Source organism: Ruditapes philippinarum, unplaced genomic scaffold (genome assembly GCF_026571515.1).
Source record: "Ruditapes philippinarum isolate M1 unplaced genomic scaffold, ASM2657151v2 ctg3748_1_1_1_1, whole genome shotgun sequence".
Lineage (NCBI taxonomy): Eukaryota > Metazoa > Mollusca > Bivalvia > Venerida > Veneridae > Ruditapes > Ruditapes philippinarum.
The window spans coordinates 164863-279292 of record NW_026860778.1 but is presented as its reverse complement, the minus strand read 5'-3'; the positions used below and the strand labels follow the sequence as shown (position 1 = coordinate 279292).

Sequence of the window (114430 nt, the reverse complement as noted above, 5' to 3'; positions counted from 1 at the left end):
TAAATTCGTTTGTTTGACTTTTTTCTAATTTTTTAAATAAAACAAAAATCTGCTTAAGAATCTTTGAGTTCATTTCCCCGAATTTACATGTAGGCCGATATTTCATTGACTGAAAAAAAATGCATTTTTATTTAAATTTTTACATTATCTTCATTTCATTTCTTGTTGAGTTTGGGGGGGGGGGGGGGGGGGGGGGGGGGGGGGGGGGGGGGGGGGGGGGGGGGGGGGGGGGGGGGGGGGGGGGGGGGGGGGGGGGGGGGGGGGGGGGGGGGGGGGGGGGGGGGGGGGGGGGGGGGGGGGGGGTGGTGACTTTGTCAGATTAAGCTAATAATCAGGTTGCAGTTTATCCGACAGAAATCAATGAAAATTTAACTTCCAAAACCTGCGCATTTTCAATATCAAACATGTTTTTGATTTTAAGGCATATTATGAAAAATGTTTGTCAGTGTTGTATATATAACAGACCCAAAACGGGATGGTTAAATAATATAACTTTATTGGGCATTCATAAAAGATACCGCTCAACCAATCACAGGACCAAAAACAAGCAAATTCGTTAATTTTATATTCCCCGCCAAGTACTGGTTATTAATAACACAAACAACTGAAGACATAGAACTTTATTTATATATTTTCATTGGCATAAACAGTTATAAGTATTTCTTTGAACTTGATAAATTAATTCCAGGGCAATAACAGAGCCATAATTCCGTGTTAAACAGTAATATCGGAAATGCCAAAATGAGATGTATGCATACTGCATGGCTAATCAAGGGCCATTAAAATCTGAGTTATAAGTGTCCTGACCGCGAAACAAGCTAGTGCTACATATATGGGTATCCCATAAAGTTTCATTGAATTCCAGCCACTTGTTACAGAGAAGTAGCACGGAAAAATTATTGCTCGGAGTTGTATACTGCAATAAGTTATCAAGGGCAAATAAATCTAAGTTAAAGTGTCTGAAACCGGAACAAGGGGACGATATGCCCATCTTCCTCTTGGTATTTGAAGGTTCCCGTAAGTTTTGTTGAATTCCAGCCAGTAGTTGCAGAGAAGTAGCGTGGAAATGATTTTTACTCTATATCTTATATGCATACTGCATAACTAATCAAGGGCCATAACTCTGATTAAAGTGTCGGACGGGAACAAGCCGACGATATGCTCATCCGTCTTGATATTTTAAGGTTCCCATTAAAGTTTTGGTTGAATTCCAGCCAGAAGTTGCAGAGAACAAGTCCGGAAACTGAAATTCGGACGGACGGATGGGGATGGACAGACGGACGTTTCTCACAGGACAGTAATTATGTGGATTCTCTATTGTTCTCTCTTATTGTTCTTTTTTAGCCACACAAAAGAAAATAGCCACATAAAAGTATTACGGAATGAATGACATCCAAAGAGAAAAGAACAGTTACCTTATTGTCCTCTAGCCACATAATTACTCTCCTGTGAGTGCGGTAGGACGGACGGACGAAAGAACGGACGGACGGAAAACGCCAAAACTATACCCCCCCTCCCAATTCCATGGCGGGGGATAACAATAACTGCAATATAAAAACATATATACGTTGGCAGAGGCTAGCCAGAGGCGGGCTTATCAGTACACAGAGAGACGTTTTTTCTAACTACTTTTTGGGGCATATTTAGCATTTTACCGCACAAACGTCTAATATTTCATTATACAAAACATTTCATTCATACAAATAATTTAATAGCAAAAAAATTACGCTTTTAAAACATTATATCAAAGATAAATCTCGTTTTTGTAGATCCGGTCTTATTTTCACTTTACACGGCGATTTAAGCTATTTTCGTAAGTATGTATTTTCGGCTCAAACGTCACTTTTTAAGATTCTTTTCTGGTTCTGAATTTTTAATTTGCAGTATAATCTTTCAAAGAATGCACAAATATATAATTAACAAAATTATTTTAACTGATACATACACTATATAAAAAAATCTTATTGAGCTATAAATCATCAAATTGGTATAAATGCACCATTAAAAGTCTTTTGTCTCCTTCACAGCATGTATTAATATTTTCGATAACATGTTAATTATCTTATGTCTTCTCTATTGTTAAATCACTGATCCTTCACAAAAGGCTTCTTAACCATGAAATAAACAACACAATAAATTTTGTTTTCAACAATATAATCATCCTCAATAAGCTCTTGCAGTTTAAAACGGTAGCCATGAGAAAACTTTGAGTTTTCCGGAAATTCCTTTTCCTTGAATGTTTTACATTTATGCTGAAAATTCTCTTCCCCCATATACCTTAACTGGTATTTTGCATCAATAATACATGCCAAGCTTGCTTCTGTTTCAGGAAAAGTGCTCGACAATAAAACTGAAAGATAATCAACATTATCTCTTTTAAAAACCTTGACAACAACATCAAATGTTATATCCCATACAGACACAGGTTTGCTTCTTTTAAAGTCCTCTTTTGTAAGGTCTAGGCATGGTGAAAACGCTATCATAGCCCCTTTGCTACTCGAAAGGTCATGTGCTGATGCAGTTTCCTGTGTTAGATCCTTTTGCATATAAATTTTCACCAATTCTGTTCGGGCTGAATCCAACAATTCTCCTTGTTTCTTTAAGATATCTTTATGGAGTTCGAGCAGTGTTCTAGTGTCCTCTAGTCCTGTGGGTTGTATTTCTTTCAGTCCAATATCAGATAGACGGGATGCACAAACATCTCGAAGGCCCTGAAAATTATGTTTGGTAGCCAAACCGTGGCAATGCACAACTTCTTTTATAGAAGCCCGTTCGTTCGTTAAACGGAAACCGAGATATCTTTGGCATTTTTTCACCAGTGATTTGACATTGTATTCATCTGCCAATGGTAAGATCTTGTATACATTGTCAGCGCCTATCTTCTTTTGTGTGTTAGGATACATGCAATGAAGAAACTCGTTGAAGTCTTCAGATTTCTTACCTACAAAATAAAAATACGAGTACATTAACAAGGACTGCTTAATGTACGGAATACCATTATGGCCATCGTGGTTATACTTTAAAATCTAGAGGATGACAATGCGACAGTGCCATGATAACAATATGATAGTACGATGGCTTTAATGCGATAACGACAGTACAATAATGCGATGATGACAATGCGATAATGGCAGTGGCAGGCTGTCAACCAGGTCTTATCCAAAATATAGGAAGAATATAGGTATATTTTAGCAGGAAATATAGAAGTTTTTGGACCATTTTGAGGCAAAAAAATAGGAGTTTTCAACTTAAATTGTTTAACTTACCAATGCTTATAAAAATGTAAATTATTCTTACTTTTACACATGCTGTTTCTACAATAAAATGCCTACCCTATAAGTGAAGGAAACCATTAGCAGGCTGTCCAGCACCTTCCGACATAAAATTAGGGCGAATTTTACGGTAATATTTCAGAAATTTTAGGGCTAAAATTAGGAATTTTAGGGTACATAAAAGAAATTTTAGGGCTAAAATTTGCAATTTTATGACTAAATAAACTAAGGTCCCAAAAGACCATGATGTGGGCTAACCTTTGCATATTTGACACAAAAGTAACTCACAAATAATGCTCTAGTTGAGTAATAGAGCAAAGGTGCTACCAGTGTGGACTCACTGGTCAACTGCCACCCCTGCGGAAATGGTCACAGTCAAATCATGTTCAAACCATATTTTTTAAAATGGCTGAACATGTCAAAAAGAACATGTTCTTCCTATGTTTTGAGAATTTTATAACCACAAGGGTCTAAAAGGAATTCTTACACAGTGAAATTCTTGCACAATACAGCTTTTGAGTCATATCTATGGACAAATGAAATTTTTTGTAAAGGTAGGTAAAAAGTAAAAAGGCATTTGCCTTATTACAGTCATTTGAATAAATTTATCAACACAAAGAATTGCACATAAAAAAAGTTCATCACACAGACCATTCAATTGCAGTTTATCTAGATCACATAATTACAAAATGTGTGTACATTGTAATTGGAAATGAGCTTTATATTACTGAACTGCCAAATTATTTTGAGTGTGATTAATTATATGAGTCTTCCTTTCCTAAAATGCACCATATGAATGAAAGAACAAGAACTGAATGAAATTGATAACTTTGTGGCAAAATAAGCAATTTCTCCTACAAAGATACGAAAAGAATAAATAAGTATGAGGGAAAGAATTAATTTTTCAAAGTCTATGTTAACCCATTCAGTACTTTACAATGTTTTTTTTTTTTTTGATATCATTCAGATTTAAATAAAAGAGTTGTGAGTAAACATTAATTGTTCATTAATTTTTGACAACTATTTAAACATGTTTTTAATATAGATTTTGTAACAACAGCTTCATAATGATCATTTTCAAATATGATATGATACAAATGGACCACTTCAGAAATTTGGATAAAATGAACAAACATAAAATTCAAGATATCTGGAGTTGGCAAAACAGTGTCAAAATATTCCAGAATAAGTGGACTCTTATGGTTATGATTTAAGTTTCAGGACAATGATATGGTAGTGTTTTTGCTGTTAACTGTCAACATGATTATCAACAAATGCTTTGATTATGAAATAGCAATGTTACTGACATAGTCAAAGTAACTTTTAGTTGAAACGAAACCATTTCAATGTCATCAATTTCGAGTTGGCAAAGCATGGCCAAATCATTTTTGACAATGTTCAAACCATGGTTGACTTTGAGTTATGTTTACAGGGTTACACGTTATAAGTATGTTTAGTACAAAAGTAAAAATAATTAGGAATTTCAGTAAAAAATATGGCATTTTTAGAAATTCCCTTCGAATTTTTCACTTTTTTAGGAATTTAAGGGATGCTGGACAGCCTGCATTAGCTTTGAACCACAGCATCAGCAGAAAGTTACAGCAATGCATGACCATCATCTGAATGGTCACCTGAAATAAAGTTGACAAACTGATGCACTGCTTTTCATGGTGACAATGCAGATGGCTATATGGAGCTCAGCAGCCTTGAGCATATAAGTAATGTGATGCTGATGCAGGCATACACATTCTCTTACCTGTCAAATACAAAAGTCCAAAAGCAGTACCAAAATTTAAATCTTTTTGAATTCCTCGGCAATATATTTTTTAAAAAATTTAGGAAAAATATTCAAAATATAGGAGAATATAGGAAAAATAGGAGGTTTTTTAAAATATAGGATTCCGACCCAAAATATAGGAGTTTTATAAGAATATAGGAATTGGTTGACAGCCTGCAGTGGGGAAACACGATGACGACAGTACGATTGTGTGATGGCCCCAGGGCCATCATGGCCCTGAGTCGCTCACCAGAAACAACTGCTTTTCAGTAAAAGATAAAAGACTACCTCAGAATGCTACAGACAAAGTTTGGTGATCATCCATCAATTAGTTCTGTTCTGTAGAACCAGATGTTTAAAGGCTTTTCTATTTCTAGCTTTAGCTAAAAGTGGATAATCAAATTAATATGAGCAAACTGGATAAAAGACTACCTAAGAATGCTACAGACAAAGTTTGGTGATCATCCATCCATTATTTCAGTAGGAGATGATGTCCAAAGGTTTTTTCTTTTTTTTTCCATCCGGGCCAATTTTGACCCTAGGGCTTTTATTTGAACAAACTTGATAGACACCAATTAGAAGGTTTTTCATGCTTAATATCTAAGCTCTAGCTTTTTGGGTTTTTTTAAAAGAATATTTAAGTTACTTTAAGTTTTTACTACATTGTATATACAGATCAGGAAAATCAATGACCCCCAACCAATTTTAACTTCAGGGCTTTTGTTTGAACAAACTCGGTAGACACTCACTAGAAGATGTTTCATGCCAACTATCTAAGCTCTAGCTCTTTGAGTTCTTGTTTTTTCTTTTGGTTTCTTTTCAATAGAACTCTAAAAATGTCTGAACAGATTGTAAATATGATGTTTAGTGAGAATGATTGTACTATTAATGCTGTAGCAAAATTTGGCCATAAATGTTTTTCATATAGAATCGAATTTCTTAAAAACGTAACATCTGGTTGAACCTATTTATAGTGGATCATTTGGCTTCTAGTAAACAGTATACTTTTATTTACTTTTGTCATTTAATATGCCTTAGTTTCTTATTGTTACAAAGTCTTTTGTTAATTGTGTTTGCTAGTCATAATAAAGCTTTAGTTATGTTATGTTTTTTAGTTCTGTACGTCTTGTACAATATCATTAAATTATTATGTGATTGTATGCATGCCTGTAAAGGCCAGTGATTGGAAATTATTTAATAAAATTTATTCTATTTTATTATTTGGACCAACTTTCTGAAAAAGGCTGACAATGCGGAATCACCTTAAACAATGTTTAGGCAAAACTTCAAAAGATATAAATCGCTGTGATTTGATGAATAATAGAGATGCCCTTCTGCTAAAAAATAGACTGTACATAATGGACGAAAATGCTAAGGACCGGATGACTGCTAGAGGCTAGGAAACCATGGTAGATCTAGATTCTATATGATTTTTAATTTTAATGTAAAATTTTATTTACCTGGTAAAGGTATTTCTTTTTCTTCACTTTCTTTGAAGTTTGTTCCAAACATTGCTTCAAACACAGGCGAGGCTATGGCTAATATGGCCTTAGTGGCATAAAAACGCTGGTCTTCCACGAGGAAAGTAACGTCATCACGCCATGTCTTCATCGTGAAGTCATAGCTCTTCATTTCATCATCTTCTTCGCCACTTTCAATCTGGTTAATCATGTCTACAACAGGTACGAAATTTCAACATAGAAATTAATGAACTTCGTACATAGCGTAATGGTTCTATTTATAGAAAAATGGAAACTCCGCTAAATTTTCCAATCTTTTAAATGGGTCTGTCTAAAAGTACACGGTTGAGCAAAGCGTACTTCGTACACGGTTGAGAGAGAACCGCCTTTCTAATAGTGGGCGTGGTTTAACCTTTGTAACTTACAATTTAGTAAGTCTGCTGGGCACCAGACTGTTATCGTTATGTTGGCATAACTTGTCATAAATGAGGATATTGAGTAACTTCAGTACTTTATTTATTGAACGATTGGACTGGAATTATATTGTGCGAGCCTCTGGCAAGGATCCAGTAATATTAATTTATTCAATGAATTTAATAAATTTGTGTAATGAATATACACGAATATAATTAAAATAGTCTCCTTATCTTATACCCAAAAATGAAGTGATAATTAAAGTATTTTTCATTGACGCCCCTATAGTGTAACTTGTTTACAATGATTAAGTCACTTCAATTTTTTGTCCTAATGGGATAGAGAAGAAAACAATAAAACACATAATGAGTGAAAGAAGTGTCATATAAGGGTTGAGAGTGAAGTCATAATTTGTCCTGAGAGAAAGGCACTATAAAACACACAATGAGTGAGAGAAGTGTCATATATTATCTTAAAGGTTGAAAGAGAAATTATTATTTTTTCTTATGGGTGAAAGAAGGGCAATATAAAACATATAATGAGTGAGAGAAGTGTCGTATTAGGACTGAAACAAAACTCATTATTTGTCCTAATGGGTGCGAGAAGGGCACTATAAAACACATGATAAGTGAGAGAAGTGCCATATATGATCATGAGGGTTGAGAGAGAAGTCCTTATTTGTCCTAACGGGTGAGAGAAGGGCACTATAAAACACATAATGAGTGAGAGAAGTGTCATATAATCTCATAAAGGTTGAGAGAAAATTCATTATTTGTCCTTATGGGTGAGGGAAGGGCACTGTATATATCATAATGAGTGAGGGAAGTGTCATATAAGGGCTGAAACAGAATTCATTATTTCTCCTAATGAGTGAGAGATTGGCACTTTAAAACACACAATGAGTGAGAGAAGTGTCATATATCATTATAAGGGCTTACTGAGAAGTCATTATTTGTCGTAATGGGTAATGAGAAGGGCACTCTAAATCACATAATTATTGAGAGAAGTATCATATTTTATCCTATAGATTGAGAGATAAGACATAATTTGTCCTAATCGGTGAGAGAAGGCCGTTATAAATCCCATAATGATTGAGAGAAGTATCATATATGATCCTGAATGTTGAGAGAGTCATTATTTGCCCTAGCTAATGGTGGAGGGAATGGCACAATAAAACACATAATGAGTACGAGAAGTGTCATATAACGGTTGAGAGAATAAGTCATTTGTCCTAATGGGTGAGAAAAGGGCAACTCTAAATCACATAATGAGTGCGAGAAGTGTCAAATACTATCATAAGGGCTGAAAGAAAAATCATTATTTGTCCTAATGGGTGAGAGAATGGCACTATAAATCACATAATGAGTGATAACATATGAACATCACTAAACAATTGTAGGCAAATGCGGCAATTACTGTTTGGTTCGGTGGCGACTGTTATAGTCTGCACTGTATTGGGTGGTACCGTAACGTACGCTTATCAGGGTAAATTCACGGATACGGCTATGTTTGTATCTCGTGCAATTTTGTGATTTTTTTTTGTTTGTTCAGTCGTTTCGTACATTGAATGAAAGGGATTTGAGAGAAAGTTTTACTTTTTTTGACATGTTATTTTTCTACCATATGACATATCTAAACTCTTGGTCAACACATCTTAGCTTTAACATTGTGGAATGGTCAAATACGTCACATCTATCTTTTTAATAATTATTATTTGTTGCACTATAATCATCACATGTGTATTATGATATCTAGCAAAAATCTGTAATGATAAACATGAAGTACACATGGTATTTTTCAGCAATTCAGAAATTTATTGTGTTAAAGATATTTTTATTATTATTATTTTCATCTTTGAGAATAAAAATTATTTCAGAAATTTCTTGAATTATACAAAAATTCTGACTTAATAATGTCTAATTTTAAAAACGATATGCAAAAAACTGAGAATGTGAAGCTTCATTCAATGGTCAAGTAAATTAAGTAATTTCTTTAAAAGAAAAAAAGACGTATTCATACTGTAATTATAGTTATTTATTAACATCATTAGTCTTTGTCAATGTGCATCTCAAAAGATATTGTGGGTTAGTTATTTGTTGAGGTTTTTTACAAATTCTATTTCTTTTATGTGTTGTCATTTAAAATGCGTTTGTTGAATGCATATAGTTACTAGTCCTTTTTTAATTGTGCTATCAAATCAGAATTAGCTTATGTTATCTTATAATTGTTTTGTTTATGTACATTTACATTTAATGTACTGATATTTTATGTAATTGTATGCCTGAGAAGGCCCATGATTGGTAATAAAACATTATTCTATTCTATTCTATTCTGTGCTCACCTGGTGTTCAAAAGGTGATACAACTACTTATATGTGTTTACACAAATCATGTTTATTTTACCTTTGATAACAGACTATGTAGTGATAATTATCAATATATTTCAAAGATGACCATAATTTACATCTTCGAAAGGTAATCAAATTTAAAATGTTTTGTTTTTTGATTGGATACATGTCTGCATTATTTCTGGCCTTATGGAAGTTTCTCTATTTTTTAAAGAATTATTTCTAAAAGAAATGTCATCTTTTTCTTTCATAAAACCTGAAGAAAAGAAAGAATCTAGAATAAAATGCATTGAAGATGTTTTAGCTCATTTAGAAAAGAATATCTATAAGCATTGCCTAGGAACACGGACTGACAGTCAGTCTGTAATTAAAATACTATAGTTACACATAGTTTGTCCACGGAACTAAATATATATAGATATATCTGTGGTTTGACCAAACAATATAATTTCCCGATAACTATTGTGACATTTTTTAAAGTCATTATAATCAGTATTGAAGTGAAATTGATTATATTTGGTCTGGTTCCCTTCCCTCCGTCAGCGAAGACTAAATGCTAGCATACAGAGCATCATAATAAATTTGGCGACAAAAGAAGGCAGAGCCGTACTGCAACAGAGGCGGAGCAAATGAAGTGATTGACACTCTCTCAACCGTTATCTCTCTCAACCGTTAACTTTTAGAACGATCGATTAATAATCGCGCAAATAATTATTTATTTATTTAAAGAAAAAGCGGTTAATCTATGCGATTTCGATTTTATCAAAAAAAAATACTAAAGAATATATTGTTAACAAGCTGTTTTATCTAAAATAGACCTACTTTTTCCCCATGAAAACTTATTTTTAGAAATTACAAATATAGTAAAAATACTACACGACGGTCTCCTCAAAATAGACGGTCTCTGACGGTCTCCAAAGGCGACCGTCTTACACAAATCGGCGATTTCGTGATGAATTGAAAAAGATTAATTTAGAAATAATAATAATAACAGGTCAATTAACATTTTTTACGACGATACTTAATTTATGTCAATATTTAAAGGTATTAATGAATAGATAAAAAATGAAAAAAATGAAATACTGTCATATATGCAGAAAATTAGAGAAACAAGTTAACATTGGAATCTATTGAAATATAAAAATGCTCTTCAATTAATTGATAAATAATAAAGTCTATAATTTTATTGTTACATAAACGTCAACGATATTACTGTTTAGTAGTAGTGGAAGAAGTAGTAGCTAGTGGTAGCGGCAGCAGCAGCAGCAGAATTAGTATCTCGACTTTTTAACTTGATATACATTTGTGAGTGTGCGCACAATTGTAAATATTCAACAAGAAAAACAGCATACATTAAAAGGTAACTTACACTATTTAAGATTAGAAAGAATCATAAAATCATCTGCCTTTCTGTCTGACTTGATTGTTGGCAGAGTAGTCCATTAAACATCATATGTATTGTGATTATAAAGCTGCTAACTGTGTAAACGTTTTTTGGTATTTTGTTTCAGTTATTTTCTTCCTAAACTGAATGGATAAATTTTTTTTTACAAATGTTACGTTACAGTAAGAATTATGGCTTACCAAAACATAGGCTCTTGTTAGAAAATCATACGTCATTGGAGCTTTTCATAGAGCAATGTCTTGATGTTAGATTACATACTTTAATGTTCCATAAATAATAATGCATGGATTTACAGACCTTGAATATGTAGGAAAATAATTCAGGTGTTCTTTTAAGACAGCAGTATGATGGAAATGCACAAATGGAGTGATCCTGAAACCAGATTGCTACTTGATACCATTGCTGAGCATATTGAAAAGTTGAAAGCACAAAGGAACAAATCAAAGGTTTGAAAACTGTTGCAGACGTTCTCTTAAAAAGTGGATTAATCGTCACTACTACACATGCAGTGTATTGATAGACATATATAATTAAATATCTGAAAAGTTTCTAGTTGTTTCTAGTTATGACAGGCATGCAACTGTGTTTCATTTCTGCAAATTTGTTAAGAGGTTACATTTGCGTACATCTTTATGTCAATGTAAACCGTTTTGTTATGCTTTCCATATATTTGGATAGATTTCACATGCAATATTATTATTCTATTTATTATTCATTCCAAGCAGGGTACTGTGCTCATCTTAAGCTAACTAATATATGTTTTGTCATTCTTTCATACATTTTCAGGATTTTTATTCAGCCAGTACATGATAAATTAATATGTCTTTACTTCAATTCATTATTTGCTCTAACTTATTTAATATTCCACCCAAGCAGGGTAAAATTAATTATTTTATGTGATACAATTTATCTTCCCCTTTGCCCCTTGTTTTTATTTATTTTATTTATCCCCCCTTCCCCTGGGTCTCATGTCCCCTTCCCTTGTGCCTTTTGATGGTCCTAATATTCAATCATTTAAATTATTTGTTTTCTTTTAGTTCCTTATCAGTTACAAATTATTTATTCTTATGTAGTGGTTTGCCTGCCCGTGCTCTGCCTTGTGCCCTGTCCTGTTTTTGTTTTGGGTCCTCCTAGCTAGGCTCCTTGCCACTGGCTCTTAATTGTTACTGGGTCGGGTGGGGGCTGCGTTCATTGGACGCCGCCTTCCCTTGTTGATCTGGTTTATCATATTTTGTCAATATGGTAATTCTTTTAAGTTAAAATAAATTACGTTTATTATGTGTTTATTTCTTTTTATGTGGAAATTAATTATGCTTTTAATTATTATTTAATCATTATCAATTGAAGTGACAAACATTTCTGTAATTACTGATTTTGTAAGTACTGCACAATACTTAGTCGGACATCAATGCCTGTCTCTCTGTCATCATCGATCTGATCAAAGACGCCTATCTGAGGCTCTGCATGTACTTCTAAGACCTCATCTCCATTTAGCACAAGCAAACTGTGTAGGATACAAGCAGCAGTAACGCAATGTTCTAAAAAGCAATGTCTGACCCTTAAAATATAGACAATCTCCTAAATCGTTGTTTCAAACGTCCAAAGGCTTTTTCAATAACTTGTCTGTCTTTGCTATGTTGCTTGTTGAATATCTTCTTTTCCTGGGAGAGATTTTCGTGATCTTTAAAAGGCGTCATGAGCTATAATAACAATCAAGGGACAGGACGTGAAGTGGTTGCACACTTAGTCCAAGCCACAGGTGCTTGAAACAAACTTTTTAAAGTTTTATATGGGCTATATACTATTATAAGATATCTTTATATACATATATAGAGCGGTTATGTAAAATATTTGATTATGTGACTAGCGCCTGTGGTCCAAGCGAGAAAATTGATTGCAAACTTGACAAAATGGCTAGGTACCAAGTGATGGATATTTACAACACCCACACGTATTTTCTTCAGGTAAGTGAGTTTGTATGTATTTTGAAATTCTTTAATATGCCTATTCCTTAAAGCAATGATAATGGCAAACTCGGTTTAACCCTTTCCCTCATGAGCATATTGTGAAAAATGGCCGTTTTCACTGAAAAGCCTCCTGTTACAAGTTCAAACTGCTATGAAACTATGAAAAATGCTTCAATACTAATCAAATTTGGCACAAATGTTGACTGGACCATTGCCTTTATAACGATATGCTCAGTCTTAAAGTTCCTGTTATCATGGCAACGAGGGGACATCTCAAAATTGCCAAAAATCACTATTTTGCCTCAATTTTTTCCATCAAAATTTATTTCAAAGTGCTGCAACTGCTCAAGAGATTGAGATAGAGTCAAAGATTTTTCAGCGTTGGTTACACGTTACCTTATGATCGACCTGGGGTCATTTTAGCCTCTCACAACTCCAAAATTTTCTTGGCGATGAGTGGGACTCTGCCCCCCCTTCAACCCCCCCCCCGCTACCCAAACAGAATGGGGCACATTCCCATTCTGGCAACCCCCTGATGTATCTTTTGGATGGGGGGGGGAAGGCGGCGCCGAAAAAGTGCTCACTTTTTTTAGCAACATTTCTCAAACGAAAACATGTGTTTGGGGCCCAAATAGGACATTTTTCGCGAAAGTGCGTTGTATATGAGGTATTGAGGTAAAAGGTTAAGGTCTCGGCTTCAAAACTTCTGATATTACAATGTAAACTGGTTATGTACATATTTTGAGATTTGACAAGTGACAGTCCGGGGCAATTTATATGCTCATTTATTCGCATCTGTACAAGTCTTAATGTTCACCAAACAAGACAACATAATTTTATGTATCTTTCAATACCGTGTAAATGTTTGAATTTGCATGTTCCAAATAAAGTTTCAATACATGAAAATACCATGTTCAAGCGCATTTTAGTTGCAAACTTGTAGGTCACGCATTTATGGTTGCAAACTTATTTTTTCTGTCAAATATTAAACTGCATAAGGATTCTTGATTTGTCACAGGTATTCCTTGAAAAAATTATAAATGCAAATGTGTTTTTGTTTCACTTGCTTTTAAAAATGTTTTAAATGGCGTTGACATTTATAGGGGTTTCTTTATTTAGTTGTCAATTGTTATTATTTACTGGTGCGACCACTCCATATCCCGACTCTTGTGCCCTCTCCTGCCCAATAACACGTATTTGTATATAAATCCGTGCCAATAACAAGACCACTATGAAAACACTTAATTATTAACAATTTTAGTAATAAACTACACATAATCTAAAAAAGTTTAGTACAGTAAACTCCGCTTATAACGATATTCAGGGGACATACAAAACTATATCGATATATCCGAATATCGTTACAACCGAATTTCTGTACGGTGTGTAGCTTACTGACGATGCACTGCATCGTTCAACATGTATATTGTATAAGCAGTAGCATTATATACTAGACATGTGACAATCATGTACTTACGACAAAACTTTATTCTTTTTATGCATATCAATGTTGAATGCATAAAAAATCAGTTGCACATCAAAATAAACACAAAACTGACATAAACCGAAAGTAATATGTACACAGGTACTGGTAACCTTACATTGGGACAACATTCTCATCGGCATTTATGTAATAATCAAAAGAAATGTTTTTGTCTATGTCACTGAATACTCTAAGGCGATTCCATTTCGATGCCAATTCAGCCAGCGGAATGTCATCGTCCTCGAACTGGTCTGTGTCAGACGAATCGGAAACATGCCCCTGCGGGGTCGCGTTAATTTCATGCTGTGCTTGATTCATAAATCCAGCCTTTCTAAAACAATTCTGGATACACGTCGGTGTTACATCTTTCCATGCCGCATAAAACCATTGTATGGCTTTTAGAATGTTAATCTGTTTATCGATATGTTTGTCTAGACATGAAATAATATGGTCAAGGACACGTGACCTGTATTGCCTTTTGAATGAAAAGATAATCCCTTGATCACAGGGCTGTAACTTAGATGTAGTGTTAGGTGGGAAAAACAACAGTTTTACAGCTTTTAATCCCTCGATTTTCGGATGGGCCGGGCAATTATCAACAAACAATAGAATAGATCTTTTCTCACGTGTCATACGTTTGTCAAGTTTTTTCACCCAACTGATAATATTTCTGAGTTCATCCAAGCACGACGATTAGCTTCGTAATCTACGGCAAACTTTTAAACATTTTTAAAACATCACTAGGATTTTTGAATTTTCCGATTATCAAAAGTTTAAGTTTATCAGAACCGTCCATATTTGCGCCGATAAGCACTGTGATTCTGTCCTTGCTTTGTTTGCCTCCAAAACATTTTGTTCCTTTTACCTCTAGTGTTTTATCTGGGGTCATTTTATAAAAAACGCCAGTTTCATCGATATTGTAGACATTTTTTGGTTCATAGTCCTTGATCAAACTTGGAAGTTTTGACTGCATCCAATTTTCAGTTTGTGAATTATCGACGGAAGCACCTTCGACGGATAATGTTTTGCTCGATATGCCATAACGATTTTTGAATCTTTCAATAAATCCGTTTGTTGCCTGAAAACAGCGCCATTTCAATGTCTCTATTACTGGCATGACGCATTCGTTTACGGGCTGGGCTGAACGACGTAGTCTCGTATGCATTGATGACAGAATCTTTATTTTTCCAGATTGAACTTAATGTGTTTTGTTTAATTCCAAAATCGTTTGCAATGTCCTGTTTTTTACGTTTACCAAGATTAATCTCTTGAATTAATTTATATTTAGTTTCAATATCCAAAATTTTTCTTTTTCGTTTGTCTGACATGTTCACTGTTTTAGCTACATGTACATGTACAACTTATTTACAACGAAAATTGTTATTGAAAGGAAACAATAAAAGGACAAAACCATGCTTTTATTTTTTGAGATGAATTCACCTGTATTGAGAACAAAACGGTAGTTACGTACGCACAGAACATGTTCCGCGTCATTGTATTTAATCGAGCAGATATTTATGCATTAAAATAAGCGGACCGAGACCGCTCTTCCACAACAAACTTGTGCAGCTAATGCCGGCTCGCCACGGCGAGCCGGTATTACGTTAGGATTTTACTGAGAAACAACCTAAAACTCCGAATCCATCCAAAAATTTAATCGAAGCTTGGCTTCCAGCTTTCTATAAAAATTTATCTATTGGGGCTAGGATCCAAAATTATTTAGCCAATCAAATTTAATCTTACATAGCGTCAAAAAACCTTCAATTTTCACGCCATATTTAAAAAGCAGCAAGTATTGTTTTGAGCGCAAAGATATTATGATGATTAAAAATGTTTGTTTTCATGAATTCTTTTCAATAAATCATATCAACACTGACTTTTGATTTAGCGATTTCACCTGTTTTCTCTGTAGTAAGTTTTCGTTTGGTTTATTAACATAAGTGTACATCAGGTTCTGTGCATTTTTTTCTTTTTCCTTTTATCCGGTCATTATATCCTTTCCGGTATTTAGTGTATATATTTGCTGGCCGGGATCCGGGACGACCGGACTGGCCGGGATCCGGGATCGTATAAGATATAGAGGAAAAACTTATAAACTATATTTGTGTTGATTATTGTCGTAATGAAAGGCCATTAAACGTTAAGTTTTTTTATTGTATGTAATGAACGTTAAATTAATTAAACTTTGGATATAAATATATTTAGAGCTATTTATCAACAAACTTAAAAATCACAATACTTATAATTATATGCCTAATTAATTGGAAAACTCAAAGACTACATTCTTGAATTGGTCAAATCCCGGGATCCCTTTATGTTTTAATGCGATCCCAGCTTTTCTGAAAACTATATTCTTGAACTGGCCAATTCCTTGGATCCCTATATGTTTTAATAGGATCCCGGCTTATCTGAAAAGCATCTAAGACTGGTTAATTCCCGGGATCCCTATATTTTTAATAGGATCCCGGCTTTTCTGGCTGAATTAATTGACAACTTGTGTTTACTTTAGGACTTGTGTCTGTCACTCATTCCAATACTAAATATCATATTACAACTTAACTTCGTATAAAGAGACATCTTTATGAATTCTACCTATCTAACATTTATTTGGTCAAGGTCAAAAGGCCATATAGTAAATGTGCATAGACATAGGGACTTCATTCTATCTGTTACATGCATCTTCATATATACTCATATTCCTCTTTGTTAAACTGAGTGAAACTGGCTTCCATAACTTTATGTCACTTTTATTTTGATGTTCGCTGAAGTCTCTTCAGCTAACAGAACTGTCATTTTTACATTTAAACGCACCCCTGGAAAAAAATTACGAAGCGAGTCGCTACTAGCTTTTTTAAAAGCTAACCTTGTTATCGTTTTAAGAGGTAATATATGTGCGTTGCGGTTGAAAATCCACATCGATATATCCGAAATATCGATACATGCGATATCGATATATGCGAGGATGCTTCCGTTAGGTTATAATGGAAGTTGGCAGGGACCAAGACAAACGTATCGATATAACCGATATATCATTACAAGCGATATCGATACAGTTGGAGTTTACTTAGTAAACAAAAAATATCTAATGTAAAATTCTGTTGTTGTGAGGGTAATACGACATTATACATGTACTTTAAGCAGCATTACATTTTTTTTCAGGAATATGTTTACTTCTTTAAATCATTCGTGAGAAAGACAACCTGATTGCCGTTTTGAAGGTCACTTTTGTGTTTTCGTCAAATAAATATGTACATTTAACACATTTAAAACATTTTGTTTTCATATTCTGTATACAGGTCTAAGACATTTGTCAAACTACAAGTGTCGTATAACAATAGAAGGAAGCTGGTAAAATAAAATTTAGCTACTTTTAAATAGATAACCGCCGTTGCTTTAGTGCTTCATTCACGAATTCGGCGTTACCTCGTAAAAATGGCATCAATTACGTCTTATCTGCTAAATTAAGTGTAATATGACAGGAATAGATTGGAAAATGTCTCAGGTACATTGGATATAAAAACATAATTAAAAGATTGTATTGTTAACAAAATGATCAAATTGAAAATCTGCGCTGGGGGCCATAACTTCATGTTACTTATATTAAGAAACATTGTTATAGTCCTTGTCGAATTATTTAAAAAAAAGTGTTGATATAATTGAACTATGACTAGTCAAACTAAGAAAATTATTTTTATAATCATACTGTGGCGAATCGTTATTTAACTATGGCGAATCGTTACTGTTGCAAATCGTTATATTAATTCGTTGTGAGGTATTGCAAATAAGATTCATGTTTTAAGAATGTCTCGGAATCATATACCTTGCAGCAATTCAAAATGGCGAGTTTTTTCTCAGTGAGAAAGGGTGATTCATAATGGCTGAGCTTAAGAGCCAATCAAAATTCCCCAATCTCATTATGAATTTTCCGAATTTTCTCATAAAGGCCGCACATTTTGCATAATGGCATTGTTTTATGTTCATCGTGTCGTGGTGAACTTCATATTAGCCTTACATTAGAAGTGAAAACGTGCCTAATATTGAAAAAAATAATTAATTATTGATTATAATGTCCGTAGTTTGACGTAAATTGTCGTGAACTTGGCACCAGTAGGTAATCGCAAACTCCGCGCACCGGCCCCTACGCTTCAGCCAGTAACTAATCCTTAAAGGGGAGATTACTGCGTTAGAGTTTGGGGAGAGTCTGGATTACCTGCCCTTTTCTCTTCGTTCAATAGTACGACGGGAACCAGACGTTTCCGAAGTTTAAAAAGATGGACAGCGAAAATGTTGAAATTTGTTATGATTTCACAAAGAAAACATGGCGAGACGATGTTACTTTCCTTGTAGAGAACCGACATGTTTACGCGACTAAAGCGATTTTGGCTCTTGCGTCCCCAGTGTTTGAAGCTATGTTCGGGTCAGGGTTTAGAGAAAATAGCGAAGATGAAATACCTTTGCCAGGTAGGCCTAATTATAAGGATAAGGACGCATTCACATCTTCTGTTTAAAATATTTGAATGACATACTTTAACTTTATGTTAAGATTTATTTCTCAAAGCATTGTAGCTAGTACCGAGCGCATCTAACTCAAGGAAGTGGCTACTGTAGCCACAGGGACCCAGCACAGTGTTGGGATAGAGTAAAAAAGTAATTCTAAAAAAATATATACTGTATGAATAATATATATTATATATATAGTATATAATTTTTTTTTTGAATTATTTTTTTACATTATCCCAACACTGTGCTGGGCCCCTGTGACCGTGACGGTGACTCGAGACGAGGCGGATTGTGCTTAATTTCAAATTTATATATATTGCTATTTCATTTTTTAGCTCACCTGTCACAAAGTGACAGGGTGAGCTTTTGTGATCGCTTTTCGTCCGGTGTCCGTCCGTCCGTCGTCCGTCCGTAAACTTTTACTTTAAATGACATCTCCATAAACCACTAAGCCAATTTCATCCAAACTTCACAGGAATGTTCCTTTGGTGGTCACCTTTAAAAATTGTTCAAAGAATTTAATTCCATGCAGAACTCTGGTTGCCATGGCAACCAGAAGAAAAAACTTTAAATATCTTCTTTTAAAAAATCATAAGAGCTAGAGCTTAGATATTTGGCATGAAACATCTTCTAGTGAGTGTCTACCAAGTTTGTTCAAATAAAAGCCCTGGGGTCAAAATTGGCCCCGCCCCAGGGGGTCATTGATTTTCCCTATATGCATATAGTAAAAACTTTAAAAAATCTTCTTTTAAAGAACCAAAAGAGTTAGAGCTAAGATATTTAGCATGAAACATGTTCTAATAAGTGTCTACCAAGTTTGTTCAAATAAAAGCCCTGGGGTCAAAATTGGCCCCGTCCCGGGGGGTCATTGATTTTCCCTATATGCATATAGTAAAAACTTAAAAAATCTTCTTTTAAAGAACTCAAAGAGCTATGGCTAAGATATTTAGCATCAAACATGTTCTAATAGGTGTCTACCAAGTTTGTTCAAATAAAAGCCCTGGGGTCAAAATTGGCACTGCCCCGGGGGTCATTGATTTTCCTTATATGTGTATAGCAAAAACTTAAAAAATCTTCTTTGAAAAAAACCCAAATAGCTAGAGTTAAGATATTAAGTATGAAACATCTTCTAGTGAGTGTCTACCAAGTTTGTTGTAATAAAAGCCCTGGGGTCAAAATTGGCCCCGCCCCAGGGGTCATTCATTTTCCTTATATGTGTGTAACAAAAACTTAAAAATCTTCTTTGAAAAAACCCGAATAGCTAGAGTTTAGATATTGAGCATGAAACATTTTCTAGTAAGTGTCTACAAAGTTTGTTCAAATAAAAGCCCTTGGGTCAAAACTGGCCCTGCCCCAGGTGTGTCATTGTTTTTAACTATATGTGTAAAGAAAAACTTGACCAGCTAGACCTTAGATGTTTAGCATGAAACATCTTCTAATGGGTGTCTACCAAGTTTGTTCAAATAAAAGCCCTGGGGTTTAAACTGGCCCCGCTCCGGGAGCCTATATACAGGTGAGCGACTTCAGGCCATCATGGCCCTCTTGTTAAATAACTTGGCACAAATGTCTACCACATCAAGATGATGTGTCACGTCCAATAATCACGTCCCTACCTCAAAGCTCAAGGTCACACTACCATTTTGAAATTCACTTTATCACAATTAGAGTTTATAGGTACACACATTCGTGTCTGGACTGTAACATGTCATGCATCGAAGAATTTTAAAATTCATAGGCATTAATGTCTACCACATCAAGAGGACATGTCGCGTCTAAAACCCATGTCCCTACCGTCAAGGTCACACTTATTGTTTGAAGGTACTCATTCTCACTAGAAGAGTTTGAAGATACACATTAATGTCCTGACTGTAACTTTGTCATGCATGGAAGGATTTTAAAATAACTTGGCACAAATGTCTACCACATCAATACAATGTGTAGCGGCTAAGCCTCATGTCCGTCTGTCTGTCCGTGTGTCCCCACTTATACAACAATCATGTCTAGACTGTAACTATGTCATGCATTGAGGGATTTTGAAATAACTTGGCACAAATGTCTACCACATCAAGACGATGTGTCGCATCCAAGAATCACGTCCCTATCTCAAAGGTCAAGGTCACACTAACATTTTGAAGTTTCACTTCATCACAATAAGAGTTTAAAGGTACACACACATTTGTGTCCGGATTGTAACTCTGTCATGCATAGAAGGATTTTAGAATAACTTGGCATAAATGTCTACCACATCAAGACATGTCGCTTCCAATAATCATGTTCCTACCTCAAAGGTCAAGCTCATTCTACCATTTTGAAGTTCACTTTATCACAATTAGAGTTTATAGGTACACACATTTTGTGTCTGGACTGTAACTTTGTCATGCATAGAAGGATTTTAGAATAACTTGGCACAGATGTCTATCTCATAACAACATTCTGTCACGTCCAGGAACCACGTTCCTTCATCACACTTATATTTTGAAGATTCACACTATCCCAATTAGACATTACAGGTACAAAAATACAAAGAACAATATTAAGCAATTAGTTACTTTCATTCTCTTTTCTTCTCATAATACCAGCATACTTAAGAAACTTTTTCGGGGGCATTCCTCACTTGGGTTGACAGCTCTTGTTTGTTCTTTCCCGATGCAAAATTCCCCCCCCTGCCTCTGATAATATAGGGGGGAATTCTCAAAAATATAGGTGAATCCCCCATCCCCCCTACTATAATAGATACTGTTAAAGGTATGACCATTTCAGGTCAAACCATAGTTGATGTTGATTTTCAAAGACACACCGATACAACTGATTTTAAATGATGTCTGACAATTTGAATTTACATTTAAGTATTTATTGTTTCAGACAAGAAGTTTAGAGATTTTAATGAGTTCCTTCACTGCATGTATCCAAACTCCAAAAAGAAAGTAGGTGCCCAAAATGTGTATAGAATCCTTCCTTTGGCGGATGAATACAATGTGAAACCACTGATCAGAGATTGTATGAGATTTCTTAATAAACGAATTATGGAGGATCTCGTTCCAGTCAAGGAAGTAGTTTATTGTCATGGATTAGCAGCACGCCATAGTTTCAAATCTCTTCGAGAAGACTGTGCTACAAGGCTTGTTCGTGCAGGAGTGAAGGTTTTAGATGCTGTTAATGTCAATGATGCAGATACCCTTCTTGAGATGCATAAAGACATTTTAGAGAAACAAGGTGATGTGTTGGAAGAAACTCGTACTGAACTAGTTAATATATATCTGCATAAAACTATAAGAGTTGAACCAACTGTTAATTTATCAAAAGAGAAAGGTTCCATCATAAAATTTAAAGTCAACATAAACTCACTAAAACAAAATCGAAAAAGTTTTGGTGATCCAGTAAAGCTTTGGGACATTGACTTTCACAGCCTTATATCCATGTCCCAAAAGAATGATAAGAATTCACTTTCTTTCCATATTTGTGCAAGGTTTCTTCCAGAGAGTCCAGCAAATAAAACATGCAAAGTGTTTGCAAACATTTTTATTGATCTGTATGAAAGAGGTAGGAAACGTAATTATAATTTTCTGATCAAATGGCGAGAATTCACAAAGACATCTCACACTTGGGGCTTCAATGATTTTGCACAAAGCGTGGAACAGTCATTCAGTGAAGGTGATTCAATAGATATTGTTATATATTTGATGACTAAAAAGCCAGAGATCAAAAATGAATAATTCTGTGGGGAAGGATGAAAGATTCTTTGTGAACATTTATGTTGACAAACATGAACATTGAAACAACTAGAACTGAAATAAAAACCCAACAACATTGTAAGAATTTACTTTTTATTGCTTTTTACAATGTACAGTTCACCACAATTTTTTGTTTTATGAAATATGAAAATGATAATGAACAACAATGACAAGGTATAAACTCTCAGGATGATGTATATTTTGTTTTTTTACAGTTAAAACATACAACATTGTTGAAATATAATTATTACATGTACCAACACACGAGATAAAACTTTAGTGAAAAATATGTGGTTCTCTTCTCAATTACATACATGTATATATACTCTCTCAACAAAAAAAAGGAAACGGTGGGCTATAGTTAAGTACCATTTACAAATTTAACAACATCAACAGCATGTATAAAAGTACAGCCAGACAAGTTCTAGGCAAGAGGCGGTGTACTATCAACAGGGAAGTCATTCGGCTATTCCTTATTTTACAAAAAATCTTTATCTTGAACTTACCAAATGTACATTTTTTTCCCCATCAAACAAACTTTTACTGTTATGGCTTCAGGTTGCAGTATCATTCGCAAGAAAGGTCAATTTTCCATGTCAACAATTATTTAATAACCCTGACCCTAAATATGTGAAATGGACGGTCTTTCTTTGAATTTTGAACATTTCATTCGGAAAAATGTCAAAATACTTACTAACCTGTGTAGAAGGAGAGTGTCAGAGTTAGTGACAATAATGGTGGCATAAAAAAGATAATATTGTCCTTAAGCATTCAAATTATATACTAATTGTACAACAATCTTATTAAAGATCAACACCTTTTGCAGGAGCCTGAAAAGTTACAGCATCAACATGCAGTTATAACATATCTGACTGTACTTTAACACATACCAGAACACTGAAAAACAACATAAAATGTAAAATTTAAAGAATCTAGCTGTTAGATTTGGCTGTAAGTTGAAAAAAAAAATTTATAGTAAAAAACAAAGTTTAACTTGAAATTCTTTTTTACAGCACATAAATGCCAAGAAATATATGTAATAGGGGAATTCCAAGCATTTTGAAGGCTCATTCTCGCAATACAATGCCTTTTTATATCATACTGAAAACACATACAATTTACCAACAAACAGAACCAATCTTGTCTTTTTTGATATATAATAGAATTAGGAGTAAATCAAATTGGTAATAACTGGTATTTTCTTCCATTCTGGTTAACTTGTGGTATGAATTAAAGCAGCATGCCTCCAGATTCATGCTTATTTTCAAGAAAATTTTGAAAATGTATTCAAAAGTAAAATATTGTACATGAGTAAGGTGAATGAAGAAAGTAATTTACACATTGTGAACTGCACTTGAAAATTACCAAAATTAGTTAGTCACACAGCAGAAACATGGTAATAAATACTTGCTACAAAATCAGTTATTAATTGCATATAATATGTAAATTATTCTAAAAAATGTGAATATTTTTACTTTTCTAAACATCTTAGTGAATTTTTCTCAAGGTTGATCTTGTAATATTTTGGCTCATCTGGAGGCAAGCAGCTTTAAAAGTAAAATAAAAACTTGTATGACTAGCTTAACTTTTCTTAAAGCACTTTTGTTAAATACAGACCCATTTTTTATCAAATAACCATATTAAGTTAAGGAACCTTGTCCTGTAACATTGGACCCACCAGGCTAACTTTTTTTAAATCATCTTCGGACTGTTACTTATATACCCCCCCCCCCCCCACCAACAGCCCAGCTCTTAACCTGAGGGTTGTAAAGCTTAAGAAGATGAGAGTTGATATAATTGGTAACTTGAAAATAAATGCGCTACATTTTTCTATCTTGTGTAATTAGTTCCAATCTTTTAAAGAAGTCAGATCAAGAAAAACAATTATGAACACAATATAAATATATTTTTCATACCAACAAAAAAGAAAAGTATTTAAGTATATATAACTTAAAACTAACACTTTTATATAAGCAATCTATACTTTCTTTTGAAATTTCCATGGCTAATTTCACCTTATAGTTTAATACATGTATGTATGGTAACGCATTGAGAAGTTTTACTCCTGAATTGAGGATATTTTGGATTTTCCTGTCTATGAGTCAAATATTATCAATGTCTGAATAGAGCACCAAGAACATATTATTCTACTGATTGATTGAATAAATTATAGTCAAGAAAGTAAACACCTTTTTTCATAGATTTTGTTTTAATTATTTTTTTTGTCACTTTCTGTTTGAATAGTAGGTTAGAAATAATCAGTTTGGTGCTTGACATACAAAAGTTAATAAGAAATGAAAACATGAGATCTAAAATTATAACAAATTTTCACTTCATACTTGCACAGATTTTCCATTTTTAACTGGATCAAATCAAAGCATTTCTATGAATAATTAAAAAGATGACAGTAAAACCAGTTTGATAATGATTTGCTCTATCTTGTAATTTCTATTCAAATTAGATAATATCAAGTACATGTATGTTTAACCAACCCTATAAGTTTTCATGCTTCAGCCATTTGAATTTAACCTACTCTATTGAGGTCATACAGCCACATAGCTTTCCTTGTGACCTTTCTGTATGTAACTACGAAGTATTCCAAAAACATCCAATCAATTAGGGAATAAACTTAAATTTTTTCCTGCCGGGAACTCTGGTCACCTAGCAAAAACGTTTGCTTATTTTCTAATCAAAGCGTTAAATAAAAAATTACGACAACACCAAACTTACAGACAAAATTAATTGTGACGGACATCAACAGATTATGCATTGTACTAAACCACTATAACATTTTTTTGCTAAAGTATGAAAATCATATTTTTTTAATATTCATGTTATGACATACATTGTATGAAACAGATCTTTAAACAAAACCAGATCATTTTTCTATTTTTAAATTTCACCCACTGAACATTAAATTGCTTTTTACTATCTAAACCTTAAAGGGACTCCACTGAGGTGTTTTGACATGGCTGGACTGGAAATAATTTTATGAGAAAATAATGTTCAGTTTGGTGCACGTCCAGACCAATAACCTTTATACAAAGTTTCAGGTCATTTGCTCTCTCAGTTTTTTCCAAAATAATTATTTAATTGTGAAAAATGACCCAAGATTGAAAAGTGTTGAAACAGATTGTGAGACTATTGCATTCATATCAGACAAGAATAGCACGAAAACACGACTTTCAATTTATTTTTGAGTATATCTCTTAATAGTCTTTTGCATATGTGATTGTTGTGAGTGCTCCAGCTGATCTATGTAAGAAATTCAAATGTTATGTTTTTAGGCTTTGGACTTCTGTGGAGTTCCTTTAAAGTTAACATAGATACATCCATCTAATGTTCGTAACTACAGTTTACATTTTAACATGAGATAGAATAATGAAGAATAAAAATATTAACTCATTCCTTAACCCTTACCCTACTAAGTTTAATTAATGGACTTGCCCCGATTTAGATCTGGAACAGTCCACTTTTAGTTTACAGCAGTTCCAAATACTAAAACAATATGCAATGTAGTATCAGAGTGGCACTATACTGGTGTAACGGGCGAGCCATCAATGTCACTTAGCTAAATAAGGGTTAAAGAAATTATCATTAACAAAAATGGGGCCAGGCCATTACTGTTTTAAAGAAGTAAAGGCCTAAGAAAGAAGATATGTTTATATTGCACTGATTAAATTAGTAATTACATAATTATAATAACTTTGCAAAACACATGATTCTGAAAGTATATGAAACAATTTATATAGCAACTGTACATTTCAAAGCAATATTCACTACATAAAGCTTTTTACATACATTGAAAATTACCCATAAAAAGACTTTATACCTGAGAAATATTTGTGAAATGAATCATTCAGTAATAAAGAAGAAAGAAAGAAAAATCCATAGTAAAACTTAAGACAGTCACTTGTGGTGATTTATATCCAGATCAACTTTTACAATTCAGCTGGTATTTATGTCAAGACATTTTTAATTCATTATGTCAAGAAATTATATTTCTTATGTCAAGGCATTATATTTGTTATGTCAAGACATTATAGACATAATTTTTGTTATGTCAAGACATTATGGACATTATAGACATAATTTTTGTTATGTCAAGACATTATGGACATAATTTTTGTTATGTCAAGACATTATAGAAATAATTTTTGTTATGTCAAGACATTATATTTCTTATGTTAATCAATTTTAAAAAATATCATTATTTATTCAAAAACATTCAAAATTGCAATTTTACAGCTCTGAAGAGCTTTATATTACCTTACTATGTTAATATATGAGCCGCGTCACAACAAAAATCATGTAATGCCTTTGCGATCAGCATGGATCCAGACCAGCCTGCGCATCCACGCAGTCTGATCAGGATCCATGCTGTTCGCTTACAAACTCTATAACAAGTAGAGAAACTGATAGCGAACAGCAGGGAACCTGATCAGACTGTGCGGATGCGCAGGCTGGTCTGGATCCATGTTGGTTCCAAACGCATTACGTTGGTTTTGTCGTGATGCGGCTCATATATGTTTCTTATAACCTACTAGAAAGTCTGAGGAGACATAATATTATTTTAAAATCATAACATTACCGGTATATAGTAAAAACTTTAACTCTGAATTTTATAAACCTGTGCTTGAAAAAATGGTCGACATATCTTTGGTTATATTAAACTAGGTATTTCTAATATTGATAAAATATTTTAAATAACCAGGTACTTCTTATATTGATATAAAATGTAAATTCTTCAGAGGAATAAAAAGTGAAAAAACATTGTACAAAATTTTAAAAACTTAGCATCAGTATCAAATAATACATAATAAATAAACTGTATCATGAAACAAAAATGCATTGAAAAGAAAAATAACAAATTTCTGGTGGTCTGTGTGTTGAAAATACATGTATGTAAAAATGCCCATTTTAGCTTATAGCAATAAAAATGTATACATCAAAGCATCAATTATAAATACATGTTAACCCTTACTTCACTAAATATCTTAAAATGGACTAATCCATCTTTTACTCTGGACATGACCATTAATTATATAAAGGGAAAAAAAGTTGCAAAAAAACATGATCAGACAGCACAGATGTGTCCGGGTGATCTTGGTCTGTTCTGGTCTCTAGCCGCAAGCTGATTGAGGGTTAAACAATGTAATACATCTGCTTACGTTACTAAGAAAATAACAACTAAAACATAATTTTTCGAAAGAATTTAAGAAATGTTAAAGTGACTTTTAGTCTGCTGTTTAAAAAAATTTTAAGTATCAAATCATTGTTGTATTTTTCAAATGTACAAAAAACATGAAGGTGATACCATGAGAAGCACTAGTTTGTGAAAATCACTTTAGCATCAATGTATATATAAACTTATCAATTGACAATGCTTTGGGCCAAACTATTGGAACTGTAATATGTAATGAATAAATTGACAGGAACAACACAGTGGCACCAAGCAGACAGGGTATGATAAAATCATAGGTAAATGCAAACTTTTTTCATTTGTCATAAATAAATACAAGATACGTTACTTTTGTACACACAGTTTTGAAAAATAAAGAAAGACAATGTAATATACTGTGCCATCATTTATAAAAACACTAATCATGGGCCCCAAAAACTGAACGTGATTTTCATAAAAATCAACTTGCAAAAATGGAAATTGAATGAATTGATGATTAAGATGAATGTGACATAGCATCAAGAATAAGTTCTTTCCATCGATCGTTGAAGAATTTTCGCATGTTGTGTCCGCACTGACCTACTTCTGAATCATCCTCGTTGAATAACTGACAATTGTCAAACACTAGTCTAGCATCATTCACGAATTCTCTTCTAGAGCGATAGCTGTAATAAATATATAAAAAAAATTTTCTTCTGGTTTTTATGTCAATTTTAAACACTTTTTGTTCATATTTCAGTGGTCAATCCACCTAACTGTCTTTTCCTTAATAACTAACTAGTAATAACCAATTTCTCCGCAAAATTTTCAATTAAATTAATAATCGAAACCTCATCTCACATATATTTAATACCAGTTCTAAAAATATTTTGCAAACAAGCATTTTTTTACAATAAATAGCTGCATAACCTATCTGTTGAAAGTTTGTCTGTCTAAAGTGTCTCAACAACAAACTAGTATAAGAACTTTACTATTGTTCTCTTTACATGTAATTACAGAAATAATACTATATTTTTACAATTTTTCAGGAGCCTTTTACATGTAACTATGCAGATAAAGCAAAGGTAACAACTGTCCAATGAATACAAAACCTTCAACAAATATGCAGAATTATAATATCAAAATTTTAATATACATAATTATGCATATGGCTATTTGGTCCTTTTGATTTAGTAATTGACAATCGTTTCAAGTTTTATTTGAAACTATCCAGTGTTAATATAAATAACAGGGATTTTTTGATATTATTAACTCAGATGTATGGGCTGTTATAATACAATACATGTATACTGGGGAATATGCATTAATACAGTCATCAAATTACAAGCAAATCAAACTATGCAATTTTCACTAAAAACTGGGTAATTTTACTAACACAAGAGAAAATAGACAACATTTGGACGGAGGACAAGTGCTTTAAAGCAATGGTACACTTGTGTACTTTGACAAAGTTTACAAGATACATTTTTTGTATTTTCATATATATTGACTTACATATGGTCCCTGAGTTTTATTTTCATGGTTCCAAAGTCCATGGGATATTTTATATATTTCCTGTATGAAGGGAAGTGTTTACAGTTGACTGGTTGCAAGAATGGCCAACCATCTTCATGTTTCATCATTTCTGTGTGAAGCAGTCTGTAACAAGAAATATAACTCTTATCCATTTCAGTACAGACACATAATCTTCAAGGAAGCCCTAAACAAGGCCATGATGGCCCTTTATTGCTTGAAAATTTGCAAAGTTTTCTATAGTCTTTAATATATTCATGGAAAAATACAAGTACATTTGTTGTCAGTCACTTAATATGAATCACTTTTATAATTATATTACCAGTATTTAAGTTATATTATACATGTATAGGTCTGACCATCTGATTTGGCTAAGATAATTTTCATTTACATTTTTTTTCTTATTTACATAAGAATATGAAATCTGACCAACAGTTCTTGATACTTACTTTTACATCAATGTAAAGTTTTTCCTTCTAGTAACCTTGCCATGGCAACCAGACTGTTACGAAAGGATCATTTCTATAAAGTAATGTTGATATTGACCTTAAAGTGGTTTAGGAGGAGATGTCATTTTTCATTGACAGTATGACTATGCAAAATTGAAATTATCAAGCAAAAGATAACCTTTGCATTTATTTACCTGCATATTTTCAGATCTGTGGACTGCTCTTCAATTTTTATCTTATCTTTTTCACTGACTTTGTTTTCTTGTTTCTCTCCATTGGGAGATTTTTCAGCTGGACTGTCCTCCTTTTTCTTCTGTGGACTGTCACTCTCAGACTGAGCGTCTGATGATTTACGTTTCCTAGGGATACCAAAGTCAGATCTACGTTTTCGACCCGTGGGTGTGAGATCTGGGACAGGGGTGGACGGGGCAGAGGCACTGGCTGTGGAATTCTTCCTAACACGTTTCTTTGCAGAAGACTGAAAAGATTTGTCAAATTTCTAAATAAATACTTTTTGATCCTTGGTAATACTTAACTTTGTATTACTTATTATTTACAACATACATGTATATAATATGTTAATCACAAGCAAGGCTTGATGGCATGCAATATGAAAGCTTTAACTTGTATTTTTAAATGTGTTTAAAGTTTAATATAATGTATAATTATGCATAATCATGCATAATCATTTAAATTTTGACTCCCATTTCTAATTTGTGTTAAAAATATAAAATGTGTTAAATTCAAAACAAAAATGTAAATGATACTTCTAGTTTTACACAATATATCTGCTGAAGATATGGAAACATATTTTGGTAAATGAGTTAAAACCAAGGGTGGCATTAACTAAATCATCAGACTAGTAATCTAAGTATTGCTCAGGTCACACAGGTTCAAACCATGTGGGTTCAAGCTGTTGTTCCTTAAGCAAAAAAATTAATACTCGTTAAATACCAGGGTTGATTCCAGTAACGAATTTGATAATATCTATTAGCTTATTGGTTTCTACACAATGAAGCTTAACCCTTTCCCCCATGAGCATATTGTGAAAAATGGCCGTTTTCACTGAAAAGCCTCCTGTTACAAGTTCAAACTGCTATGAAACTATGAAAAATGCTTCAATACTAATCAAACTTGGCACAAATGTTGACTAGACCATTGCCTTTGTAACGACATGCTCAGTCTTAAATTTCCTGTTACCATGGCAACGAGGGGACATCTCAAAATTGCCAAAAATCACTATTTTGCCTCGATTTTTTCCATCAAAATTTATTTCAAAGTGCTGCAACTTCTCAAGGGATTGAGATAGAGTCAAAGGCTTTTCAGCGTTGGTTAAACGTTACATTATGATTGACCTGGGGTCATTTTTAGCCTGTCACAAGTCCAAAATTTTCTTGGCGATGAGGGGGACTCCGCCCCCCTTCAAACCCCCCTAACAGAAGGGGGCACATCCCCCTTCTGGCAACCCCCTGATGTATCTTTTGGATGGGGGGCGGCGCTGAAAAAGTGCTCAATTTCTTAAGCAACATTTCTCAAACGAAAACTTATGTTTGGGGCCCAAATAGGACCATTTTTTCACTATTTGAGGCCTAAAAGGGGGGGGGGTCGAAAGTGCGTTGTTTCGCGTATATATGTCGTAAAGGGTTAAATAAATTCTGTATAAATAAAGTACAAGTATTTATATATTGAAATATCTTCTCACCTTACTACAGTCATCACAAGAGGCACAAAACCACTTTCTTGGTACCCTACAATCATAAAATGGTCATAATATAGCAAATTATTATATATGCTTATCAATACAGAAATAAATATGAAAAATACAACTTCACTTGGTGTGAAAACACTAAATTTTTGGCATGGTGCAAACACTAAATTTTTGGCATGGCATCACTGCTAAAGTGCTGGCTTAGTCTAATCATTCAATGTGAATTATTTCATAGCAGTAAATAATTATGTAGATGTACCATAACAAAGAAAGATCTTTTAGAATGACAATTAACACAAATGTTTTTTTACAGAAAATGTTAAACAACTATTTCTTTACGACAATTAATACTGAAGGTTTTTTTAAAAGAAAATGGTAAACAATCATTTCTTTAAATCTCCGATGACAAAGTCTTTCACCCTAAATTTAGGCAGTACAACATAATTATTGTATGAAATTTATTGTGTATTTTTTGTTTTGCTTGGTTTTACTCTTAAAGTTTATCCAGTAAGTGATATACAGTGAATGATATCAATAATATCTCACTGACTCAATGCTGTATTTCATTAATAAAGTTATATCATACCTAGGTAGAGGTGGATCAAGGCAGTCTATATGTACACATCTGTTGCACATATTACAGTCGGCCATCTTGCCAAATCTTCTACCACATACCAAACAACATGACTCACCTACAGCCTGGTGATGTATATATATCAAATATATTAGCTTTTGTTATACAACATGTAGCGACTAAGTTTTCATTTTAGGTAGACCTCAGGTGCTCATCCATGCATTATTTATTTTAAATAATATTTTATTGCAATCTCATAAAAAATCATATACTAACTGACGCTACACTACCTTTCACTAGTAGAGCATAGAGTAACCGAGTAAAAACGATGATGTTTTTTAGTGACATTGTTCTTAAAGCATGTAAACTATCTGAAAAAACATGTACAACTTCCTCTTTATATGATCTTGATCTAGCTAAACATTATATATGAATCAATAATTTTCAGCGTATCACAATACCATTAAGATATTTTTATATACATGTATATTATTGTATGAAAGATGTAATGTAATACCTTGGATACACATTCAAAACAGTACCAGTCACCATCTGGAATGGTCTCCAACTTGGGCTGAAAAAAACAACAAAACAATTAGAAAATGTTGAAACTCTTTGAATGCTTGTCATCCCTTGTCTATATCATCAGGGAAATTTCTGTTACTTCATTTTCTCTAACATTACCATCAGTATAAATGATAAAAGATAAAAGTTTGAGATAAAAATATAGGCACAAGCCACACCAAAAGTTAAGCTCATATGACAACTTCCCCACTTTTACTGGGGGCAGGAGATGCAAGTATGCATTTAAAAAGAAACCCTGACGTTCTTGCAATTAAGCTATATTAAAAGTTTTTTCACACGAACAAACTTAAACAAGTCTCTGGTGGGATTCAAACCCAAAGAGTCTTTAACCATCATGATAATATAAACCCCTTATTTGCTGAATTGTATAACAGATTTGTCCAGCTTTGAATTTAAAACAATCCATTAAAAGTTAAAGAGATTTTAGAACCAAAATACAAAAATTAGTATAGAGTCTGGATGGACGTACAGACTGGCATGGCTATATACTTGTGGAATTTGCTAACCAGTTTCCAACCAGCAGGTAGTTTAAGATTTAAGGTATTTACCTTAAAACAGTAAGTATGGTAACCACGATCACAACCGTCACATAGCAACAACTCCGCCTCGTTATCATCTTTTCTACAGATCTGACATAGCTGAAACAAATAAATTACATGTATAATTTACAAATCAGAGTCAAATATAATCCCTTTTACAGGCTTTCTCTAACAATTAAATTATATAATGTACAGGTAAAAATCACATTGTATATTCCATATGTTTAATGTTCATAATTTTTATGATGCTTCTGAGAGCATTATGTTATTTCTTGTAAATTGTTCAACAAAGACAAGTATCTGAGGCACTCAGAAATTAAAATCAATGTTTTCAATAAAGAACTAGTCCTTAGGATACGATTTTCATCAATTTGGAATTCTTGGTTTGTTAACATTTGAAAATTCTAGGATTGGGAATGAATAAGGAATTTGACGTTCTAATATTCGTTTTCCATAATAGAATATACAATGTATTCGATTATTCATTTTTACATTTGTTCCAATATTTCTATTTGACGTATATGTATTTTCAAAATTCATTTAACCTCCATCACAATATATATCATTGTAATTGTATATTTCTATAATGGGATCATAACCTAAATTAAAATTATATCTATTTTTTTAGTTTATTACAAACTCTGTGCTAAGATAAACAAAAATATCAATGCCTTGGCCTAGAGGTTAAGGTGTACAATGCCTCTCAAGCACTACTGGGATCATGATTACATATCCTCATAAGACACCAGCAGTGGTTAGTTCCAGGAAGCTGACTCAAGGGTGATTCATATAAGCTTCATTCTTTCGAAACATTCAATAAATAATCACTGTCAAGTTAAAGGGACTCCACTGAGGTTATTTGACTTGACTAGACTGGAAATTCTTTTCCAAGATACATGTCCCATTTAATGTGGGTGTAGACCAATAACTTGTGTACATAATTTCAGATCATTTGCTCTCCATGTTCCCCTGAATAATTATTTTTATTGTGAAAAATGACTCAAAAATTGAAAAGCTTGCAATGCTTTTCACTCAAATCAGGCTAAGAATTGCACAAAATACAATTTTTCAATTTATTTCTGGGCACATTTATTAATGACTTTTTGCATTTATTTCCGTTTCAAGTGCCGCCACAGATCTATTTAAGAAATTAAAATTATATGTTTTAGGCTTTTGGACCTCGGTGGAGTTCCTTTAATACTTAAATATTTACAAAATTCTAAAATCATACCACTTTCATGATTGACTTTTCCCAGGCCAGTGAATTATTCAGCTGTATTATACACAACATGAGTTGTGCCGGTGACGTTGCCGTAGCAACAGCAATACGCCACATCTGTAGTCCGACTGGCAGGTTTTCAAAGTCTATCTCTGAGTCTGGGTCATCTGTGGCCTCTGTATGACTTGAGGAGGACATACTGTTAAGACTGATCCTATGCCTGAAAGCAGTAATCATTTATACAAAATAACAGATATATTAAGAATCTACATTCCATATAATCATAATGTTATGATTTTAAGGAAAAGTTTTTGGGATTGGCAAAATGCCGAAATCAATATTGAAATCCAAAATCATTTACCAAACATATTTTTATGTTTGTTGGTTTTTCATTGCGTTGCACCAACTCAGTATAGTTCCGTAAGGTAGCAAAATATTTTCCTCACATGAAAGAATCCAAAGTCCCTGGTGGAATTCATCAAACCTACAGCATACATGCCATAATTTTTAGACTCATTTCCAGGACACTTTTCATTTGGAGGTGGGGCATTGATCAGCAAACTTTTTTTTTTTTAATTAACATATCAGCAATTTCAATGAAAGTTCCTAGTGGTGAACTAAAATTGTTTTACAACCTAACATCAGACACTCGGAGAACTATGATATACATGTAATATATATTTTAATAAATATTGAAGTTCAAAGCTATAACAGCAGATAACAATCTTACGCTTTTGAGAGTGGAGGTTTGAGGTATCTACGTTCAACATTTGATTCCAGTTGTAGCAGACGCTCTTTTGCCGCCTCCACTGGGTACAGGTCATTCTCGTCCTTCTTTGGTGAACCTCGTGGAATGATACGAACCTCTGACTCCTCAGAAAATGTCTTTGGTGCCAGTTTCCAGCCCTTAAAATCAAAAACAGTTTCTTAACTACATGTTAACTGCCATGTTCACACATATTTAATCAAAATGATTCAATATTAATTTTTCTAAACTGACAAAAGACACAAAATGTTTCAGTATAGGAACTGAATCAAAAATGAAATGGTAATATTTACAGCAGACAAATTTAACTGAATTATTTTATTAAACAACAAAACATTATAGCAATATACAGTTGTCTTTGCTTAAAGTGTTAATAAATTTAAGTGTACTGATCTCACTTATTGAACTTGATGTTCAAAACAACCTACAATACAAGGTTTATCTCCCCTTTTTTTCAACACATTATAAAGGTTCCAATAAATAATTTGTATTCATAGTGACCAAATTTTTAATTTTTAAATACAGTTTATGAACAGTAATTATTCTTATGCATTGCACTCCTCGTCAATGAGATACATCCACTGATGTTTAAATGTTCTGTACCTTGATTTGAAGGCTGGCAGTTGCTATCCTATCTTCTAATGTTTCAACCTCCTCCAGTATCAGGTTATCTGCTTCCTCTGACCTTGCCTTACAGTCAATCACTGGTACAGGCTTCTTCTTTTTCCTCTTTTTCTTTACTTGTTTCTCTTTCTTGTTCTTTCCTTTCTTTCTTCCTTTTGTTTTATCACACTTTTTCGTACTTTGTTCCTCACTACCTTTTTCATTGTCTTTGTCACAATTTTCAGTTTGTTTATCACAACTGTGTTCACTACTTGTTTCTGTGACCGTTTCAGTGTTCTTTTCACTAGATTCATCACTTTGGTCCATTTTCTGCTCTTGGTGGTCATTATTTTCACTGTCCTCTTGCTCTTCAGTTTTATCTTCTGCTTCCTCTTCATCATCGGTAACTTCCTCCTCAGATGAAGATTCCATACAGATAACTAAAATTATAATCATTTCAAGTTTTAACACCATCATAAGATCATAATATTGTTCTGGAATTGTACACTCTATTTATTGCATAGGAAATTCACAGCAATTTCATAGATTGATGATAATATCTGTGTTTTGTTTTGGGTCAGACCGTAATTTTTACCAAGGGTAGCTGCCTTTTATCAAAATACTTTATAAACACTTTACAAAGATTTAAACTTCGAAAATTTACAACAGTTACAAATTCACAGAAAAACAAATTTATAACGAAGTGCAGGAATGGCCGAATGGTTAACGTGTTGGATTGGTAATCTAATGATAGCTAGTCCCGTTGGTTCAAACCCTGCCAGGAGCAGGTCGTTGTTTCCTTGAGCAAGAAACATTTTACTCATTGCTCAGTATGGGTTGGTTCTAAAGTGTGTCTATAAGCTTATAGCTTCCTACACAATTCAACTGAAATAATTTCTGTATAAACTAAATCTTTAACATAAACATTCAAAATGGAAGAAAAGTACATGTACTAGTATATACCTTCTTTAGTCTTGGAGCTAGATGCCAATGTGTAATCTTTATATTTCTGTATAGTTTTCTCTAGTTGTTTCTCTCGTATCCCACGTGGATGGAGACATTGTATCAACTGATTCAACTGCTCGCTCTCGTTGATCTTCCACCAACCTTTCTTGAACTCTGTTGGTCATTTAATAATGACAGTTAAATATGATCAGAATATGTTACCTAAAGTACTTTATACATGTAGTTCATATACATAAATTATTTTAATTCTTTTCAAATCTAGTTAACAGTCACTACAGACCACTTGCGTTGAAGTTTCATTTACATACCACAAACTGGTTCTTTAGTCTGGTTTACCACATACCGGTACTCCAGTCTAGATTACCACATACCGGTACTTCAGTCCTGTTAACAACATACCAGTACTTCAGTCTGGTTTATCACATACCGGTACTCCAGTCTGGATTACCACATACCAGTACTTCAGTCTGGTTTATCACATACCAGTACTTCAGTCTGGTTTATCACATACCAGTACTTCAGTCTGGTTTATCACATACCAGTACTTCAGTCTGGATTACCACATACCAGTACTTCAGTCTGGTTTATCACATACCAGTACTTCAGTCTGGTTTATCACATACCAGTACTTCAGTCTGGTTTATCACATACCAGTACTTCAGTCTGGTTTATCACATACCAGTACTTCAGTCTGGTTTATCACATACCAGTACTTCAGTCTGGATTACCACATACCAGTACTTTATTCTTGTTTACCACATACCATTACTCCAGTCTGGTTTATTACATACCGGTACTCCAGTCTGGTTTATCACATACCAGTATTACAGTCTGGTTAATCACATACAGGTGCTTCAGTCCTGTTTACCACATACCAGTACTTCAGTCTGGTTTATCACATACCAGTACTTCAGTTTGGTTTATCACATACCAGTACTTCAGTTTGGATTACCACATACCGGTACTTCAGTCCTGTTTACCACATACCGGTACCCCAGTCTGGATTACCTCATACCAGTATTTCAGTCTTGTTACCACATACTGGTACCAAAACTTGTTTATCACTTACTCGTACTTCAGTCTTGTTTACCTATTACCAGTATTTCAGTCTTGTTTACCTCTTACCTGTATTTCTTGTTACCACATACCAATACCTCAACTTGTTTACCGCATACAGTATTTCAGTCTTGTTTATCAAAAAATTAACCAATCAATGAATATTTCAGGATTCTGTCCTAGTGCAAAATGTACAGACTGAGAAGATTTTTTGCAGCTCCTGCCAATATTCTTACTAAATCTTTTAATGACATGGCATATGCTAAAATTACATCCCTATGATGGTCATTTTATCTAACAAGAAAAAAAACCCCAATAACTTACCTTCAGGAATTGGCTTAGCCTCTCCCTGGAGAGATTTTAAAACTTGCTCTGGATCCGGATTTTGACTAGATGAGACTGGTTCTGGTTTCTTAAATGAAGAATCACTTGACTGGGTTACAGATGTTACTGTTGATGTAGAAAAACTGGTCACAGTCAAAGCTTGGTCCGGTGAGGTATTAAACAACTGGCCCATTTGGAATGATGAAAATGGAGGGCTCTGTATTGAAAATGGATGGAATGGCAGCTGAGAGATAAAAGGTGGTGATAAAATTATTCCTGATGGCATAGAAGTATGTTGTCCCCTCGTTAGAGACATATCATCACAGGGAACTCTGGGTAACAAACTGAACCATGGTTTTCCGTCTGCTGTATGGTTGTCTATATTACTTACTGCAGACTGGTTATGATTCACAAATGGGTTAACTGGTAGAACACTGTTTGGATAAAACTGGTTACTTTGACTAGATCCAGATTTTTTTTCCAGAATAGAGTCTATGCTCATAAAGCTTGGCTTTCTTTCTGATATATTAGTTTTTACATGAGCTGGTGGTGGTGATGACAATGAAGGAACATGATTGGCTGACTTGGTCACATGGTCAGGAAATGAGGTATTCAAAAACAATGATGAGGATGAGGAAGTGGATGACGTCTGCTGTTGACTGGTTTCTTTTGAGGAATCAGTTTTAATGGCTGCATCAATGGACATACTGCAGAAATCACTAAGTTTAGTACATTGTGGAATCTGCAAGAAAAGGTTAGACTGTTTCTCCACATCTGAGGACAACATATCTTTTTCTATTGCACTAGATTTAACACTTGGAATTTTCAATTCAACATGTTTAGAGGGAATCTTATTCCCATTTGTTTCATGTTTTGCAGATATTACAGAATCATTTACATTGCTTGAGGAGTTTTTGGAACCTGGCTCGTTACTTTTTGAGTCTTTATTGGTACCCGTATCAAAGTCCATGTTTTTATTGGAACCAGTCTGATTCTGAGATGATTTACTGGTACTAGACTCCCTACTTCCTGAGACAGATAAACACTGAGGTGATTTCTGGTCGGAAATTCTTAGATCTCCATTACATATACTTTCTTCTTTATTATCAGTTTCTTTCACAACCTTTTCTGTAAGTCCGCTAGATTTGACTTGAGTATCAAATAAACCATGTTCACCAACATGTCCATTAACTTTAGCTGATTCTTTCTCAGTCCTGGAGATAACCTCCTTTTCAACTTTTACACCATTTTCCAATTTTGAATCTTCAATTTTCAAACTTTCCTTATCCTTTTCTTCCTTTACTTCTTCAGGCATTTCCTCTTTAACTTCACTAACACCTTTCCCTTCTTTCTTAATCTCCTTATTTCCAGACACAATTACACTTTTATTTTCACAACCATTTTCCGATTTAAGCTTTTTCACACCTGCTGCCTTCTTTTCTTCAATTTCTTCCAAAAATTTGAAACATTTCTTTTCACTTCGCTCATCTATTACTTCTATTTTGAGATTCTTAGCCTCTAACCTATCGTTCTTGACCCTGACCTTGGCAAGATCTTTAATCTCCCCTGACTCCATCCCTTCAATGAACACTCCTCCTGCGTGTGGTAAGACCCAGTAGTTGCGTTTGTATCGATCACAACCAAGGTCAATGCCACGAACATGCTGCGACTCTTTGAACACTTTATCTCTGTGTTGAACATGCTGCTTACGGAGTTTTTCTATTTGTTTCTCACATTCCTCAAGTGTTGTAGGGTCATCTTCCTCCTGGAATTATCAAATAAATTGTTTGATTGTAATGAACACTCAGATAGTTTGTGTCGATAATGACTTGCCTATGCCACACATATAAAACACATGTATTTAACACTTAAGTAAGGCAAAATGATACGATAATGTAACACAATCTAATGAAGATATTTATAACCAGGTTTCCATGTAAACACAAGTTTAAAGTGAATTGGCAATATGAATTATAATCCTTAACCCTTACAAAGCTGCTACCGAAACTGCAAACTCATTTCCAGCAGTACTGACAGCTTGAAATGTGAATAATTCAGAGATGGTTATACATCCATAAAAGATATGTACAATGTAATAAAAAAACAAAACTTCAAACATTTTAAAATTAAGCTCTTGTTTTCCAGTACAGAAACATATAAAAAAACTTCCTTTCACATATAGCTGACTGAAAAACTTAATGTCCCCAATGATGACGCTGACATGATCTTGACAGTCAAAACAAATTATACCAAAATTTATTTAAGAGATTTGATGTAATCTTCATCTTGTTCCATTACTAATTAAAACTATAGGTACATTATGCAAACTTCATAAAGCTCAAATACAAATTACGTACTGTTTCACCCTCGTTAAAATTTTCCTCCTCATTACCACTGCCCTCATCTTTATCCTCCTCATCATCACTCTGTTTACTCATTGTTGTCATGACACTGTCCTCAGTCTCGCCGTCTGCTGCCGTGGGCTTCGTAGCCACTTTGTTAAACTTCTTCGACCGCATGATCCTCAACCTTGATAAAGCAAAATATAAATATTATTTTAACTGTTAACCTGCTGGAATCAAAACCTGCTGCAAACCAGTCTGACCAGGCTCATTACTGTTGATTTGTTTCTCAATTTTTCTATTTTAATATTGACATTCCTTAAACTTTGAAGGGACTGTTTTATATTCCAAGCATGGCTAATCGATTACACAATCATATAAAGCAGGTTAATGGATAAAATTTCATAAATGAAGATGACAAAAATATTTTGCAAACTTTAAATTACCCATTTGATAAACAGTTCATTATACATATCATATGTCAAAATATTAATGTTAGTAATGGCATAAACAGTCAAACTTCGTTTTTTTCTCCAGGTCTTTCATTTTTTAAAAGACCGTTACTAAATTATATACATCTATATCTAGTATCTATATAGTTGACCAGATATTGAAGAATCTATTAAAAAACAATCTTCCATCTACGTTATTAAAGTAAAGATTGAGAAAAATATCTTGATAAATATACCTTCGAAGCCTTCCTTCAATGACCCATTTGTCCCTGCGGATATCGGCCATGTGATCGAGATGGTTTTCTATTTCCGTGGTAATGGTCTTCCCACAATTCAACTCATTACATAGGAAAGCTATCACTGCAGCACGCTGATTGATCGACATTGCTTCTAGCGGGTAGTTGCGTAAATATTCACTCAGCTATTAAATACAGGTACTCGTATATATAAGTTTTGATTTCATTTGTAATCAATAACATGGAAGCATTAATTTTATCATTCCACATATAAACAAAGAGTTTACATTATAGTTTGAAAGACATATATATATTATAGTTTGTATCCTTGCATCAGCATTCCAGTTTGTTTTCTTAAGCAAGAGGGCCATGATGGTCCATATATCGCTCACCTTATTATTAAGGCTCTGAATTAATATTGTTAGCAATGAATGAAAGGCAGATATAATGCCATAAAGTTTAATGTCCAAATTGTTTCAATGTCAAGCCTAATAATACTTTTATTTTGTTATGATGCACAACCATTAGTGTTCCATCTTAAATTTTTTTAAATCAAAGGGAAATAAGAGAACAAACCTCAGTTTCGCCTCCATTTCGAATGACCATAAAAACCCGTAAAACTTCTGCGAGGATGACATCTGTGATCTCAATATCAGTAATTTTCTGTCCCAACTTTGTCACAGCCTTGAATATATTGTAATTATTTTTTAACAAACAGATATATTGTAATTATTTTTTAACAAACAAGTCCTAATCTAGTTATAGTACAAATAGTCACCTTAGTAACAGGTTAAGTCCTTCCAACTTCAGTGATTTTTTTACTGTATTTTACAGCCAAATAAAGGCTGTTTTCCCCTAGCGCAAAATAGGTATATTTTCCCCTAAAAATGCTACAATTTTTTTTAAAATGTCGGTGCCCTTCCTTATCTGAATCATGTTTTAACAACATCTGATTTATATCAGCTAGAAGACAGAAAGCTGTCCTTTTAGATAGCTACTGCTATGTACCAGGCATGTCAAATTGAATTGAAAATGAAAATTTTATAAAATGTGTTGGTAAATTCCATTTTCAACAGTCGCAATTTGATTTCAGGTTTTCGTCTTAAATTCACACTACTGGCATGGATCATAAAATTTTACAATCTTTAGATCTGTACCTCTTTTGGATTAGGAACACCTGGTTCATCGAGGGCGTGTCTTAGAAGATGAGTGACAAGGGACATGTACTCCTCGCTGTCATCCTCCGTTTTTGCTATCACAGCATCGTGTAAACTCTTTAACGTGGGCAACGTCTGTGCATCTGAAACGAACAAAATATATATTTCAGTCAATCAAAAGTTTGACATTTAAGATCAAAATTCAGATATGCAACTACTTACCAGCCCAATATTTGAATGATCTGAATTGGGAACTGTCCATTGTGACTAAAGTGATTTCAACATCGAAGTTCTAAAAATTGGGATGCCAAAGTATTGTGCTGGCATACATGTACATCTGTACTGATGGCATTATATGAATGCATGTTCAGAGTGGATTAATCAGAAAGGGAAAATATGTTTACACAATCATAATAAGATGTGTTTGTAAAACATGTACCTCCTCTTCACAAATCTGTTGATAATTAAGAAAGTAACTGAAAAACCTTTTCTTGAAACAAATGTTCGAGGAAGAAGAATCTAGTTTACATAATGAAATAACAAACTGAGAGACATCCATTGGAAAAAAACAATATGCACATGTCATGTGTTATTTTTAATTAACTTACCAAATCCAAGAGCTTTAGAAAAGTTGTGTAAAAACTCCAGAGACATCAGACAATCTGCAAATGCTTCCCCATCAAGACGGTTTCCTGGAATTCTTGAGAACTCTGGCATTTCCTACAATACATTGATTCTATTATTTCAAAACTTTCAATCATTTATATTGTTTCAAAAGTCACATGCTAATTTGACTGTCCATTCTGAACTATTACAATAACAATAAGAGTTGTCTACCCTGAAGCATTAAATTCTTTATATATTCTTTTTAGTGTAGCCAATATACACTATAGATAAGTAAAAACAACATTTTTCAGCAAAGAGGCACATGGTACATAAAGTATTTCCCAGTATTGTCGAGTAGAACAATCTTCCAAAATTCCACTGATTTTTTGTCTATAAAATCACACAACTTGTTTAATCTAGATATTCTGGATGTACTGTCACCCTGAGTGATCTAACTTTAAAAACTGCTATGGTCTCGTATATTACTCTCCTATCTAATTTTAAATTTCATTTTGAGCTGAACCTACAGTGCCACTGTTTGACTGATTTTTTTCTTGCTTTATCCTTCAATTATGATCCCCTTATCTTAATAGAGTTTTAATAAGAACTGATAGCGTTCATCAAAAACATTTCATCACAAATCTAAAATTTGTATCTTGATAGTGTATTTTTCAATATTTTTTTTACTGTAAAAATGTAACAATTTGTACATTTCAGTAAAAGACAAATTAATTATGTGTTTATATCTATAAAATAGAGTTGCCTACCCTTAAATCTCGAAGTTCCATATCTTCTCTTGGTTTCTTTAATTCTTGTGCCAACACAAACTCCATCTTGCGTTGTTCCTGCAAAAAACAACATACAGCTTTCTACAACACTTCTCATTTTTGTGACAAAATTCATTAAGTTTCATAATTTACTTCATGTTTTTATAAAACCCCACAAACCTTTTACCTGCAGAATTTCTTAAATGCCAGAGGCCAACATATTCACGTCCAAATATTAATATTTGATCATGTCCAGCTTCCATTTTTGGAACTGTAAATTATCCATTTTAAGAATATCAAGTTCAAAATTTCAAATTAAAATCATTAGTTATTAACCCAAATGCCTGTTAATAGAACCAAATATTCATTATATCAGTTTACTAAATGTATAATATATTTTGTTTTTTACATTTTTTCTTTCCCTGTGCATTCTCTTTTCTGCAATCCTTTCTTCCCTTTGTCTTTCACGTTCCTGCAAATTGAATAGTAAAATACTTAAGTATGTTACCTTAAAAATTAAAGATTTTCACAAGGGATTAAATTTTGCTAATTTCCAGGCTAAAAGAAAATGAACACTCACTAAGCATCAAATAAATTTTACAGAATTGAAACCTGAAATTTGTGACTGTCTAACCATGCCAATTAGAATCTAGTCCTCATGATTTTTCCTGAAAAATGTTGTCCTCACGAAAATATCTGATTTAACAATAGTAATCTGCATATTGTTTTGTAATACTGATGCTTCCATATACAGATTATGAGACAGTTACTTGAAGCTGTGTTTTTAATGAAGCATTATTCATATTTTACAGAATTATGATTTTTGTAAATAATTCCATGTAACATATCTTAAAGGAACTCCACTGAGGTCCAAAAGCATAAAATTAGAATTTCTTACATAGATCTCCTGGGGCACTTCACACAGAAAGATATACAAAAGATAATAAAGAATTATACATAGAACTAGACTGTCAATAGTATTTTTGTGCTATTCTTGGCCAATTGAAGTGAAAAGGGCTGCAATGCTTTTCAATTTTAGGTCATTTTTCACAATCTGGAAAAACAAAGTGGGCAAATGATCTGAAAATTTGCACACAAGTTTTTGGTCTAGACCTACATCAAATGGAACATTAATCTCGAAAAATTATTTCAAGTCCTGCCATGTCAAAATATCCTCAGTGGGGTCCCTTTCATCATGAAAATTATATAGAAAAATATAGTGGTTTAATACCTCCTGTTTCTTTCTTTGTTCAAGTGCCTTCAGAAGTAGCATGTGCTGTCTCCTCCTTTCCTGCTCCTGTAAACAATATATAGGCTATAGTGTAAACATATTTTGGCTAAGTTTGTCATTTATGTCCAGTCATATCAGAAAGACAAAGTGAAAACTACCGATACCAGTACATGTATAAAGCCAGGTAGCCCTGCACATTCATAAGGTCTGACCAGACAGCTCAACTTTTTACATTGAAATCCCTTAAACTTTGAATTCAAAGGTGGGCAAATCCATTCCAGAACTTCAGCAAGTTTAAAGGGGGGTTAAAACCTGTATTGGATTTCTCCTATCTCATGATAAAAAGCTTCATAAAATGTCTTGACAGTTCAGACATAATTGATTACTAGCTGTCTGCTTGCCTTAACAATAATTATTGGTTAAACAGTCTCCCTGCAAGATTTCAACATAAGATGTAGTAGTTTTAATGCTCTTTTTTCCCCCTCTTTCTTTATGAAATGCCATCAGTATTAAGTCTATTCCAATGTGGCCTTTGCGTAGAAAATTGCAAAATCTAAGTATATTCGAATATAACATGAAACATTTTCATCTTTATAATTACAGAATCCTGCATATAAAGTGAAATATTTATATAGCCGTCATTTTTTGTTTCTCCTTTTAATACAGAAAGACAAGCTATATTTGGTATACATTTTTGTGGTTGAAAGTGCATATCACAAGAAAGTGGGCAGTAGATAAGCTTAAGAAATATCACTATTCAAGCCATCAAATTCATTTAAATCAAGAGCATTCGTATAGTTATTTAATGGATAACACTTCCACAAGTAATGGTATTGAGTAGTACACATGGATGTGTTGATTACTAAGGTCGAGTAGGGCTCTGACAATGGTCCATATGGCTTATTGAAATTCCACATTACAGGACTCTGTTAAACAGAAACTGTCATTTGCCAGAAATTTGTTGTGTTTTCATTGTTTTCATGGTATCTCACCTTTTCAAGATCTCTATAATGGAAGCATAGACATACTGTTAAGCACCTTACAGCTGGAACACTTGGCCACCAAACCCCTGTGGTATGGTGGTGGATGGTGGGGGGGGGGGAATAAGCAGAAATTTTACATGTCTGTCACCACACTGCTGTTTCAATGTACTGGTTTTGTTTTATGTGCCAAAATGGCTGAGTATAATTCACTCTCATGCCCAATGAAGGGGCTTTTACCATGTATTTTAACATATGCATGTCTGTGGTAGGGTGGGGCCTTCAGCCCTTACCCGTCAGTTTGAATATCCTAGTAAAGTCAAAGTCCAAGACAGGATTACAATCAATCAAAGCAATATCAATGTCAGTGATTAACTTGTTAAGAACAATCAGAATAAAAACAATCAGAGATATTTACCTGTCTCAATCGCATTTGCTCTTTCAACATTGCCACTTGTTGTCTTTTCATCTCTCGTTCCTGAAAATAATCATAACAACATAATGGTTACCATAGAAACCCATATATCAAGACCCTTTTCACCTTAGATATCATACTTATATATCTAAAATACAGGTATTTCTCTCTTACTTCTGCAATATCAATTTTCATGTCAAAAGCAGCTAAATTTGGTCATTTAATCACTTTATGTCTGGGTTTTGAAAATATTTGATTTTCAAGAACATTGTGTGCACAGACATGTAAAGGAAAACTCTCTTTGATGCTTGGCTATTCCAGTAATAATGTGAAGAAATGTAAAATATGTTCGTCTTTGATCTCTTCTTAGATTTACACATACAAAACAATATGAAATGTATGCCTTTAAACATGGTATTAAGTCTGATTGATCCAGACTGCTGCTTTATAAAGCAAAGAATGAGAGAAAAACCCTTCCCCTGCTGACACTGTAAAATGGACTTTCCCTATTTTGAATTTGATTCGCATCCTTCCACCTTATATTACCTTTCAAAGCTGCATGCCTCCAGATAAGCAAAAATATTTCAAGAAAATCAAACTTGAGAAAAATGTACAATGATTTTAAGAGAAGTCAAAAGATTCCTATAATAATTTGCATGTTATGTGCGATTAATGACCGACTGTAGTATTTACCACCATATTTCTACTGCGTTACTAACGCAGTAAGAGCTATTTTTGCATATTTTGACATCTTTTTGGTTATTTACGTTGATTTAAAGTGCCGTCTGCAATGTCAAAATTTATTTCTTTGTTTACGGTGCAATATTTTATACTTTTCATGTTATTTTCTCAAAATGTTCATGAAAATTATCATGAATCTGGAGGCATGCTTCTTTAAAATACTAAGTGGTGGTACAGCAGAAGTGTCATCTCCAAAAACTACCACCTCCTTTCATTCTAAAACTATACTACCCGTAACAACTACATTGTCTTTACTTCACAGACTGGTATCTTGTATTTCTCTTAATATTCTATTATTAGTAACAATAGTGAGAACAGTGCAAAACACAACATGTGCACCTTGACAACATTGGCCTTAAGAAAATAATATTGTTGCATCAATTTGTTAACACATATAAGCCAATAATAAAAACTTATTAAAAAGTAATGTGAACCTTAGCAGTAATCTAAAATAGCTAGGTTACGATAAATTTTATTCTCGTTTCATTGCCTGCAGACAACTAGGTTGGCTTAATTTGCTCTCCATGTATCTGAGACTGTAATGTGACAAAATTATTTATAGTACCAGACTGATGTCAACCTAGTTGAAAAATACAAATTAAAGAATTATCCAAACTCTTACACATATTTTTGACCTCTGCATTTGTGGTTATATTACTCAACCTTGGACAAAATCACTTAAAGCAGACCTTGACCTTTAATCTTAAATCCTTGACCCAAAACCTACAAAATACCATCAATCCATTTAAACACTTCTATGAAATTGACCTTTGAATTGATAATAAATGACCCTTTATAAACTTATAATTTAACTAAAATATATTCTGCACCCTTAACTTGACCCTTTAATTTTCTTTTTAAAGTTAAATTTTTGAATAAGTCCCTGACCTTGGACCCTCAAACCCCGACCTTTGACCCTTTAACTTACATTTCCGTATGGTGAACTTGACGGCGCCATTGCCCTCATCATATATTCATCACACTGTTGCATCCCATTCCACTAAAGTGGACGAGACAAAATTATAATTAATTACAGAATTTTCCAGGGAGAAAAAATTATAGTATGGCATGTATTGAATTGACCTTTGAATTGTCAACTTATGACCCTTTATAAACTTATAATTTAACTAAAATATATTCTGCACCCTTGACCTGACCCTTTAATTAACTTTTTAAAGGTAAATAAATATTCTTGAATAAGTCCCTGACCCTGGACCCTAAAACCCTGACCTTTGACCCTTTAATTAACTTTTTAAAGGTAAATAAATATTCTTGAATAAATCCCTGACCTTGGACCCTTAAACCCTGACCTTTGACCCTTTAACTTACATTTCCATATGGTGAACTTGACGGCGCCACCGCCATCATCATATAATCACACTGTTGCATCCCATTCCACTAAAGTGGACGAGACAAAATTATAATTAATTACAGAAATTTTCCAGGGAGAGAAAAAATGATTGTATGGCAAGTTGTTAAAATATGATATTCAAACAGTAAATTACAAGCTGTATATGTACGCATGAAGTAACAATTTGTGTCTAGAAAGTTACAAAATCAATGTACTTATATAATATTTCTTAACATTCTTTTTACAGAATAAGAAATTGGTGTTATCCAAAACTTAGCAAATGTTTGTTTTTTCCAAGCCAATCCATAGGTACAAACAAACTTTTAATCGTTACAGCTTCACAGTGGACTACCCATCACAATTTCAATAGATTTGTCAATCTGTTGCACTTACTTTCGAAGCTGTAATGTATATAGTCTGTTTGTACCTATGGAGTAGCTACGATAAAACACAAATATCCTTAATTCTGGAGTAAGTCAGACGTATTAACAATATATGTCTAGTAAGTTATGATGTACTTATTTAATACTTCTTAACATTCTTTTTACAGTACAAGGAATTCACAACTGCAACATAAGCTGTGAACAAAGGCCATATATACATATTCTTCTTGGAGGCCTTTTTTCACAAGAATAAATGTATTTCAGTAAAATCAGTAACAGGACATTCTGTATTTCATAAGACCTTTTTTGCATTCAGTAAGAAATGTATACATGTATATAACTTTGATTATTCTGAGACAAGCATGCACTAAAAGAAGAGTCAACATTGGTTTAAGGTAGTCCATCCATAAGAGCAGTCATTTCTTCTCTTTTACAAGCTTTCTCTCTATACAGACAACAAGGTTGGTACTGTCAGAGGCTTTTTATATATGTAGAGAAAGGAATATCTCATTGTCTGAATGGATAAAGTATCTTTAGTTAAAAATGTCAAGGAAAAGGAATGGTGAATCTTGAATAGTATAAAGATTGGTATTTCTTTCCATTTTAAGATATTTCCTCCATTCAAAGTATTCGCTAAATCAACATTGTAGATAGATTTTCAGCTATGAATGAAAAAAATATAATGTATCACAAATAGTCAAACTCAATGTTTCTTGTTGAGAACTTACAGTTTCCTATGCCAAATAGGGAGGTTCTATACAATTTTCAAAGAAAAAGGCCAAATAAATTTTTATGCCAACTCTGGTAATTGTACATACAGTATATGGCCAATCTGGTCACACCTTATAAAGTACATAGACACTGTCAAGTCATATGAAAACCTTTCAGGTTTTATTGGTATAGGAGTTCCATGTGCAAATCCTTGCATTATTTCAGACATAAACTGCCACCCAAACTTCCTTAACATTGATTGTTGTTGTTTGTTTTGTTGGGTTTTTTTTTTCAGATAAAAAGTGTTGACAATGTTGGCAAATTTGACAATAGCCATAGCAAGATTGAAAATACATTGTACAAACATTTTTATGATAAACTTTAGTGACAGGAAAGAATTAACTGTGGTGACATGAAATACCTAACTGGTGAATGAAATCACCTAACTCTGGTAAGAGACAAATACCTAACTCTGGTAAAAGACAAATTTTTAGCTTTGATATCATAAAATATGGTAACCTAACTTTAATAAGAGGAAATGCATAACCTTGGATGGAGGAAATACCTAATATTGGTGATATGTAAAAATACCTAACTTTAGTGAGAGCAACCAAATCATATAGTGATCAGAACATAAGTTAATCAACAAAGTTTATCTGTGAAAGCGTAAATATGGAAGACTGAATGTGCATGTGAATACATAGGGAACAATCCAGTAAGACGAGACAGGATAATATACTTCTGTAATGCTATACATGTATAACAAAATTTTAACATTCTCAAAATATAGAGAAATTTTTAACAAACAAACTGTTCCATTTCCATATAGATTTATAAATTATGTATCTCATATAGAAATAATGTTCCAATTATCATCAAAAAGTTTTTTGTAAAGAAGTGACAAAATTAGGATCAAATTCGGTACAAAGATTGATATTTGGATCACCACTTTTTTTCTAAACTCATTGTCAAAACCTACCAAAACCTATTCTTACCACAAATCAATTTAACTCCTTATAGACATATTATATATTGAACTTAATAATGTAAAAGAAAGTTTAAGAATTTGGATTGTGATCCTAATTTTAATCCTAATCTTAATCCAGATTTTGACCCTTTCTGAAAATCGGGTCAATGTCAAGTTTACTGATATTCCTTAAAAAATGGAATTTTCTCTTCAATCAAAACTACAGAACAACCACTGTAGATAAGCTTTCTGTAGAGCAAGACCTCTCAACAGAAACTTTGTCTCTGAAATTGTCTTGCTCTGGAGAAGTTGTTTTGTTTAAAGAAATCAGAAAAATCTTAAATGGCATGTTTATTCTTTAACTAAAAACAATAAAGAATGTGAACTTATAAAATACAATCACATGATGTAACAAAATTGTTAGCATTTTGAAATGCAGTACAGTGTTGTTTTTAACATATGGATAGTAAAAAAAAAACTTTGTGGTTATAAATAGCACAACCCACAAACGCCCATTCAAACTAACAGTTGAACACAACAATATATAAACAGAACTGAAAAGTTTGTGCGCATGCAAAGTAACAACGCAAGTAGAATAATTTTCGTGCATAGTCATACAGGTTCTGTTTAATCGAGTTTAACACAAAATTTGTATCTGATCTGTTCAAAAATCAGAAGAATATTAAGCCATTCATTTAACCTTGACAAAAAATATATGTATCAAGTAAGTCACGAAGAATCAGATAAGATTTTTCCCCCTTGATTTATATGTTTTAGAATCAGATAAGATTTATCCCCCTTGATTTCTATGTTTAAGAATAAGATAAGATTTATCTCCCTTGATTTCAATGTTTTAGAATCAGGTAAGATTTATCTCCCTTGATTTCTATGTTTTAGAATCAGATAAGATTTACCCCCCTTGATTTCTATGTTTCCTGTATTTTAATCAACTTTCAACAGGTATATCTCAAACTTCAGACTACCACGATGAAGTATGACCACACTGTATAATGTGGGCAAACACCTTGCAACTGTGATCTCATTTTTTGCTATGAAACCACTGGCATACAACTATCACTCATGTGATGAGAAAATCATGTGACCCAAAATGGCGGCCATTTAATACTTTCAATTTTTTTCAATTTTTATTTTACAATTTTTTTTTCCCCAAATATTTTTCACTTTTTGTACATTGGGAATTACAATTAAATGAAAGAAACCTGACATGACAGAAAACATTTGAAATTAAAATTCAATGCTTGGTTGGCTCTGTGACAGCCAAATTTTATACTAGTAGTTGCAGACGTTCCTAGACTGATCAGGGGAAGTAACCACTGCATGGATTGTGTAATGTTAAGAGCCTAATGTTTTAGCATTTTCATATTGACATCCCTAAATATCCATATATTCATTACATAAATTAGCAAGGGTATAACTGTAAATAAACTTTCATCTCTCATGGCATTGCAAAGCAATCATTCAGTAACATTAATCTATCTGAGTAAAGCAAAACTATCCAATTACTTCCCTTACCCCAGGCTAAATAATTCCCCTTTACCAGCCATAGAAGCATGCATGTACATTAAAAGACATTCCTTCATAAAGGAATACATAATACTGAATATATTCAATGCATCATTGCAAAAAAAAACCTTTAAAGAATTGAGTTTACATTCAGTACTGTTTTAAAGCCACAATATACCATTTTATCTTGAACAAAGAGATTTTAGCGCCATTTCTAATTCAGTACAAATTCTTAAGAATCTGGGTCTGAAAAAAAACTAAATGACTGCACGAAAGCACAACAACCCCCCCAAAAAACAATAGAATATCTGTATCAAAATATTATGCATTATTAAGTAATTTGTTTTTCAAACCTATATGGTTTTTCCTTGGAGACCCAGTATAAACATACGAGCCGCGTCATGACAAAACCAACAAAATGGGTTTGCAACCAGCATGGATCCAAACCATATAACAAGTAAAGAAACTAATAGCGAACAGCATGAGTCCTGATCAGACTGCGCGGATGCGCAGGCTGGTCTGGATCCATGCTGGTCGCAAACCCATTATGTTGGTTTTGTCGTGACACGGCTCATATATTTTATTGATTTAGCGTACTTTTCAATACAGAACCTGTATGATTTTTTCATAAACAAGGGAGAGAACTAGCATGATCACTGAATATCTAACATCTCTGACAAACCTCGTTCCGTTTCACGGCTTTTAAATATTTCTTTCGCTGCTGATCCTCCTGTTTTTGACGTCGCTTCTACACATGCAGAAATTATAATGCGTTACTAAGCAACACAAAAAATCATCTCCTCAATTTGAAAAAAAATATAGGTTTTTTTTTGTTGTGTTTTTCTTATAAGTTAAGGAAATAAAAAATTATGTCAATCAAAACTGTGTCTGCTTCATAACAAGTCTTCAAGTAACAAGTTCAAATATTTTTTCCCAATAATCCCCCAGTTTTTTGCTCATTTTTATATTCCTAATGGTTCTTCAATACATCTAAAATCTGATTTTTTTTAAAAAGATGACTAAAGTCTGACTAACTGAACTTTCTCAGAGTACAGATCATACACACAGGTTTGACTGTAAGAAAGAGACCTTAATCAACCTAATTTATCTTCATCTCCTTAAAATACTTATGTTGCCAAGGTTAAAAATATAAAAATTACTGTAAAGTTTGAATGAAATGTAGAGATGTACATTCCTGTCCAATTAAAATTCCATTTTTTTCTCTCTCAAAGCAATGAAAATATGTTGACAAAAAAACAAAACAATATCAACTTCAGGCTTCCAGGTTCAATTTCAACAAACCTAAAAAATTCTCTGCTAGCCTATTTCTATTTCAAACAATAAAATCCACAGGCAAAAATCTTAAATGTAAGAATGGAAGTAACAACAAAACATAAAAAACCATGACGAAAAATAAAATATTAAAAAATATCTAAAAAATCATATCAATGAAAAAAAATATAGAGAAAATAGCCTACAGGGTAGAAACAACAGTAAAAGCCAAAAAGGGGCTGAAAAATAAGATAAAGGAAAATAAAAAGGCCATGCAGAAATGGATACAAACCTCTAGTAATTGATGTGCGCGCATTTCCTGTTTCATACGGAGCTGCTCATCACGTTGCTGTCTCTCACGCTCGCGCATTACGCGCATCTGCTCACGTTGCTTCTTCTTCTCTAAAACTGAAAAATTTAAATTGAACATCTGTAGTAACAGTAACAGTTAAGATAATTCTTGCAATATTAGTGCTAGAGTTATGAACCTTGTTACATAAGATGTGGATGATGATAAGTTACATATATTTGAAGTTTGAAGTTGATCCCTTTAGAAATAAATAAGTTACAGTAAAAAATAATATTTTTTAAGGAAAATTCTAAGTTCAAGGGGAGATAAATCTGAAAATATTGGTGCTAGAGTTATGAACCTTGTCACATAAGATGGGGATGATGATAAGTTACATATATTTGAAGTTTGAAGTTGATCCCTTTAGAAATAAATAAGTAACAGTAAAAAATAATATTTTTTAAGGAAAATTCTAAGTTCAAGGGGAGATAAATCTGAAAATATTGGTGCTAGAGTTATGAACCTTGTCACATAAGATGGGGATGATGATAAGGTACATATATTTGAAGTATGAGGTTGATCCCTTAAGAAATAAAGAAGTAACAGTAAAAAATAGTATTTTTTTGTGGAAAATTCTAAGTTCATGGAGATTAATCTGAAAATATTTGTGCTAGAGTTATGAACCTTGTCACATAAGATGGGGATGGTGATAAGGTACATATATTTGAAGTATGGGGTTGATCCCTTAAGAAATAAAGAAGTAACAGTAAAAAATAGTATTTTTTGAGGAAAATTCTAAGTTCAAGGGGAGATTAATCTGAAAATATTTGTGCTAGAGTTACAGTTTCTTTATATTAGTTTTTGAATGTAACTTTTTGACTAATACAAAATAAAATGTAACTTTTTGACTAATACAAAATAAAATGTAACTTTTTGACTAATATGAAATAAAATGTGACTTTTTGACTAATACAAAATAAAATGTAACTTTTTGACTAATACCAAATAAAAAGTGACTTTTTAACCAATATGAAACAAAAAGTGACATTTTGACTCATAAAATAAAATTTGACTAATATGAAATAATAACAAGAGCTGTCCCAGGAGCAGCACACCCCACTTTTCTCAGTGCTGGATAGTAAACTGCACATGTTCTAAATAAATAGATAATTTGAATTAAAAACACACATTGACCTTGACCTTTTAACCTTTAGGCATTGCAGTTAGAACTAATCAAGATGCATCCATATATCAAGTTTGTTTCAAAGTCACAAATAAGGTTATTGACCATACACAAAAATTTCAATGCAGTTTTCAAAAGGTCAAAAATCATTGTGACACTGACATTTGCACTTTACAAGATACAAAAGAATCAGTAGTTTTCTTGTGTTAACTTGCAGGGGAAAACAGTCAAGACTAAGAATGGAAAGTTCCTTACTTTTCATTTGTTTAGCTCGTTTCAGAAGTTCCTTCTGCTGTTCTCTCTCTAATCTTTTCTGGAACTGCATCTCAGCAACTTTCCTTGCCATCTCTATAGCAAATCACAATATATTATTTTGAAGTTTACCGCAAAACTGCAGTAACTCATGAAATAAAGAAGGACTTAAAACAGGCTTGTGGTCAACCCTCAATTTATACTTATGTGCGTTTATTTAACCTTTAGAGGCGTACGAGTGATAATGACTTTTAATTAGAACTCCTTACACATTTTGCTATATTTACACCTTATATCACACCTACAAATATGACATAGCACATGCACATATTTGACCTGAAAGGAAATCTATTTTTGTATACAAGTGTGACCTGATTGTTGCGACTGAAATCAATATTTATTGTGTAGGAAGCTATAAACTTTGGACACCTGAAAAGAACTACCAACCATTTTAATAAAACATAATCTAACAACTGAAAATAATTTCTACCTTGTTGTTCAATTTTTTGCTTCATTTTATTTTCAATCATCTGTCTTGCCATAATCTGTTGCATCTTCAATTTTTCTCTTTTCTTTTGATTCTCGATCTTTTTAAGACGTCGGCTCACCGTCACTGACAGTCTGTCCTTTATCTCGGATTCCGATAACTTGACAAACCCCTGGAAATATCAGCAACAAAACTGTTTAACACTTGACTAGGCGATAAAAATATGTTTGCTATGTAGAATTATGGAGATGTCTAAAACCTTCCCCCCCCCCCCCCCAGTGAACATTTATCGTACAATTCTGAATTTTTTTTTTTTTTTTTTGGGGGGGTGGGGAGGGTTAGGGGTTGGGTTTTCAGTCAAATCGACACTATATTGGTCATATGGCTACTTTACAATTCTTAAAATAGAGAAATAAATCCCCTTTTGACACAGAATCTAATTCTTTTAATGCAATGTGTGTGGCAAGCTCATATCTAAACATCACACTGCCAAATTAACAAATTAGAATTTATGTTTAGAACTGGAACATTTCAATTTTAGTTTAAGAGAGTAAAGTATCATATTACTCAAACTCGTATCATAGTTTCTGTTGTGAAAATGTGTGCGAGTTAAATCATATACATATACATGCACAGTGCGTTAACTGGAATGCAGGTATTAGTTACCAGCACTCCAGAGGATGCCCATTGATTTGTTCATTTTGTCAGGGGTTTACATATTGTGACGACAGAGAAAGGAATAGTGATAGAAATATCATATTCAGATGCTCGTTCATTGGTTACTTTTTTCTGGGGTTCAATATTGTGACATCAGGGAAGGTGTTTTTATTTTTGACTATGATAGAAAAGAGAAAGAACATCAAAACACTTGGCAATCTGATTTATACTCTTTCAAATCAGATAGTCTTGTGTTTCGATGCTCTTTCTATTTTTACTTAATCATCTTCACCGTACAGACTGGTCAAACTGCATGGATGTGATGCTGAGTCCGGCTCTGTATCGATTGATTTGGTTTGTTATCTGCACTAGCGCTCAAAGCTTCCAAAACCTTGTTATAAGAGAGGACATTTTCCGCATTATCCATGTTGAATAGAACAAAAAACAATCCCTTCCTTGTAACTAAACTCTAGCTGCAAGCACGCTAATTATAAGATATTTAATCCTTTAAGAAATCAATTTTACAATCATTTTCTCACAACATTCTGAGGATTTCATCCAATGTCAATCAAAACTGAATTTTTACATCCACAAAATTAGTAATTCCTTATTATGAAATTGGGTCTGTAAAATATTGTTTGATTTTTGATTTTTTTTTAGATGTTTTTTTTTTTTTTTTTATTTCTTGTGTTTTTGAAGTCACATCAACCTTATTATTTAAAGAAACTGCACTGAAGTCTAAAAGCCTAAAAACATAAAAAAATTAATTTCTTAATTAGATCAGCTGTTCTGTTCTGTTAAAACAGAAAGATATGCAAAAGATAATAATGAAATATAAACAGAAAAAAAATCGAAAATTGCATGTTTGTACTATACTTAGACCAATTTGAGTGAAAAGCGTTTTCAGTTTTGTAAAAAAGCTTAACCCTTTACCTCATATATACGCGAAACAAAGCACTTTCGACCTCATTATGATTCAGAAAGAGATAAAGTTTTACTTCTTAAAATAGGTCAAAAATGAATTTTGCAAAATTTAAATAATGGTTTTAAAGCATGTCAGATGCTTGTTACCTGAAGAAATTATCACTAAATGTGAAATAATTTGTCATAAAAGTAGTAAAATGTAAACAAAATAGTATTTTGACTTCCATACAAAATACTAAATCACTATAACTGTACTTATTGCCTAAAGACAACATAAGAAAAAGATAGTTCTGATAATTGGCCAATAAGTAACATTTTGGAAACTATAAAAGTACACCAAAAATAAAAATAAAGAAGCATTTGAAAAATTTAATCATTTTTAGGGCATAATGGGCCTTTAACAACAAAATTATTATTGCTTGATAAAGTTAACACTATAATAATGAATCAAGGCGGCACCTTGGTTGAACTTAATCACCTTGGTGCCAGCCAAGTTGTTTAAACAAAAGATACCAAAAACCTGTAATAAATCTAGTGTACTTTTTGAGAATCTTTCAGTTCTTTGTTCGCAAATGATAGGGTAATATTCAAATATGAATATTTAGATTTACTTCATTGTATATGAATAATTACACTGAAACATGATATACTCACGTTTTCACCTCCACCCACTCTAGCCTCATAGAATTCACCGACGTTGACCTTTGTGTTGAATGAGAACAGGTCACGACCCAGATCTTGGACATTGTTTCTTTCTATATACTGTAATCAGTAATAAAGAATTGTCTCAGAAAAAAAAGATCTTAAAAAAAATGTTGCAAAAGTTAAAATTAATTATTTAATTGTGTAAATGACAATGACAGGAAATTTTCACAAAACAGGGATTTGTGCCAAAATTATATAATTATGCGGGGAAAAATTAACATGTTAGGGCCCTAATTCTGCAAAATATGATAAAATCACAAAATTCCAATTATATGCAAATGGGCTCCTGGTGACAGTCTGTAAAATTTTGGTTGAAATCCCTTAAGACATGTAGGAATTGTTTACAGAATAAATTGTTAATGCCTTGTAACCTAATTAATGTCATCATCATGTATGTCCCATCTCTGTAAAACAGGGTTGAAAATGTCATAGAAATGGTCATTGTTCTGAAAAAAAATGCTTTCTCTTTATTGATAAGATTCATTATTGATTATTTTAAGATTGATGTCATTTTTATTACAAAGATTTTACAATTTTATAATTCACTCGTGTATATACCCTCATGACATCCGGTATTGTTTTCATTTTTCTTCCACATGGAGCAAAATACCAGACCTCCCCGACGATTCCACGTCTACCATATGAATGTATATTCGTTTGACGTTTCCAACCTTTACTCAACGGAATCTTAATTTTTTCATCGTCCAACACAACATGTCTGCGCTTGATCTGCCGTTCTCCACCTATGAAAATATTCATTCTTTTGTAATTAAGAAACAATGACAAACAAAAAAACACATATTCATAACAATACAAGCCAAAATTAATGTTTGGTTCCAGAACATTACTTGCATTTTAGTAACACGATTCTGTTCTTTATTTCAACAGTAAAATTTGCCTAATCATTGCAAATGACAATTTTTTAACACTTAACACTAAACCTCCTGAATTTGTGTAATGGATTAGCGCTACTTTGTAATTGGAGAAGTCCATTCAAAGTTTAAAGGATACCAAAATATAAAATTCAACTATCAACAGCATAGAGTCTTGTCAGACTGCACAAATAAATATAAAGACTGGCCTGCCTCTATACCGGTGGCAAATTCTAAACCAGTATTGTTTCAGCAGTTAAGGGTTAAAAGAACTTCACTGATACCAAAAGCCAAAAACATAAAATTTGAATTTCTTTAAAAAAGACGAGCTTGGGCACTTTAAACAGCAAGATATGCAAATTAATGATTATTGAAAATATACTCAGAAATTAACTGAAAATCATTATTTTCAACTATTTTTAACCCTATCTGAGTGAAAAGAGTTGCGAAATAACAGATTATTCTTCACATAATTACAATATTTATTAGGTAAAAATACAGTGAGCAAATATCTGAAATTTCGCACGAATGTTATTAGTTTAGATCAACATGTACACGGAACATTAATCTAAAAAAAAAACGGAACATTAATCTAAAAAAAAAAAAACATTTCAAGTTCCATCACGACAAAATATCTCAGTGGAGTCCCTTTAATTGCCCTCTATGTTCAACTTTATTTCTCATTTTCATATTTACCATCAGAGTCAGCCTTTCTCTTGCCACTATCTTCACTTTCAGAGTCACCGGTGCCGTCCATCTCAGATCCCGATAAACTACCATTTTCTGTATCATCATAAAATTTTACAAATATTATACCTTAGCAAAATAACAAATTCAATGCATGTCAACACAGATCAACTTAATACAAGAAGGTGCTAAAAGTAAAAGCTAAATCGGGGACTTTGGATTCTTTCATGTGAGGAAGCTACAATGTATATGGAAGGTCAGTAGAGTGTTGGCCGTAGACTGGTCTCAGTTTGGGCCTAAAATATACCAAAGGTCTTCCTCAACAAAAATCAGAATTGGCACTATTATAATCACCTTTACAAAAATACTTTATTACCTTAACAATCTTGATGTGAATTAAAACCAACTAACTTCTAACATAATTCATCAATAACAGCATGATGAAACGTTATTTAATTGTCTCTAACTTACAGAGGATTCTTCAGATTATGTAATTAGCAAACCGGAGGATTCTTCAGATTATGACACTGTAATAAGCAAACAGATTTGCATACTTTATTAGGTATACAAGATTAAAGTACGGTATATACACTAGATTTTACTAAAGCTCACATACCCATATCATATGGATCGAGGGCTGAACTACCGTTGCTGTTGCTGTCATGAAGCATGTTCTTGAACTTTGATTGCTGGTCCCCTTCATCACTAGCAGACATATCTTTACTGGTGCCCGGCTCCTGAAAAGAGAAAAATTTAAAATTAGTGTTGACATCATTTTTTTTACCATAAATATGCAAATTGAAACACTGAAATGACATATAAGCTGTTAGGGTCATACATCTTGATATAGTTGATATACATGTAGTACAAGTTTTACAGTGTTTCGGTCTGACACTGCTTGGTAGCCACTGAAAGAGAAATCATAAATTTTGTACCTATGCTCTTGTCTAAGTAACTATATCCACATCTAATCTAATGGTGAATGATGTCAAGATTATCACTGTTAACACAATTATCCCAGGAAACAATTCATTTCTCACAAGGCCATTGACCAAACACACTTACATCCAAACTAAATAATGTGAATTTCATCAGTCATAGTGCAAATAAAATGAAGCTCTCTCCTTAAATGATCCATAATAAAAGATCTAAGGGGAGTTTCCTTTAAAGTATAATAACCTGCTCCTCAGTGAAACAATAACTGACCTGTTCTTCACTATTATCAGCCGAATGTCCGTCATCACCGCCATTCTTCGCAGCCAGTTCGGCCATCATCTTCAGCTTATCGGCAATTTTGTTCGGACTTCTGCGTCTCACACCAGTCTTAACAGCATTCTTGGCCGAGTTCTCTTTGGTCCCTTTACTTTCTCTTTCATTGCTTGCAGATCTGATCATCATTAGAGCTATTTCCTGTTGTTTCAACTCCAGTTCTAATTCACGTTTCAGCCTTTCCTGTCGCTTCTCTTCTTCCTGTATAAAAAAATAGATCTCAGGTCATTAACATTATGCTAATAATAGAATATCTGTTATGTCTTCAAATGCTTGCCAGTGATGGTTAAACATTTACTGTGCTGCTGCTGCTGGTAGCTTTTGACTCTCAGACTCAGTGTCTATTCTAGGAAGGGGGATGGGGGGATTCACTCATATTTTTTGAGAATTTCCCCCATCCCCTATTTTTTATAGGCAGGGGGAATTTTTTTCATAGAGAAAGATGGTAAAGGATCAACATGTGTAATAAATTCTCACTTTTCAATAAAAATCCCCCCTGTTTTTCATTCTCAGTGACTTACACAATCAACTTCAGAACCTGTACTAAGCATAAAGGTCAATGAAAAGTACTGTAACATGACATATCTAATATGCCAGTCTTTAAATTAATAGCCAATGAGAAATGTTAAATAAGTGTGACAAAAGAAGGGGACTAAATATTCTACCAAAATATTTTCAGGAATCAGAAAAAAAATCAAACATTCAATTCTAAATACAGCCAGTCAGATTTCACTCAACAGCTAACGTTTCAATAAATAACATAGTGGTAATGACCTTTCAGTAAAAGATACTCTTAAATAATGCTATCAATTTTCACAGTTATACCACCTCCAGTGCTCTTGTTTGACATAAGTTTCATTAAAAATATTAGCGACTTTACCTTTCTCTATTGTATGATAAAAATTACCTATCCTAAATAATTATATAACAACTTGCAAAGTCATTCAACTCATGAAAAAAAAAATCTTGATTTTGCCAATACCATAGCAATATCATTATTTCTCAACAAGAAAGTTCAATACAGGATAGGTGATACACGAGAAAACATGATATTTTCTTTGTACCTATACACACTATTTTTCTCCACTTTTTTCTCAAAACATTCAATGTCTTACAACCTAGGTTATAAATGTTTTCATACGAAATGGAATGAAGCATGAATATTTTTTCAATTAACAGTTGCCATGGAAACAGCATCATTTAACAAATTCTTCATACTGCTATCACAAATGTATTAAAAGTCATGAAAATATTTAACAATAATTCACCTTGACTTAATTTCTTTTACTGTTTTTGTACTTATATTTTCAGGGAAATAAAATTGTTCAATTGTTTTACTATGAAGCAATACCTGATTCGTTTTAAACCTTACCATGTTAAATTTACTGGACGTAACTATCAACTTTAGTGGAAATTTCATAATAAGTACTGAGTGAATAGTGAACAGTGAAGACCATGATCGAAGGCACATACATGCCAGCACAGATATATACTTTAAAACCCTGTTCATGCTGTAAAAAAAATTACCTTAATATCAATAAAAGCAGTTTTTCATAAGAAATTTTTAACTATTTCCTATATACAAACGAACAGCTACATAGTATTTTCTCTTCCAATGCATTTAAAACCCCTCATACAATTAACCCAAGATACTAAATTCCCCTAAATGTGAAGAAAAAGCACTGACCCCAAGTTCATGCGGAGACATGTAATCTTCCTGTGATATTTTGGGTGGCCTCCCTCTTCTTTTTCTCCCAGATGGAGGTGGGGAACTACTTCCTGTTGCAGAATTCCCAGAATTCTTAGTCTGCATCCTCTGTCTTATTTGGTCTGCAATCAGCCTTTTCTTCATGCTGTCAATGTGCACCTTATCTGGTGGGGGTGTGGACGTTGAACTGCTTGAAGCTACTGGTTTGGATGGTGACCGTCTGCTTGGGGAAGTGGAGGGAGTTCTACTTGATTCTGCCTTAGGTGATGGGGAGGACTGTAAAAATGTAAAATATGGTTTGAAAGCAATACAAATTATGATTATGAGCAATGCACATATAAAAGAAACTAGAAATGTGTCATCATGCCACGGATGCCCCCGCATGCAGCCAAAATTTCAGATGTTATAATATTTAGTTCCAAATTTGTTTGCACAAATAATTTTTAACCATTTTCATACAATGTTCAAGGCACTGAAATTATTCAGTCTAAACCTTTTGAAAATAGCATATTTCATATTTGTAGCCAAAATAATGGGCATTGGCTACATACATTTAAGTGCTGAAACTGAAAGTTCAAAATTTTTACAACATTCAAGAAAGATAAGTTTGTCCAAAATCATTGAACCACGACCAAATTCAAACTTAAACTGCTTATTCCTAAGATGTATCTATATTATTTTCAAAGTGAAAGGGACATAACTCTGCAAAAAAGTCATCGAACCATGACCAAATTCCAACTTGACCTGCCCATTCCTTTGACATATCCATATGTCAAATTTGAGTAGTTGGGTAGATAATGAACAGAAACTGTAAATTTCATATTATTTTCAAAGTGAAAGGGGCATTACTCTGCCAAAAATCATTGAACCATGACCAAATTCCAACTTGGCCTGGGCATTCCAAAAATATATCCATATGTCAAATTTGAGTTGAATGTGTTGTACCATTGGGGAGATAATAAACAGAAACTGAAAATTTCATATTATTTTCAAAGTGAAAGGGGCATAACTCTGCCAAAAATCATTGAACCATAACCAACTTTGAACTTGACCTGCGCATTCCTGTGACGTATCCATATGTCAAGTTTGAGTTAAAAGTGTTGTACCATTGGGGAGATAATGACCGGAAACTGAAAATTTCATATTATTTCCAAAGTGAAAGGGGCATAACTCTGCAAAAAATCATTGAACCATGACCAAATTCGAACTTGACCTGTATTTTCTCACGACATATCCATATGTAAAATTTGAGTTGAATGTGTTGTACTGTTGGGGAGATAATGAACGGAAACTGAAAATTTCATATTATTTTCAAAGTAAAAGGGGCATAACTCTGCCAAAAATCATCGAACCATGACCAAATTCGAACTTGACCTGTATTTTCTCATGACATATCCATATGTCAAGTTTGAGTTGAATGTGTTGTACCATTGGGGAGATAATGAACGGAAACTGAAAATTTCATATTATTTTAAAGTAAAAGGGGCATAACTCTGCCAAAAATCATCAAACCATGACCAAATTCGAACTTGACCTGTATTTTCTCATGACATATCCATATGTCAAATTTGAGTTGAATGTGTGCAACCGTTACTAAGATAATGAACGGAAACTGATGATGACGGAATAACAGAATGACGGAATGACGGAAGGACGGAATGACGGAATGACGGAAGGACGGAATGACGGAAGGACGGAAGGACGGAACAGGGTAACACTATATGCCCCGGCCATTACATGGCGGGGGCATAAAAACAACTACAATATTACAATAAACCTTAAACACTTAAACATTTTAATGAAAGTACAGAACACAACTATTATTTATTTTTTTAATAACTTACTTTAAAAGTACTGTTTTAAACACAATTAAAAGGTTAATTTTTATTTACCTTTTTTGATTTTGTAGCATCTTTATCAAAGTTGATATCAAAAAGACTGGATACCGAACTTCTATCTGAATGGGCCTCGCTGTCTAATCCATTGCTTGTTAACTCCCCTCTTTCCTTCTACAGAAAACAAAATCATATTATGTAAAATAGTATAACTTATTCAGAAAGTCTGTATCACATAAAAAACAGAAAATAGAAACATTCTTTACGACTACGCTTAAAATATTGAGAAAGTATCGTCTATAAATTACCATCGTTCTTGTATATACTGTTTCCAAACGTCTCACTAAAGACCTATCTTACATTACATAAAATGTGTCATCCTTGAGAATTTATGGATCAATAACAGTCAGTTATAACAGCAAGTTAAATAATGTCTTGAATCATGCCATCATTACTTTGAAACTCTGCTGTAAGACTGGTTTAAAACGGATTTCCTTAACCCTAACCAAGATAAATATTTTAAATGGACTTTCTTCAAATTTTGCTATACAGTACAACTGTATTTTAATTACACATTATTTTTACATACAAAGCTATCTTCTTTAGGTGAAAACTGCTCATATGAGCCGCGCCATGACAAAACCAACATAATTCGTTTGCGAACAGCATGGATCCAGACCAGCCCGCACAGTCTGATCAGGATCTATGCTGTTCGCTTATAAAACCTATAACAAGTAGAGAAAATGATAGCGAACAGCATGGATCCTGATCAGACTGCTCGGATGTGCAGGCTGGTCTGGATCCATGCTGGTCGCAAACGCATTATGTTGGTTTTGTAATGGCACGGTTTAGTTATGTTCTCAATCCATTATAACAACATTATAATACAGAGACATGTTTTCCCTTTCTGCAGAGAAAAAAATTATTCATTTCTATGGCTGAATGAGCCTTTAAACTTGCCTTGATATGGGCATGGAGTTTGGTTGAGTTTAGAAAGAAACTAAACCGGTGCATAGCTCTAAAGATTGTTCCTTTTTTCTCAATGAAACAATGTTACCATAATCTTTATTAATTTTACTGTAGAATTATGAACAGTTTAGTTTACTGAAATTCATTTTATTGTGACTGAATAAATAATAAACTACCAGGAATAAAAGAATATTTTGAGTTTTAATTTCAAAAAAATGATGAGTGAATGAGAACGTTTTTATCTTGGAATTTTTCTATACGTATAACACTAAAATCTTTTGAATCATACCTTTTTTGCATATTTCTCCAGCATAGATGGTGAGAGAATTGAAGTAGACTGGACCAGAGATAACGGTATGGCCGGCTGCTTCACCAGTTTACGAGGCCGGCCACGCCCTCCTTGTGCTGCACTCCTGCGGCCCCGGGATGAGGTACTTGTGTGACTAGAACCTGCGGTGCCACTAGAGGTGGTAGTTTTGGACATTGAGGTAGGACTGCTTGTCAAGCCCAGTGCGCTCCCAAACATTCCATATTTTGCTGAAATAGGCAACAAAAATTAAAATCATCAGTGCCACTTTAAACACTAGTTCAATCAAACAAATTTTAGCTTGTTAATAATTATGGCATATTTTCATCTTCATGTCACATAACATTACGTAAAGGTAAATATTTCATAGCTTGTTAATGTTAAACTACATATGTATATGTTTCCTTGTTAATAATGGGATTAATCTGTTTATTTTGTTGTAAGATCTCTTTGCTGTTCTTTTTTTTTCTTCATATTCTCTAACATTAAAACTAACAAAGCTATAAATGAAACAGAAATACATGTATGTCCTTAAAAAAAACAAGGAGTTCTAAAGTTATTAACAAAGGGCCATAACTCATCAAATATAATTTAGTGGTGGCGTGGCCGAGTGGTTAACACGATAGACTAGTAATCTCAGGATTGCTGACCGCGTGGGTTCAAACCCCTTCAAAGGCAAGCTATTGTTTCCCTGAGCAAGAAACCACACACACATTGCTTAGTACTGGTTGGTTCCAGGAATGGATTTGAGTGTTTCAAAAAGCCTATAGCTCCGAACACAATCAGCTAAACTACATTGGTATTATATAAACTAAATAAATATAATTTAAATAAGAGCAAAGAATAACATGAGTATGTACAACCAGGCCTGATTGATTGAAATTAATATACGATAATTGTACGTTAAGTAACCCAGGTAAAGGTTAGAGATATTATTAGTAAAATAACAACAACAACAACACAGAATGATGATCATTAGGTGATTAATGCAGGTATGTACAAACTTAGAAACAGACATGCAACAGGAGGATACCATTGTACTTAAGCCATTTGTCTACTTGTTACTAGATGATTTACACTTAAATTAGACTGCATTATAATTGTTGATAGCGAATAACATTGAAATTATAAATATTTATCAGTTTAAAGTTGAAATTAAAAGAAGTTAATTCATTATCCCTAAATTCTAGATCTTTATCAAATTTAATACATTTCTGCATTTTTAATTCTTCAATGATTTTGTAAACCTTTGAAATAAGAAGCAATGAATTAAGAGCTTTTAAAATATTTCAAACATGTTTTACCAATAACAATAAAGGTAGTGATAATATCAAATGACTCAACTTAATCTATACAGATAAAATTTCACTGGCGTTAGAAATAAATATCATCTTTAAATGTGAAGAGTCATGGCAAAGAAAACTGAAGTCATGTTAAATGGACAAATTGTTTAAAAATATTCATTGCAACATTCCAAATGACGTATCAAATTACAAATTTTGCACCAAAAAATTGAAATTTGCACTAAGGTTATAATTATTCACATCAGCTTAGCAAATGAAGGTGAGGTACAATGGTTTTGACCCTTGGTAACTTGCTTTGCAGTTTTAAAATCATCTTTCCTGTTTCTGGGCCTAATATAACCTGCATGTTCCTGCAGGCTCAGGGTTTATATTAAAGGGGAGTTGAAAACTAATGATTTTTAAGGTCATATCTGTCATTAATGTATGTATTGGTTAATATAATGAAGTGTTAAAATCACACCCAAACACAGACATTATTTCATCTTAACAGATAATGTCCACACATTAATATATAATAACTATATTATAACTAGGACCTTATTTCAGAAACAACATATAACCTGATCACCTTACCTATTGCACACATAAAATAGAATATACAAAAGCACTTTCATTTATAGAACTGCAAAATTAATTCAAGCTGAAAGCTTCTATAAATAATCACTACAAAGCCTAGAATAGAACAGTGGTGAACCCGCGCGACTTTTGGGCAAAGTGCACAGCAGTAAATACTAAAACAGGCCAGATTTATTTTGCGAATATCTCTGTTTATACAGAATGGATTTTCTCCAAATAAAGTGCCTAAACTCCTACATAAAAAGCACTTCCCTTTTCAGCTTTGCTATTAGGCAAAGCCTCTGTCTGATTTTTCATAATCTTTTCCAACCGATGCCAAGGATGAATCTAAATATGTGCTGTTTTTAGCATTTTCTACGATGCACATTGTCCAACAGTCACATGATTTTGCAACCCAAAATACTGGAAACAAAACTGCATTGTCTTGGCCACAAGTATAAAGTGACAGGCCAGCCTGACCATCAGTGCAGACTGAGTGGAGGCCCTATACTATTGACTGACAAATTTTCAAAAATTTTCATCTTGAAATCCCTAAAATTTACATTGGAATATTTCAAAATGGAAGTTGATCAAGTCCATTCATAAAATATAGGGTTAAGGGTAAATCAGGTTAGAATTGTAATTACAGTTGCGATCATTTTGGTATATAACACAATTTGTTCTACTGTAATGAAATTTTCACTTAGATTCAGCACCAATTGTCACCGTACTACATGTATATGTATCATAAAGATATTTATAAAATGCAAGCAAGACTTTGTTTTGATGATGAAAACTGCAGAAATTATCTAAAAAAATTGTTTTTATTGTGGTTTTAAGTCTTACCACAAAATATTTGATACCTGAATAACAGGTAATCTATCTTCACAAATAATGCCATCTTTGTTGATAATATGTTCATAATTTTTTTCCTTAACCCATTGCTTCATGAGCATTTTGTGAAAAATGGCTGTTTTCATTGAAAAGTCTCCCGTTACAAGTTCAAATTGCTATAATACTATAAAAACTGCTTCAACACTAATCAAACTTGGCACAAATGTTGACTGGACCATTGTCCTTGCAACAACATGCTCAGACTTAAATTTTCTGTTACCATGGCAACGAGGGGACATCTCAAAATTGCCAAAAATCACTATTTTGCGTTGATTTTTTCCATCAAAATTGATTTCAAAGTGCTGCAACTTATCAATGGATTGAGATAGAGTCAAATGCTTTTCAGCGTTGGTTACACGTTACCTTATGATCAATCTGGGGTCATTTACAGCCTCTCACAAGTCCAAAATTTTCTTGGCGATGAGGGGGACTCCGCCCCCCTTCAAACCCCCCAAAACAGAAGGGGGCACATCCCCCTTCTGGCAACCCCCTGATGTATCTTTTGGTTGGGGGGCCGCGCCGAAAAAGAGGTCAATTTTTTTAACAACATTTCTCAAACAAAAACAAGTGTTTGGGGCCTAAATAAGGCATTTTTTCATCATTTGAGACAACAAAAAGGGGGGGGGGGGTGAAAAAGGCGTTAAAAGGCGTGTATATGAAGTAATGGGTTAACTGAAAATGATGAAAATACTTGAAATTACCCTAAATCGCGTTTTTTCATGTTTAAACATGGCCTGTCATATAAATTTGAAGAAAAATTGTTGTTTTGTAGATTTTTTTATTTTTTTCATTAACCCATTGCTTCATGAGCATTTTGTGAAAAATGGCTGTTTTCATTGAAAAGTCTCCCGTTACAAGTTCAAATTGCTATAATACTATAAAAACTGCTTCAACACTAATCAAACTTGGCACAAATGTTGACTGGACCATTGTCCTTGCAACAACATGCTCAGACTTAAATTTTCTGTTACCATGGCAACGAGGGGACATCTCAAAATTGCCAAAAATCACTATTTTGCGTTGATTTTTTCCATCAAAATTGATTTCAAAGTGCTGCAACTTATCAATGGATTGAGATAGAGTCAAATGCTTTTCAGCGTTGGTTACACGTTACCTTATGATCAATCTGGGGTCATTTACAGCCTCTCACAAGTCCACAATTTTCTTGGCGATGAGGGGGACTCCGCCCCCCTTCAAACCCCCCAAACAGAAGGGGGCACATCCCCCTTCTGGCAACCCCCTGATGTATCTTTTGGTTGGGGAGCCGCGCCGAAAAAGACGTCACTTTTTTTAACAACATTTCTCAAACAAAAACAAGTGTTTGGGGCCTAAATAAGGCATTTTTTCATCATTTGAGACAATAAAAAGGGGGGGGGGGTGAAAAAGGCGTTAAAAGGCGTGTATATGAAGTAATGGGTTAACAGAAAATGATGAAAATACTTGAAATTACCCTAAATCGCGTTTTTTCATGTTTAAACATGGCCTATCATATAAATTTGAAGAAAAATTGTTGTTTTGTAGATTTTTTTATTTTTTTCATTAACCCATTACTTCATGAGCATTTTGTGAAAAATGGCTGTTTTCATTGAAAAGTCTCCCGTTACAAGTTCAAATTGCTATAATACTATAAAAACTGCTTCAACACTAATCAAACTTGGCACAAATGTTGACTGGACCATTGTCCTTGCAACAACATGCTCAGACTTAAATTTCTGTTACCATGGCAACGAGGGGACATCTCAAAATTGCCAAAAAATCACTATTTTGCGTTGATTTTTTCCATCAAAATTGATTTCAAAGTGCTGCAACTTATCAATGGATTGAGATAGAGTCAAATGCTTTTCAGCGTTGGTTACACGTTACCTTATGATCAATCTGGGGTCATTTACAGCCTCTCACAAGTCCAAAATTTTCTTGGCGATGAGGGGGACTCCGCCCCCCTTCAAACCCCCCAAAACAGAAGGGGGCACATCCCCCTTCTGGCAACCCCCTGATGTATCTTTTGGTTGGGGGGCCGCGCCGAAAAAGAGGTCAATTTTTTTAACAACATTTCTCAAACAAAAACAAGTGTTTGGGGCCTAAATAAGGCATTTTTTCATCATTTGAGACAACAACAAGAACTGTCGGAGGACAGTAACGCTCGACTATTCGAAAATTTGTCACAAGGGTGTTTCATTGATTATAATAATGCTTACCTATATGAATACATAAAATTGTCCGAAAAGGTACAAACCCTTCAAGTTTCAATACATTCCCTTCAGTAGTTATGGAGATACAAGCTTACACACAAAAACTTAACCAAGAATTTATGAATCGAAAAAGGGGCATTATTATGCGAAAAAGAAAATCCGAGTTATGGGACTTGTGCCAATCATCTTAGATAATCACAGACAACAAGAGTGTTAAGTTTCAATCCATTCCCTTCAGTAGTTATGGAGATACCAGCTTACACGCAAAAAATTAACCAAGAATTTCTAAGTCCAAAAAGGGGCATAATTATGTTAAAAAGCAAATCAGACTGATGGGACTTGTGTCAATCATCTTAGATAATCACAGGGAACAAGTGTGTGAAGTTTCAATCCATTTCCTTCAGTAGTTATGGAGATACCAGCTTACACGCAAAAACTTAACCAAGAATTTCTAAGTCGAAAAAGGGACACACATATGCAATAAAAGCAAACCAGAGTTATGAGACTTGTGCAAATCAAGTTAGATAATCATAAAGAATAAATGTGTGAAGTTTCAATCCGTTCCCATCAGCAGTTATTGGAGATACCAGCTTACACGCAAAAACTTAACCAATTATGTAAAAAAGCAAATCAGAGTTATGGACTTGTACCAATCATCTAAGAATAATCACAGTGAACAAGTGTGTGAAGTTTCAATCCATTCCCTTCAGTAGTTATGGAGATACCAGCTTACATACAAAAACTTAACCACAAATTTCTAAGTCGAAAAGGGGCATAATTATGTAAAAAAGCAAATCAGAGTTATGGGACTTGTGCCAATCATCTTAGATAATCACAGAGAACAAGTGTGTGAAGTTTCAATCCATTCCCTTCAGTAGTTATGGAGATACCAACTTACATACAAAAACTTAACCACGAATTTCTAAGTCGAAAAAGGGGCATAATTATGAAAAAAAGCAAATCAGAGTTATGGGACTTGTGCCAATCATCTTAGATAATCACAGAGAACAAGTGTGTGAAGTTTCAATCCATTCCCTTCAGTAGTTATGGAGAAACCAGCTTACATACAAAAACTTAACCACAGGGACGCCGACGCCGACGCCGACGCCGACGCCGACAAATGGGTGACTGCATTAGCTCGATTATTCTGCGAATAGTCGAGCTAAAAAGGGGGGGGGGGTGAAAAAGGCGTTAAAAGGCGTGTATATGAAGTAATGGGTTAATTAAACCACTAAAGTACACTATGTTCAACAGCATTGTAGTCTGGAAAATTTTTAGTATTATTAGCCATAAGTTTGGACAATCTATTGTACTTTTGGCCTAAGAATGGACAATCTACTGTACTTTTGCCATAGATTTGGACAAACTATAGTACTTTCATCGTAAATTTTGACAATCAACTGTCCTTAATTCATAACTTTTGAAATCTACTGCATTTACTTTATCTAGCATGTGGATATTATTCTACATTTTTAAGCATGAATTTATATCTACAGATTTTAAGTGTGGTTTTAAAGCTGCAGTTTGAAGCATGGATTTATATCTACAGTTTTTAAGCATGGATTTATATCTACAGGTTTTAAGCGTGAATTTATATCTACAGTTTGTAAGCGTGGATTTATATCTACAGTTTGTAAGTGTGAATTTATATCTACAGTTTTTAAGCGTGGATTTATATCTACAGTTTTTAGGCATGGATTTATATCTACAATTTATAATATTTGTTCATATATATGTGTAAACTTCCATATTCAAATATATAAAGATACAGAAAATACATAAACAAAAAGTAATTTCAACTACAATGGTATATTGTGAATGATTCTGCAAAACCTAAGACCTATAAAAATGATCTTAACACAATCATATGAAATATCACAATAAAGAAGGCAAAATAATAATTTGGGTTTAAAGAATGACAGAAAAAAAATACAGAAATAAAAAGCTATCATAAATTCACACAAAAAATATATACTGCTGACATTAAAATCTTACAGTTTTCAGAACTTGCACTTGTTGGCTTCATTAGAGATAAAGGGTCAGATATTGGGCCACCTTGACCCATGGACAGTAGTAGGGGGCTCAATATTGAATCAAAGCTTAGAGAGGGTCCTGAAAAAATAACAATTCAAGAATGTATTTTAGAAATTTATATCTAAAACAAACCTTGCATAAGTTATCAACTTAATATATCAATTCTATAATTTTTTTTTTTTTTAATTATTTTTTTTTTTTTTGTACTCTTAATATTATAACAAGGTCAGAAATAGAATCACTGTATCATTTATTGTACTTAAATCTATAAATTATGATTCAATGTGTATGGTTTATTGCGAGCACAGGCACATGTTACTTCACACATGTTTCATTAATTGCAAGTTAATTTAATACTCAACTTCTTCAATTCTTCCGAGTGCTTTTACCCAATTTGTTAACATCTTATACTGGTATATATAAATTTCTTTATACAGCAAATCTATTGCATTTACTTCTTAAAAAGTATTCAGTATTGCATTGCCTTCTTCAAAACGAACATTTCTGTACTTATTATGTTGGAATCAAATTCCTTTTTGCATATTTAAGAAAAAAAATTTTAAAGGGAGATTACTCTTTTAGGCTTAATTGATATCTCTTACATCCCTTTTTCTAAAAATAGACTCCTCCACTATATATATTATTCATGTTGTTTATATGAACAAATAATCCTGATTAAAACAATATGGGTGAATTTTACATTCATGCATTAATCATGGGAAGTTAATTCAAGACTCTAAAAAGCTATTGAAATGTTACATCAGGACGTTTTTTGGTTATTTATAACTTACAATAGTGAATACATTTGTATTTTCAGTACAATGAAATAATATTATTATTATTGAAATATTTGAAATTTTACAATTGTTTTTATTTTATGCACTCTCCAACTCATTTCTGTCTCAATTAGCTTATTAATTGTTTGGTAAAATGCCAACTTGATAATGAAATTTAAAGTAATTATTGTCCAAAAGTATTAACAGTTAGCAAAGTTAATGAAAAATATCTTTAAAATTTTTAATTAAATAGGGAAACTAGAAATGTGTCCATAGGACACTGATGCCCCCACACGCCACTGTTCTGTCAATCTTATGACTCTAGGTCAAATATTTTTTGGACTACATGTGCCACAAGTTGAAAACTAAAAATCAACAAAGGGCCATAATTCTCTTAAATTTGGTCGCAGCAAAAAATCCTTCCTTTACTACGATCTACACATTAAGGTTGTTAATCCCTGGAAGTTTAAGCAAAATCTACCATCCGATTTAAGAGGAGTTGCGTTCACAAAATTTCTACATTGTATAAAGTGAAAAAATCAACAAAGGGCCATAATTCTGTTAAATTTGGTCGCAGCAAAAATTCCTTCCTTTACTGCCATCTACACCTTAAGGTTGTTCATCCCTGGAAGTTTAAGCAAAATCTGCCATCCGGTTTAAGAGGAGTTGTGTTCACAAAATTTCTACATAGTATAGAGTGAAAAAATCAACAAAGGGCCATAATTCTCTTAAATTTGGTCGCAGCAAAAATTCCTTCCTTTACTAGCATCTACACATTAAGGTTGTTCATCCCTGTAAGTTTAAGCAAAATCTGCCATCCGGTTTAAGAGGAGTTGCGTTCACAAAATTTCTACATAGTATAGAGTGAAAAAATCAACAAAGGGCCATAATTCTGTTAAATTTGGTCACAGCAAAAATTCCTTCCTTTACTGCCATCTACACATTAAGGTTGTTCATCCCTGGAAGTTTAAGCAAAATCTGCCATCCGGTTTAAGAGGAGTTGCATTCACAAAATTTCTACATAGTATATAGTGAAAAAAATCAACAAAGGGCCATAATTCTGTAAAATTTAGTCACAGCGAAAATTCTTTCCTTTACTACCATCTACACATTAAGGTTGTTCATCCCTGTAAGTTTAAGCAAAATCTGCCATCCGGTTTAAGAGGAGTTGCGTTCACAAACATTTCTATATAGTATCTAGTGAAAAAATCAACAAAGGGCCATAATTCTGTTAAATTTGGTCGCAGCAAAAATTCCTTCCTTTATTACCATCTACACATTAAGGTTGTTCATCCCTGTAAGTTTAAGCAAAATCTGCCATGCGGTTTAAGAGGAGTTGCGTTCACAAGATTTCGGGACGGACTGACGGACTGACGGACGGACTGATGGACGGACGGACAAGTGCAACGCTATATGCTCCCACATTGTGGGGGCATAAAAATTATCATTTTTCAAGGAAGCATTGCCAAAGAGGTTCATCCTCACCAAACCAAATAACCCACTCTGACTTCAGAACTATTAGGCATTTTGACATCAAAATCAAAACAGTAAACTGACATGTAGATAGGCAACATCAAGTATTGAGTACGGTCAGACAGCATAATTATAGGTGGCCTAACTGTATATTATACAGGCAGGCAGTTTACATCTGGCATAAACGGTACCGCAGAGTCCATGGTATTATAAGGATCGTACTTCTTAAGTTTGTTCAAGATATCATTCCTTCACTAAACCTTAAGTGATTAAGAGACCAAGGTTGCTGGATTTTATACACTTTATTTATAAAATGTTGTTTAATGTTTGCAGAGGGATAGTTTATTTCTTCTTTTTTTCAAGTTGATTTTTTGTCCTTTTTTTCCCCAAAAAAATATGACCATTAACAAAATACCTGATTTTACAACCAAATATTAGATTTTTAATCATTTTTACATGTACATATCAAACTGACCCAGTCACTCATTTTAACATGCCAGAGAAATGATTGTGTTACATTATATTAATATGTTAGTGCTATTATTAAAACAATTTATTTACATGATGGATTACAAGAAATTAGAAGACTAGATGATTAGAATATAGACATAATTAAATATTAACAATCCTTACCAGAAAAGTAAAGTGTTATAAAAAGAAAGAATTACTTTTTATTCACTAAAATCATTGCATACATTAATTCCTAGTGCTGTCATTGATTCAGTGCAAAGCATATTGGCAATACATCCATATTCGATGACAAATATCAGCGATATATCGATAATTATTCCTAATTTCTTGTCTATAATTTATGTTAATACCTGTTCCTAAATTTCTACTTAGTAATGTTAATATTAACTTCCGACCTTTACGTCATTATCTATATTTAGAAAATTTTACCTGATGTTGGACTGAGGCTGCTTGAAAGGGATGATGGGATACCCAAAGGACTTGTGAGACCATCTCCAAGACGACCAAATAACGATGAAACTGGAAATGCTGGATGACCAAGCATGGAGAATGCCCCAGGCAGGTGTGCTAGGTGGGCAAATGGCAATGCTGACATCCCTGCTGCAAATGGAGAAGCCCCTGTACAGAAAGAAGAAAAAAGATAAACACACAAAATTCAAGATAAACTATAAAATGTGTAGTCAAATGTTTCTCTGTCATGAAATAATAATGTATGGTATTTTTATGAAGGCAGCCTTTCATAATGTAATCAAATTTTATGACTTTTTATCTTCTACATCAGAACATTTTACATTATAATATGTCAAACAATTAAATCTTTATCAAAACCTATCTGTTGACCTTCAAATATTATTCTCTCCATGTGTAACTGTTTTGTTTTTTGTCTTTTTACATGTTGTACAAAATGGTGGTTTGAATAAATAAAATTCTTCATTGTTTTAACATTTATGATCCTAAAACTTGTTTGATGGACTTTACTCTTCTTTGCATTTTGAATAATTCATTTATAATTTTAGAGATTTTAAAAACTGAACACAAAAATAAACTGATCTATTCTCCTGACAAGTAACTAACAGATCAAGATGGAGGCATTAGAGGGTCATGATCGTGTCTTCACCTCTAAATTATGATTAGATTTTAACTAATCAAAATCATCCTCAAAAAGTTTTTTATGTATTCTGAATGCCAACTGTTTCATGTTTTACAACTTTACCTAAAAGTGTAGTGGGGTCAAACAGGTTTGAACCTGGAACAGACGACGCCTTCGCCGGATCAAACATGCTGGATCCCGACACGGGAGATGTCTTCTCTTTCTGCTCCATTCGTTCATCTGTCTATCTCAAACATGTGAACATTGATACTGAAAATAGATAGAATATACATTTAGCTATACTTTATTATCATAAGTTCAACCATAACACTGCCAAAAAATTGGTATGAAGAATTTGCCTTGCTTTGAAGTGACTTACTCGGTAAATTAAGAATATTTTGAGTTTTTCTAGCTCATGCAGGGGTACAAACAAACAATTGCACTTACAACTTTGAAAATCAGCACAAAAGATTTACTTACCTATTGTGAACGGTAGGGAAGCAAGAAGCTATAACGGTAACTGTTTGTCTGTACCAGGGGACTAGCCCAGATAAAGCCACATTTGTCAACTTCCGGATAACATCTATTTGGAATCGTTCAACATAATTATAAGGGTTTTTTTTATAAAGATATAGCTATGGATATGTCAAACTTGCAGTGCAAAGGTATTTTATAGCTCACATATTTAATCATCTATATCTCCTTCAAGGACTTAACTTAACCAGAGGTTTTGAAAATCTGAAAGTCGAATCCCTAACTTCCATTGGTACAGGGACTGGCCAGAGTCACCAATGTACTGGTGCACTTTTGTTTACATTTAAGTTCAACTACATTATAATTATATAATATTAAATTATCGTTGTTTCATATCATCACCAAGCTACTACAACAAACATATTCAGAAAAACAGCGAAATCTTTACACGCTTAAAAAAATCTGGTTTATATAAATAACTTAAAAAGATAAAAACATGTACAAAGGAAATAATGTAAGCAACTTCAGTACATGTCTTCCCTGCTTAAGATTATATACACTTGAAAGTCATGCAAAAAGATTTTAATTCGAAAGTATTTATTTGAGGTTTAAATACACAGATGTCTTATGTATTATAAACGGTACAAAGCATTTAACCTATAAACAAAGTAAAGACTTGATTGTACACACAGAGCTAAATATACATTCGTTAAAAATAATCTCTTTACATATGTATATGATTTTTATCAATGATTCATAATGTGCGACAATAAGATATTTTCAGCTAGAGTAAAATTTTAAAAGAAATATTTTAACTTAAATTTAAATAAAGTTGTTTGGGATTTTATTTTTTTCAGTTGAACAATAAGGGAGTGATCTTCAATTCATATTGATTGACTTAATATTATGGCATGATAAAATTATGTGAAATACGACTTATACGTAATAAAAATTAAAAAAATTATGTAAATGTCATATGACTGTAAATGTATTTTGGATTTTCGACTGAAATCCATTACATAATTATACAGTTACTCAAATACTTTGTTCATTGCTCATACTTAATTTTGGACATCTGTTGCATTTCCTAAAATACTTCAGGAATTTATTCTTATATATTCCAGCCAGTATTTCCTTATGATACATTATGCAGTAACAATAAATAAATCTTAATCACCTGCCTGCATTTATCTATAGAAATTCATTTGCAAATAACAAACTCATACAGAAAACTGAATAAAATATGCATATTGAAATTTCAGTTCCATTCTTTAAGCTTTCTACAGTCAAATTTGACCAAGGGCAGTAACTCTTTTACAAGTTTTGATTTTTTTTGACGACCGAAAGACTGAGCTAGGAAGCTTGATGACTCGCAGAATGTACTGTACATCTGGAGTTAAATATCCGACTGCGTCTTATATGACGATGAGAAACACGCAAATTTACACAACAACACGTCTTTTCAAGTTAAAAAAACTTTTTAATTCATTACATGTTTTCTAATACTAATTGCAGAAAATTTCAGCAAATTTTCAAATCTTAACTGTTGAACGTGTAACAAAATCTGTTTTGAAACAGGCATTCTTTCAGCGAACATAGCGTGATAACTTTAAACTCGTCTGCATTTGGAAAGATTTTATTTCTCTCTCCCAAAGGTTCATTTCTAAACACCCATTATCTTAAACATGTTTATTTCATTTCAAGTTTTGGAATTTATCTTTCCTTAAAAATTCCACAATCTTCGCAATCTAACTGTTGAGATTTTTTTCATACGCGATTTACATCATACTTTTTGGGTTCTCACGTCATATTTGTTATATTTACAATGCTGATATTATATAATGAATTTGATCTTCTTTTTTTTCATTTGAACTATTCAATTCTAAGTAAAAAGGATTTCAAAATCAAAAATAGAGCCACTAACAATATAGAGCCTATCATGGTCACTGCACAGATGTTACTCAAGTGGCAAAGACTAATCACTTTTGATTCCTGGAGGTTATGGGTCTTTTGTTTTTACGGCACACCAACACAATCTAAGTCCTGCGGCGCCAAAACAGGAAAGTTGATTTTGACTTACCTCAGGTGTTACAAAATTACAGCAACACCAGGGGCCAAGCCCAACTCATCTGCTGGAGCTAAGAAATGCACAGACTCCAGTAATATTTGAACCCATTTAGTTGCCTCTTACTATCACTCAAGGATAAACAGTGACTGCAATTCTGATGCCTCAACCCTCAAAGGCAACCCCTCTGCCACAAAGGGAAGGTCAAGGGTTAAAAGATGAATTGGTGGTTTATATGATTTATTATTAAGGCTTCGTTAAAATCTTTTCATGTAAAACAGACAATACTTGTTGATTTATCCTGGAATTTTATCGAACAAAAAGATAGACAATAAAGAGTGATTTGAACCAACTTGAAATATAAACTTTTATTAATTACCTATAATGATAACTGATAAATCAGTAAAATTTATTGAATTGGAAACACTGTGACGGGGATTTAAGCTTGGAAAACCCACATTTACAGAGTTCTCAATATCATCTATCCCCAAAATTGATAATGGGCAGGCCCAAAAAAGAAAAAAAATAGAATCTCAGGACAAGTCCACCAGGTTCTTAGGGGTAAGTTAAAAGCTTTTCTCTGTGTTAATCATTGTGCTTATATATCGAAAGAAGGTCAGCCAATGCAGTGAATAATGCAACTCCCAATGCTGATAACCAAACAATGGGCCTGACATACCAACACAACTAGTTCATGCTATTTCCTAAATTATATATATCTAATATATGTCTGGGGATTGAACCTGCCTTTTTACAATTGAATAATGTCCGATTAAATAAATGAATTTAAAAACCTTATACCACATTACATGTATGTTACAGCAAAAGTCTGAACAAAATATGAGAGCTTTATAATCAAACTAAACAATTTCACGTAAACTGTGAAGATCTTTTTGCTATATCATGCAGACAGTGCAATAATTGTTCTGTAAATCCGAAATCATATGTACAAGATATTCATATTTATAATCACAATAATTATGTGCTATTTTTAGCAACACGCAGACTGGTGTTTTCTATAATATTAAAAGCAAGTGTAGTTACATAACTTCGAGAATATTTAACAGATCAGAGCAGAATTTATTAGGGAAAATTTCTCTGTATTTATGCAGACATCTTTCTGAATATTTCAGTTTTTAGCGTATCAATAATTCATCTAAAGAGTGGATGACTTCCTTTAACAAATACAAAATTCAAGTCAGTCTTACTGACAAAAATGTTTTCATTCTAAGTATCATATAGATTATTAACCTTTCACCTCCCGGATTTTTAAATAGACCAGTCCAGCTTTCATTTTTGGGACAGTCCACTATAAATTTTTGGGGATATCGCAAGTTTGAAACTCAAAAGTCCAGATCAGCCATTTAAGTTAAGAGCCAGGACAGAGTCAGCATGGATGTGCAGGCTGGCCTGGCCCCTATACTGGGTGGCAAACAAATAAAGGCTTAACAATTTCAGTTCTAGCAGGTAGCTAGGATTTACACAACCCTGAGTAACAGCATTTAATTATCTGCAGCAGATAAAATATTTCAAAAAGATTTATGATGTTATCTCAAATCTAAGGAGGGAGAATTGTGAAATATTATGCTAATATTGTTTCAGCTTAAAACTGGCATTTATAATCATTAAATCTATAAATAGATATTAAAGTCACATGACTTTTTAAGTATTATGCAAAACTATCATAAAATACCTTATTCTGGTTATATTAATATATGAATTTAAGCTTAGAGCAGAAAAAAAGTTAAAAAATATAAGAATTGCTCTATATTTATTATAACTATTATAATAATGATTGCAGCGATATTATGTGCATCCAGGAGTAAATGGTCAGTCAGAACATGTAAATAATACAAATAACATAATTGTTTTTACTACGAAAAAATAATCAAAAATGATGAACTGAAATTTTCTATAAATATTATACAGAATGCATCAGTAACGCTCAATTCTTAAAAAGCTTAGGGCATTTTTATTTATGATTTTGGTGGTTTTAATAGTTTATCAGTAACAATTTTTATTATCAATAATATTGGTCAATCACAACTCTAACATCAAATCTTTTGGAAAAAATTAATTATTCAACTCATTTTGACAGCGAAAAAAAAATTTAGCATAATAACACCTTAAGTGTGCATGTAAACATATAATTGACTTCAAAATTTCTGTATCAACAAAAACTTTAATTAATACAGCATCACCAATAATATCAATTACAGTGATGTAACATACAAAATCTTAATACTTAAACAAATAGCGGGAAAAAAAACAACAAAGTTCAGAAACAAAGAAACGTGACTGAGCAAAAAAAAAAAACAACAACGAACATTGATAAAGAGTCTGTAGTGATAATGCTTAAACAGTGATCAATTTATATGGGAGAAAATCGTGTGACATTGTCGCTATATCTTCAAGAGAATAGCGAATATTTGCTGTCAATCTATAGGAAATATAAGAATGATTCAAGCATACAAGCTATAGACATGGTTTTCTATTGATTATACCAATTCTACACTTTTATATTTGAGCCGTGTCACGACAAAACCAACATAATGGGTTTGCGACCAGCATGGATCCAGACCAGCCTGCGCATCGGCGCAGTCTGATCAGGATCCATGCTGTTCGCTTACCAATCCTATTACAAGTAGAGAAACTGACAGCGAACAGCATGGATCCTGATCAGACTGCGCGGATGCGCAGGCTGGTCTGGATCCATGCTGGTCGCAAACCCATTATGTTGGTTTTGTCGTGACACGGCTCATTTGTACATTTTATATTAGCCTTCCCATCTATCGTTATAGTTTGTCCTGGCAGAGAGAGAGAAGTCATCTGTAGAAATAACGGATATATCGTTTATTCTATAATATTCTTTAAGCTCCGCTCTTCACAGATGGAGACACGATTGTCAATATCATTACATATATACGACTTTAACTTTAAAGACTTAAAATGTTTACGATGTTAAATATGATTGAATAATATTTTACAAAAATAGAATAATTTTACAGTTGTGACGTGAAAGATGAAATTTAAGTGAAACGATGTTTTAAGCTTTTGTTTCTATTAAAACTGTATTTTCCGAACAAAAAAAATTATTCTGTTCATAAAATATTCATAATAGCCTATAATTATGTAAGTCATAAATAGCTTGTTTAAAATAGTTGACTTAAAAGACTGGTTGGGTCAATTTTTCTGACATATCGGCCAGTGACGCAATTTCTGCTTTTGTGGAAAAAATTGTCAACAATGGCCCAAAAAAGGGTCATGCATAAGATTAGAACAAAATTTTTTTAATAATTTTTTGAATTTATTTTGGTTTGACATGCCGGTTAATCATGGTTGGCATCCTCTGATATTGGTATGGGCTGAATCTGTTACCACTAGCAGGCTAAGAGTTAAATTAGATAGTACAATATATTATGGCGTGCATTGACAATTTGCAATTATCTAATACTCTGGTACATTAGAACTAGAAGTCAAAATTTCAAATTAACTTAAGTTTTCCAGTTCTTGGAAACATATAAAAACCGTTCCAATCTCATTGCAGACGACATATTTGCTTAAAACAGTTTTCCTTAATTGATATTATCTTTGTTTTAATCAATTCGCACACACACATTGCAGAATACCTTGAGGCCATGCTGCTATTCAATTATAGAAACAACCCAATACCAATCCAATGAAAAAGCTATTTGAATAATGTTAACATTTCAATCATGAAGGCATAAACTATTAACGCTGCATCCGAACAATGTTGCAATTTCTTCATTTTGAACAAAAAAAAAGTTAGCTGACTGAAATGGCCAAATTTAGTTAATCATAAAAACCCTATGATGCTAAATTTGTACAAACTGTATATACATGTATTTATGATCTTGTACTGTTTAAAATTGGAACAATTCATTGGTTTTGATATCATATTGTTTAATTTAAGCAAACACATACATACTTAGACGGGCTTCATTACGACTCAAAAACAAGGGCCTGTGGTTGCAGAGCAATGACATTGGTCACCCGTAGTAGTTACTTTTTGTTCTTAATTTTTAGACTGTTTTGAATTTTGAACTGTACAGTAAACTGTAAATGTACAGCATATTTATATCAAGGCAGTCAACAAAGTAGAGTATGGTAAGACTAGCAGTAATGGTCCAGTGGTAATTTGTCTGGCTATAAATCCAGGGACCACAAGTTTGATCCCTGAGTTTGTCCTCAGGCTTAAATTAGTAACATCATCTCTGGCAGCTGATGTCTTGAAGTACACACCTTTCATGTTAAGTTCTGAGGGACATGCAAAACCAACTTGGACCCAGTTAGCTAGTTACTTCTGAACATGCTAGAGCAGAGGTACGGTGATAATGACCGTAGAAAGGATTTCATGATATTAAATCACAATGAAAGTGACCTGCACCGTTAGGGGATCGAACAAGAGTCGCCTGATTCCAAGTCAAACGGTCTACCAATTGAGCTAACTGGATGGTGTACTGGTACCAGTGGCAGAGGCAGAACATGATACATGTATTTTGCCACTTAGTGTTCATAATAAAGAGATAAGTTCATAATGAGACTTCAACAAATATTATGATTCAGACGATTTCTCTCAGAACTTTCGTTCAATTGCGAGGACAAGATTAGAGATATTATCATTCCATTAGCTACAATAACGTGTTGGAGAATTACTTTATTTTATTTGCAGGTAGTATAAAATAAATTGAATTACATGTTAATTGAATACTGAAAATTAAATGAAATGAAATAAATTAAATAATTAATTATTTGACGTTTTTTTTTGTTCCTGTCAATTTCAATCATTTCCTGGGAGGAGAAAAGAAGAGAGATAATAATATGATGCGAACAAGTTAAATACTAGGAGTGGATTTAATAACGAAATCGGCACTAAAGCAACAAAAACATATATATTCATCTAGCATACTAACATATGTGGAAGTAAATAGATGACTTATACACAATGGTTTAAAAAGCAAGCCACTTTAGGCAGTATGCACATTAAATATCCAAATGTTTCCTCATTGTGACTGTACTGGTAAGTTCCAAGAAGAAGGCGTTCAAATTATCTTACTTTACAATCCAGCTTAAATTTATAATATTGAAACAAAACACTTGAAAATGATGGAAACTTTACATGCTTAAGCATGCATGTAAAGTTTGTTCTTTATTCTAATTTTGGTCGAATGCATGAATTTCTAACTTCTCTTAAATTGTCACCTGTCTTCCAGCAATTAATTGAAACCTTTTTTTCTGCACATATTATTTACAAATCTATTAACATGGACAAAGGTCAAATATCTCTTAATTATGCTTATTCAAGAGAGTCTGCAAGTGTCTCCTATTGGTATTGGACATAGGAGGCAGTATTATTTATGTAACATTGGCATGTACTACAATGAAACATAAACAAAGTGAATACCAGAAACTGAATAACTGTTAAGAGCTCATTTAATTATCAATGAACTGGTGTCATAATTATATCTTATAGCGAGATGTCATAGTTCTTATAGTGAGATATTCATAACCTTGTGCCATTATTTCTTCTATGAGTGAACATAAATTGGTGCCAATTATTTCTTATAGTGAGATATTCATAACCTGGTGCCATCATTTCTTCTATGAGTGAACATAAATTGGTGCCAATTATTTCTTATAGTGAAATATTCATAAACTTGGGCCATTTTTGATATGCAAGATATTTATGAACAGATGTAATATTTCTAAAGGAGAGATATTCATAAACTCAGGAGCCATTTTTGATATGCAAGATATCTATAAACTGATGTCATATTTCTAATGAGATATTCATAAACTGGTTCAATGTTTCTAAAAGAGATATTCATAAACTGGAGCTATATTCCTAAGATCAGATATTCATAAATTGGTGCCGTATTTCAGGAATAAGACTTGCAAAAAATGATCCAACCTAACAAAAAGAAAATGGTGTCAACTTCACGAACTTGGAAATGCACATTTGCCTACAGCTTATGTTTCAAAACATCCAAATACACATTTATAAGTAAGAGTCTGACATAAAAAAACTGACATACTTATACCATATTGCTTTATCTCAAAACTTTGACAAAATGGTACAAAATGATGCCTTAATTTGGCTATTGATTTCAACTGAATCTGAGACTGATGTAAAAACATTGATGGTGCCAAGTTTCAAGATTCTGACATTTTTATTTTAAGAGTTGACATAAATAAATTGGTGCCAATTAATCAATTTCTTAATACTTTCACAAATAAAGATGAATCATACAAGATGGATGGGCACATATAACAGAAGACTTGGTCAAAAACAAACTGATGTCATAATTTCAAAACTCTTAAAAATATGATTTGGTGCCAATTATACTCAACTTATGTACACAACTGGTGTCATATTTCAAAACCCTTAATTAATATATAAAATGGGTGCCAAACACAACAGTGACATAAACTTGAGGTATAGTCGAGTGGTTAACATGTCAGCGATTGCTATCCGCACCGGTTCAAACCCTGTCAGGGGAGAGCCGTCGTTTGCTTGAGCAAGAAACTTTCTTTGGATAATTTTTATTTCAACAGCCAAACAACAATGATGGAATAAGAAGATACTATGCAAGCTAACATAACTTTGTTGCGCAATGATATTGTAATATCCGCATTTCCACAGTTTAATTTAAAGAAAAAAATCCGGAAATTATTGTTTTACATGCACAAACAATTTAACAAGTTGCAAGAATTCATGCTGCTGACTTTAAATGTGGTGGAATCAAGCAATAAAGTACACACACATTTCCAAGAAACAATAAATTTATAGTTTTCTGAGTTATTCTATCATCTGTGAGAAGCTATACATTTGCCAGATGCAACATTGAAAAAGTAGAGCAGAAGAATATTAACGATGGGGGCAATGGAAAACACTCTAGATCCTGTGTTAAACAGAATATAGAATATATATGCTCCCGTTAACATTATACAATCGAAGAATGTCGATATTTTTACAAAATTTAATCCGGAAATTTTTGCTGTAACTGGTTTATCGCCAAGACGTACTTTATGTTGTTCGCAATGTTTCGGAACTGTTTCGGCACATAAATATTGCAATACTGTGAAATAAAACTCTGTAAACGAACAATATGGAACAATACCAGATATCGTCCTGATGATCTCAATAGTTTATACTTCCAAGTTGCCAGGTAGGCAGAATATTCTAAATATACAATGCTTGAAGAATGATAGAAAATAACCTGTTCAATCACAAACCATATATCTAACAAAATATTGTATTTTATACATATTGCTGGAACTTTAGATATCAAAATTAAGGTACTGGCTCAAATGAAATTAAGAAATCATATTGTAACACTGGGTGTTTGCATCAAATACTAATGAAATCTATATCTACAGACAGACACTTGTTATAATTCAATCACAAGCCATATTCATATGAACAAAAATATATATACATATTATTTACCTATTGCTTGAAGTTCAGATATCAAAATTAGGAAACTGGCTCGAATGTAATTATGAAACTATTATTACACTTGGTGTTTGCATCAAATACCAGTGAAATTTATTTCTATAGATAGATAGATACTTGTTATAATCCATTTGCTGCTTATAACAAAGTTAATCCCTTAACCTGCTAATTAGCCTAAATGGACTTGTCCATCTTTCATGTTGGACAAAACCATTCATCATTTTTGAGGGAAATTGTCAAAATATGTTCTGATTGGTTATAGAATAGTGCAGACCACGATCAGCCAGCAAATCGGAACATCTTATAATGGTCTACTCTCAGGTTGCACTGGTAGAGTAAGTTGCCGCCAGCAGGCTTACAACTAAATTATAAAAAAATATTTGTTTGCATGAAAGACCCCACTTAGCAATAGAATGCAACTAGATGCCAAAGAGCAACATGTCAACCTGCTGTCACATCTGACCTTGAGGTATGACCTTGAGCTTTGACCTAGTCAAACGGCTCTTGCGTGACAACTATGTTGAGCTCTCAGCAAGTTGGCTCAATAAAAACTAAATGTAGCCCTTGTGACCTGGGTTCGAACCCCCTCAGGGTTAAGTCGTTGTTACCTTGACCACTCATTGCTTAGTACTGGAAACTCACAGCTCAGCCTTCTCAAGATCTGTTCTTTATCATATAACACTTTATATAAAACAAAATCATAGTATTGACATTTGTCATCAATTTGCATCATGTCACATCTTTAAATAGCAACCATTCATCTTTAATTAGCAATGTCGCACCTTTAATTAGCACTATTAGCACTGTCAGCATTTCAGCTAGCATTAAATCAGTTATTTAATTAGCAATGTAACAAAGGGCATGTTTCATGTGACAAGGTCACTGAATAGAATGAATAACATTGGTACATTTTACAGTTTAGCTTCTCTTATAACACCAAACACCACTGAGGGCAGGTTGGCACAGTCACACCCATTTATAACAACATATCAAATGAACTTATGTCCATCTACAAAGCTGTATAGAGAAAAATATCAATACAGATTAATTACATGTATTTCAAATTGTTATGATGACCTTACATATTTTGTGGGGTTGATTTATTTATCCTTTTTTCCAAAAATCAATAAAACCAATGCAAGGGAGACAACTGGCCTGTGCTTGTTTACATTTTACACAGAAACACTAATTTTGTAAAATGGACTTGCCCTGATGATCAATTTGATAATGTCCATTGTTTTTTTAAGGGGACCTTAACAGTTTTATGTGAGTCTGGTTGTTCTATAGAATGTTATGACCTGCATGTAATTCTATGATTTAGTGGTATAGATCTCTAATAGAATCTAGTCAAAGCAAACTTGCCTCTATGTTGGTAGCATGTAAATCTGGCATTCAAAAGGTTTATCAGTCCTTAGACCAACAACCTGCTTAATTATGTAGTGGATTTCTTCGACTTTGAATTTAGAATCGTCAATTCAAAGTTTAAGGGTTAATTCAAAGTTTAAGGGTTTTCTGAGAACCAAAATACAAAAATTGAGCGGGCAACAGGCTGGTCTGAGACTGCAACAAAAAAAATAATGAAGACTGGCCCAGCTTTACACAGTTTGAATGTTCGTTTACATTCCAACTTTATACTTCTGGCAAATGTGTTTCATTGCTGGTTCAATCATAATTATGCCATATTTGAGAAATAATTAGTCCTTGAAAACCTGAAAGTGTGTTGATTTGCGCTTCAATTTTGACTCTTTGTGGCTGTACTGCAAGCATAGAGAAAAAATTTTACATAGAACTTTTTTCTGCCATGGAACGCGTTATTATTTTAAAGATACTGTCAAAGTTTCAAATTTTCTCCTCAACAACAAAAAAATACCGTCTCAAGATTGTAGCGCAATTTAAAAGTTATAAGACGTCAAACAAAATTGCTTGCAAACAAAATAAAACAATGCAAATTACACAGTCACACACACAAAAAGAATTCTCGTTTATTGGGCGATCACTTTCGGTGATTATTATTCTGCGTACAATGATGTCATCATACACGATGTTCATAATAAAGGAAGCTTCTGGCTACAGTGCCGATGTCTCTAAAAATAATGAAATCTGACTCAATTCAAATAATTATTACAAGGAACGATGCTGATGTGTTTTCACATGATCATTCCTGCCTGTCTATAAAATTTTTTTGTAATTTAACCCGAAACATGCTGTAACCGAAGCTGTTTAGCTTTTGTAGACAGTATAGAGCTAGGCTAGCCAATGATGGCTTTTCAGTACAGTCTGACCAGGCTCTATACTGTGAACTCACTAATTTAAGTAAATTTCATCTTGAAATCCTCAAAACTGAACATGGACAGTTCCAAGAATGGAAGCTTGTCAATTCCTTTTAAGGAATTCTACAGGTTAAGGCTTTATAACACAAGCACTAAATGCATTTAATAGGGCAGATTTGAAGTGTTATGAATAAAACACATATTACTTCAAGATATTAAGTTTGAATAAATGATAAACACTAAGTCTTGTTGGTATATTTAGACAAAGAGATGATATAACATACTAATGTTTGACACTTAATACATATTTAATTTCACTGAAGCAAAAACAAGTCATGCTATCCATGAAAATACACACACACATATTTACAAACCTGTATCTGAAAATTAGTTTAAAGGTTAAACTTTATCTTAACATTTTCGTTGTTTTTTTGTTGTTGTTGTTTTTTTTTGGTCAAAATAAAATTTTATCGATGAATAAATGTTAAAACTAGTTTATAAGATTACAATAGGAAAGTATTACAAGAACCCACATTTAAAAGGGAAGCTTACTGCCAAATAAACAATTGCACGGGTAATGTCATGTAATTATATATGGTTAATAATAATTCTGGCTATCAGATGAAACATTAACGCTTATTTATATCATGTATACAAAAGAAAAATTATCCTGCAAACAGACAACCCAATAATCAACTTCATTAAAAATATGTAATGGACAGATCCATTTTTGACTTACATGTAGTTTCAGAAATTCGTTTCAAGAAATTTAAATGTTCAACAAGGTACTAAACAATTCATAAATGAATGTAACAAGATAAAATAAATTAACATAACAATATATACTTAAATGTATGTATTAAAAAAATATATAAACAAATGCGATTAGTTAGAAAATAATAGATTATAGAATTTTCCAAGTTCTTGGATTATTTTCTCAAGCTTTTAAGTAACTATATTGATTCAAAATACTTGATTCAAAACATCGCGGATAATCTTTGAAAGCACAGATATGTATTTTCTATTTACTCTGAGGTAATAAAACCCAATTCAATAATTAAAATTGAAAGAGATGTTATTTCAAAATTCCCAGCTGAATTAAAAGTCTCTCATTTCTATAAGGCAACAATTTTCCAATGTAAAATATGATTTCTAAATGTTTGTATACAACATGTGTGGTGTGTAGTTAAAACTACTGCTTCAAGTGAAGATTTTGACATTGAAAAAATAATGTTTATTAGCACCGGGCACCCATCAGCATTGCGACCCCAGTAACTGCGATAAACCGTACATGTGCTTATTTGCATACCCTAGCACCACCCTAAAAACATGGCAGACTTACCTAAATGCTAATGCCTTGATAATATTTGACTTTAACTTTGATGGATACATGTACAATATATATATATACATGTAAGCAAAGTCAATATCGGTAAAATGTAAGTTATACAGATGAAAAACAGTAACCCAATATGTTGCATATTAAAACCATAATTATATAGTCTATGGACTGCACGGACTCTATGATCATCAAGATATTTTAGAAACTCTAGATTATATTTTCTCAATGATACAATTATTTGAATGTGTATACATTTAGTGGACATGCTGAGAACAAGTAGTGAACATGTAATGAACATGTAGTAAATGTGAAGTAAACATGTAGGGAACATGAAATGTACGAGTTGTGGCAATGTAGTGAAATAAAGGGAGTGTTGCATGACCATGCATGTAGTGAACATGTTTTGAGGGTTAAGTGAAAGTGAAGTGATTATGTAGTAATGCATGGGAACATGTAGTTAATGTGTAGTGAACATGTAGTGAATGTGTAGTGAACATGTAGTGGAACTGTAGTGAACATGAAGTGAACATGAAGTGAATGTGTAGTGAATATGTAGTGAACATAATTGTAGTGAACATGTAGTGAATGTGATGTGAAGCTGTAGTGAACATGTAGTGAATGTGAAGTGAAGCTGTAGTGAACATGTAGTGAATGTGTAGTGAACATGTAATGAACTTGTAGTGAATGTGTAGTGAACATGTAGTGAATGTGAAGTAAAGCTGTAGTGAACATGTAGTGAACATGTAGTGAAAGTTTTGTATGTAGTGAAACTGTAGTTAATGTGTAATGAACATGTAATGAACATGTAGCAAATGTTTAGGATCACATCACATAGTGAAATGAACATGTAGAGAAAGTGGAATGGCCATGCAGTAAGCATATTGTTAACTAATGTTGTGACATAAAGTTGACATGACAACAACATCATTATACAGCAAGCATTGCATTGAGAATAAACATAATAAGTATCAAACAACATTGAAATATTATGTTTATAAGATGAATGGATAGAAATATTGTGCAGATTTTGTAAGCTTTTATTATGTGAACAGTGGGACAAGATCAATGCTGTACTTCTGTAAATGGATGGATATTGTCTTGATCACTTTTCCAATAGACATATAGTTTGCGGCAATCTTAACATAAAATAATCACCAAGAATTGACGAGAGAGCCTCGTCTTTGTATTTAGCACATATATGAAGAAATCTGTTTAGTGGATGTATTGCGGCTATAAATAACTGTTTATTTCCTTCTCAGGGTATTGCTTAATGTTTGTATCATTCTAATCATACATGTACTTAGTTTAATGCTCTGAGTGATAGTTCGGATGGCTCTATAAGGACACATTAAACAATAATTATACTTTGTGTCATTTTATTCAAGGAAAGCCATTATAAAATGCAATCCTTTTATTTCCTGATAATTAACTGCGCTTCATTACCAACTTAGTATAAGTTTCATTTAATTTGTCCCAATTGTTTCCACTCAACTGAAAAAAATAACAACTAAGTTAACTTAAAAACACGGGACCAAACACCTGTGGCAGTCAAATTTTTCAGTGACCAATGAGAAATTTTGCATTTTTCAGACTGGTTTACCGATCGAGCAGCCATATGCTTTTTTATTTTTTTCATTTGCAGGTATTAAATTTAAAGAATTAATTAACTCAACACAGAAATGCATGTAAAATGCATATACAAACTCATCTGTCTTTAGAATTAACATTCAAAAGATTGCAAAAAATAGCAATTACAACAACAACAGGAATTACAGCCACTTATTTCAATTTCAAAGACAAAAAGGGTAAAGTAGTGTAATTATTCATTTCTTCGAAATAATGTTGTTAATTTAGCTTAAGGCCCTCCGCAAAGAATTGTAAATGATTCTAATGTGCATTTCATGGAAACTGTTTATCATTCAACACTTGTAAGATGCAATATTGTGCATTATCAGCCCTGTAGGATAAATGGAGAATGCATGTATCATAATTCACAAACAGATGAGGTGTATGCCGAAAAATACAAAAAATACCATTCAACTGTGATTAAAATATGCTAAATCAGCAAAACTACCAGGAAACTCAACATATTTTTTCTCTCCTCTCCCATTTTTTTACAGTACATTTTATATGGTCTTTCTAGTTTAGCTGGTGCTGAGGCTGCCTTTCATCTCGGTTTCTGTTACTGAGGTTTAAGCCCTCACTTGGGCCACAAGCATAAGTCCTCATTACCAGAGTCAAATAAAGTACAGTTTAAATTGCAAGGCATTTAAAAGCAAATTATGCCATGGATTCGGTGACCTTGAACTATGAGACCGTTTCAAGTTATCCAGATTTTAAAAATCATTTTTAAGAAACAAAACAGGTTGTAAAACAACATGTCAAATATATAATGAATATAAATACATTACTTGAAATGTCAAGCTATCAACTAACTAATCTGAAATTAAAGATGCTTACTTAATAATTCAATGACGAGAAAGAAGTTTGAAAACACATTAACAGAATCTATGTAAATATATCTATTTACAAAGGCCAGTCTTTGTTCTGACATGAAAATAAATGATATACACGCACAGAAATCTCTCTCGGCTAATTTTAAGTGAAATCAATTCAGTGTAAACTAAACCATATAGCTAAACAATACAATAATGTAGTGAGAAACATGTAAACACACGTAAATTATCCCATCATATTACTGCACTATATAAATCATACAACTAAAACCTCCGCCACAAAGAGATTTTTCAACTTGTTCATACTCTCAGGTCAATAATTTATTCCCGGAGTAGATAACTGGTTATTGTCATATACTGTTGATACTCATTTATGCAGATTACTTCTCTATGACCTAAACAATTTTACAGGTAAAAATTTTTGCCCGACTATTTAGCCCCTGTGTTTATAAAATGTAAATATATAATACGTATACATACATCTAGTAAATCATTTATATCAAAGGTATTACAGTCTTATACAAAATGAATTACATATCAAGCTTTATCTTTTCTTCAGGAAAAAAATGAGCCGCGTCATGACAAAACCAACATAATGCGTTTGCGACCAGCATGGATCCAGACCAGCTTACAAACCCTATAACAAGTAGAGAAACTGATAGCGAACAGCATGGATCCTGATCAGACTGCGCGGATGCGCAGGCTGGTCTGGATCCATGCTGGTCGCAAACCCATTATGTTGGTTTTGTCATGACATGGCTCAAATGTTGAAACTGAAAGACTTTACAAGCTTGAATATATTTAACAAATCGTTTAAACTAAATTAACAATAAAATCAATTTTACCCGAGACTTTATAAACTGACAATACCCACAATGAAAAATATTTTCAAATACGAATAGTAAATTTATCGTATCAAGTTTGCCTATACATTTAAAATTTTATAAATACCTTTATAGAGGGAATAAAGTCAAAAGAAATGACTATGTTTATACTATACATGGGACGCATGAGTATGCAGATTTTATACTCAATAAACTAAATACACTTATATCAAAATTTCAACGTTAAATCTTCAAAAGATTTCATTGACGTTGATTATTCAAATTCGACTCTAGAAATCTGGAAAAAAAAGCAGACGATTTCATTCTGTAACTGATGAAAATATTTATGTCTTTTATCTTAAAAGTACAGAAAAAAAGCAATAATCACCAATTTAAAATTCAGTGTAGTTTTTTTTTAAGTTGTTTATTCTCTAAAGAAGTTTGAAGAGACGATACCACTGAAGTGATTGCAATCAAATATGTTAAAAAATTGCTTAAATCTACATTTGTAGGTTGCCAATATACTTAAAGATAAAAAAAATTGTTCAGGAAAAAAAAACAACAATCAAAGAGATGTTACAGGCAGGTAACAAAAAATTATCTGTTCGTGAAAATTTTTACTTTTTTTTTGTGACATTCGACCATACCTCAGTGGAGTACCTTTAACAAAATAATATACTTCTTAGACAAAATAATACTCTAAATTATAGATGCATTGCAGCAAAACCTATCATTGTCTTGTTTTGTAAGCATACATTAAGTTATATGGTTCTGTTATGGCTTTCCGGAATGACCAGAAAAAAAAATCATCTTATTATATGGACGAGGCTAACCATCTAATGGAAAAGATATTCAATGTCTCAATCAACCAAATTTCATCGCATGTTAAAATTGTTGTATGTCTTTGTCTTATAAGTCAATGCTTGACATCTGCTCTGCCACTCAATAAAGCAATTACTGTACTTTTAAACAGAACAGTGCAAAATTAAATGTTGATGTTGTAGGCATGTCATATATTAGGACACTGTGAGGATTGAAATGACTTTTCAAGTCATGCTTTTTATATATTATAAGGTATATGATGCATACATAAGTATATAAGTACTATATATACATTAAAAAGTACATACATGTATTATATCTGACAATAACAATATACATGTACATGTACATGGGTGAAAGTTGGAAATTTTAGAAATCCTGAAAATCCAAAATTTAGCAGTTTTTCTATAGTTTTATATAAGAAATAAAAGGCTTTCAGAAGACTGAAAATCCTGAACTTCAGGAATAATCTTGAAAACTTTCACCATGCATGTATCAGTATATCTCCTTTTAACATTTACTGACAGCAACTTTTCCTGACAATAAACAGTTAATGGCTAAGCACTTTGTCACAATACTGCAGGCACTGAAAAATGATTCGCCTTTCCCACCACTACAGAGCCAGGCCACTGTGATAGTGAGCGCACATTTGTGCCATCTGACCAGCCTCTATGCTATTTGTAGCTCAATTTTTCATTTTGTTCCTGAAATTCGTTTAAATTTAAAATGGAATGTTCCAATGTAATAGCAAAAGTAACTTAATCAAGACATTTTAACCATATACAGTGTGCCAGTCAATACTGAGCTTTGTCAGCGATATTTCTTATATTAAATATCTCATAGATTCCTCACCCCATCCCCCCCCCAGTCCCCCCCCCCCCCCAAAAAAGAATCTTTAATTACATCCCAGTTTACAGTTTGATTTCATTTCACCACAATCATGTCGTCTCTTGAAAACAATATAATTGTATTTTAAATCAATCTGGGAATACGAGAAAATCAATTCACATTAGATAATGTTGCTGATAGGTTAAATGTAAAATGCAACTGGGACTCTTATCAATCTATTAGAATAAAGCACACAGATCATTACCATTTTAAATAAACATGCAATATGATACTTAGAAATGGCATCTTAAAGTAAATAAGCAAGTTCTTGTGTAATATTTCGTTCAAACTAAAATTTGCAAAAAGGAATTTTAAGACAGGTGAAAGGTTTTGATAATAAAGGACATCATAATGCTGAGTTGCCGGTCACACCAACAAACTAGGGGAGGAGCAGTTGTTGGTGACAGCTAGGGAGTGGGTGGATTTATAACACTGACATTAGAGCATCAGGTAAGAAAGAAGTGGATAATGGATTTATAACTGACGAGACCGTCAGGTACTTAAGGAGATGACTGGACTCACAGGTGGATAAGGGTTGGACTCCTAGTCAAAAAGCAATTCCTGGTAGGAAAGTGAAATAAGGTCGATGAAGGGTGGATAACTGATAAAAGCATACATTTAAAAACCACACACCATATGTTAATTAACACACTTTTGTATTTACTTAGTTTATGAAGATATTAAATTTTTTGCAGTCATGTTAAATATGTGCTGATATCAAATTTTCATGTCACGATTCTCGGTTATGTCATAACACAAGCTCTTAATCACTGTTTTTTATTCTATCTCTTAAACTTGTATCTCACCATCTCAATTTATACTTTTATTTACAAGATTTAAAATGTTAAAAGACCGTATTTAATATTTGTTCAAGGGTCAGTGGCTTTTTCATTTAGGATACAAAATTTTGTAAATATATTCACATGTTCTGTACAACTTTCGGGACCACAGCACCACTGAATTAGTAACATTTGATATTGTATTTCTGTTTCTTCTACCACAAAATGAAAACCATACACAAAAACTATAAATTTATGAAAAGATACTGTTTTATCACCTCCATTATGAAGAGCTTTCACCTAAATCTACATGCTTAAAAAAGTAGAACATATTCTCTGAAAGGTTGAACAAAACAATCAAACACAACAAAGTTCTGCAGATCAAACATACATTTCAACACAGAACAAGCGAACTTACACTTGATTTTTTCTTTAATCAGTATTCCAAAGCCAATCTTAATCACTATAAATTAGATCTAGTTTTCCCACTTTAAATTGCAAACTAATGAGTAACAGTTTAAGAACAACGCACCAGCTTAATATAACTCTCGCCAGATATAACTAGTCAGATTTCCAGCGATGATTTTAAAAATATTGCGATGATTTTCCTGTGATCATAAGGATCAGCTATATACTTGTATATTCGCAATCTCTTTCTGAATAATATTGGATAATTTAGTTTGCAGAATGTTTTCGCAGCACTGTTTAGGAAACAGTCAGTCTCTTTACAAGAGAATCTATCTAGAAGCAAACTCAAGTCACTTCAGAGCTATATTGATTTGGACTGGTATAGACATTCTTTTAAACATCCAATATGGTATCCTAAATGTCTCCGACTCATTGTTATTATTTCCCTGATTCTTAACTCCTTCTATAACATGTCACAACTAGCGCTGGCATCCATTACATTAGGTTTTATTCGCTAGTTTTATTCTCCCATATATTATCTTACGACACAAAGCTTTTCATATTGTAAATCTATTGACGGAGTACGCATATAAAGGAAGATACTGCGGACAAATAACGATTATAGATCGAAACTAATTCATCGCTATTATGCAACATTTTGAGAATTGACAATGATGCTTTAGGTGATAAAATACATAATTTAACATTGAAGTTGGAAAATAATCAACCTTTTCTATTGAATTGCGAATGTTATGTCTGCCTCCCTTTACTTATAATAGTTTTACGCGATAACATCTTAAAATCTGTAAAATACCTTGAAAACAATTACGAGCCTTCAGATAATATTGCAAAATAATTTTCTAATCTTAATATATCATCTTTTCGAACTTGCGATGATACATTTCATTGATGAAAAAAATGAAAACTTATTGTTTAAGTGATTAAATCTGTATTTATATGCTTTTCAATTATAAATCAATTAATAATAGATTAATCAGATATTTATTTGCCAACATCTGCAAAACGACAGCTTGTCTCGGTGAATTCATTGTTAGCTTGTAAACCCAGTAAACAAGAGTTATCTTCCCATGTCGTAATTAATATCATATTTGCACGATGAATTGTTTAATTTATATCATTTTCTATGCAAAAAAAAGTATGTATTTGTTTAATTATTTTATTTAGAAAAGAAGTTTAATTAAAGATTGAGTGATTATACTCAATAGCCAAAACCGTAAAGCTTAATTAATAAACTATGATTTCGCTCAGTGATTAATAGTAATCAACATAAAGTTACCTTAACTGAACTGTGACTATTATATAAATGTGCATCGCCACAAAAAATGAGGTGGTAATCATAGAAAATGAAAATTAATGTTAAGATAATTTTTTGTGAAAAGGTGTGTGTGGTTTGCGAGTTGGAACTTTGATTAAGGTAACTCATTTAAATTAGTTCCTTGAATTATCCCAAAAACTGATAATGGACAGTTCAAGCAAGCTTGACAAGTCCATCATTTAAGAATTTAGGGCTGTCAAAGATACAGAAATTCTTCATTAAAAGTTCAAATCAGCCATACAAATTAAGTCAAAGAAATAGTTAGTTCAGCTATTTTCTTTTAGTTAAAGACTGCATGATCTAAAACATTAATGAAATAACAGTAGTATTTACTAAATGGTTTACAAATATAATTAATACAAGTATTTATATACCTGTTCTAAACCAGAGCATGTATAATGTATATGTCCAATAAATTACAGCATATATATGTCCGATAAAACTGGATGTCCAATAAATGCAAACCTAAGTGGTAGAAAGCTTGGTTATAAAATGATCAGGATAAATTAACTGGTGGATATAAAGTAGTTTTGACTTAAACACATTAACCCTGTATCAAGTTGCTGGGACTGAAACTTGCTCTATTTACACAAGAAATAAAACCACCGAGAGGTCATCTCTTGGCCACTATGGGTAAAAATTTGGAGGGAAAGAACACTAATGTCTTCTGCTGTACTCATTTTAGCTCTAAATATTTCCTGTTATATCAGAATTATTCCTAGCTTAGCAGAATTGCAGAAGTATAAGATTATACCCAGCCACCTTGCTTATTATGTAACAATTCTTGAGGAGAAAAATTTTGTGTAGCAGAATGAATATATTTATACCAGGAGGTTTTTTTCCACACATGTACACAATATGTACCATATTGCATGAACTTCTTCCATGTTTCTAAAAGCTTGAAAAACATGGGATGCTTGTTAAAGTGCCATCTGCTAATACTTTCATCTTCAATGTGATACAGATTTAGGTATTCAAAGAAAATTACCAAGAACTAATTTAAACTGTCTTTGAAATTTTGAAACTGTATACTATAACCCTTGCCATGCTAATTACGTAAAATATATCTTTAAATGGACTTTTCTGAACAAAGCTTTTTATTATTTTTGGGTTGGGGGAGGGAAGGTGGAGTATGGTTGAAGGGGATAAGGGGGGCTTTCTAAATATGTACCAATATCATTAAGGGCAGCAGAGCATATGATCAAGAAACAGCACAGTTTAAGTGCTGGCAGATTTTGGCTTGCACTGGTCACATGAGTAAAATAAGTTGCCACCAGCACTTAAGGTTTAACTTATTACAGAGCGGGTATAAAATTTTAGTAACCATATTAAAACTGAAATTTTTTATCAAATTTTTATATATCATCTGGTAACAGTGGTTGAGTTTATTATAATTGCTTTTCTAGTCACCAATGTGTCATTATAAAACATATGAAAATTTTATGTAACTGTCAAAAAGTTTACAAAGTATAGCCATTATGTAACATAACAAATTAATGGCCTACAAAGTTATTACTTGTAAAATAACAAAGTCACTACATTAAATAAATTATATAGCTTTAATACAATTGTAAATCAATAATAATTTATTAAAATTGTATATACACATGTTATATTGTAGAGTGTGTTTCTTTTTTGTAAATATATATTAAATTTAATTGTATTGTTTTTGAGACTTTTTCTATTAATTGGCAATTTAGTATACTGTATATAAAATTTATTAATACTGAATATAGAATTTTTTAAATTCTAATGTGCTCAGGAAGCTAAATGAAGCTAAAAAATATAACATCCTCAGATTCATTCCTGGATCCACCAGTATTAGAAACAACGGCTCGCGTAGGTCTTACAGGAATGGTTCTGAACTCAGTCGAACATACATAGTTAAATCATCATTTTAATATGGAAGTATGTGATGCAAATATGTGTGACAAAAGCTTATGTGATGCAAGTATGTGTGACAGAAGTATATGTGATGCAAGTGTGAGGCATAAGTATGTGTGATGCAAGTATGTGTGACATAAGTATGTGTGATGCTAGTATGTGTGATGCAAGTATGTGTAACATTAGTATGTGTGATGCAAGTATGTGTAATATAAGTATGTGTGATGCAAGTATGTGTGATGCAAGTATGTGTGACATTAGTATGAGACATTTGAACTTTTCTAATTAGCAACTCTAATATTATATAAGTGACACTTAATTGGATGCCACATGTAAACTTTTCCTTAAAAAGAGCTCTTAATTGATATAGACTGACACTTACATTATGACTACTAATGATATAGTTTACTGCAATAGTGGGGTTTTTTTGTGTTTTTTTAGTAAGTAGGCGAACTATATAAAACAGTGCATCTGAACATTTGCATGAAGTAAATACTTATCTACATAAACACAATATGAATTGCATAATGATCAGTGGCGAGTGTGTATATATATACTATGAATGTATAATAAAAATGAAAGAAAATAAATGATAGTATCATACTAACAAAAAATGTTGACACTTTTGCAAGCTAAAGGACCATGCAATTTTCTTAATACAGTTTAACAATTAAGATACGTTAATATAAACACAAAAACCCAACCAATTAAACAGTATTTAAATGCGTAATTCTTCGTGATTAAATAACGCAGTCAACAAATATCATTACAACTTAACTTCAATGATCATACTTGCCTTCAGGAAAGAGTGTGAATTGTGGAAATATAAATATATATATACTTTATGTATCAATATAATTATATTGAAATTAAAAAAAAAAGGGAAAGTTTTATAAACACAGATAAAGAAATATTCATTTTCACATACCTCTTTTAACTATATCATAGTCAACACAAAGGAACTTCAAAGGTTAAATTCCCCGTCCTTAAAAACCACTTTTGGATCAATGTTAAACTTTTATACATTAAAAGTGTAGAAAATGTATAAACTTCCCTTGTAAATTAAAACTTGTAAATGCACACAAAGCCAGAGGTTGTGTATCAAATATATAAATAGTACACTATGAATGAGTTATCTTAAATAAAGTCCTGAGTATGACCTGTATTTAATATAAAGGAAAAGAGAAAAATATTCAGCCATTGAATTTATGACTCAGTGTTAAACAGATTTGTACAAGTTTATAGCTGGGTCTTCACTTGTTATAAAGATTTTTAAACGTTAAAACTACCATCTGCTAATATCTGCCGAGGAAAATCTTTGTTTAGTGTTTCTCTGAAGCTTAAAGATATTTTTAGAAATTATCGAGTGTAAATTTTTCTTTTTTCTTGCCAGAGCATCATTCGGAAAAATAACTATTGAAAAAAAAACACAAACCATCGAGCTCTCCGTGTATGGATTTCAAGTGCTCCAACCACTAGGCTGTATTATAATCAACAAATTTTATTAGTGTTATTTCCGAATATTGAGAAAAATTATCCATGTTATTATCGAGTGAAAATTGACTTCGTCTAAAGAAGAAATAACGGGAGAAAAAAAAAGACGGGGATGCTTTCTCTTAAAGCTTTTTTAAAAACGGCTGCAGCCCAGTCTGTGTCAGATATCATTACTGTTATTAGATAATTAAAAGTTTCCAATAGACGAAGGTTAAACTATATTATAGAGGAGGATATAAATATTTCTACAGACAAAAATTATTTTCCGACTGATGTAATATTTAAGCAAGATGTTGTAGTCAGTCTTTTAGAGGTGACAAATTTCCACTGGAAAAAAGATATTACACATATTTATGTCACATATAGTATCAAAAATTAAAGCCTCCACCCAGTTCTGCAAAATCTATAAAACTTTCTTGAATGGCACCTAGGGATGACATTAAACTTGGAGGGGGGGGGGAGGCAATTCTAAAAGTACCAATGGTGCAGGTTGTTAATTAAATGCCGGAATAAGTAATTGCAAGAACAGCAGCAGAGTATTTTACAGTCATAGCTAACTAAGGTTTTAACAGGTGGTCATCTCATAATAAGATAGTAAATGTATATATGTATAGCCATAGAAATAAAATGAAAAAGTTCAATTACAGCAAACTAATGGATCAGTTATTGCAGTGCCTTCTATAATTTATAAGAACTCCGCTACTACATGTAGTTACAAATTTATGTAATTCTACTGAACTGATGAATATTGCAGCTGATCAATTTAGAGCTCTGTTGTTGATCCTGATGTTCATTTTATATCTGACTGAAACATCAATTATAAAAGTTGACCAAGACTTAGTTAACTTAAAGATAAATATATAACCCCTCTTAGAGGATTCTTTCAAGCTGAAGGGAGAATCTTTATATTAACTGAATCTGGTCATAGGAACAATTGTAGAATCATCAGCAGCATGTGCAATATGACTATGTGATAATCTATGTAAAATGAAATAATTATATCATGTACAACTATGTCATGAAACGGTTTTATATTTATACAATCTCAGAACAGTACAAAATGCAATGCAGCATTTTAAAAGCCTAAAAGCCTGCATTCTCCCCTATATAAACTTGAATAGAAATATATGCCAGGTAAAAATAACTGTTACAAAGATCAACTTGTTATTTCAGATTGTGCTGAATTTCAGTTTACTAGAGAGCATATCTGCATTTTAGGTTACCATTTAGTTACAGGTATTATATATAAAGATCCAACAAAAAGATAAAGGGCTTATGGTTTTACTGCTTATCAACAATATTCCTATATTAAAGCTGAAGAATGGTAGTTTTCAACCATACAGGTGGATTGTTAAATATGATTGTCAACATTATTTTATGTCCATCTGTATGAATTAAACAATCAATCAATTATATGAATTTATTGTCAGAGAATTTCTTTAAATGGAGAGTTTATGTAACATCTGTTGTTATACTGAAACTGAATGTAAAAAGCTCTGAATAATTTATTATAATTTACAAAAAAAAAAAAATAATGAGATAATTTAATTTATCGTTTAAAAAAAAAAAGATTTTTTTCACATAGAAATATAATTGAATTTAGTTAGATAGATTTATTTTTGGTATGGAATACATACGATTATAATACATGGACATTAAAAACAACATGTATGATACAAATATATAACATGAGAATAACTAAGCCATGATATTCACACCAACACCAAGGATGTAGCACACAAAAGAGAAACTCTTATTTCCATTGTGGTCCCTTATAATGTAACAGTTCTTGATCTAATTTATTTCCTTTTTTTAAAGTACTTAAATTTAATTTAAGTTCGTAAAAATTGGGTAAAAGTGCTCATTTGGTGATTTCAGTTAAGTTTAAAGCAAGGATGATATTATGTTATTGGGAGAAAATAAATATTGTATAAAGAACATTCATCATACACACATTCATAATATACTAGAGAAAACATGACATTGACTTTCTCACATCTGTCACTTTGTTTAAATGATTAAAATGAGCAGAAAAAAACTTTCTATTTCTTTTGAAACATGTAAGATAGAGGTATTATTACAATCAAAACTACCTTATAAATGTATATACAAAAACTTCTGCCTTTTTGGGATAATATAGCACAATAACTTATTTCCTGTATAAAATAATACAGCAATATATCTTTAAAATCATTATAAGCTCCAATAATTGACAACAATCTTTTGTTACATAGTTTTACAAACAAACAACACTGCCTTTAAAACATCAGACACTTTCAATTAGTATATAGATGCATTCTGTTTAAATAATGCCAGCCTGCCCTACAATATTGCAAACTAACTAACTGCCTTGTGCTATCTTCTGCAAGTGTTTTATAAGTCAAATCTTGATCTATTTAGCAAGAACCTTACCATCCTATGCTTCCACATAAAACAGAACATCAAAATCCAATAGGCAGATAGAAAATATCTTATGAAATTTGTAAATCAGTAAACACTAAAAGGCCCTATTAAAAGTTAGTTGCTTCAAATATTGACAGATGACATCCTTTGTTAAAAGTGTCAAATACGAACGGAAAACATGAAAATTTACCTGTATAAAAACCACTGCTCCGAAATCGTGTAAGCCGGCAAACAAAGGAATTCAGTATTACTTGTAAATATGTCGGATGAAATTATCCGAATGCGAGAGCTATAATGTAGTCAATATATGCACAGTGGTTTCAAATTAACTCAGAAATCAGAATTGTTTGCACTCAAAAATCTCCAAGAAAAACTTGCAGGAACTAAAAAATTTTGGTACTAAACAAAAGCTCTAAGTTTTTGTGATCGTATACCGATTTTATATTTGGAAAATTGTTTTAATGAGGTCGCCAAGCGTGAGTAAATAAGTAACGCGTTAAGTAGGAAAATGATAAAATTTTCAACAAGAAAACAATGTTACGGGGGATCAATCGATGTGAATCACTAAAAGGTCTAATTTTACCATCAAAAAAGTTTATTTATATGCCATCAAATATATAAACGAGTACATAGGAAACATATGTTGCGTATGTCAATAATTGTGTAAAAAGTTTGAAGTAAATAAATAATTAAATACCTTGTATATATCCGATCTTTTTCCTCGTAGGATATCAGTAATGAATGTAACGGGTTTCTACTGAAGCGCAAAGGAAGATTTGTGACGTCACATCATACTGCAAACAATAAATATAGAAAGCTTCGCTCGCTGAAATTAAAAACATAATTAACGCGACTGGGTGTATTTATTGTGAAAATAAAATCGTGCACCTTGTTTACAGCTTGAAATGCTATTTAAAGGTGACTGTTTGTCGGGATTCAATGCTAATTGAGTTAGTCTAATTGTCGAATAAATGATATAGATCTATAAATTCTCTTATTATTTTTCTTTAAGAATTGAAAAAAAAATGATGCAGAAATCTAACAATACCTGCTATAATATTACTAGACCTTGGTACACAATTCAGTGGCTGAAAAAAATTCAATTTAAACTTAATTAATTGGCAATTGGAGAAAATAAAATTGAAATTATTAATTTAAAAAAAAATGAAAATATTTGCATTTTAAGCTTTTTTCGCGAGTATTTCAATTATTAAGTGAAGGTATTTTAAAACCAAATAAATACAAGTACATTGTAACTTTAAATTACGTGATCGTTACAGAATTCTACAAATTTGACAGGTGTGTTCGACCACTTTGTATACAAACAAAAGCACGTGTGGCTAAAAATAGCATATCCCACGTGCCAAAAATATACATGTATGTCGGGTTTACTTTTTGACAGTTTATCACAAGAAAACAATGTATTACTTCGCCCTAGAAGCTAACAGATCGGATTCCTATAATTTTGTATAAACCTCACTATGTCAGATGTAAAACACTGCAGACGCTTATTTAGAACGCGCGATGAGATTGTCGATTTTCTTTGTAGTTCATCGCGGGATTACCGGACTATTCCATTTTGCACATAGGGGCGTTGCTGTTTAAAATAATGCGAGTGAATAAAGGGAGAGAAATACGATAAAAAAATCGTTGCTGAATAAAAAACAGCTTAAGTTATGTTCCTTAGACCACAACGCTTAATTTGCCTTGCTTAATTGTATCATGATCCCTTTGACTTTGTCCTTTTTTAAATTAATTATTTTTGCAGACTGGTTTTAGTCCTTTAAGTCGAAAACCTGGAATAACAGAGTAAACACTTTTTAATTTTAAACAGCCAATTTCGATTGATATATAAATAACATTTTACAATTTTATCAAATAAATCATTTTCAAATTACAATATTTCAATTAACAAATACTTTGATCTTTTAATAAGCAAATATGGGATATAATTATGCAAAGACGTGGATAAAGGTTTGCCCACTAGTTTAATTCTTATTATTTTTTTTTGCATCTGGAAACAAACAAAGTTTTATAGAATGATTAACTAATTTATAGCCAAAATGTCTGATATACTACTTATTAACTATGATTTTGCACAGTAGTAACAATCAACATAAGTTATCTGAGATGAATTGTGACTACATGTATTTGTGCATGGAGGAAAAATAAAATGACATAGAAATGGCTTGTTTATATGCAATCAGGTTTCCATTTCCCCATGATAAACCTTTTCTTATGACTTACCTTTATATGCAGTTTGACACAGTTATCTGCCTGCTGTGATAAAAGGGAGATTGTAGAACTTCAAACTTCCTGGTTTTAATCTCCTTGATGTCTTTATGAAAATATTGTTTCTTCTGTCATATGTATTCCATTGCCAGAAAATAATGATATTTCTTAAAAGGTAGACAATCAGTTGACAATATGCAACTATTCTAGGAAGACAGATTAAATACTATTTAAATATGACCAAAATAATTTTAAAACAAAATTATGCTTATCCAGACAAAAACCCCTAAAAAACCAAAAAAAAATTTTTTTTTTTTTTAAAACAAAATTTTAAAGTAAAAAAAGGCCATAATAGTGTTTTCTGGCTGGACTTAAAGAAGTTCCTATGTGTGAATAACGTTATGCTGATTATTGTTATTAACAATGTCAATTTACTACGTAAATAAATGAAGAAGATTAATTTATTGTCAGTAATGGCCAATTGGTAAAACATAAATTGGAATCAGAATTTGGCTAGCATCATGGGTTCAAACACCTTAAATCAGGGGCAAGCCATTGTTTTCCTTTGAGCAAAATCTTTTACACTCATTGCTTCAGTACTGGTTTAGTCCAAGGAACAGTTTTGGGAGAGTTGTTCTCAATGAGCTTCAGATTTTAATTCAGGCTAAAAAAACAATGGCGTGCAAAAACTTCAATAGAGTAAACAGACCTTACCCAAAAAAAAGGCAGCAATGTAACCTGGTTAATTTTCGACCCATTTTTCCAACTGAACCAAAAACGCAATTTTTAATCAATCATGTTCACTTTTTTAATTGCATTACAATACAATGTTACAGGTGGCATAGCATTCCATAGACAATGCAGGCTACACTTAAATCCAAGACAGATAAAAATTAAAATAATTTATTTGTCATCCTACAATTCTAATTATCCCCTGAACATTCTCACTGTACTAAATAAACAACAAACAGCACCTCTGACAAATCCAGAGAAAAAAATTCTTGGGGGTGAATTCCCCAAAACCACACTGGAAGTCGACCCATGCATAAATTTTGACCAAGCTATTTGCCCCTGATATATATATATATAACTCATTGCAACACTGTCAAAATATCATGATATAACAGTGACTGAACTCTCAAAATAATCCAAATACTTCTTGGACATCATTTGTAAGTCATGGTTAAGGCATCTGTGTCACAAATGAAAGATCATGGGATTGAGCCCTTTTGGGACAAGAAACAACATTGGTTTCCATGATGCAGTCTTAAAATGGACTTCATTAAACCTACAGTTTTTTTTTAGTTGATCAAACTTAATGATGACACTAATAAAAACACTTACAAAATTTTTATAGCATTTTATTATTTTCTATAATCATAATAATATTTTGAAGATATACATTTATGTATAAGACCTTTCTTCCGTAACATTTGTAATATCAAGAACAAAACATACAATAAAATAACAGGCTAACAAAGGAACATATGGCAATAAAAAAAAAAAAGTTATCCAGTTTACTAGTATATTGTCCATAAATGTGAAAACTACATCAGTGTAATTTATAATCCAACCTATATTGGTGTCATCATCGTCGGATACCCATGGCTGGTAATTGTTAACGGTTCCGCCGTGGATATCCGACGATGTATTGGTGTTAACTATCAATATCCCAAAATGGTGAAAACTACATTTGTGTAAATTGTTTCCAATATATATTAAAACATATATTTGGCATACACTGTTTATGTTTTTAATTGTTGAAAACTATATTTGTATTTACAATGACAAAATGATTAACTTGAGTTGGTTACTTTATACATACCTATATATCTTAGTATTGAAGTCATCTTGCATAGAAATGTGTAGCTACAGACTATTAACGTAGTCTTACTGTAATGCTTTCCCGCCAAAAAATTCTAACATCGGCCAATATCGTTATAAATCAGTAATTTCTGGAACATTACTTTTCACAATCTTCAGTATTCAATTATTTTTAATCGCTTATAACCAGAATTTAGAACATAGCGATACAGGATGAATGATTGTTAATAGTCTAATGCCCAAGATTTTGAAAAAATAACTTTCCAGAAATAACTGGTTTGCTACGGTTTTGCCTGATGTTAGAATTTTTTGGCAGGAAGGCATTACTACCTTAAGACTACCTTAAACCTGTATATATATATCTAGGTATTTAGTAGATATCAGGGTAAAATTCATTTTACCAGATAAACTTCTTCGAATAGGATCTGTGGTATCCATGGCAGCGTGGTTTAGCCCTTAATCTGCTGGAACAGAAAGTGACCAGCCTTTGCTACCAGTATAGAGCAAGGCCAGTGCCTTCACATCTGTGCAGACGAACCAGGCTCTATACAGTTGGAAACACAATATTCATATTATTATATTGAACTGCCTTTAACTTTGAATGGACTGTTCCAAATTCAAAGCTAGGCAAATCCATTACACAAAATGAGCAGAATGAGTTCAGAGGCCAGTAATGTCAAGTCAGCAAATTTTTCTTGACCAATCAATATCCAGATTACATCTGGTTACAAGACAATGTGTGAACTGTTATACATGTACAATATACTACATTGTATTTGGAAAGAGAGAAAACAATTCTAAGAAAAATTTAAAAAAGAAGTTTTGCATAAAAGTAAAACAATAAAAACATGGGAATATTGCACACTGTTTCTGTTGAAACAAATTTAAAACATGAGTCCATATTAAAAACAAACTATTATTTCTATACTCATTACGTTGAAACAATACCAAAATGCCTCTACAATATACATAAGCAAGAAATGTGTTTTATATATAGAAAAACAGTTCAAGGCTGGTACTCCTAACACTTCTATATATCCTTTCAAATTGAATTCAATGCTCCTCGATCATTCATAGATGTTTTGTGAACTTCTTTAAAGATGACAACCTATATCTTTCAGAACTTTAAAAAACACTTGACACTTGAACATGAACATTAACTCCCTCTAAAGATGGAAATAAACAGAATCAATCAGATTCTTACATAAGACAATAAAACACAATTTTGGGACTTTTATATTCTCGACATGGATAGTGCTCTTTGAGATAAATTAAATAACCCTGCTTTCTATTGTAACAGTAGTGTGTTTGATTACGGAGGAAACGTGGGACACCTTGATTGTCAAGCATGTTAGTTTGAGTTATGTTACGATCATTTAAAGAAAACACCCATACTAATATGTTCATTTCCCGCCCAAACTCCACCAGGTTTAAAATAAGCCGAACTGTTCATTTTGATATATGCTACAGCGTTTAATTTCTAATCAAGACTGTACAGCAGTGCAAACTGGCCCTATACTTATGACATATAGGCAATCCATTACATAATACTTCAACTAAAATTTAAAGAATTCTAAACATTGGAAAGTTTATCAGGAAGGCATTAACCTTTTCGTCTCAGCATTCTATGCAACAAAGTTCTAATGCATGCATTAAATAAGAGTATAAAAAATAATAAACAAAGTAACAACATATTAAACTTAAATGAAGACAAACTAAATGGAAGGCCAACATATGATATCAAAATAATATAAAATAAATGGTTATGTACAAGAAATAAAAATAAAGTGGTATATAGAATACAGTGATAAGCAAACTCTAGACAATTTTATTCTTATTTTCTTATATTTTATTTTTTTATTTTATTCTTATATCAACCAACCACAATTTTATTCTCATATTACATAGTCTGAAAGACTGGCTGGTATTTCACGGATAGATATGCCCTTAACATATTTTTCTTCATGCTTAATACCAGACTACCCTAAACCCACTGAATTTGTGTAAAAAAAATCATGTGCCTATCTTTGAACCTAGAACAGCCCATTCAAATTTTAAGGGAATTCAATATCAAAATGCAAAAATTGAGCTACCGGCAATATAGGACACTGCAAAGGTGAGCATCAAATCACTAGCAGAGATTGTTTAAAGCTTAACAGTTTTTTAAATATATTTCTGAAGATATGAACGTTTTAAATGTGTTTTGTCCTTTTCCAACAACTAATCGACTAATTACAAGCAAGTTCACTTTTTAACATAACATACCATTACAAGTTTTCACTGTCTATGCAAGAAAAATCAGCAGAATCAGGCAAAATATTAAAAAATCAGCAAAAATATTTAGCAGATCAGCATTATATTAGCAAATCAGCAAAATATTAGCAAATCAGCAAAATATTAGCAGATCAGCAAAATATTAGCAGCGGATCAGCAAACCATGAGCAGACCAGCAAAATATCAGCAGATCAGCAAAATATTAGCAGATCAGCAAACCATTAGCAGATCAGCAAAATATAAGCAGATTAGCAAAATATTAGCAGATCAGCAAGATATGGATATCACTGTATTTTATTTATCATAAACTATCACAATGCAGCTTCTATGACTTTTGACTGTCTGCGTATCTATATATATACATCATATCTATCTATATACATAAATAACAACATAATGAACATAAGTATTAATGATTCAGGACATTATGTCAACCAATATTTTCTTTTTTAACAAAGAACAAATGTATAGTGCTACAACAGTATCAATTTTTCACAAGATAGGCATGCAATCAAAACAAAAACCTTTGACTTTCTAAAGAGGCTGTGTTGGTTTTTCTTAACATGCTAATAACAACTGCACTGATTTGCTATATTTAAGTGTATGGATAATTGAAGTTTGAGTGATATTGATTAGTATTTCATCAAACAGCAATCACTTTTTAGATCACAGAGAGAGAGGATGCCCACTTATTAAACTTGCACCACTGAGGTCTGGCCAAAAGTGGGGGGAAATTTTTTTTTTTTCACAAAGCCACATTTTTTATTACCTTCCTGTAAGAGACATTGAAACAAAATCAGTGATTCATGAATATGTGTTTTATCACTTGACAATAAGTTTATAACATAAATTTACTTCAATTTCATGGGAATAGTCTTATTAACGCCTTAACGGAATTAACGCCTTTCATTAGCAAATTTCAACGTTCTGTCTTAAAATAATGATTATGTGATATATCAAGCGGACATCTGCGCATGAGCAACAGATACCAGTTGAATTGAAAACATAAACAAGCAGCCATGCCTGGACTAAGAAAAACAGCAAGTGAGAAAAAACAAACAGCACAGGCTCCAGGAGACAGGGGAAATTTGCTGGGAAAGAAATTGGGTTTCCTGCCGGATAATCCCGACATCTGGGGGGTTTTGGTAAATTCCATTCCTTTTTGGGCTGGAAAACGGGTTTGGTAAACGGGGAAAAGGCCCAATTAAGAAATAAAAAGGAAAGCCCATAGTTTAGGGGGGTTTGGTTAAAAGGGTGAGATGGGAAATCATTCGGGAACATTTCAGTCCCGGAAAACAAGCCCTTTAATTTTTCATCTCCCCCCCATCTTTTTCAAAATTCATCACTTGGGGGAAATAAATTTTAACGAGCCCTTTTTTTAAAAAACCTTTAAAAAGAAAAAATGGAGTCAAAATTTTAGCTCCTTCGTAAAAGGCCCTTTTCCCCGAAAAGCGCCCCTTAATAGGGGGGATTTTTTCCCCAAGAGGGTCTGGAGAGGGGCTAAATAGTAAACATCGTTTGGGAAGCCAAACCGAAAACAATCAATCGTCGGGTTAGACAAATTATTAAATTTTTGGGTAAAAAGTGACTTTACTTCTCCAGATATTGACGTTGAGACAAAAAAAAATTCGCGATGATGGGGTTCATCTGAATGACGTCGGATTGGAGTTTTACCATTATTATTTTTAAAAAGAAGCAATAATTAAGAATACTAGTTCCTAAGGTTATCTATAATTTGGGGGATAAATAGGAATTTATTGTGTCGTGAAATTATACCGATCGAAGGAGATCAGGCGTTTGTTGCGTTGTATAGCTTTAATTGAAGTCAGTGTCTTGCACTATTACCTCCCTGGCACATCCACATATCTAACTGCGTGGTCATAGTTTCTCTTCTCTTTACGTTGGTAGTGGTTACCATAACGTTTCCATGGGGAGCTGAGGTCTATGATCACGTACTTGGATTATAAAGACTCTAGAGGTAATGGGCTGGTGACTAGTTATTAGTGTTTGTTTAGTGCGTTTGCTAGCTTGAGTTGCTTCAAGTCGTTGCATTGCATATTTGTGTGGTTTCTAAAGTATTGGGGTTGTAACATGCTAATGACGCCTGATCACCTTTGGTTGGGAGAAACACTTGTGGTAGAAGCATCTACGCCTAACCTACCATAGGTAAGCGGCCAATATATGCCAACATTTTAGTAATTCATTTAAATATCGTATTATGATCTGTCGATTCAAAACATAATTATGCGAAGTAAAATAAATATTGAGAAGGTTGTATGTTGTGTGCTTCTCTTTTTTTTTACCTGGAGTTTTTCATAGAAAAATGTGTAAGCTTTAGCTGCAGTCAGTGTGTTTGATCTGGTTGAGGTCCACAAACTTTACCTTGATCATGATTTCATTCTGAATGAGAAGCCTTCATACTTAGGCACCAAATTTCTGGGCATAACCAATAACAAAGATTTCATAATTGAACAATTTCTACCTTGCCATTGAAGGCCATATTTGTGAATTTTGCTGCAAAACTTTCATGATATATTATATAAGTTTGATCTTGACATTAAACTCTTGTCAAGTTGTTATATTTTGCTAAATTGCCTATTTTGTTATGAATTATATAGAGGATATTTGTTTGTTTGTGTGTAAGATGAAATTTTATTTTTCATCGAGTGAGCTTTAAAAACAGTATTCTCACGAGTGGCGTATGAAGACATAATCTCTAGTGATGAAAAGGGGAAAAATGGGGGACCCAAAACCCTTAAAAGACAGTTTAGGGTGTGAAAATTGGGGGGGTTGTGTGACCCGCGGGTGTTTGGCCTTTAAAAAAATAAAAAATATCAATAAATTTATTGTTTAACTGACATATTTCCTAAAATAAAGCAGTATTATATAAAAGGGAAATTGAAGTAAACAATTTTTAAATTTTCTTTAAAGAAACCCCAAATGTAAAAAAAATAAACTTGGAAATTGTAATTAATACAGATCATACAAAATTCAAGCAGGGCTAAAACAACCCCCAACCATTTTTTGAGACAAAACAACAACCCTGTCATAAAAAAATTTTACAAGTGCCTTTTTACAAATAAGTGCAAAATCAACTAATGAAATGAAAACTTAAATATAAAATGTTTCAATGTTTAAATTTTTATTTAATATTTATTGGCTGTCAAATAAATAATTTGTTGTTACATTAACAGAAAAACGTTATTATTTTAAATAATGATACACACTACAAGAATCTAGTGTTAATTATATTTAAAATAAAAATAGGTTTCATTAAAATCCAATGAGTAGTCAAAGCTTAAATCCACTGCACTTTTATATGCATGGTCCTAATTCTTAGCTCACTTAAATCAGCAATGTCAACTTGGTCAGCTTGAAATTTTAGATCTGTTAATTGTTAAATTAAAATGTTATAAGGTCAGTATAAAGTTGTACAATCAAAGTAGCCTTTCTTAAAAGAAATAAGTATTGTTTTAGTTGTGTTAGACCAGTGTTCATGTTTTCCGGTAAAAAAAAAAAGTGGTTGAAAAAGTACAATAAAAATGGAAATTCGAGAAATTATGTATTAGTATTCATTTAACCCTCACAAATATCGATCCTCACGTCCAACGGCTCTCTTATTTAAAAAGAAAATTGGAATTCTATCACAGTTATAATTGTAACATTAGTAATTGGCCAGATAAGTTTTTATAATAACAGACAGATATATATCCGAGAGTAGTCAAAAGTTGTACTTATTGGAACATTAGTCAGTGACAAATCAGTTACACAATAACACATATATCTTCAACAGTAGCAAATTTTATGCTTGTCACCACTAAAACATGGTTTCTTCACCCTCGCAATCGTAATAGTTACCATATGGGAGAGTAAAATAGAAACTACATGTGTTTTTATATCTACTAACATAAGGTAAACCATCCACCATAAACTTGTAAAATATTCCGCTTTCTTCATCACTGCCAGCATCTTTTATAACATTATTTGCTTCAAGACGAGTAATTTATATTATTTAATACTATACTGGTTAAAATTCATTAGTACATATTTACAAAATTAAATTAGTCCCATGGCTATATACGCCATGCCTGACCAATTTAATTTTGTAAATACATTTGTACATACTAATAAACTTTAACCTATACTTAATTACAGTTTCCTAAATAACAATTTTCAGTACATAAGTGCCATGCTGTTGATGTTTTCCATTATAATGTACAGTACTTTTTATTTTGAGAAAATACTTATATGGTGGCACACAGTCATCCTTAAGTACAAAAGTAAGTGTTCAGAATTAACACAAGTTATCTGTGGATGGTTAACCTTAAAAACAACAAGAGCTGTCGGTAGGACAGCATGCTCGACTATTCTTAGTGCTTGATAGTAAAAAAATGCCTGATACAGTTACCTCCTCCTGTTTACAGGTTGGGGTCATGATGGTGAACAAGTGTGCAAAGTTTCAAAGCCATATGTCAATGGACTTTGAAAATATTTGAACTATTACAAAAACTTTAACGTAAATTCTAAGTCGAAAAAGGGGCATAATTCTGTCAAAATGCTTGATAGAGTTACCTCCTCCTGTTTACAGGTTGGGGTCATGATGTTGAACAAGTGTGCAAAGTTTCAAAGCCATATGTCAATGGACTTTGAAAATATTTGAACTATTACAAAAACTTTAACGTAAATTCAAGTCGAAAAAGGGGCATAATTCTGTCAAAATGCTTAATAGAGTTACCTCCTGCTGTCTACAGGTTGGGGTCATGATGTTGAACAAGTGTGCAAAGTTTCAAAGCCATATGTCTATGGACTTTGAAAATATTTGAACTATTACAAAAACTTTAACGTAAATTCTAAGTCGAAAAAGGGGCATAATTCTGTCAAAATGCTTGATAGAGTTACCTCCTCCTGTCTACAGGTTGGGGTCATGATGGTGAACAAGTGTGCAAAGTTTCAAAGCCATATGTCAATGGACTTTGAAAATATTTGAACTATTACAAAAACTTTAACGTAAATTCTAAGTCAAAAAAGGGGCATAATTCTGTCAAAATACTTGATAGAGTTACCTCCTCCTGTCTACAGGTTGGGGTCATGATGGTGAACAAGTGTGCAAAGTTTCAAAGCCATATGTCAATGGACTTTGAAAATATTTGAACTATTACAAAAACTTTAACGTAAATTCTAAGTCAAAAAAGGGGCATAATTCTGTCAAAATACTTGATAGAGTTACCTCCTCCTGTCTACAGGTTGGGGTCATGATGGTGAACAAGTGTGCAA

General features: G+C 32.7%; 3 protein-coding genes across 12 annotated transcripts; 1 reads left to right on the top strand and 2 right to left on the bottom strand.

The window, feature by feature from the left end:
* Positions 1–1680: 1680 nt before the first annotated feature.
* LOC132713353 (uncharacterized) lies at positions 1681–6805 on the bottom strand. Its single transcript, XM_060695918.1, has 2 exons — positions 6510–6805; positions 1681–2941 (listed from the first exon to the last, which is right to left on the bottom strand). Exons 1-2 carry the CDS (start codon positions 6718–6720, stop codon positions 2085–2087), a joined length of 1068 nt encoding a protein of 355 aa, XP_060551901.1. The 5' UTR covers positions 6721–6805; the 3' UTR covers positions 1681–2084.
* Positions 6806–18350: 11545 nt separating this feature from the next.
* On the top strand, positions 18351–22750 carry LOC132713352 (ankyrin repeat, bromo and BTB domain-containing protein DDB_G0293800-like). The gene is made up of 2 exons (XM_060695917.1): positions 18351–18586; positions 21488–22750. Exons 1-2 carry the CDS (start codon positions 18397–18399, stop codon positions 22336–22338), a joined length of 1041 nt encoding a protein of 346 aa, XP_060551900.1. The 5' UTR covers positions 18351–18396; the 3' UTR covers positions 22339–22750.
* A 4287-nt stretch (positions 22751–27037) lies between these two features.
* Positions 27038–103678, bottom strand: LOC132713351 (uncharacterized). Of its 10 annotated transcripts, none has more exons than XM_060695906.1 (39): positions 103524–103678; positions 76028–76174; positions 75244–75432; positions 72056–72172; positions 65101–65348; positions 63900–64016; positions 61987–62283; positions 60237–60500; positions 59647–59767; positions 59040–59126; positions 58030–58214; positions 57421–57528; positions 55189–55357; positions 54702–54794; positions 53267–53382; positions 52385–52450; positions 48096–48164; positions 47695–47766; positions 46029–46088; positions 44631–44696; positions 43809–43871; positions 43400–43477; positions 42635–42746; positions 42027–42169; positions 41446–41553; positions 40870–41054; positions 40197–40368; positions 37840–39604; positions 36457–36612; positions 35494–35933; positions 34855–35030; positions 34137–34344; positions 32915–33004; positions 32299–32355; positions 31794–31906; positions 31202–31247; positions 29694–29977; positions 29033–29176; positions 27038–28203 (listed from the first exon to the last, which is right to left on the bottom strand). In XM_060695906.1, exons 2-39 carry the CDS (start codon positions 76134–76136, stop codon positions 28035–28037), a joined length of 7062 nt encoding a protein of 2353 aa, XP_060551889.1. In that variant the 5' UTR covers positions 76137–76174; positions 103524–103678; the 3' UTR covers positions 27038–28034. The 10 variants fall into 10 exon arrangements, with proteins under 10 accessions (XP_060551889.1, XP_060551891.1, XP_060551890.1 ...); XM_060695908.1 differs by lacking the exon at positions 103524–103678 and adding an exon at positions 103017–103136; XM_060695907.1 differs by lacking the exon at positions 103524–103678 and adding an exon at positions 99858–100035.
* Positions 103679–114430: the final 10752 nt, after the last annotated feature.

Excerpts from the sequence above, each read along its gene's own strand:
- LOC132713352 (XM_060695917.1), top strand. The coding sequence starts at position 18,397 with ATGGACAGCGAAAATGTTGAAATTTGTTATGATTTCACAAAGAAAACA. Across the intron at positions 18,587-21,487 it reads AGATGAAATACCTTTGCCAG|ACAAGAAGTTTAGAGATTTT; the intron begins GTAGGCCTAATT and ends TTATTGTTTCAG.
- LOC132713351 (XM_060695906.1), bottom strand. The coding sequence starts at position 76,136 with ATGGAGCAGAAAGAGAAGACATCTCCCGTGTCGGGATCCAGCATGTTT. Across the intron at positions 57,529-58,029 it reads CAATACCGGATGTCATGAGG|TATATAGAAAGAAACAATGT; the intron begins GTATATACACGA and ends TACTGATTACAG. Across the intron at positions 35,934-36,456 it reads TAGCTCCAAGACTAAAGAAG|TTATCTGTATGGAATCTTCA; the intron begins GTATATACTAGT and ends TTATAATTTTAG.
- LOC132713353 (XM_060695918.1), bottom strand. The coding sequence starts at position 6,720 with ATGATTAACCAGATTGAAAGTGGCGAAGAAGATGATGAAATGAAGAGC. Across the intron at positions 2,942-6,509 it reads AAAAGAAATACCTTTACCAG|GTAAGAAATCTGAAGACTTC; the intron begins GTAAATAAAATT and ends TTTATTTTGTAG.